Raw genomic sequence first — 144,179 nt, forward strand, 5'->3', positions numbered from 1 at the left:
TTGTTTGTCTCGATTACCTCTAACCTACTACTACTAGGTGACGTCAACATTCACCTAGACGCTTCTTCCACAGCAACCAACCTTTTCACTGACCTCTGCTCCTCCCTATCCCTCTCCATTCTTCCCTCTGTCCCTACCCATTCTGCTGGAAACACGCTAGATGCCATCATCCACTCCAACCTCACTCTCTCTTCTCCCATGGCAACCCCTCTCTCCTGGTCTGACCACTCTCTCCTCACCTCCCACCTGGGTCCCAACCTGGTTCACGAACATCCGTCTGATAAAATGAGTGTCAGCTGCCGCCCTTCTCTTCCACCTTCATTCCCCTTGCCCGCCCAACACTGACATTTCTTCTGATTCTGCCTTCAACAACCTCTATCTGTCCATCACTAACACCCTTGACATTCTTTCCCCAGTCATGAGGATCCACCTGAAACCTGCCTCCAAGTGTAACACATCATACGACTCCGGTCTTGCAGACCAAAAACGTAAGTGTAGGGCTGCAGAATGGAAGTGGCACACTTCAGGTGCACCCTCTGACAAACTGGCCTGCCCCCTGATCCAGAGGCACTACTGATTATTCATCCATGCCGAAAGAAGAGCCCACATTCAGGCACGAGTGTCCAATGCATCCAACAACACGGCAGAAATCTCCAGAGAACTTGCCAACCCATCTGCAGCTCCTCTGCCCCTACTCCTTCCCAGTCCCTCTGCAATACACTCGCCTCTCACTTCACTTCCAATACCCAGGACATACTTAACAGCCAGGTCACGCTCTCTCCCACCCCAACCTCCCCTCTTCCTCCTCCGACCCTTCACCTTCCCCTCCTCACTCCTGTCTCCTCTGAAGAAGTCACCAGAGTTGTCAACTCCACAAAGGTCTCGTCCAAACAGTTTTCTCCTTGCTTCTCCAGAACCATCAAGCAAAATATCACCTCTCAAGCGCCCCTGCTCTGACTGATCTCTGCAACCATTCCTTTGCTACTGGTGATTTTCCATCTTCCCTCAAGCACTCCCTTGTGTGCCACCTCCTTAAAAAATACTCTGCAGACCCTTGCTGTCCAGCCAGCTACCACCCCATTTCCATCACCCCCTTCCTGGGAAAACTACTTGAGAAGCTGGCCCTCCTCCAACTCATCTCCCATACGAACTTGTTGGTGGTCTACATGACCACGAATATGGATTCCAAGCATCCGGAGGCACGGAAACTGCTCTTCTGAAACCCTACGAAGAACTGCTTGCTTCTCTTGACTCCAACTCTCCTGTTGTCCTTATCCTCCTAGATGTCAAAGCAGAGCCAAACCCAAATTGCATATCAACCACTGGTTTACCCCAGAACTCAAAGACCTACGTAATAAAAAAAGAAATGCAGAAATAAATTGGAAAAAAAGTCCCTCTTTCTCTAACAAACAGCAATGTGCCACAGTTGCCACTGAATATAGAGAAGCCACCCATAGAGCAAAGAGCAATGCTTATAACCAGCGCAGAGAGAACGACAACTCTGGCCCTACAGAGCTCTTCTCAGTCCTGAGAGAATTAGAATCTCCATCAAAGACCCCAGACCTCTGCACCAAGGATCAAGGCTGGTGCGAAAATATACAAAAGGCTCTTATGGATAAAATTTCATCACTCCAACACAAAATCAATAAAAAAAAATGTAAACTCTCCACTCTGGCACCAACTACGGTAGAACATAACCCACCTAGACTGTTCCCCAAGTTCGAATTCTCACCCATTACCGTTGAGGAGATCACAAAAATTATCAAAGGCCTTAAACCTTCACGTTGCTAATGTGACATCTGTCCTGCTACGCTAGTCAAGGATTGTGCAGAAAACTTGGCACCATTCATCATCTCGCTCATAAATAACTCATTCACTACAAAGCAAGTACCAGATAACCTAAAGGAAGCCTGTGTACTTCTCCTATTGAAAAAACCTTCCTTAGATCCAAATGTGCCAACGAATTAGAGGCCTATCATGACTGTGCCATTCTTTCTAAAGATACTAGACAGGGTTGCATATGTACAAATTTGAAAATACCTAGAAACACACAACCTATTGGGCCTTCAACAATCAGGCTTCTGCTGCCGGGCAACGGCACGGAAACGGCTCTGGTTGACCTAAAAAACCAAATGGATCAGATAAGAGACAGAGGCAGCCTGGCCATCCTTCTCCTCTTGGACCTCTTGGCAGCATTTGATCTCGTAAATCACAACATCTTATGCTGCCACCTAGACAACAATGCCCACTTCTCGAACAACGCTATAACTTGGATTGAATTATTGCTCTCAAACTGCTCTATGAGAGTCTTCTCATCCACATTGATGGCTCACCCAATGCCGGTCACATGCGGAGTACCTCAGGGATCATGTGTATCCCCTACTATGTACAATGCATTCACAAAGCCTCTCTTTGATAAACTTGACAATTTGCGTGTCTAATACACAAACTATGCTGATGACACCCAAATACTAATCCCCATCACAGGTTATTACGACACCGACACTAAAGCACTAAACGCAATCTACTTCACCAATCAAGCTTGGATGGCCCAAAACTATCTCTTAAAGATGATAAGACAGGGATCTTGATCATAGGTAGACCAGCGTAACTCAAGACCCTCCCACCCTCCTACCAAAAATTTGACATAGAGGGAAATTGTATCACGGTAGCCAAAGAAGACAAGATGCTAGGAGACTACCTTGACTCCTCACTTACTCTCTCCCGCCAAGTCAGCGCCATCAAGTCGGCATCATCTTACACAGCGAAACGTATTACTGCATGCAAACCTTATCTTACAATGGAGAATTGCATCACATTGGCTAGAGCTTTTATCCTCTCTAGGATAGACTACTTTAATGCTATCTTTGCAGGTTCCCCCTCTAAAAACATTATGAAACTCCAGATCATGCAGAACAATGCTATCAGAGCGGCACTTAATATCACCAAGTCAGAACACATAACCACTGCCAGAAGAAACATCCCCTGGCTACCTGTCAGGGACCACATTAAATTTAAAGTACTCTCGCTCACCCACAAATGCCTTTCCAACACTGCCCCCCTGCTACCTGTCAAGCCTGATCTCTAAAACCCAACCAACAAGACCCACCCGCTCAGCCTACGCAGGACTACTAACCACTCAGAGATTCAAAAGACAAAAAGCTGGTGGATGGAGCTTCCCCGTCATAGCGACTGGAACGGCATGCCCCGCGAAATTAAGGACTGATTCCTCATTACTGTCCTTTCGCAAAAAACTAAAAACTTGGCTGTTCACTCAGGACATCAAGCATCAGCCCAACCACTTTTATGAATTCTGGTTTGCCCCCCCAGTCTGGTAACTTGCTTTCTGCATGCAGACCTTATTCTGGATCTGTATTATGCCTTCTACTGTATGACTAATGAATTGACATGTAAAACTAATGAACTGACATGTAAAACCAAGTTTTATTATGCCTTGTACTGTATGACTAATGAACTGACATGTAAAACCAAGTATCACACATTCTGCACCTGTGTTGTGCTTCTGTACTGTATGACCAATTATCTGACATATAAAACCAAGTATCAGCTGTAACCATACTCTTAAATTCAAGTTCCCAGATGCCTGAGGGTTCGGGGCGCTTTATAAATGCAATAAATACATTAATTAATAATGCCATCAGAATATTGGGTGGAGGACAATTCACAGTGTAACATGGATATAGTGCTGACCAATGGGTCAAAGAGATAGGTGTGATTTGTATGTCTTTTTAGAAAGTAATGGTGAATGAATGGTAAGAGCGAATCAGTGTGAGTTGAATTTAAAAAAAATGTGTATATGTTTTAAGAATTTATATTTTATATTTGTAAATGAAAAATAAAAATAATTTGAATACAGTGATTGACATGTATTGATATAATTAAAAAGATAAATGTATAAAGTTGTGCCATTCCCTATCCTAGAGGTCCATTTTTGTTTATTCTGAATATATTGAGCCTGGAGGACCAAGGATTTATACCAGGCACCCCTTTGTTTAAAAGCTTCCTTACCTTCCCCCAGAGACTCAATGTTACCTGTGCTCTGGTTCACTCCAGGCTGGTCTACTGCAATAGCCTGCTCCTTAATTTTCCTTCCTCCACCCTGCGACCACTCCAGCTTAACCAGAATAGGGCAGCAAAACGTATCCCTGGCCACAAGCCCAGGGACCGCATCTTTCCTGTCTTACAAAGCCTTTACTGGCTCCCGGTCTCAGCACGGATTCAATTCAAATAGCTCTGTATCATACACAAAGCTATCTGGGGGCCGGGTACCACTCTATCTTCAACACTTCCTGACCAAATACTCTCCTTCTATGCGCCTCTGTTCCTCTGGCACCAACTCCCTGCATGTTAAGTGCTTTGCCAAACAGAGAGCAAGTGGGCGATCACTTTCCTCTGCTGGCTTCCTCCTGTGGAACAGAATCCCTCTTCCTCTGTGCCTTGAGCAAGACCTCCTTAAGTTCCAAAAAAGTCTCAGGCCTTTGTCTTTACCTCCTTTTCTTCTCCTCTCATTCCTGCTAATCCCTCCACAGCATGACTGTTGTGCATGGCCCTTATGTGTCCTCAGGTTCTTGACCCCCCACATCTCCCTTTCCAGCCATTGTCTTTCCTTCTACTGCTCTTACCTGGCTCACCCACCCAGTGATGGTTGCTCTTACATTCTCCTCTCAGTACTTACCCTGAACACTTCTCCATGAGCATCAACACACCTTATCCCTCACCCTTTTCTCCCTCTGCACTTGCACGTTCTGAACACTCACATGTCATAGTAGGTTTGTCTCCCCTTCCCTTGATTCTCAATATCTGTTTGTACCATTAATTCAGTTATTTATCCTTGCTGTAATTCATTGTGTTCCTCCCCTGTCCCCACCGTGTTTGCATTGTGGATGCTTTGAAATGTTTTTTCTAATTGTATAAGTGCCTAATAAGTGACCAATGAAATAAAAAAAGAAATATGGAGACATGATAGCACCGGAAAGTCAGTTATGCCTCTAACATGATTAAGAGTTGCATTGGAGCAAGTCCACTACCCAGCACATGTGGCTCAAGAGAGTCCAGATGCAACAAATGCAGAGGAATGGTTCTCGCTGAATCTGTTAGATGGCATAGTTTATTGTAAACTGCATTGTGTTTTGGAAATGTACTGCAAGGCCCATTTTGCAAACAGTGAGAGGAGCAATACCTATACCCAATGTCCCATTTCAGCACCGACATATAGATTATGAAGATATGCCGAAGACATGGAATGGTTCCAGATATATGATGGATGTAGTATGTCCTTTTTCTAGATCGTTCGAGACAGGTCCATTCAGGCACCATGATACCACATGCACTGCCAAGTTCCTTGTTCATGAAGTGTTCCCAATATGGGGTGTATGTGAGCTGGTTTTGCGGTCTGACAATGGACTGTACTTTGTTAATGAGCTGTTTGAACAAATAGTTCTTCTATTAGGCATTAAGCACAAGGTTTCTTCTACTTATCACCCACAGTCAAATAGCATCTGTGACCGATTAAACAGGGTATTGACGGAAATAATTGCAAAGATAAAGATAACTTTGAAAAAGGAATGGCTACATTGCCTACCCCTAGCCTTATGCGCTCTAAAGAATCAGGCTGGCTCATATCACCATCTAACTCCTCATGAGTTGGTGAGTAGACGCTGCATGAGAACTCCCCTTGTTCCTCAAACTAGGTTAAAAACCCAGGCCAAGAATCAAAGGGAGGGATCAAAGAGTAGTGACAAAGACAAATAACCCATTGAAGCAGAGGATTTTTTAAAACAGCCAAGCTTATTCCCAGGAGACTAGGTGCTGGTGCATAAATTTGTACACACTTTGAGCACTCCTAGCATTGAAGGCCCGTACGAGGTGGAAGAAGGTACACCCACAGCAGCCAAGTTAAACAGGCAAAGGACATAGCTTGATCAGCATGACATGAAGCCATATAAAGGTGAAACCTCAACCCCTACTGCCACTACTTACAGTGAAGCAAGAGAATAAGTTCTGCCTATGCAGAATCATTCTATGGCCAAGAGTAAAAACAAGTGAAGTGAAACAAACAGCAGCACCATGGATTAAAGCATGATATCTTTTAACATTTGACAAGGAGTAAAGAGACTTGTAGTTATCCTGGAACTTTTTTAGACAAAATAAAAGAACTATGCATTAAAAAAACAGAGCTGAAAGAAGAAAAGCACAATTCATGTTATGTTACCCATTTCAATAACATTATACACATTTCTGTATGCTGTTTTTACATACATATTACAGTCTTATCCAGCTCTAATAAGAGGATATGTCAATGTCCTAAGAACAATTATATTATTTTTAGGATAATATTTGCAATCGTTTTGCAGTTCTTGATATAAAGGTGTGATTCATAGAGACTTAAAAGAGTTGCATATTAAAAGTGTGAGCGGAAATGAGGAGGTTTCAGGAAATACGACGCTCATTGCCATCAAGAAAATCCATGAGTTTCCAGGGAATAAAAATGGTGGTGTCATTCTGCATTATGATTTCTGTTTTCCTCCTGATTATTATGACATTTAGACAAGTTATAAAGAACAATAGAGAGGTGGTGAAGGACAATTAAACATTTACAGTTTTATAATTTTACTAGGCATTTATTTCAATTTAAAAGTAATGTTGGGGAACATCTAGAAGGTATAAATATGTATCGTGACAATTCAGGTAATTTAAAGAATAACCTATGGTTTCAGCACATGAAAAAGGTGGGAAGGAATCGTCAGATGAAAGCTGCTATGTGTGTTCCCTTATACCTTATGCTTTGGGAACATTTAAAATATTTATAGCAACAGAAGTATCAGTGAAAAAGGCACATAGCCAGATACATCTTTTTTTTTGCCCAACTGGTGGACAGTTCCAAGGCAGAACAGCATCCATAGTGTTGGTGAATAAAGTGACATCTCAAAGAGAAGACGACTACGTACAAGATATAAAGTCAAGTGAGAAGCCAGAAAAAATGCATCAAATAATAAAATACGAACAGCCTGGAATAAATGGAGCAAGAATCAAGATTGAGGAAAACAAGATGCTAAAATACAAGGATAATAAAGGGAAGGAAATACAAGAATGTGGGAAAGAGAAGTACAGATTAAAGGAACATTGCTTACTCCCGAAGGATGAGCTGAAGGTTTGGTTGTGTGCAAAGCAACAGCATTAACCGGACAATGGGAAGTAGTCATGGCCAATGCAGAAAAGGAATACAAAACCCAATGGCCTAAGATTGCAAGACTGTTGACATAGGTCAACGTTGAGGGAGGACCATTGCAGATAATACCCCTGAAGAATGTGTCTTTATGCTTCAAAAATGATGGTACAGTGAAAGTTGGATAGAACCGTAAGTGTGGCCAGGTTTTCAAAGTACCAGGCATCAATGAAGGAACAGCAGTCTTCATGGACCATTAATGGACCTGTGGATAAAGTTGCCACCAACATGGGGAGGAGTTTGTTAATTGGTGTTGCTATGCACACCAGCCTTAGTAGTAGCATACATTGACCTGCAGATTACAGACTTCCCAAAGATGCACAAACACCTGAGGAAGCAAAGATCCTTTTACCGAAGCAGACAGAGGAGAAGCAATTACTTCTCAGCAAAATCAATGGATGCCTATTATGATATTATATGATAAGTTATGTATAACGCGTCTGTACACAAGTGTTTCTAGGCACGACAAGACAAGGAAAGGGAGGACAAAGGTGAACAAAACAAACGATCTTACTAAGCCTTGTGTCATTCAGATCATGCAAGGGAAGGGGAGAGGAGAAGTGCCAGGGGGAGGGAATGGGAGAGGGCAATAAGCAAAGCTCAAGTAAGTGTAGCCGGGGTGGCTGGCTCCAAGTAAGTGCAAGAAGGCAGGGGACTCTGTTTGGTGTTGTTCCTTTGAGTCCTGGAAGGATTGCTGATTTGTGCTTTGTTGCTGCACTACCCGTGGGTTTCAGTGCCTTTAAAGATTCATACATAAATACTGGCTCGGAAGCAAAGCGGGAAGAGTGTGATAGGTGTTCCGGTGTTTGGGTGAGCATGGTGTCAGGGGACACCCTCTCCCAAAAGTAAGCCAAAATGGTGAAGATGCAGGAATCACTAAAGTGAGCAACATAGCATTGGCAGTGCTTATAACTCTACACTAGTGAGGAGCTTGTGTAGCCCACGGTGGGGCGTGTACAGCTGTCAGCTACAGGTACCTGTCAGAGTCTCTGCAAATAAGGTACCTATTATTTTAAATCTTTACTAAAGACTTTGACTGATGCAAGTCTCCAATATGTAGAGGCTATAGTGACTGTGCATGTGCTTCCGCCGTTTAACTCTGGACTGCATACAGAGCTACATAAGGGACTGAAAGCTGTGAACATTATTGCCAAAAATATTAAAACTCCTCTGTAATCACAGAACATATGCTTGCAGATCTAACTATACTGACTGAGTGACCGCAGGCTTTTTATGCCTTGGAGCTCTGGTCAACTCAGCTGGTGATTGAAAGCTTGAGCCTGAGTGTGACTGCAGGACTTGGTTGTCCTTTGAGCCTTGCGATCTTTCCGCACCCCTCCTGGGCAGATTATTGCATGATCGCCGAGCATCCAGCTTCTTCTATTGTTTCACTGTCAGTTCTAAAAACATAATAGTCTATCGTTACTGATATTGACTGTACATTGATCCCACCGTGAGTCCCGGTCTTCTGAAAGCTTTTGGAAACATAAACTTGCATACTCGCCCCTATGCTGTATACCACTTTTGTGAAGTGGTAAAAGCTGGGAAGGGGTAACTACAAAAACAATCACATAATAATATATCTACACTGGACTTGGAATTGGATACGATTTCCCTGCTGCCTTCGAGGCAACATTTTTCACTTAGCATAATGGAGTATGAGTGGCTCCACTCCTTTTGCCATACCTGCAGCTAAAGTAGTCTCACCAACCCAGCATTTGAATTATATTGATGAAACTACTAATATTTGCCATAACAAAGAAGGTAGGAAGTAGGTGATACCGCTGCATTGGAATTAGGTATACAAATTATCCCCTAAAATCATGGAAAGGAAGAAAGGTAGCAAGGCTAGGCTACGGAGTTATGCATCTACCCCTAAGGCAACAGAAGGTGTACATTTGATCAAGTCTCTTGGAGCTGACCAAGACACCAGAAAAGAAGTAAATCCATCTCCTTGTACCTCTGCAAAGGAGTCAGAGAGCGTTACAGGTGCAACTTTAACAAGAACGGTTGCGCAGGTTCACCAGTCGGGCTCTCCTCCACAAGAACTCAAAACATTAACATTTGGTAACAAATCGCAACAAAAATAGGAACAACTTGTTTGTCAGACTAGGAGCAAGATCTTCCATCACTAAACCAGGGTCAAGACCAAAATAAGTTCTGGAAACAGACAACATGATGGGCATTTCAGATCTGAGCCTTCTGGAAGCATATTGCTCCGCAGATAATAATCCCGAAATTACATTGAGGGATTGGCAAAACGAGGAGATGGAAGAAAGATTAACTAATCAGGCGGAAACTACCAGCATTGATCTTCACGCAGACCCGGCTTCATTTCTAATGGAACATCTGACATTTGATTTGAGAGAAGAGAGCAACAAAATGAGCACGATTTTATGCACACGAGTCACTGAAAGAGATGAACGATAGGGTCAAATTGTCATCCCCTTTTATTTCCGCCTTTAATTCAGTACAAAGCTCATTTGTCATTTTATATGAAAATATAAGCGACTCTACTGTGTCTTCAGTTTTTCAATCGGGTGAATTGAAACTGGCAATGGAATTAATGAATGATGTGCTGGGTATTCACTCCTCCAAACAAAGTCGATTTGAAATGAAAATGACCACTGCGCTAGATGCCCTTTGGCAGGAAGTGGCACTATTGGCTAATATCATACACAAACAACAGCCAAAGTTAGAGTGAAGCTCTGAGCATGTGCAAATTAAAGAGGTGCATGAGTTGGGCCAAGTGACTGTGTCAGAATTCGCAGTTCTAGAAAAAACTGACAAAGGAATTCAAGTATGGATGACAGATGTCTATGGTGATTCAGTGAATATTCCCCTATTACTAAATAATCAGATAGTTTCCAAAGATACAGGGAAGAAGAGTCAAAATTCGAAAAATAAGAAAAAATATGGAATAAACAAAAGAGGATCAAAGAAGTATATGAGATACCTTGATATCTCGGAAGATATGAGTCCTCACGAGCTGGAACCACAGGTCCCCAATATTAGATAAGGAAGATCAGAACTGCTGTGTAAGCAACACCCACCCAGAGACTATCGACATAGCAGATGAGGGGGAACATAACTGTGATTCGAATAACCAAGGAAAATGGAATCCCCTCCAAAACAAGAATAAGAGAGCCAAGGGCCAGAAGGAGCTCACACATAAGCAAAAAATGCTATGTGAATGCCGAAACTCAAGTGGATGTGGACTCTAAAACTATCAACGAAAATGAGCCTGATAAAGTCTATAACATCTAATACCCTGCCGAAGGAACTGTGGGTGCAAGTTTTCCCAATGGGAAAACATAAAATTGTGCCAGTAAATTTGACTAAGAAACAGCAGACAGGAAGATTGGAAGGCGTACCGCGTGAGCCAGTGAATGCCCCAACCGCAGTCAATGGCATGCCAACTGCCCTACCCCATGGTCACGGCTCATAGTTCTTGAACATTGGCTAGAACGTCTAAAAGTCACTCTGATACCATTCAACTAGCTAATTGTGATTGGAGATAATAATATCTGGATAGACAACACTGCTAACTTTCTTTGGAAAGATTGGTTGGATCAAAACATGGAACTAGGCATTAATCAGTTGGCAACCAATATTCATGTACAAACATTGGATACAATTTGTACACTTGGCATAATTACAAACATCACATCCAGTTCTGCACAGACCACTTGCTGTAAGCTGAACTTCCCTCCAAAACCCACACCAGGCATGGACCTTGGCAAGCGTACATATTTCTCCTCCTGGAAAGGAATATGTTTTAATGTATCCTAGGCAGCATTCACCAACCTTTTCTGGACAACTCGCCTAATGAAAGACACATCTTGGTGCCTCTTGGTTGGAGACTTCCGCACACAGAATACTGCCATTAAAACGTCCCTCACATGGTTAAACTAAGAACTGATCAAACGTAAACCAACAGGATGGAATTTAGAAACACAATAGTGTAAGTTTTATTATAATGTGAATACACCATCTTGTAAAAGACACAGAAAAGAAGGGCATCCTCCAAATGCAGATTTCCAAACTGAACAATGCATTGGCTGACATTTTCAACTGGTGGAAAACTTACTGGCTGCCTTAACTAGCAAAATTAAAGAAATAACATCCAAAGTAAGCTCTAAACAACCAATAAGACATTCTTCTCTCCACACCATCATCACCAGAGGACCCAGCAACGAAACATGACATCTCCTCTACTCAAAATTATTCTTTCCCAACAACCTTCATAAAACAATACATCAGAACACAGACCTCATCTCTGATCACTTTTGTCAAAAATACCTTTGTGTCAGCTCTGATCCCTATACATCCAAAAAGGCCACATTATAGTCAGTCCTCCCGACCCCCCTGTAAAAACTCAACTCCAACTCAAGGAACAAATCAATTGAGCCTGATCAAGAATATACACATATACACTTCAATTCTTGAAGAAATACAAATACTCAAAAGGTACAGTGAGACAAACCCTTCCATGATCATCAATCGTTTTCACAAATTTTAGGCAATGCAACCACATATCCAATATCAGAGAGGAAATGCTCAAGGACTTGCACTGTAAACACCAAGCTGCACACATTCTACTAGACCGATCTACCACTTAACACATAGGGCCTCATTACACGGATGGAGGTAGGGATTTACAGGTACCGGTAAAATACTGGTACCGGTAAATCCCTACCGCCTTACTACGAGGTCCCTTTGCGGGTTGGGGGATTTAACGCCTGCTTTTTGCAGGCGTTAAAATCCAACCCGCTAAGGCACCTCGGAGATAATTACGGCACCACAAAATTGCGGTGCCGTAATTAGCGCCTTCCCCATTCCCATAGAGCCCTATGGGGCAGAAATGGGAATGGCGAAGGGCAATGGCGGAAGGGGGATTTACCGCCCCTCCAACCTTGGAATGGGGCAGTAAATCCCCTTTCCGCCAAGGCGGTGCCGGTATTTTACCGGCATGAGCCATGGCGCTAATAGCGCTATGGCTCACCGCCTACCGTGTAATGAGGCCCACAGTTGTCAAAACATAGACATCATCATCTGAAACAAACCACCAGGATCTCTAGGTAAAATCTGGAAAAGCTGGCCTCCTTCCTCAAGGATATGATGACCACCATTTCTATGGGCAACTTTCGACCACACCAAGTCAATGGAGTCACACAAGTATCTTCACAATCACCATAACAGTCAATGCATTCATAAGGCTTTTCCTTGCTGGAACAATTCAAGCCATTATATATATATATTCACCCCAAGACAGCAGACCCTCATTACCATCAACGTCAGACTCGCTTGCACTCTCACGAAATTCAGAAAGGAAAATCGAGATTGTCCTCTTCAAGATTACTGTCTTAAGACCCTGTATAAAACCCTGGTCCTCCCAACACACTCTCCCTCCTGATGAACACATTTAAAGTCCACCCACAGTACAAGCTCAAGCCAACTCTCAATATGGTGAAATGTGTTCACCACTAATTGTAAATTGTATCCTTTCCCTGCTACCTCAAATCCTATGCCGGTACACATGCTGGGTGCTAATGACTGTTCTACCCCCAGCACCCATTAATGTAACCCATGTACAATACTTATTTGCTCAATAAATAGTCAAAATAAAGTATGCCTATGTTGGGCAATTACTGATCCAGCCAGATAACAACACGAAACCAATGCAAAAAAATCACAAATTAACGGCCATTAGTAGCCTCTGTTTTAACAGTCTAAAATGTTCTTGAACCATAACTCCCAAGCCATCATTTCACTTGTCCAAAGTCAAGGGCCACCACTCCCCAAACAGTGGATGCCATAAATACGTTGGGATCACTTTCAATTCAAAATTGTTTCTCTGCCCTCATACATCCCGCCATTCCTCGATATCCAACATGATTGAAGTAACCAAGGAGTTATCATTTGCCAAACTTGACTCTTCCAGTTTATGTGATTGATTTGAGCACCTTGGGGGTCATTACGAGCTGGGCGGTAAGGGGTTAACGGCTCCGTTAACCCCTTATCGCCCTATTACGAGTCTGCTTGCGGGACCCGCGAAGGGTGCCTGGTAAAACCAGGTGCCCTTAGCGGATGCCGCTAGCAGACCAGGGAGCTAACAACGGGCACCGTTTTTAACTGGCCCCTTGTTAGCTCCCTCCCCATTCCCATTGAGTCCTATGCGGCATGGTTACCTCCAACCTCGTAATGACCCCCATGTTATCTGGTTTACTAAACTTAAAATTAGCTTGTACTGCATAATGTCTCGCATGTTTTAAGTTGAATGGAATTATGCGAGGAAGACAAATAATAGACCCCTAATCAATGAGGCAAACACTAGAAAAAGAATCGAGTCTTGGATAGGATCTATTGGAAAGCTTTAGCATTGTGTTTTTAATTGCAATTATTGCTAGATTCAGTTTGTCTTGTGCTCAAGATTTATTATTCTCTTATGTGCTTCATTTGTGATTTACCTTACCTGCGTTTTCTAGTACTTTCCTGTTGTGTTTGCTTTTGTTTTTCCTTTTGTTTTTGCCACTGTATTTCTACTCAGATAAACGTTGCAATTTGAATACACTGATTTGGATGGTCTGTTTAAAAGTTGTATGAATTCTGTAACCACTGTTTTAAAAGTGTTCTAAAATATTGTAAAGTTGGTTAACTCAGCTAAACCAATAAAATAAAAAAATAAAAATAATAAGACCCGTGCAATACTGAATATGCAGGACTAGCAACACATACGTTAATACCCACCAACTGGTGCAAAAGATAGAGGATAGGGTGGTCAAATGCCTCAAAGGGTCAGGTCACAAGCCACTTGGACTTATGGCCACCACTGGCTCCCAATGAAAATCAAAGAGAGCCAAGTAATCTTTGGCCTGCAAACAGTGACGACCACTGTGTGGGTTTATCAAACCGAGCCCACAGCGGAGGAAAAAGGCTACGGATATATGGTTCAAAATCTGGACGGAGCTTCCAAAAAGCTGCAGATTTACAGAACACACTGGCACTTTAAGTAGGGCTTAAAACCTCCTTTCCCGGCAAACATTCACAACGCAATCCTGTTTTCAACCACAATAACCACACATCTCTTTGCCGAACCCACGGTGTATATGTACAGTAGGTCTAAATATGTCTTGCATTCTTGAATCCATGCACCCCGTTTCCATCCTCTGGAATACATACATTAATAACCGGGTATGACTGACATTTTCAATTGGCACACCAACCAACGCTTAAGTCACAGGACCTCTGACTCCCCTTCAAACTACATGAAACAATTGCGAGTTGATTAATTCCAAGGTCCCACCTTCCTTCTTCGGAACTGCTGCTGAGCCAAACTTTATTCATAAGGCGAGTTAAATTTGCACGGGCAGTGCTGTTCAAGGTCAGTATTGTGCCCTGTGCCCTTTTCAACCCCCTGGTTCCTGTTAGGGAGTAGTGGGGGCTAGTAGATGGTGCGGGATGATTCACTGAACAGTTGCAATCACCCTTCCATAATTAATACGCAGGGGTAATTTAATGAACCCCAACTGCATTTAGCCAACTTCATTAAAGTGTATAAAAGGTTAATTACAGATGTTAATTCTTTCTAATTACGCCTTATTTCAGCGTCAACACACAGTTCAATATTGGCTTTGTTTCTGTCGCCAGTGCTCGGTTATTCAATGACTATAAAGATGGTGATTTATCAGAAATGCTAATGAAAGACCCAGACTAGTGGCTATTGCACATTCATTTTACACAGGGGTGTTGGTGTGGCATCAGTCGGGCAAAGTATTCTGTTTTGTTAAAACGATCCTGTGCAAGGTTGATTATTATCGTTATTATTATTATTATATATTTTTTTTATTAGGGTATTTATTGAGCGCAGACCTAGCTTCAGGAAGCAGCAGATTGCTTTACAATCATAGGGCGAAGAACACAATGAGAGAAGCAGAGAAAAGGGAGCTGGGGCTCGCAGGGGAGGGCGAGGGTGGGTAATTGGCAGCAAATGATATACAAGCAACCAAGGGATGTGATAGTGGGGAGCAGATCACTGATTCTCAGGTAATGTGGGGAGTGCAGGGTGAGTGGACATAGGTGTTATGGTGGAGCCATTCCTTGAAGAGGAAGGACTTTAACTCTTTCCTGAACTATGGAAGCAGTGGAGTATGACTGATGTTGACAAAGATGAGGTTCCGGAGTTTTGGAGAGTAGACAGAGAAGGTCTGTCTTCTTTTTCTTTACTTCTTGCACCGTTGTTGTTTAAGTCTACACATTTTCTTACTTCTGGTGGATTTCAGGCCTCCAGAGATGCTGAGTCTCTCAGTGAGGTAGCTTGGAGGCTTCGGGTTGACAGCCTTGAGGATGATGCAAGGGGATTTAAAGCTGATACAATACAGGCTTGCAGAGGGAGCCACTGCAGTTTGATGAGGGTTCGGGTAATGTGGTAAAATTTGCAAAATCCTTTAATGAGTCTTTCTGAATTGTGCTGGACACTTCTCAGGGGTGTCAAGGTAGTCACTCGAAGGTCTTCCAAAAAGGCATTGCCACCATCCAGGTATGAGAGGTTCCAAGGCTTGGGCAGCAGATCTGAATTTGTTTTCTGGGATAAATGGTTTGATTTTCTGCAGGAGAGAAAGTTGGTACCAATCCGTTTGTGTTTTCCTTGCTTTGTGCTGTTTGAATTTAAGGTGTCTGCCGATTTTGAATCCAATGCACTTGCCAATGGTAGCCAACTGGGGTGTGAAGGTATTGCAGTTTATGGCAGAGAGCCAGATTTGGATTTCAGGGTGTTCAGTGTTGACGGTCAGCAGTAGGAGTCCAGTTTTGGAGGGGTTGAGCTTCAAGGAGGCACTGGACATCCAGGACTGAAAAAATGTGAGGCAGGCCTAGAGCCTGCGGATGTCTTCGATGGAGGATATCTTGAGGTAGATCTGCATGTCATCTGCGTATTGGTGGATGTGAATTTTGTGTGGAGCAAACAGGGTTCTGAGCTGTTCCATGTAAAGACTGACGATCACAGGGGACAGGATGGATCTTTGCGGGACTTGACAGGTGATGGCTAGAGTTGGTGACCTGGAAAAATGTGTACGAATTATTGGCGAATAGCAAGGTAGAATTTGAACCAGCTGAGGACAATCTCTCTGATCCACATGCATTGATATATATTGTTGGTGATTGTCTGGTGTTCTACTGTGTCAAATGCTGCGGAGAGGTCAAGGAGAACTAGTGGGCAAGGATGGCCATTATCGAGAATATTTAGGGTATTGTTGATAACCTTGATTTTTAGCCATATCTGGGCTGCCTCTGAAGCCAGATTGGTAGGACTAAAGGAATGTATTGGCTTTGATGCGTTGGAGGATTTGAGTGGCTACTGCTTTCTCAAAGATCATACCTATGAAGGGAAGATGGGTGATGGGGCAGTAGTTGCTGAGATTGTCAGGTTTCAGTGTTGCTTTCTTAAGAAGTGGTAGGATTTGTCTGGTCTTGAGGGTCGAGGGGAAGGTGCCTTGAGTTACGGAGATGTTGATGATTTTCAGGTAAGGGAGGAGTGCTTCAGTCAGAAGGTCCTTGGGTACAGAGTCAGAGAGGACGTCATCCGCATATGTTGTGTCCTTGAGGGACGCTAAAGTGGCATTGAGGTTTTCCATAGTGTCTTGAAAGTGGTCCAGGAGTTGTAGTCTTCTGAGATGGGATGTGTAGTGTGCTGGCAGTTGTGCCATTGGTGTCTATGTTTTAGCGGCTCATGCTGATCATGTTGATAATGTTGATCATGTTGCTCTTGTTGATGAATAAATAGTTGATGATGGTGGATCTTTGATGGAGTGTGCTAAGGGTGGTTTGGGTAGAGTGTTAATTCAGTGCTGTATGGCTTTGAAGAGGGCTCTGTTTTCCTTGTTGGCCTGGGTTATGGTGTTTTAGTAGTAGTTGGCATTGGCATTTTTGATCAATTGTCTGCATGTAGCTCAGAGTTGCTTTAGCAAGGCGAGGTCCGATGTGCTGCAGGATTTTGCCAATTATTTTCTTGATTTCTGATGGTTCGTTTGTTGAGGATGAGTTTTTGAATGTACCAGAGTGCAGATGGTTTAGGTTTGAGGGTGCACCATTTCAGTGGTGTGTGGTGGTTGATGTTCTTTGGGATGGTGGTGTTGAGTTCTTGGTTAAGTGAATTGCAGTCCTGAGTTGTTAGAGGTAGACCAGCCATTGTGATGTGGAGTTTGGTGAGGTCTTCCATGAGAGCCTCCACTGTCAAGTTCCTGAAGGATCTGAAGGATTGGTTGCTTGGTTTCTAATGGGCTTGGTTGTGAGGTGTGGTGTGACTAACCTCAAAGGGGATTCCCAGCTGGTCTGACCAGTCGAGTGGAATGGGAGAGCTGTGACGGAGGATGAGCAGGGTAGTGCTAATAAGGTTGAGGATATTCATTTTCCTGTGAGTTTGGTCTATTGTTTGTTTTGTGAGGTTCACTGTGTCAAGCAGGCAGCAGCGATCTTCCTTTATTGACTTATGTGCTTCAGTGCCAGGGATGTTTAAGTCGCTGAGGAAGATGCTGTTGGCATGAATAAGAGACATGGTGGTGTGATGAATGCTGCAGAGTCCTTATAAAAACCCTACCTAAAGTCTCTTCCTAGGCGGCCAGGGAAAAGCAAACACTTACTGATCCTGACCCCAGGGGTGTTATTAGCCAGGAGGATCAACTGGAAGGAGGAGGGCCGCAGGGGAACAGGAGGACTTTGTGGGATGAGACACAGTATTTTTATCTTCCCCAAGGAAGGGAATATCATTGATATCAGCAAATGTAATGACTTGTGGTCAAAGAGAAATTTTATTCTCTCAAACTGTCAGCATAGGGGTGAAGACAATTACAATCAGTCGTGCATTAGGAGTTGGCAAATCCTGTTTAAAGAAACTGACATTCATAGGAAAAACAAAAAAAAAAGAAATATTAATGTTTCAATGTTTCTATGAGTCCCAGGGAAATAACAAAGAGGAGTCTTTAAATATTACCAATTTAAACCCTGGAAAGCCCCATTCTTCTGTAAAGCCACATTCTTCATGGAATCCTTATGGTACTCCTTTGGAAAATATAGCTGAATTTTCTATTGTGGAATTCAAGCCCCACAATTCCCAAAGTACTCAGATGAAGAAGAGGACTGCAGAGGCACATGACTGCAAGTTGCAGCCCATTAGGACTAATGACCCAGACATGATGGAGTCTGGCAGGCATAAAAGGCCCCCTCAAGTGCAGGCCATTAAGAAGAAGAAGAAGCAGAAGAAGAGTAGTAGCAGAAGGTAGAGGAGGTTTTACCCCTCCACGTGGCAGCAGAAGCAGACGTTGAAGAAGAGCCAAGACATTGGGACCATTGTGGTGTGTGAAACTTATGCTGGTCCTCTATGCTCAGGTTTGCAGCTGCAAAAGTCAGGCAGCAGAATGCATGTCATTCAACTGTTTGACACACTCTCAGATGAGTGTCGGTGGCATACAAGCAACTGTGGGAGACAGGAGAGCTCTGATCTTGAAAGATGTGGGCCGCAGGAAGCCATGAATGAGAGGTTGCCGGGCCACACCGGCATACCAAGCAGGTGACCTGGAGGTAGGGAGGCAAATGGATGCGCATGACAGACCTGTTGAATTCACTGTTGCATTGTAACCAGAGCGCTCTGTAACCGCCCGCTGGCAAAGTGCAGGGATCTGAACCTCAGAAATGTGATAAAAAGAGTAACGTTAAATATGTGGAATCTTTCTGAATACCAAACTAATATAAAGAAGGCTAATTGGTCTGTTGAAGACCAAGTTGATTTAAAAGGGAGCAGACAGCAGAGAAAGAACTTCATAGTCAAATCAGAAGGGTGCGATTATAATATAGTGGGTTATATTAAAAACCAACAACAAGAAATGGCAATAATCTGAGATGAAAATACAAACTACTATTGCCAAAGCCAAAAGAGAATCATACCAAGGCAATTTATAAACAACCAGTATTGCCCAAGTCAAAAGAAGGCAAAGAGAATTTCAGTGTTTGTAAAGACTATTGCCCATATGTAAAGGAAGACACAAGAGAAGATGGCTGAAACCTACATTGTCAAAGCCAAAGAAGTGTAAAAGTGAAACAGAATCATTATCAGCATATGGATAGTGTGGAAGGGAAGAAGCAAGGAAGGCAGGAAGGCTTCCCTTCTGATAGAAGATATTCCGAAGGGGTGGAGCTTAAGGGGCATTGCGTGGGGCACTCCCATGTATGATCCAAACAGCACCAATGTGATTCTTGTCCTGCCAGAATTAGTATTTGAATTTAAAATTGTGGAGCAGAAGTGGAGAGAGAAGAGCGGCAGGAGAGCTGCCCTTGTGATAAAAGGTATTCAGTAGGAGTGGACTGTAGCCTGCATTACGTATGGTAATCACCAATGCTTAACAAATATCACTAGTGTGATTCTTATTTCCCCTGAAGAAATTCTTAAACCTGATGTTGTGAAGCAAGAGATATTGCTGAATTCTTGTAATCTGACCATTACCACAGAAGTACTTGTAGTTAATAGTTTGTTCTGGCCGGCAGGAGAGTACACCAGGTCAGAAGATTGTGTAACACTTTGTTCTGTTCTGGCATGAGAGTATAGCAAACAAAGAACTTTGTAGTAGTAGGCCTTGCAGGTAAGTAGACCTGGTGGAAGTTATTGGAGTACTGTGGTGTGGTTAATATTCTTGAAGAAGCAGTTGAAGGACCACTAAAGTGTTTTTATTTTGGATCACAACTGAATGATCCTGACAAATTAAGATCACTGAAACAAGTGTTGAATTAACTGCTGCAGAATTATTTAATATTGTCAAACAAGTGGTTTTGGGAACTGGTGCAGATATACCCTGACAAAGACATTTTTGTTGAAATTAATGAAGTATGATAATATTCTTTCTTGATGAAAAAATGCTATTTCAGGTTAGTGGTTACAAGTGAAAAGGGGAACACTTTGTGGAACACGTGTGAACTTTTGGTTGGAACAAAAAGAGAACTGAAGTGGAACCTTTTGTTTTGAGAAAGGACTTCCTTGTCCTTTTGGAATAGCTAAAAAATCCTGCTTGAATCTGATGAAGGGGAATTCACCCAGATTATAAGGAGAAACAATTATCTTGATGTGTACTCAACTGTTATATGTGTTGCTTTTGAACTGCCATATATTACCTTACTGAGTTGGTGTATGTACATGTGTGAGGGACAGAAACCTTTTTTTTAGAGTGTTTCCTTGAGTTTATTTCAGGCAGGGAAATCCACATCAGGGTAGGGATAGTATGATATGATATGATATTTTATTTACATTGCGCCAATACGCAAGTGTTTCAAGGCGTTTATCCAACCTATTGAGTTAATGAAATGATATCTTTTGATAAACCTTCACAATGGTGTCCGCCTCTTATTTCTGCCCCCTCACAGTTATGATCATGTCTGTGAAGTCTTCAATGAAGGAGGTGTTGTGCTTAGCTGGTCTGCCTAGCAGGTGAAAAGTGACTGTGTCCATTGAGGAGAGTGGGAAGTGGCAGAATAGGTTCCAAAAGAGCCAATGGCGGCGACATGCAGTTGGGGGCATGGCCATGATGCCTTTTGATTGATGGCGAGCCATCCATTGGTCTTGTTTGGATGGTTTCATTGTAGAATTCTGCAGCCACTGGGGGTGAGGACTTCTTGGATGTGTTTGGAGATGGATGTCATTCAGGTCTTAGTAATAAATATGACATCCATGTCTAGTGCGGTATGAGGTCGGCAATGTCATCTGCATGACTGATTGTTTAGCAGACATTGGCAAGCATCAGTTTTTGTATAATGAGGATGATAGAGTGGTGCTGGGGTCTATGGTGAGGTTGCTTTAATGTAGTGTACATGATGTTGCTGGTGAGTGGTGTGGTTGACGATGAGCAGTGATGGTAAGTATGGGCTATTGGGAGAAGGTGTCAAAACACATATTTAAAAGAGCATACCTGATGTTAAGAGGGGTAAAGGTTCTGGTTCCGGTCCTCCTGGTCCAAACAGGTCCATTCAGGAATTGGCCCAGGTTTGAGACACCATTGATCTAAGAGTTGAGAACAGAAAGGAAGAGGCAGGGCTAAGAAGATGGGTGGGGCTTAGGGCAAGAGACCTAAATCGACTTACACCTACCTGCTCACCAACTGTAAAGCTGGTCAGATAGCGCAGCGAGCTGAGCGCTTGTTCTGACATCTGTGGTCAGCCTACTGATGCAGGTTTGAAACCCGACAGGGCCAACTCAGCCTTTCATCGTTCTCAGGTCGATAAATTGAGTACTACAATGTGGGATAATAATATCACCTGCTATTTCAGCGCTTAGATACCTGTGGCAATGTATATAAAAACAAGCTATCATTATAGTAAAGGGATTGAGTCTGGAGGGCTGCTTAAGTAGGGGAAAATAGCAGCAAAACAATAAGGCAGCAGCAAATTAGCTGTGACTGACAGGTGGGTGGGGCTTAGGTCACATGACCTAAATCCACTTGCATCTGCTCACCAACTGCAAAGGAAAAGAGGCTGGAGTGCTGCTTAACTGGGGGGAAAAAGGGCAGCAAAACATCAAAAGATTGTGTTGAATTTCTGTGCCAACTGCCAGGTTTATATGTGCCCATTCAGCAATCCCTACTTTACCTATTGATCAGTGATGCAAGCCAATTGAAAGTGGTCATTTAGGTACACAGTGCCCACAAGGGAATGCAGACAACCTTTCTTTAAAACTCATTTTCCCTCAGAAAAGTTAACTCAAACGTGATCTCTATATATGATCTCTTTGAAGGGTGTCTTTGTTGGGTGTTCTAACCTCAGTCCACCATCCGCGACAGAAGCTTCCCTTTCTCCCTTCCCAATTCCCTCCACGCAGTACAGAGCATTAGAAATCGTACTTAAAACATCTTTTGAACTACAGTGACCTGACGTCCCTGTTTTGTAGTGACTGTCCCGAAATTGGGCCCTCCTCTGTCCCCCAGCCTGAATGTTTTAAAACAAAATAGAAATACCCTGTGCTGGGTTTGGGGGAAGGGAGGTTTACAACTTAATGTAACTGCCAACAACTATAGCTAAACAAAACATTACAACACTTGCACAATTGTGTCATCAGAGGATGGGCACAACCGCCAACCTTTCAGATACCTGCCATATGGATTAACTGATTGTGCCACAGAGACCAGTTGGGAAACAGCAGCAAGCAATGTAACCATAAATATGCACAAGAAGTGCTGGAAATAATGTAGGATCCGGGGGCTGAAGGTTGGGGGTGGGTTAAGGGGCGGCAGTGGAGGGGGTGTGAGCAGTGAGGAAGTATGATGAGGATCATCATGTACTACGTTTGTAGCGGTTACGCCAAAGCACTTCATCCTTTATGTTCTTGCCTTTCCCAGTTTTTTGCCTTGAAATTCTAGTCACCCTACTAATGACACTTTTCATTTCCTGGTTTTCAGGTGTTGTGATGCTTTTTTCAAAACCCTGCTCTGTACAGATTTTCGAAATATAAGTCTGCATCCTTAGGAAATGTTGTCTCAGGTAGAAAACCATTGCAGACAATAATGCTATCCGATGAGACAAAGCCAATTATCCAGAGCAAAATGCATGATTTTCAGCTGGTTTGTATTCCCTCAAAGCATTGTTCTGTGGCTCGAGACTTGAGAGCTTCTCTATACAAGCTCTGGGATTCCCTACAGTCTTAGCCAGTAAAAAACTGGCCTCGCCCGAGCCGCCTCACCAATAGAATTCATATCACATTCCAGTTGGACTGCCGCGGTGGATGTTCTCTGTGGGAGTGACAGTATACTTTTGAGGAACTTGTTTTCTATTACAGTCAGGGGCATTTTGTTCACATAACTCCATAAATGGCTGCAGTTTTGGCCTGTGCTTGATGAACCAAAAATGCAGATTTCAGTGGCCCCCAACCATGCTTGAAATAAAATATTTTTGTTGGCGCCACTAGTCTTTTCCAAATAAATTTTGGCCTTCAGGACCTGCTTTGTCCAACTGGCATTGTTTGAAAATCTTAAAACTAGATATTCATACTAGGAGACAGGCTCCAACTCAGTACCTCCTACAGAAATGTGCAAGGGCTTGGATGTTCACTTCCCCAATTTGAATAACATGGCCTTAGTTTTGCTTGCATTGATTTCTTACCCTAGATCATCACATTTTGAAGCACAACTAGCCAAAGTTACACACAGTCCCTTTGGATTTATTGACATGAGCACAGCATCGTCAGCGAAAAAGAGTGCTGTGATTATGTCAGTACCCAATCACGGCAGATCTGAGCTGATGACAAGCAGATCTTTAATAATGATGTTGATGTAAATGCAGAACAAGAGGGATGCGAGGACACATCCTTGGTAAAAACCCCCCTTGACACTGTTATAGCCTCAGTAACATCCCCTTACAAACTCCACCGAGCAACTGCAGTTCTATTACTATACAGGAGCATAATCGGCTTTAATATAGCCTTTGGTATGTTTATTGTCTGGAAGCCCCCCCACAATTGATCTCTAGGTACACTGTCAAAGTCTGATTTTAAGTCCATAAACACAGTATACACATTTACCTTTTTTACTAGTATATAATGCTGTATGAGTAGAAGTAGCCTGAAGCTTTGGTCACTAGTCCTCAGCCCAACTTGGAATCCTGCTTGCAAATGAGGTAATGGGCTAACACCGTCCAACCAGGCTGATAGATGCATTAAAAGGACCTTTGCAAATACCTTCCCAACTGCATCCAAGGTGGAGATAGGGTGATAATTGAAAGGTAAAGCCCTATCCCCTTCTTGAAATTTGGCACAGTCACGGCTTTGGTCCATGATTCTGGGACCACACAAGTAGCCAAAGCAGCCTTAAAGATGGCCAGGAGAACTGGTGCCCACACAATCATTGTGCTCTTAAACAAGTCAATGGTCACATTGTCCAGGCCTGCTGATTTAGCGCTTGCCTGAGACTTAATTGCTGCAATGACATGCCCCACAGCAAATACCCTGCCTCTATCCTCCTGATAAGCATCAGTGCCCATAGTTGGAAAAATCGCCCCCTCAAGTTCACTACTGATTGTAGGGGCTAAATATAAAGGGCTTGATAATGTGAGTGCCATGCTCCAGGGGTTTTACATGCTAGAATTGTTGTGTCTCCTGATAAATGGCTATCCGCTCCAGTCTTCTAAAACTTGGCGGAATCGCACTGCCTAGCAAAATGTGTCATAGAGACCCATTTGTCCACCAAATATGCCTGCTTCCTGGTACTTATCAGTCCCATATACATACTCCTGAATTCAGTTATGTGCGCCCTATCCACTACCACAACATCCTTCAGATGGGTCAATAGTTTGCATTTTCATCTTTACAGTGTTTATCGAACCAAGGTACTGGTTTCTTTGTGATATTACGGATATATTTTTTGGGAGCCGTAAAGTGGGGCTGAAGTCGCTTGATTAAACACCCAGATTCCTGCAATACATTGGGCCTCATTCCGAGTATGGCGGTAAGGGATAGCGGCCACCGGTAACGAGACCGGTGGCGGTAATCCCTTACCGCCATACTCCGAGTTCCCTCTGCGCCCTCGCCCTTAACGCCTGCTTTGAGCAGGTGTTAAAGTCGAGGGCGCAAAGGGGCCTCCAAGCCAATAACGGTGACCGTAATGAACGGTCACCGTTATTTGCATCTTCCCCATTCCCATTGAGCCCTATGGGGGCTCATTTGGGAATGGGGAAGAGCCTTGGTGACTGGGGAATTACCACCCCGCCAACCTTGGAATTGGGCGGTGATTCCGCCATCCACCAAGGCGCTGCCGGTCCGGGTACGGCGTCAACCAAGGCGTTAATAGCGCCATTGGTTAGCGCCGTACTCGGAATGAGGCCCATTGTGTTTGTCACCATTGTGATCACGCACCCACTCGATGTTGTCCACCACAGCGTTATATATACTACCCACAGATTTATTCTGGACTACTTTTTCCAACTTCACTGTGCGACGGGCATGTCCCACCACACTTATATCCGAGGCAACAGATAGGGTACATTAGTTCCAATTCATTCTGGTGCACAAAAGAAAGTACTATTGGTCTATGATCGCTGTCTACTCGATCTAGTACGTTAAACCATGATACTCGACTCCAATGCTGCCCACGAACCAGGGCATAATCTACTCTAGACATTCCCTGCAGGCCATTATAGGTGGGCTTAGCAGGTTGATCCGTGGGAAAGCAACCATTGCAAGGCCTCAGATCAAGATTGTATAACATACGAGTGGTTTCAGCAGCCAACCCATGTATTCTTACAGGGTAATCCACAATAAGGTGAGGGATCCCCATGCTGCATCTTGGTCTTCCCATAGACCACCACGCTCTCTAAGGGGCTCCGGCAAGATATTAAAATCTCCTATGACAACAATTCCATGGTGCATTTTGCCCACCAATACTTTGATTTAGTTTATTTAGAGCATTTGTGTGGGTTCTATCAGTTAATCGGTTATAGATGTTATACAAAAATAAGTGCCTGCCATTTGACATACCAAACTCAAGCAGCTGCAGATCAGGAGAGCCCCTAGCAATGACTGACAGCCCAAATATGATCCACTTTCACCCAGATTGCTAATCACTCATAAGGCCCTTGCTGGCAGCAACAGCAAAAAATGCATAGCCCTGAATGGGTAGTTCGTTCACAGCCCATGTTTCTTGGAGTATGACAATGTCATATTGTTCCACCAGTCACACCGAGTCGTTGTCTATCAAATGTCTAGCAGCACTTGTAATATTCCATGATATCAATTCTATTGGAAGGCCCCTGTTTTCAGTTGACAATCCCAATGTCGTGCTTTGTCAATCCACGTCAACAAGGGTGTCCTCGGCATGACTCCTGGCGTTGGCACTATGGACGTCTGGAATCTTGTATGTTGCTCTACCAGCATGTGGTCTTAAAAATTGTCCGATTTTAAAATGTGAAGCAGCTTTTTCTTTAAGATGTTGTGAGAGAACCTGATCAAATTGGGGTGGGTTAGGTCTAAGAGAGATGTTGCAGCCCGATGTTGGGTATGTCCTGGATTCAATCGAGAGAAAACCACTAGCCAACCATTCATCTTTTAAAACTATCTAGATATAATCATCCTCACTATGCTCTAGGCTGAACCTCTGGCACACCACAATCTCATCGAGTATAATAGAAACACAACCTCTTCTATGCCTAATCCAATGGATGATTTTGTTGGTGAGTGTGTCTATATTCTCGTAGGCGTCACTCACACGTCTAGGGACTTTGGTTATAAACACTGTTTTCTTTGTCTGATCATTACCCAACCCCCTCCCTGCATAAGACACCCTCCCCCCCACACCCATTGGGTTCGAAGTAGAGTTGTGAGTCAGGAGGTTGTTTTCCCTAATAGGTAATGTACCATGTGTTACTGACAGTGGAATATATTTACAAAGGCTGGTTTCTTGAACGTATTGGGATGTTCATCCCCCCACCCCTGTCTCCCTATAACATCAAGAATTGGCTTAGTCCAGCTTTGATTTACAGCTGCATGATCCTTCCCTCTAGGTAAGTTGTTAGTGTTGTTTACAATGTTATTTGAAATGGGGATTCAATTGGTGCTAGTACTGGGGTGTTGTCCTCAGCTCTGAGGCAATGCCATGTAACTTGCCAATTCTACCCTATCTATTTACCTGGGCTGTAAGTTCTACCAAACCCTTCCGAATAATGTTTACCAAGTCCTTGATCTGCACAACATTCTCCACTAGGTCAATCAGGTTCACATTATCAACTACCCCCAAAATTTGGCGTGTTAACCCTTTAGTAGAATCGCTTGGTTCTTTCGGGACACAATGTATTTATTTGATTCTTCGTGCCCTGGCTCGTACCCTTGCCTACCCTTGTTAGATTACCTCTCGGTACCGAGCCGTTTGCACCCTTAGATAACACCTTCAATGACTTCATATTCGGGGCATCATGCCCCTTCCATACCCCTGTGGGAGTCACCAAGTCGGACAAATTAGAATACCTATTAGATGTTGGAATTGAAATCGCTGTCACCTCCTCAACCTCAATCTCATCAATCCTGGGGCAGTGAGTACTTATGGGTGCAGCCTCAGGTGGTGACAGTAATAAGGGATGCATAAAATCCAAAAGTCTAACTGGAATAGGTTCGATGGAACATAATGACACCTTACCCGTTGCCGTCATTTTACCAATCGGTAGTAAATAGTCCCTCCCTGCTGGCCTTCTAATGGATCAACTGCAAACTCATGCCGGGTGTCTTTTGCCACCCCCCTATTCTTCCAGATTGATTAACTCTTGGTCCAGAAACAACATCACTGATTATTTCCAGCAAATCCTGTACATCATAAACTACAGTGCAATTCGTTTTCACCCCGCTCCTTCCACCATTTCCACTTGATTTCTGTAATTAGAATGTTAACTTCGTTGATTGGTTTAAACATTTTGTGCAGCTTATTCCTCCCACGGCAAGGCGAAATGTCCGAGGTTGCCCTCCTTTTAGACATTTTTGAGGAATAGAGCTATTGCGTAAGGCAAGTTTTTTTTTTTTTTTTTAAACAGAGAGTAAAGTGACCAATTCCTTAGGTGGACACACACTTCAATTGCACCATTACACTATAATATAACATAGTGAACAACAAGAACATGTAACAATGAAACAATGTTAAAAGTATCAGAGTAAAAAAAAAGAAAAAAAAAGAATATGGATAAAAAACACAGAAAGCAGTGAACGGTCGAAAGCTCAAGAGGCAGCCACAATCTGTATCCGATTCTACCCCCGCTCCTCACAACGCTTGGATATGTCAAGACAGCCGGAGGACCTTATATCCTTAGTGGATCGTAGGTAGGTGGATAACAGCAGATGTCACAGAGTCGCAGTATACTGCTGGTGCGCAAACACACAAGTGCACAGACTGCTCGGATCCACCAATGTAATTCTTACCCTAGTATTAGGCCGCCGCCCGCCGGTAATTATGTATTTATATATAGTTTTAATAAAGCGCTATTCACCCATAGGCCTCAAAGCGCACAAAAGACAGAAAAAGACTTACAGAACACATTGTAGGACGGGATACAGAGGATCCTGGCGTGGGCTATTCTGATCAATTGTCTTGGGACCTAATCTGGATAGAATTACAAGTTATTACAAATTTAAAAAAGTACTTCAGTTTGGCTCAGTTGGTCCAGATTCACACAGAGACTGCTCACACGAAGTTTCTGGACAGGCAGTTCTTACTCTGCAAGCTGTGCGTTCACACCCCCCTCCTCACCTGCTTTAATAGATTGCATAGTTACCTCCATAGCCTCAAGTGCCGGGCTCCTTGCAGACACTGCTGCAATCTTCGATGTATGACAGCGGCTCATGGTACCATACAGCCCCTTTACAGTAGTCTGCTCCCGAACTCCCCGAACAGCCCCAAACAGCAACCTCGGCCTTGTCCAGCGGGATAATGTGGTTATCTGTTTTCTTGAAAGCTGTCTTTCTTGGGTTGTTAAGGCTTCATATAAAACAGGCTGGCCCAAAAAACAAAAACAATTTTCTCGAGCAAAAAAAAAATAATGATTCTGAGCTAATTTTCAAACACATTGTTCAGTAGATCTGAACCGAATGTGATCTTCCATGGAAGGCACTGCATAACACGGCTTTTGCTTATTAGCTGAAATGGCCTATTTTAGTTTCAAACTAAAAGTCAAATAAAACTAAATCCCAGCTGCTCCTCAGTTTCTTGAATGACATATACCAGCGGAAAATCCATAAATGCTCCAACAGCTTATTCATTTGTGTTTAATTCCAATACTAGTTGCATCTTTCCTGTGACCAGTACATTTGCTAGGAAAGCAAAGAGGCAGTGAGGATGGAGAGGATCTTAGCAATCTGCAAATCAAAGTTGGGAATTTCTTCTCTTTACTTGAAAGGTTGTTCTTCTGTTGTTATGGAATTCTGTGGAATTCAACACTTCTCTTAATCTGTGCATGCACAATTTAATCATACAATACTGGCACTGATCATTCACATACTGGCACAGTGACCACTTAGTGCTAAGATTGAGTGTAAGAAGGACAACATACAAATGGGGGCAGAAATACTGGGGAAACCCCACGGTCTACAGCAGGTTTTGAAAAGTAAGGTGATTTGCAGTGTCCTGAATTCTCTGAGTGGGGGAAGTTAGGCCAGGGGTGGGATTCTTCATTTTAGCATAGAAATAGGTTCTCCAGCCATATATGAATTGCATGCGAAGAATGGGGTCTTGTCTGCAGAATGCTTCAGTGTTTTAGATGGGTTCTAACAATCAAATCTGTCAATACGAGACAACGAAGAAGTGGCACAAGAAGAAAAGGAAGACCTGTAACAAGACATTCTGTAACAAGCCAGCTCTGTCACAAGCTTTGACACTCTCCTCCCTGACGGCTACAAGATCCTCTCTTTGCCCAGGTCCAACTATCCAGGAGGGGGTGTAGCCCTGATCTTCCCTGAGTGGATTCCTGCCTCTGTAATTCCCACGCAGGTTTACTCTTCTTTCAATGCCTCGTCTGCAGGCTCTCTCTCTCCTAGCCATTCCCTTACTGTGTCTACTACCTATCAGCCACCTGGTCAGATATCCTCCTTCCTCTCTGAATGGGTGGACCTTTCATTTTCCCTCCTGGTCTCAACCACTCAACTCCTTTTTCTTGGAGACTTTAACATCCACCTGGATGCTTCCTGTCCTTCCTCTGTTCTCTTTTGCAACCACTGCAACTCTCTCTCACTCTCTATTCTCCTCTCTGGCCCAACTCACTCTGGAGGGCACACTCTGGATGTTCTCATCTCCTCTGACCTTCCCCTTTCTATCCCTCCCATCACTCCTCTCTCCTAGAGTGATCACTTTCTCCTTTCCTTCCAGCACACCCTCTCCACCCCACTCTCCACACCCCAGGCCAAGCCATCTCCAGCACTGCCACCCACCTTCTCGGTTATCCGACCCATGAAGTGTGTGTTAGTTGAGGCTTTCACCACCACTTTCTCACCTCCCTACCCCTTTGGCTGACTCACACTCTGGCACAGCCCTTTGCATGCTCCACTCTGTTATATCTGATACTCTTGATGTTCTTGCGCCTGTGATGAGGATCTGATTGAAGCCCAAAGCCAAGTGCAATTCCTGGTATGACTCAGACCGTGTCACCCTCAAACGCAAGTGCAGGGTGGCTGAGCGGATATGGCATGCTTCTGGTACATCCTCTGACAAACAGGCCTGCCGCCTTCTCCAAAGACAATACCGGCTGTCTGTCCACACCAAGAAGAGAGCTCACATCCAAGCATGCGTCTCTGCGGCATCCAACAATTCGCTGAAATCTTTAAAACCTGCAAGGAACTGGCCAATCCTGCTGCAGTCTCTAGCTCTCCTGTCCCTTCCTAGGCCCTCTGCACAGCTCTGGCTTCTCATTTCATCTCTAAGACTCAGAACTTCTTGTCCTCTCTCTCTTCCTCCCCCCCTCCCCACGCTACTCCCTGCTCTACCCCTGGCCCTTCACCGGCCTCTCCTCCTCCCTCCTTATCTGCCTTTCCCCTGTTCTCCCCTGACAAGGTTTCTAGAAAAGTCTGATCTATGAAAGTCTCATCAAAACAGGTTCATCCCTGCTCCTCCAAAACCATCAAGGACCACATTGACTACCTGGCTCCTACTCTGGCTAACTTCTACAACCATTCCTTTGCCACAGGAGTCTTCCCATCCCCACTGAAGCACTCCCTTGTGCACCCTCTTCTTAAGAAACCCTCTGCTGACCAGTCCTGACCAGCTAACTATCGCCCAATCTCCATCACTCCATTCCTGGGCAAAGTCCTGGCAAAGCTGGCCATCTCCCAGGTCAATCTTAACACTGAATCTGTTGGTTGTCTTCATGACCATCAGTCTGGCTACCGAGCTGTCAGAAGCATGGAAACTGCTCTCCTGAACATCCGTGAAGACCTGCTCTCCAACCTTGATTCCAACACCCCCTGTGTCCTCATCTTACTTGATCTCTCTTCTGCCTTTGACACGATCAACCATGCCATCCTGCTCAACCCTCTCCATGATAACCTGGGTATCACCGGTCAGGCCCTGGCGTGGCTGACTTCTTTCCTCTCTGATTGACCCTCCCAGGTCTAACTTGGGTCCTTGCTCTCCTCTATCTCCATCTCTACATGTGGTGTCCCCAGGGGTCCAAACTCTCTCCCTGGCTGTTCATCCAATACCAGGCACTTCTTGCCCACTGAATTGTCGCTGTCTGCCCCATCTTTCAGTGCTATAGGGATGACACTCAGCTCATTTTCAGGCCATCCTTGGCCACCACCTCGTGTGTCTCATCTCTGACTGTCTGTCTGCCATCCAGGAGTGGTGTGCCACCAATGACCTCTGTCTTAATGCCAGTAAGACTGAGATTCTCCTCATCGGCACACCCACTCCCTCCTTCCCTGCAGCTCTCTGGCCGGCCTCTCTTGGCCCTCTTCCCGCTCCCACCTGCATGGCAAAAAACCTTGGGGTCATCTCGACTCCACACTCTCCTTCTCTCCCCACATTTCTGATGTCTTTAAGAAGGCACACTACCAGCTGCACTTCCTCAGAGGCATTCTTCCTTTCCTCTCCTTCCCCCAGAAGCTCACTGTCTCCAGAGCCCTGATTCTCTCTAAGCTGGACTATTGTAACAGTCTCTATCTAAATCTGCCTGCCTCTACTCTCCGCCCTTTGCAACTTATCCAGAACAGGACTGCAAGACTTGTCCTTGGCCTCAAGCCCAAGGATCGTACCTCTCCAGGACTGAAATCTCTGCACTGGCTCCCAGTGGCTGCGAGGATTAAGTTCAAAACCCTCTGCATTGTCCACAAGGCCTTCTGGGCCGAAATACCTTCAACTCTCTCTTCCTAAATATTTTCCATCTCGAGCTCTTCGCTCATCCGCCCCCAACTCCCTCAGGGTCTGTAGCTTCTCCAAGCAACGAGTTGATGGTAGATCTCTCTCTTCGGCTGGGGCCTCAATCTGGAACAACATCCCTGCCTCCTTGAAACTTGAGGAGAACCATCTCTGGTTCCGGAAGAACCTAAAAACCTTCTTCTTTCTCCCCCATCTTCGCTGCTGAAATCCTGGCTGAAACTGCACTGGTTACCTGCACACCCTCTGATCTCGGGCGCAGGTCCCCTCCCCCGCCAATTGCACACATGCATTGCCTCCCTGGCAACCCCCGCACTTGGGGATTGTTTTCTGTATCCCTACAGTTCCCCACCAGTACTTGATACCTGTTATCTGCACTTACCCTTGCACTTGCCATTAGCTGGCCGTACTTCTATTATTGTTTATTTATTCTATTTATCCCATTTACTGCACCGTCCTCAATCCCCCACCCACCCCGCACTTCACCCCTTCCCCCTTCCCCTGCACTTGCATGATCTGAATGACATTTGGGCTAGTAAGATCGTTGTTTCTGTCTTCCCTCTGCTCCCGCCCTTGCTGCATCGCACCATGAATCACTTGTGTGTAAGCGTGTTATAAATGCCATATCATATCATATAATTCCCCAGAGAACTATGGAACAGTCTTTTCTTTAATAGCCAGGGAGCTTCTATTGACACGCAGAGCCGACAAAAAGAACAACTAAATATTGGTTCTCTATACTATTCGCGCCTTGAAACACTTGTGTACAGGCGCGTTAAAAATGCCATATCATATCATATCATTTGGGCACCTTGGGGAAATGTGTAAACTCAAAGTAAACATCACACATTGGTGCTGTTAGTGTGGCCAGAGTACGGGCTCACTAACCCACAAACCCGGCGGATGTCGGTCTGTGACTCAGCTGTGGAGTAACATTCTAGACGGGGATCATATACATACTGCCTGCAGGGGATACCCACACGCCATAAAAATCCTCTTTCATGTGTTGACTTAAACATTGAACATCTCAAGCCATGAGAGTTTGTGTGTCAAAAAGCCATAGTGACTGGTAAACAATAACCCTGAGACATTGGAGGCAGACAATTATCTTAATAATTGAAGACTGGGTGGAGGATATTTCATGTCTTTTCAATCTGGAAAGAGTAACTTTAAAACTCAGAGGGCAAGATGACCAGTTCAGAAGGGTCACCTGGGGAAAATACCTTCAACTACATGAATAACATGGGCTACATGTCAACTGCTGTCGTGGAACCCCTCATTGGACAATCCTCCATTTTACTAAACTACTGCAATGCCCTCCTAGCAGGCACATCAGCCAAAAACCTAAACAGACTTCAAGTTACGTAGAACAATGCTCTCCGGGTCGCTTTTAGCATCCCAAGAAGAGAGCATATCTCCCATGCCAGGCACTCAGCCCAGTGGCTCCCGGTCAAAGAGCGGATCTCTCTCAAAATCCTCACCCTCTCACACAAATGCCTCTCTCTCTCTCTGCCCGTCCTATCTGTCAGAGACCATCCTCAAACCACCCTCCTGCCGTCCCACTAGGACGCAATACTCCAACCTACTCTACATCCCACGCATCAAAAAAGCCAAAGCCGGAGGTCTAAGTTTCCCCCACATTGCAGCCAAGACCTGGAACGCTCTTCCTGCAGACATTAGAGTGGAAAACTCACTCCCGGTTTTTGGAAGAAACTGAAAACCTCATTCCTTACAAAATAATAGGAAACTCTCAGGAATCCATGTAAATATACTGCATTGTAAATGTGTACAAACATCCTTGGCTAATGTAAATACTGCATTTGTATGTAAATATTGTATCCTATGTAACTAAGATATTGTCTGTAACAAGCGCCACGATGCCCCCGGGCTGACATGCGCTCTACAAATCTGAATAAATAAATAAAAAAATGTCCCTCATTGTCTTGAATCATGATCAGCCTGTATATATGTCTTCTTTCTTTACATACTTGGCTAATCGTCAAAGGGCTCATTCTGAATGTGGTGGTGCAGTAATGAAAAGTGATGACAAGAGACAAGAGAATTCCCACCATTTGCATTGCTTTCACAAACCCCAACTTTGGAGGTACAGTGAGCAGAATTGCTCCTGCAGCTGGCGGCAGTATTTTCTTCCACTTTACCTAAAAACCTTGAGAAATGACTGCGGCGCAATTACTACTCATGGGGATTCCTCCTAAATCTCCAGGGTTTACTTTGAATGCCAAAAGGTGTGACTAACATTCACATGCTGGAGCATTGACGGCCAGAACAACTGGCGGTAACAGTAAACAGGTTTGGCGGTATCCCTACCAGAAATACCTTCAATGAAAATGAGGTGCAATGTTCTGTATGACATTTTATTTAAAAACATTCCTAAAATAAAAAGAAACAATATGCACGTGTCAATTCTAGCAGGGAAGAGTTTTTAATGTACAGACAGGATAACTTTATTTGGCATGGACCTTATGTCGCCAATTGTGTCACTTCACCACTTGCATCTCAGTTTGTCCTTTGCCTATTTCACAATCCACTTGTCTTTTTACAGTGATTCGTCCATTTAGATTCATTTTAAAATCTGTTGTATTTTATCACTAATTAATTAACTTTACTTTTTTTATTTGCTTTGGATTTTATTAAATTAGCATTGATATACGGGAGGTATCGCAGTAAATTACCTATAATTATTTTTTAGCCGAAATTACCTTTTCAAATTACCTTTCACAAATGGATTCGCCCAATGTCAGAAGGGTTACTTTGTGCTAGGGAGCATCTCTGCAATGTAAATAATTGCTGGCGCTATCAGAGCCTGACGATGTAAAGGTGAAGATGTACCCGACTGGTGATTCAAGGGTGCACCATTTCTTATCCGCGTAAAGTGATCACCAGTGGGAACAGGAGGGTGCATCTGATTGGCCTGCCTCGCTACTGTGACTATATCATGGTCTATATCCATGCGGTAACACTATTAAAAAGTCAGTCACATACATATCACAACAGATTTGTTTTATAAAAAAAAAAAATCTGAAACATACGATAGGTTATTCAGAACCCACTTAATACCCAGTGGTTTCTAAGTGCTGAACCGGAGATCGTACCTGTACTGCGCTGTGTCGTCTTGCTTTCAATGCAAGCCCGTTGCCCCTGAGCTATCCTCCCGAGAGAAACAACTAGTGTGCTTGATTAGTGCAAACCAGCCTCACGTTCTGATTGAGGTCTATTTGAATACTCAGATAATTTTATTCGATTTCTCAAAGAATACAATAGAATATCTCGTGTATCGGAGAATTTACTTCTGCTTTTTACACATATGACAAAGAAAGATATCAAGCTGCATTAGGAGCCTGGCCGTAACCCTGCAGTGCTACCGCATATTGCCGTCAGACTTATAATGATTTACCGTCGCATGATTTCCCGGTGGGCTGGCGCATTACGAGTCCGGCAGCCGGGAAGTCAGGCTCCAGTAAAAATGTAAGTTCTCATTCCCATAGAGTCCTATAGGACTCTATGGAGTGGGGACTCAGAAGCGCCGGCACCGTCACCAGTCTACCTACCGTGGCCGCTGCGCCCAGCAGGGTCAGAACTGTTGGGCACAGCGGCCACGGCAGGCTGATTGTAGTTTGCCATTTCGAAATCAAGGGTGCCGGTGAGCTTGCTGGCTCCCTTGTTTACGGACCGGCAAACTTATACTTTGCCCCATCAATTCTTTACATAACTGCTCATTACCTCTGGTGTCATTTACCAGTACTTTAACATATACCCACTCACACCCACATACAACCACAGTCATGGTACATATTGCTAAATTGTTCAAAAATCAGTGGCGGTTGGTTAATTTTTTAATTGGAGGGGTGCATATGGTTTCCCTAAATATGCGTAGCAGCCAAGCGTAGTGAGGTAGCCTTACCAACCAAGCCGATTTGGGGGGGGGGGGTTCTCCACCAGAGAAGATTTTTAAAATGTTGCATTCAAATCGTGCATTTTCAGGACACTGTCTGTCAAAATGTGGCAAATGCCAAATGCCACAGTTTGCGGGGGATTTTGTAGGGTAACACAAGTACAAATCCAATAGATGCGACAAGTCACCCATATTGCACAGTAGCGTTTTCCAACTCCTTGTCATGACGTCTTTGTCCACAACATATGCCAGTATAAAAACATTTTCGGGCATATCAATGGGGTCTGGACCAATATATGATTTCACAACATTTATACAAGTATGTTCAACTAATCACAATTTAATCATGTCAACTTGTATAACCTAAATTCCCTCCACCCAAACTAACTGTACCCTCCTCTAGTGTCAGGCCCTAGAAGGCGGTTGTGTGCCGCTAATCTATGGTGAGGGGACAGGTAGAGGCTTCCTCTAAGTACTTAAAAGGCAACAGAAAATAGTACAACCACTTAGGGGCCACTTTGCACTGTGCCATACCGTGATAGAGATCATGCAGGGGCCACAATTACTTTGGTTTCCCTGTTTATCGACCTCAAGTACAGCACACATTGAAGCTAAAACAACAAAGCTCAAGAACTGAAACAGCTGTGTTCAGAGATTCCATATGCACACATGTTCCCAACCCAACTCAGCGAGGTACAGACCTAATGATAATTTTGCTGTTCTAATTATTAGTCCATCTGTTGAAGAGGCTACATCTGCCGAGCGGGCTTAGGTAGAATCAGGGGTTAAAGACTGGGATGCAGACCCTGTTTTCTACCCAGCCATTTGTGTTTTGGTGCTTAGACTAGCATCAAAGTCCCTGAAGAAAGTGGTTGCACTCCCATTTACCACTGAAACCAGTTGGCCACTGTTTGTTCATGGGGTTTGTCATTAATCTAGGGGTCCCCTCTTTTTGTATGAACATTTGGCAACCTACAATGCTTGCACTTACGTTCTGTGGAGTTCTTTACATGCAATTTTCAACGTTTGCAAGGCAGAGTGCAAAAGTAAAGAGTAAAACAAGGTGAAATGGCCTTTACTCTTTACGTTTACTCCTCGCTTTGGAAAAAAGTAAATGATGCCTGCTAATTTGCAAGCAGCATTTACTAATGTATTCCTATGGAATCCTCCTGCTAATTAGTTTGGGTAATGCAAGGTGGATTCCACCAGAATACATTTGTTTTACGCCTGCATGAAAGTCTCATGCAGGTATAAAAGAAAGCGCTCACACAAGAAGGAGGAGGAAAACACGCTCTGTGCCACTCCTGCGCCTTTTGTCAGCAGGAACATGGGTTGGAGAGTAAAATGAAATCATTGTGTCTTCTTTATCTCTTTCATTATAATCATAATTTAGCGCTACGAACCCTCAGGGATCTGAGCGCTGTTCAATATTACCCACGGTGTGTGGTGCTCATTTATCGACCTCGGAAGGATGAGGTTGGCCATGCAGGCTCTGTACAGATGTCAAAGTGAGCGCTCTACTTGCTGTGCTATCGACCAACTTCCAATTTAATCTCCAAACCATTCTAAAATGAATACCATAATGGTAACAAAAACTACAAATGTAAGGGCCTGATTTACAAAAGCGTTTTACAATGGCGAAATCCCATTGAAAATGGTTTTCTAATTCAGACATTAAGTGTCGTCTGCAGCTAAAGAGTGTGGGAGGCACTTGCAATGGATTCCTATAGAAACTACCTTCTAAGAAAAATGGGAAGATTCCATAGAAATCCATTGGCTTAATGCCTGTATAAATATGCAATAAATATGCATGCTGTCATTAAACTATGTGTTGCTTTGAGGCGCATTGGAGATGCATGACTGACACGGTTAGTCCAATCACATGCGACATTCTGCCTAAAAACAAAAAAGAAAATCCCCTAAATCAGGTGAAGAGTGCAAAGACAGGCATTCATGTGCAACGCCTGTCTCTGCACATTTATTTCCACGACATGCAGGACTGGAAACATGACCCCATGTGCATATGTATATAATGGGCCGGATTCCTAAGCCTAGCACATCTCGTTCCGTGCAGCAAAAATGATGTCCTCTATTCAGAAAGGCCATTGGAATGTGCACTTCATATGCCCCTTCTCATCTCGTGTGCTCATTTGCACAAATAAGGAGGCATTTGTGCACATTTGAATGTCTGTGTATCATGCATTCTGTACTACCAGCAGCCAAACAGTAACCTCGTAATGAGGGTCATGTATGTCAGTGTTAGCTAAATTAAAAATGATAATAGTATATATTTTTTTTTACGCCAGAAAAGCAAGTGAAATAATGACAGAAAGAATGTGACTTGTATCCAGGGGTGGACTGGCCTATAGGGAACTCTGGAAATTTCCTGGTGGGCCTCTGCACCCTGGGCCTCTTTTCTGTGGTATTTCCAAATGTTCTCATAGGAAAAGCATTGGGCTTGCTGAAAAGGTGTCATACAGGGCCACTTTGAACTTTATTTCCAGGGCCTCTTTTAGTTCCCAGTCCAGCCCTGCTTGTATCGGAACACAGCAAATTACCTTTCACACAGATGGTTGGATGCTAATTCAAGGGCAGTAGATGGGGTCCCTGTTGGGGTCCCTGTTTTTCAGATTGTTTCTGCTTCACTCATAACTTTTCTTTGTATATGTAAGTTGTTTTGCCAGTAATGATTCCTGTTTTGCATCTTGTGTGATTTTATGTGTTGATGTTCTTTACTTAAATGCCCAAGAAAGGAATGTTCCTTTTGCCTCTTAGCCAGATTTGTGTTAATTTGTGTTCGTAGTTATTGCTGGAAGGAACAATGCATTTTCACCAGTAACACTACCAAATAATTAACAGTGTATGGGGCAGTTCAGTAACAGGTGCCTTACGAAAAGGATGTTAATGAGGGGCTGATCAGGTGATGTTAGAATAAACTAGACACATTGAACAAGTGCAGGAAAAAGGAAATGACATACACTAGTCCAGTGGGGCAGTAACTGTACCATGAATGAAGTGCCATTGGGATCGGGGGGCATGGTTGTTATGTAGGGGGAGTGATGCATGTGTTAAGAGTGCCCCTTCCATAATTAGGAGCTGGAGCTTCAATGCAGATTTGAAGGTGCGGTTGGCGAAGGTGTTTTGATTGAGTAGTTGTTAGGGAGAATTCTCTGTTTAGGCTGAATTTCCTAACCTAGTGAGTCCCCCAGCAGCTTTGATTTCTGGAGTTTGTTTTTTTCCATCCTGCCAAGAGTGAGACTCTTTTCTCCCACTCTTGGACATGTATGTGTGTAATTCCTTTGAAATGTCAATGTGTTCGATGGGCTATGGGGTCTTTTACTCCATAGGGTCTCATATGTTTTTCTATGTGTGTTACACCGCACCCTACGTGCCGTAACACGGGGGCGTCCTAGCGGATCCCCCACCATAGACTCCATACCCGGGGACTGACTACTGTCTCCCCGGGCATGTAAAGTCACCATTGGCTTTACTAGACCTAAATTTACTAACAGAACTAGTACAAACCATCTTATTGTGGACGTATTAGTAGGGGTAATTCGATTACTCCTGGATCTGTTACTCGAGGGGGCACTGTCCCGTCCCCCCTCGTCGAGTTTTGGCTGGTGGCAGTGGAAACTACTTGTTATGTTCGTCCCCGAACATAACCCTATGGGATTCGTCCCATTGTTGGAGATTGATACTTTTTCTCATTAATCTCTAACGTACCACCGATCTACTTATCTTAAATAGGTATATCGGGTGGTATTTTCTGCCAGAACTCGGTTTGTAAAATGGCGTCTGTGTTCGTCTCTGTGACTCCTAAACCAAAGGTCGAGCCCTTTGTTCCACTTTTGGCGGGCTCTGTACAGAGACCCTCCAAAGTGGTGCCATTCTGTCTGGGTTACCACAGGGGTGTGGGAGGGGGTTTAGGCACCCTGGACCGAGTTGCCTTGCCAACTCCGGTCGCACTCTGGAGTGATTGGCCCAGGTGGTGAGCCTTCCCGCTCACCACTTAGCATGTGTTGATTGACAGCTAGGCTGAATGAATGGGGGTTTTCTGCATAAAAACAGGGCTTTTGGGACTGGATCTTGAGAAGTCGTCAGAGGACCTAAGAATCCGACGAGGGTAACGCTGAGCCGACCTGCACGACGACACCTCCGGTGGAGCCCTGCAGAACCGACTCACCATTCCCGACGACAGAGGAGATCTCCCTGCCGGAGAGTCTCTTCCCCTGACTGGTGGGAACAACCAGTCCCCTTTGCTTTTTATTCGCCTCAGGATGCAGTGGTCGAATTGCCCATACAGAGCACCTCGGCAACTGGATAGCCACTACCCCTGAACCGCGACCAAAAGGTGGTGCCTTGTGACGGAGCACTCCGCGGCTGGTCTCTTCCCTGGTGGAGCACCGGACTTCATTTTCTTCAACGACGAGATCATCTCTACTCTTGGCAAGACCCGACGTGCATCCACCACCAGGAACAACTGCCCCCGCCGGAGCTTCCCTCCACAACAAGGTACCGTGTCCGCCTGGCTTCCCTTTCGATCGGTTCGAGTGAGGTGTCTTAATCCTCTCCGTTCCGTTGGGTCGCCTCCAAGCTTTTCTCATTCTTTGTTCTGAACTGGTTCAATCCACCGATAACAATTTGCGATACAGACTTGAATGCATCTCCACTAGAGACTTTTTGGGACATCGCGCCTTGCCTCTCTCCGAGTGGGCCTGGCCTCTGAACTTTACGATCTATTGTGATTCTTGCCTTCCTGCCTTGCATTTTATCCGCTAGGACCGAACTGTGTTGATTTCATAACCTGCCTATCTTATTCTCTCCCGTCCTAACTAATATTCGAGTGTCATCTGGGTTGAGGTATACACCTCTGTCCGAAAATAAGTGGTACCAGTAGAACCTAGAGTTGTCGATATTGCTAGGGGGATTGATCGTCTACTTCGTAGAGTAATTGTGTTTGATTTGTTTGCCGTGATTTGCCTTAGTGGTTTTTCATAGACGTTTTGTTATAAATAAATACCTTAATATCTTTACACTAAGCCTGTTGCGTGTTTGCTTGTCTTGCTGTGAAGAATTGCCCTATTTTGTATACTCCACATACTGCTCAACTTTTCTTGAGAGAAGTCTGACTGCTCAGCCACAGCTACCACGTGAATCTGTGTGTTGCAGACTGCTACCAAGTAGGTTCACCGCCAACGCCTGCAGTCCTAAATCTTTTGCAGCGGTCCCAGAGGGAACTGCACAGGTTTCCGCCTAACACTGGTGTACAGCGGTGGGATTTGTATCGAGTATACAGTTTAGAGTGCTTTTCGACACTGTAGGATAACTAACCACAAAACTTTTCACAAAAAGCAACTTTCAAAAAACATGTCTACGATGGAAACTTACAGTCAAGAGTCTTTGTCAAGTGAAAATACTGAGAGTCTGCAAGCTCTCTGTAGGCAAGAGAATCTTCCTGTAAGAGGCAAGAAGTTAGAACTAATCGAGAGATTGCTGGCGAACCAAAGTCTGGGTACTGGTTCAGAGGAACCAATCTCTCCAGCAACTGTAGATAACAGTAATGGTGTTGATCTGAATCGTAATTCTGATGATAGCGATGAAGAGGCTGACGAGGACGGAGAGGCTAACAAAACTGTCTCCCCTGCTCCTCTACCTGCCTTACCAGCTGTGCCTACGGGGCCCATACCAGGTCCCACAAGTAACCCTGCTTATTTTGAACTTGAAAAAATGAAGCTCGAACTAGAATATAAACGGTTCTTGGCTCAATCTGAATGAAACCAAGAGCTCGAGTTCAGACGGATGAATGCTCAGGCTGAGCAGAAGCAAGCTGAGTTAAGACTCAGAGAAATAGAACTTAATCACGACTTAGAGATGAAAAAGTTGTCTATGGAAAATGCTTCTCTCTCCTCTGGTTCCTCTAGGAGCTCCAGTCCCAAAAGACCCCGGATGCCGAAGGAATTAGTGGGTATGTATGAACCGAGATTGGATGTGTTGGATTGGTTGAAACTGTTTGAATACAATCATGGGCTCCAGGACATCACAGGGAATGCTTTGCTCCCCTGGTTGTTCTCTAGGCTCCCTCCTGTTGCGACTGATGTGGTAATGGAGTTGGGGGAGGCGGATAAGACGGATTACGAAAGTGTGAAACTAGCTTTAATAGCTAGATTTGGGAAGACCCCTTCCCAGTATCTTAAGAGGTTTAGAACCCTCAAAAAGCATGATGGTACCCCTTGGGCTACCTGGGTGAGTGAAGGGTTGAAAAACTTAGAGGGATGGATTAAGGGTTACAAAGTGAACACTTATGAGGGTATGAGAAATCTTTTTATGTTGGAGTCTATTTATGATGCCTGTTCTCCTGAGCTCAGACAGCACTTGGCTGATTCGAAGGAATTGGATTCCAGGGAGCTAGCTAAGGCTGCTGACTTGTGGGTTACCAACAGGGCTACTCATAAGGATTCTGGGGCAACTCAGAAAAAGGATGAGGGAAAACAGCCTAAAAAAGACTCAAAAGAGAATTCGAATAACTCCCATTCCAAAGAGGGCCCCAAACAAAACCAGAAGGGTAAGCCACCGGGAAAACCAGAGCAGAATAGTGTGTCTTCTGGTGCCAAACCGGAAGGAGGTCAGAACAAGCCATCATTCCAGAAAGCATTCGGTAAATGCTTTGTTTGTGGCTCGACTGATCACGTGAAAGGAGATCCCAGATGTAAGGGTAAACCTTCAGGGGTCCAGCTTGTCTCCTTAGCCTTCGCTCCAGAGGAGGAAGTCCAAATGGCAAGTGGAAACTTTCCACTGCTAGCTGACGAACCCATTGGAGTCTCAGCCAGCGTTTCTTTAGTATCTCTGGGGTTGTGGGAATAACAGAATTTAGATGTCTATAATTCTATCCCCGATAATACTAAAGAGTATTATAAGGACAGTGTCCAGGTGAATGGTCAGGAGACTCCTGCCATTAGGGACACTGGGGCCAGCATAACTGTGGTGGATAAATCGTTTTTTCAGGCCGAGGATGTTGCTAAGGCACCCAAACGCCTCACCAAGTTAGCTGAAGGGCCTGTGCAGATGCTTCCCCAATTACCAGTTCTCATCCAGTGTAACAACATGACTGTGAAGATACCTGTCAGCATACAGAGTGAGGTACCAGGACGCGTACTGTTGGGTAACGATTTGAAAACTCTTGGAGTTGTATCGCATACTCCCAGACCTCCTAGTAAACGGTTACAGGAGCTAACCAGACCCGCAAGAGAGAGGACCATGCGCGGAACTCTCCAGGAGATGATGAAGAAAGATATCACTCCTGCTCCACTGGAATTGTCGGCCGCTGTCTCCAAGAAATCAGAAGCGAAAGGGAAACCTCAGACTTCTATCCCGAAACCATCAGCCAGCATTCCAGTGCAGCCAACACGGACTTCCCCGCGGTTGTCCAAAGTTACACCTGTAACTCCACCTCCAGCCAAGGCTGAGAGGGAGGTACAACCCTGTGTAGTAGAATTAGACTCTGAGGAAGAGCTAATGGAAGGCCAGGAACTCATTGGAGATCTGGATCCTGTTGACCATCCTGAGCTGCAGTCTTTACTGGCAGAAGGTGGACCCAACAGGGCAGACTTCAGTAAGGGACAGAGAGAATGTCCAACTCTGGAAGGTCTTCACCACCAGGCAGAAGCTCAGGCTGAAGGGCAAGAGCCTGGGAAATACAGGTTGCACTGGGAAGATGGCCTCTTCTACAGTGAACCGACCGAGTCTGCACCTGGAGACTACAAACGACTTGTAGTACCCCAAGAGAACAGACCACAGTTCTTGCAGTTAGCCCACAAGCTTCCTTTGGCTGGTCACTTGAGTTTCAAGAAGACTAAGGAAAGGCTCTCGCTCTACTTCTATTGGCCAAAGATGGGGGCCGAAGTAGAAAAACACTGCAGGAGCTGCCACACCTGCCAGATCTCTGGTAAGGTTGGCTCCAAGAATGTGGCACCGTTAGTGCCTCTCCCAGTTGTGGGAGTCCCATTTGAGAGAGTAGGGATTGACATCGTTGGTCCCCTTGATCCTCCAACCTCCTCAGGCAACAGGTTTATACTTGTTGTAGTAGACCATGCTACTAGGTATCCTGAGGCAATTCCTATGAGGACTGTTACAGCTCCGGCTGTGGCCAAGGCCCTCCTTGGTATTTTTACTAGGGTCGGGTTTCCTAAGGAAGTAATCTCTGACAGGGGGTCAAACTTTATGTCCCACTACATGAAAGCCATGTGGAAAACCTGTGGCGTTACTTACAAGTTCTCAACAGCTTACCACCCACAAACCAATGGGTTGGTAGAACGGTTCAACCGAACCATGAAGAGCATGATAGGTGCTTTAGAGGAACCCCTTAAGCGTAAGTGGGACCTTCTACTACCATGCCTTCTCTTTGCTTATAGAGAAGTCCCTCAGGAGGGAGTAGGTTACTCTCCCTTCAAACTACTCTATGGTCATCCCGTCAGAGGTCCGTTGGCCCTGATTAAGGAGGGGTTGGAGAGTGCTCCTTCCCCCAAGCCAGTCAGAGTGACTGACTACGTGATAGGTCTCCGGAGGAGAATGTCGCACATGATGACAGAAGCAAGCGATAACTTGAAAGCTGGACAAGCATTGGTCAAGCACTGGCACGATCAAAAGGCTAACATGGTTGAGTTCGCTCAAGACCAGCTCGTTCTCGTTATGATCCCAACAAGGCAGAGGGCCTTGCAAGATAAGTGGATGGGACCCTTCCGAGTAGTGGGTAAACTCGGGGAGGTTAACTATCTGGTGGACTTGGGCAATCCCAAGGAGGCTCCGACAGACTTTCACACCAACCGACTTAAAGCGTATGTCTCGCGACCTGATGTAGGAGCGTTGCTTATAGCATCATCCGAGGAAGAAGAAGAGAGTGAAGCTCTTCCGGATCTCCTCAAAGGCTTACCTTTAGATGAAAAAATTGAAGGAGTGAATCTCTCCTCCAATCTGACACCCGAGCAACAAGAAGAGTGCAAATCTATGTTGAATCAGTTTGCCTCCCTGTTCTTGCTTTCGCCAGGCTTGACCCCTTGGGGCCAGCACGACATACTCACTGGTGACTGTCTGCCAGTCAAAAGCAGAGGATACCGCATGTCAGAAAACGTATGAATCCACATCAAAGGTGAGGTCAGCAAGTTGCTCGATCTCGGGGTAATAGAGCCCTCTACTAGTCCATGGTCTAACCCAGTTGTGTTAGTACCAAAGGCCGGATCTAAAGAGCTTAGATTCTGCGTGGATTATAGAGCTCTTAATGCAGTCACCAAGACTGATGCCCACCCTTTGCCAAGAACAGATGAGTTGGTGGATAAACTTGGCGCCACCAAGTTCCTCAGCACATTTGACTTGACGTCAGGCTATTGGCAAATAGCCCTGACAGACCATGCCAAGGAGAAAACTGCATTTTCTACCCCGTTGGCTTATACCAGTTTAAGGTAATGCCTTTCGGACTGAAGAATGCACCTGCTACGTTTCAATGGATGGTAAACCAGGTTCTACATGGGATGGAGGACTTCTGCATGGCATACTTGGATGACATCGCAGTGTTCAGCAATTCCTGGGAAGAACATGTAACCCACGTGAGAGATGTTTTGCAGGCTCTTGGACGAGCCAATCTGACCATAAAGGCAAGCAAATGCCAAATTGGACAGAGTAAGGTAGTCTATCTTGGGCATGAGGTAGGCGGTGGAGAGATAAGGCCTTTGCTCAGTAAAATTGAAGCTGTGCAAAATTGGACAACACCGACTGCTCAAACCCAGGTGAGAGCCTTCCTAGGCCTAACTGGGTATTACAGGAATTTCATAGAGAACTATGGGACCATAGCTTCTCCACTGAATGTCATCTCCTCGCCCAAATTTCCGAGAAAGGTTAAATGGAACGAGGAGTGCAATCAGGCTTTTGAAAACCTGAAAAAGGCTTTTTGCCAAGCCCCAGTACTCAGAGCTCCTGATTACTGCCAACACTTCATTGTGCAGACAGATGCTTCAAATGTAGGAATAGGTGCCGTACTCAGTCAACTGGATGGGAAGGGTAGGGAGCACCCCGTTTGCTTCATCAGCCGCAAGCTGAAGGATCCTGAAACAAGGTGGGCAACAATCGAGAGAGAGTTCTTTGCTATCGTGTGGGCTCTGAAGAAGTTTAGGCCGTACTTGTATGGTTCTACTTTCGTCATTCAGACTGACCACCAACCCTTGAGATGGTTAATGCAAATGAAAGGGGAAAACCCAAAACTACTGAGATGGTCGATCTGCCTGCAAGGGTTTGATTTCACCATTGAGCACAGGTCAGGATGTCACCACCAAAATGCTGATGGTCTCTCTAGGATGTATGTCATCGACTAGAGGTATGAGATTCATCCAGGAGTGGATTAAATCCTCCTGTCCCTTAGTCTGGGGGGGCGAGTGTTAGGGAGAATTGTCTGTTTAGGCTGAATTTCCTAACCTAGTGAGTCCCCCAGCAGCTTTGCTGGATTTCTGGAGTTTGTTTTTTTCCATCCTGCCAAGAGTGAGACTCTTTTCTCCCACTCTTGGACATGTATGTGTGTAATTCCTTTGAAATGTCAATGTGTTCGATGGGCTATGGGGTCTTTTACTCCATAGGGTCTCATATGTTTTTCGATGTGTGTTACACCGCACCCTACGTGCCGTAACACGGGGGCGTCCTAGCGGATCCCCCACCATAGACTCCATACCCGGGTACTGACTACTGTCTCCCCGGGCATGTAAAGTCACCATTGGCTTTACTAGACCTAAATTTACTAACAGAACTAGTACAAACCATCTTATTGTGGACGTATTAGTAGGGGTAATTCGATTACTCCTGGATCTGTTACTCGAGGGGGCACTGGCCTGTCCCCCCTCGTCGAGTTTTGGCTGGTGGCAGTGGAAACTACTTGTTATGTTCGTCCCCGAACATAACCCTATGGGATTCGTCCCATTGTTGGAGATTGATACTTTTTCTCATTAATCTCTAACATACCACCGATCTACTTATCTTAAATAGGTTTATCGGGTGGTATTTTCTGCCAGAACTCGGTTTGTAAAATGGCGTCTGTGTTCGTCTCTGTGACTCCTAAACCAAAAGTCGAGCCCTTTGTTCCACTTTTGGCGGGCTCTGTACAGAGACCCTCCAAAGTGTTGCCATTCTGTCTGGGTTACCACAGGGGTGTGGGAGGGGGTTTAGGGACCCTGGACCGAGTTGCCTTGCCAACTCCGGTCGCACTCTGGATTGATTGGCCCAGGTGGTGAGCCTTCCCGCTCACCACTTAGCATGTGTTGATTGACAGCTAGGCTGAATGAATGGGGGTTTCTGCATAAAAACAGGGCTTTTGGGATTGGATCTTGAGAAGTCGCCACAGGACCTAAGAATCCGACGAGGGTAACGCTGAGCCGACCTGCACGACGACACCTCCGGTGGAGCCCTGCGGAACCAACTCACCACTTCCCGACGACAGAGGAGATCTCCCTGCCGGAGAGTCTCTTCCCCTGACTGGTGGGAACAACCAGTCCCCTTTGCTTTTTATTCGCCTCAGGACGCAGTGGTCGAATTGCCCGTGCAGAGCACCTTGGCAACCGGATAGCCACTACCCCTGAACCGCGACCAAAAGGTGGTGCCTTGTGACGGAGCACTCCGCGGCTGGTCTCTTCCCTGGTGGTGCACCGGACTTCATTTTCTTCGACGACGAGATCATCTCTACTCTTGGCAAAGACCCGACGTGCATCCACCACCAGGAACAACTGCCCCCGCCGGAGCTGCCCTCCACAACAAGGTACCGTGTCCGCCTGGCTTCCCTTTCGATCGGTTCGAGTGAGGTGTCTTAATCCTCTCCGTTCCGTTGGGTCGCCTCCAAGCTTTTCTCATTCTTTGTTCTGAACTGGTTCAATCCACTGATAACAATTTGCGATACAGACTTGAATGCATCTCCACTAGAGACTTTTTGGGACATCGCGCCTTGACTCTCTCCGAGTGGGCCTGCCCTCTGAACTTCACGATCTATTGTGATTCTTGCCTTCCTGCCTTGCATTTTATCCGCTAGGATCGAACTGTGTTGATTTCATAACCTGCCTATCTTTTTCTCTCCCGTCCTAACTAATATTCGAGTGTCATCTGGGTTGAGGTATACACCTCTGTCTGAAAATAAGTGGTACCAGTAGAACCTAGAGTTGTCGATATTGCTAGGGGGATTGATCGTCTACTTCGTAGAGTAATTGTGTTTGATTTGTTTGCCGTGATTTGCCTTATGTTTTTTTATAGACTTTTTGTTATAAATAAATACCTTAATATCTTTACACTAAGCCTCGTTGCGTGTTTGCTTGTCTTGCTGTGAAGAATTGCCCTATTTTGTATACTCCACATACTGCTCAACTTTTCTTGAGAGAAGTCTGACTGCTCAGCCACAGCTACCACGTGAATCTGTGTGTTGCAGACTGCTACCAAGTAGGTTCACCGCCAACGCCTGTAGTCCTAAATCTTTTGCAGTGGTCCCAGAGGGAACTGCACAGGTTTCCGCCTAACAGTAGTGCATTCCAAGGAATGGGGAAAGGAGAGAGGAGGATCAAAAGTCAGAGTATGCATAAGAATCCATTGGTTCATTGCCAGCATGTATATACATACTGGCGTTAAATCATGTGGCATGGGAAGGTGGGGGAGGATTGCAGAGGGGGAATATTGTCCATTCTGTGCCCACCATTACATTTTAAAAATAAATAAAATTCCCTTGGATTGTAAAAGTAAGTTCCAGATCACTTACCCCTTAGTTCTACCCCTCACTACTACACTCTGGCACTTGCAAAGTGACCCTGAGATTACCTTCAGAGAGCAATTTAGTTTATAGCCAGAGGCTCACATTTAATTCTATTGAAAGGAAAGAATGACTCACTGAATCACCACACAGCTGCCATCAATGGAAATATCTCATGTTTATATCTGTATCATTCTCCAGTAATTTCCTGCCTGCCCTTTACTATGCAATTCTATGCACCCATCAGTACCATCAGTAACCCGAGTAGTTCCACCCTATTCCTATCCTCCACCACTGCCAACGGATCTTTGAGTGGCTCGGCTCATTCTCACTCTATCCTTATATAATACTCCTGTCTCCCTGCTGGAACTACCACTCCACTCTTGGCTCACCCCACACTATCCCACATAACTCTATGGACTGCCATTCTTACTGAACACTCTGATTCTCACTGCCCCATCTCTCTGTGGTGCCCATCACTGTAACCTAGATCACCCACCATGAGACAGCCTCACTAGCAGGCTCACACACTGATTCTGCCACCATAACCAACTTAGGACTTTGATGCCCATGACGAGTCTACCCATATTCCGACGGTAAACAGAATTACTGAAACTGCCACATGGTCAGGCGGTATTACCAGCGGAGGAAATAATACCACCTGATTATAATTGGTGGTTTGCACTGTAAATCGCTTTATTGGGGAATTTTGCCAGTATTACACCACTGGTATTACCGAATGGTAATACAAGTGTTTTATGGTGGTAAAGTGGAGGAGTTACCTCCAGCTGGATGTTGGAGGTAACCCCTCCATTTTACCTTAAAAAATCGATGGTATTACCATGCGGTAATACCGGCAACAGTACTACTGGCAAACATGTAGTTTGTTGGTGTGGGTAAAATGGAGATAAGCGTTATTACCTCCATGTTTTTCCCACACCACCAAACTCATAATGAGCCTCGTAGTCCTATCTTTTTGGGAACACATTTGCCTTCTGTACCTTGCTCTACCTGTTCCCTATAATTTTCATTTACCAGTCTTCTACCTCCACCTAAGGCCCTAGCCATACTCAAGGGAGATTTCAACTTCCTGAGCATGACTAAGGCCCACCATCTTAACCTTGACTTACGCCTTTATGACCACACTCTGGTCACCTTCCACAACGACTCAGCATACCTCATCTTTCTCTCCCTCGATTGTCCCTTTTCACTCTAACCACTCTCATATGCATGTCCCAGTTTATGCCCCTCCTCCACCATGCACCGTTCCCTCTTCTTCTCTTTGCAAATGTAATTCCTGACTCAATGATGCTCAATCCATATCAAGTTAAATTCAACATCCTATAAGTCTCTATTTCCCTGTCGATTCTACTGATAAGTACAAGATGGGAGGACCACTTACCAATTTTCCCTATAGGGTCATGGGTTGAGATTCTATAAACAGATTTCCCAGAATGACCTCATTCAAACTGATTTTTTAAAAATAACCATAGCATATAACTGCTATTATTGTTGGGATACAGTGTTAAATAACACTGAAAGGAAATTTTTAGTCTTTACTGACTTCATAGAATGTAGGGTTTTGAATTGAGGTTTACCAGCAGGTTATTCTGCATAAGGTTTAACGGCTTAGTGCCACACATGCAGAGAAAGGAACCTTAAGTGGAAATAATTGACTTTCCTGAAATCCCTCACCCTCTGCACTGCATGACTCACATGCTTGCAAACCCCCACATAATACGTCCCACACCCCAGTCACTCCTCTGCTATCCATTGTATGCTTTGACTCATATTACCTTGCACACATTGACCAGGATGGAACTACATGTACCACAATGCCCATGGAAGGGAGCCCAATATATTTGCATTGCATATTGGAATAAACCCCCCTATACCTGTGATACCCTGAGATAAAGGGCCTATGGTATAGTAGGATAAACCAATTCCTATGCGCCCCTGTCTTTCAACTCAGAAAGCTCCAACGGAGCCAAAACTCTACAGAGAGGCTTCTCATTACATTCTCCCCCAGAGAACACATCTCCCCTGCTTTCGGGGTGCTCCACTGTTTGCCTGTCAGCCACCGGGCCTCATTTATAGCCGTGTGAAATACCTATCATGCCCTACACAAGAATGGTCCTAATTTCCTCCAAAACAAACGTACACGCTACTGCCCCAACCGAATCCTAAGATCAGGTTCCTTGATCGGAAACCCTGCCACCACCCCTCACACACGTGCACCTGCCTGCAGCAGTTAAAACCCTGTGCTACGTCTCTCCATTTAATTACTTTGCCTCACTCTTTTATCTTCCATATGGGCCCTGCTCCCACCCTATCACTCAATCTCTCCCCCTGTGCAAATGCTTCTCTCACCATCAGAATAGCCAGCGTATGGTTCTCGGAGGAGTCTTGGGGGCATCCAGCATCCCACACTTGGAAGAACTCTGAAAGTGGGCTAGGTGTTGCACATGCATGGATTTAAAGTTGGGCAATGTGTCACACTTGGACGATTCCTGAGGGCAGGCAATGTACTGCACCTGGATTGATATGGGGTGGACTATGTGTTGCATTTATTTATTCATTGTATTTATTGGATATTTATAATGCACCTATGAACAACGTGTTTTGAGGCAAAACAAGACAGAGGGGCAGGGAGGACAAAACAAACAGTCCTACTAGGTCTTGTGACATTAGAATTGTGCAAGTGCACTAACGAGAAGTGCAGTAGAGATGGGAGAGGGGGAGCTGGAATGGGCAGAAGGCCTGAGGAAAGCAACTGCCCGGGAGGCCAAGTGGACAGAGCCAGGGGCAAGCACAGAGTGCAGTGGAGGAAAGGTGCATGGGCTAAGTTTGAGGTAAGGGGTTGGAGAGCTACATGGGTGCAAGCCTGGCCAGGCTAGTGCAGGCGAGGGGCCCAGAGGGCAAGAGCAGGATGAGTGGGGTCAGGGGAGACCAAGTACAGGGGTAGACTGGACTAGGGTGGACTGGTGCCCTTTAAGAGTCTGAAGGAACCAGGCAGCCGGTCAAGAGGCAGATGGGGACATTAGAAGGGGAGGGCGAGAGGGAAGGAAGAAGAAAAAAGGAAGGTCTGGAGAAACCTCCAGAACTTAAGGAGATCCAGCTCAAGTCTGAGAGAGGCAGGGACGCTATTCCAGAGGGAGGCACCTGCAGAGGAGAGAGATCTACTCCCCACTCTCTGCTTTGAAAAGCATCTGAGCTGCAGAGAGTTTGAGCTTTAAGACCGAAGGGCTCTAGCAGGAAGGTATTTAGGGAGAGAGAGTTGGATGTAGACTCCCAGTCCCCAAAAAGCATTGTGAATGATGTAGAGGGTCTTGAACTTGATCCTTGCAGCAACCGGGAGCCAGTGGAGAGATTTCAAGGCTGGAGAGATGCAGTCCCTTGGCTTGAGGCCAATGACAAGTCTTGCAGTCCTGTTCTGGATTAGTTAAAGGGGGCAAAGGGAAGAGTTATGCACATTTGAGGAAGAGGCATAAGTAGTCCAGCCTGGAGAGGACCAGAGCTCTGGAGACATTGAGCGTCTGGGGAAGGTGAGGAAACAGAGAATGCCTCTGAGGAGGTGCAGCTGAAAGTGGGCTTCCTTGGTAAGGTCCATGATGTGAGGAGAGAAGGAGAAAGAGGATTCGAAGATGACATCATGGTTTTCTTACTCTCTAGTGGGTTAGGGGAGGGGCCTATGGATGGCAGCCAGAGTGTGGGAGGGACAGAGGGATCAGGGTTCCCAATGAGAAGGATCTCTGTCTTACTGGCATTAAGGCAGAGATTGTTAGCAGTGCACCATGCCTTAATAGCAGACAGGCACACAGGAATGAGAGAGGAAGAGAAGGAGGCAGAGGAGGGAAGCTAAAAGGAGAGTTGTGTGTCAGCCACATAACACTGGAAGTTAGGGAAAAAGGTGGAGAACAAAATGGTTAGAGGGGCCAGGTAGATGTTCAAAAGCCAAGGCGAGAGGATGGAGCCATGAGGGACACCACAGGTGGAGAGTGAGATGGTGGAGAGATAAGAGCCCAGTTGGACCTGGGAGGGTTGGTCCGAGAGGAAGGAGATCAACCAGTCCAGAGACAGGTCCGTGATGCCAAGGGTATCACATAGCTGATTTATCAGGGTGGCATGATTGACTGTATCAAAGGCAGAGGAAAGGTCAAGAAGGATGAGAACAGAAGGGGAACCAGATTTGGGAAAGTCTTCACAGGGGTTCAGGAGAGCAGTTTCCATTCCTCTGACAGCTCTGAAGTCAAACACATGGTTGTGTAGACAATCAACATATTCAGTGTGGTGGATAAGCTGGGAGATGGACAGCTTCTCCAAAAGTTTGCCCAGGAAGAGTTTAATGGAGCTAGGGCGGTAGTTAGCCAGACATGAACAGTCGGCAGAAGACATTTTGGGGTAAGGGTGCACAAGGGAGTGCTTGAGCAGTGAGGGGAAGAATGCAGTGGCAAAGGAGTGATTTCAGAAATTGGCCTAGGATGAAGCAAGGGAGACAATGATGTCCTTGATAGTTCTGGCGGAGCAAGGGTTCACCTGTTTATTGTTGTGGGAGAGAAAGAGGAGAGTAGGAGGTGCAGGGAGAGGGGGGCCAAGGGAGGTCTGAGAACAGCCGAGGTAAAAGGGTGTGGAGTAGAAGAGACTGTGGATAAGATGTCCTGAGTTTTAAAAATGAAGTGAGAGGACAGAGAACTGCAGAGGGCCTGGAAAGGCAGAGGAGAAGTTGAGAATGCAGTAGGGTTTGCAAGTTGCTTGCAGATTTTTAAAGGTTTAGCCGACTCGGATTGTTTAGGGGTGGGCAATATATTACTGTTGCAGTTGGACCGACTTGAGAGTGGGCAGTATATCACACTTACATGAACACTGAGGGTGGGCAATATATTTCACTTAGGTTGATTTGTGAGGGTGGCAAATGTGTTGCACCTGGATGGATCTATGGGTAGACTATGTGTTACACTTGGATTGTTTAAAGATGGGTAATGTTACTTTTTAATGCTTTGAGGGTGGGCTTTCTCTCTGCATCTGAACTGTTTGTGCTGGTATTGTATTGCAGTTGGACGGACTTGTGAGTGGGCAGCGTATCACACTTAGATGAACACGGAGGATGGACAATATATTGCACTTAGATTGATAGTGAGAGTGGGTTGTGTTTTCCACTTAGATGGAATCCAGTGGGTGGGCAATGTTTATTGTATGTCTAACATGTGTATTCCCATCGCACTCCACACTCAAGGATCTTAGCCAAAGGCGCAACCTCATTTCCGCATGCATCTGTTTTGACACATAACTCTAATTAAACTCTGCACAACATTTCTGCCATAAGAATGCAGCTACCGTTCACAGCAAAAAATGTGATCTTTAGCGGCACACATAATGACATTCCTATTGCACCCCCACCCCTTTTAGTATAACTATCTCCACCCAACCACATGACAATAGACATGGGTGGAAAGCCGGGACTTGGCCATCCCTCGCAACCTTTAATGGCTACATGCAGACGAGCATACTAGCATCCTCTATTTTTTTTCCCCAAACTCCGGATTTCAACCCTCTGAGGGTTTCAACCGACATTACGTTTGGAACATACCTATGATGAAAGGCTCTATACAAATGAAAAAAATAAAATGGAGTGAAATACCCAGGTCTATAGGAAAGGAATTGCACCAATCAGTGTTTTTCAAAAATGAGGTAATCATTTTGAGCGGGTATACCCAAATCAACACCAAACATGTATATAAACAAATGTGTGCCAGTAACCTATAGCACAGATATGCCAGCCTAATACAGGAAGGAAGGCAAGGTGTATGGCAGATGGGTAGCTGGGGTAGTGGGTATGGAATTGAGGGGATTCTTTGATTACAGTGACCTGGTTGAGTAATAGTTATCAGCCTTTCTAATCCTCAAGCACCCTTTCAAACAGTAGGAGCATGGGTGTACCCATCTGTACACGAGCAAAGACAACCCCCATTCGTACGCTACTTACTCCCATAACTGAAATCATATCACTTAATTTCCATTGCAGATAACTCTAAATACACAATGCTACCAAGCCTCATGATGCCTGTCCAGCACCCTGGGACACCACTGGGGATGGTGTACATTGAGGCACATATCCGACAAGTGTTTCTATGCAACAGGCTATTAGCCTATTATAGGAAAAGGTTATAGTGCCTCTGCTTGAGAGGGGAAGCCCTAATGTAAAGCCCTAAATAAGTGGGTCCTTAGTTTATCTTATTCTTCACAACATTTGCATCTTCAGGCACTACCTAAGTCTTTCTGTTCCGTAGTTCAGTTTATTACATTGGATAAAATAAAAAAATGTAAGCGATTGCAGTGACTTACATGTATGTAAATGGAGTCTGACAGCACAAGAACAAGCAGTTGCCCCAATGGGAAAATTGGGGTAAATCACCCAAAAAAAAGAAGCCCCATGTATGCAATATAAATGATCAAAAGACAATTTGCAATCTTAAACATTTATTTTGAAGAACAATTTAAATGCAGTGAATGAGCAATTATGTGAATATATATATTGCACCAAATTTGCGTCAGGGGCAGGGGCTTGGTCGCGAAAGCGTGCTTTTGTAAACTTGGTAACAATCCGTCCAGTAGTTTCCTTAAAAACGATCAAAAAGTATGTCTCTAAAAATTAGTGATATCTATGTCCGCTCCACGGTCACACTTCCCTGTTCGCTCCGTGGAGAAGATTTCAATTGGCTATTCCGTGGCGTGCTGCCCGCGACCATGTTGCGCTTTCACCGATTGATTGTGCCACAGCGTGAAGTGCATCATAATGTTTCGATATGTCCGCCATGTTTACTTTGTTTTCTGTTGTACGCGGATATTGCCGCTAACATACATAAACGAAGAGGACACCAATGCACTTGTTACACTTATGGAACACACTTTGGAAAGGTGAGCGTTAATTAGATGTGGCAGTAGAAAGTCAAACATTGGTATATTCTAGTTACCACTGTCATACGCTGTCATACTGTCATATTTGCTACTCATTGTACGAAATGCACTTACTGCATCCATGTTACAATACATAAACAACATTACTGCGGTCAGACTGGCGTCCTACAGTTTGAAATCTAAGCCAGCCACCTACACTATTTTGTACACACAGCACTTCTGCACGTGTATGGGAGTAGCGGTTCTCGTGAATAGCTGCTGATATGTTGTTGCAAAATGAGAATGTATTTGCATTCGGAGTGAAGGTCACTTGATTTTCTCTTTTCAGTATGAGCTCAGTACGGCCACATATTTGTCGGCACCCATAAGGGTCACTTGTTTTTTAACCTTGAGCTACAGGGAAAAAGCACAAAGAATGCAGGGAGTAACAGTTTGAAAAACATATCGTTTGATAAGGTTATGCTTCAAAAACGTTTGTAACGAACATGAAATATCAGTTCCCGAAGAGGCACTCTTCCAAATACACTACTGTCTGAGTGTACTGAATGCAATGGAGGCGGTCCACATCATGTAAGTTTATTTTTGATGCCTGTATACCGAACTAGCATTAAATGTTTAATTTTCGAAAAGAAAACAATATTTTTGCTAATAAATTACAAGGTTTCTGTGCCGTTGACATTTTTTTTCCCATTATGGACATTGCACATTGTCGCCGTTTGTAGGGTGCCAAAACATTTCCCCAAATTAAATTAATATTTAGTAAAAATGGTATGTGTTACAACTTTGTTTTGTGCAGAGGTTGCGTATTGATACATGTTTTATTTCCCTTATCACCGCTCAGGTACTTCCAAAGAAAAATGTAATTATTAATAAAGACGTTCCAGCTTTCTGTGCTGTTGACATTTTTTTTCACATTATGGAGATTGCACATTTCCACCGTCCATACGGTCCCACTACATTTCCTCCTATTGAAATAATTTTTACTGAAATTGTTATGTATTACAACTTTGGTTTGTCCAAAGGTTGCGTATTGATACATGTTTTATTTCCCCTTTTCCCCTCAGCTACTTCCTTCCCTATTGTGATTGTCACGGATTGCAGCTGCCGAGTGACAGATTTTTTAACCGTCAAATGCAACTGTTCGTCACCGGTTGTCTGTGCGTCATAATTCAGTGGGATGACCATGTCGGACCTCTATGTTCTTTGTCCTTACGCTGCTGTCGCCATAAGGAGTAACATTCCATCCTTTTTGGTGGTGTAGATCACAGCGATTGACGTCGTCTTGCAAATCAATGTGTGAGGAAAAAGACTACTGTGCCGGCAACGCTTACTTTCTGTGTGGGAAAACAACAACGTGGCCATTACCATTAACATTTTCATTGTCGAACAAAGAGACAAACTTACTACTTCTATGGAAATGTGAACTGGGCGATCATTTCACACAGTTTATTGTGAAACAAACCTACTTTACAATTTGCATAGGGCGATGATTTCGCTCAGTTTATTGTGAAATAAAAGTACTTTACTAATTCTTAAATGTTAGTGTTGTTTTTACAAATGTACTCTCCTATTTTAAAATGTGGCGTGCTACATTGCAGGTCGTAATGTGTTCTTTTGTAGGTGATGCATCACGGCACGTAAGTCCTTATGGACACATTTGTTTATGCTGCCAAGGAACGTTATGGAGATTTGTTTATGCTGCCAAGGAACGTTATGGAGAAAGGTATTGCATACCACTTGCTTTGGCTACGGGAGGGTCAGGCCCATCTCATATGCTTTAGTGCCGTCAGGCCAATTTCTATCACCATCAGGCCAATTTCTGTCACTCAGATGCCCCGTTAACGAACATTAGTTCAGAATGATTAGTATCTTTCTAAAAGGGGAAAAATTAGGTAAGGTGCACTGAAAGTGTTTGCTGTACAGAAATGTTTGTGAAATAATACGTGGTTACATCCTCCCAATACACATATCTTCACACCTTTCGACCTGTGCTACTTACAAAATTATGGGTCGAAAGGTGAGTGGTAATGGTGTTGCTTGCAGTATTTCTGACGTGATTGCACTTGCCATCACAGAGTTTGCTGGGATTTTGTGCGGATGTAAGAAGATTACTCCTTTGCATTTTCTACGCATATGTTTTGATATTTAACAAGTGTCGTCATGTACATAACAAATCAACGGTACGGCTTCCGTCTCTGAGGGGTAGGCTCTATGTATGGTTAGTGGCCACAATGTCGGTGATGTGGCTACTGACCATTACTGGAAGGGACTAAGCATTGCATTGAAGTCGCCATGTCCACCAGGGACTGGCTTTCTGGTAAAGGTCTTGCTCATAACGACACATTTCTCAAGGAACAAAAATGTGGTGCTGCCATTATGGTCACACGGTTTCATTTTTGCTTTCTGCAGGCTGTAATGGAAAGCAAAGAAGGGTTTCTATCCAACACCCGTCTTCCCTTTCTATGCTGGCCATCGTGGAAAAGGATTTGTTTTCTTCAGCCGGGAACGCCGGAGGCGTTCCGGTTGAAGACAAAAAATCCTCTTTTTTGGTACCACGGGTTACTGCTGTAAAACCTCGATTGCTAATGGCATTCATCCCACATTTTTTGGGGAGGAATGGGGGGGTTAATGATCCATAGATGTTGGTATGCACTCTTGCTTCTATTGTGCTGCAAACTTGCCCTGTGGAGTTCTGCGCCGGAAGTTTTGCAGTTACAAGTTCCTACAAGAATATACAATCTACTACCGCACTATCAACCAGTCACACATGTTATTGTGAAGTGTTATGAGTTTTCGAACACGCCCCCATGCTGTGCACCAGCATATGATAATGTGGAATTCTTCAGAAGGTGGGCAGTTACTTCAAATGTTCCTTTACAGTAGTATGCTTATGTGTTACTGTTATAACCCTGATAAATGCAATAGAAGCATTTGTTAAAGTAATGTTATGATTCAATTATACTACTAAAAACGTATGGAATTCAGTGAAAAAAACTTTGCTAAAGGGACGTTATGGTTACGTTGCCCTACTAAAAACGGTATACCGCCATTTCATCGATGGGCTTTTCATCGCAGGGTTTTTTGTTGCGATTTTTTGTTAAAGAAAAAAAACATCCATTTTTTGGGGGGTTAAAAATTAAATACATTTGGTGTGTGTCTAGGGGATTATTAAAATAATTAAACGGATGGGGGGTTTGGAGGGGTAAAGTCCGTCGATGAAATCACATAGAACCCTAAAAACATGTAACATTCACTACAAAAAAAAAAAACTTTGTTAAGGGGACGTTATGGTTAAGTTGACCTACCAAAAACCAGTGCACTTCACTAAAAAAACTTTTCCAGCCTGCCATTACGTTGCACATTACAACCTAAAAACCCCTGAAATTTGCCAGTTATGGTAGGCTAAGCACCCACTCCTGCCATTAGCACTGTGCACTGCTACCACTATCCCCCAGAACATGAAGGATGCCATTACAAATGTCATTGATCACACCACTAACGACATGACATGTTTCGCCCCTTTGTTTTTCTGTCATTTTTTGTCAGGACTGGTTGAGAAACAACATTTTTTGTTTCCCTTTCCCGGTGAACACGGTTTACGGCTTCTTCGGCAGGCACCCATCTCGCAAACATCTGTTGGAAAAGTAAATTCCATCTGATGCGGCAAACATGTTTGTTTCCCTTCCATGTGCACATGGTTTACAGCATTTTAAAGCTTGTTTAGAAACTACATTTTGTGTTTCCCTTTCCTTTGGTTTACGCAGAGGCGTAGACAGTTTTGGTGCTGAGGGGCAAGGCCCATCCAAAATCTGTAGATGCCCACTCAGCAGCACTGTGTGGGCATTGGCAGATGTTAATGTCACTGCGGTGGGCCCAACTACATTAGCTTCAGGCTCCACCTGTTAAACAACCCTGGCTACCCCTCTGTGTTTACTGCTTTGTCAACAAGGCACCATCTCGCAAAACCTGATGCAGCAACAATTTGGACACTTTTTGAATGCTACCTGTCTTCACCTTTGCCTCTCAGGTCCCTTCGCCTCTCATACATTGTTTGTTTCCCTTCCCAGTGAACATGGTTAACAGCTTCGTTGGCAGGCCACAAACCCTAAAACAAATGTGAACTTTTGCTGCAATTTGGGGAGTGGGGTGGGGTGTCCAAATGTCATGTAGCCAGCAATGTTCAAAGGGTCCCAACAGGTAACTATGCAAAATGTGGTGCTGATTGAGGAGACTGTGAAATTGTATAAGGAACAACGCTTTGCCATGCCACAAACCCACAAATTCCTGTCATAAACCCACAGACACATTTTTACTTTTATATATAAAGATTATGGCAAATGTAGCCCTGCATATATAGTACGTACAGAAATGCAAAACATCATGCAAAACAAACATCAGGTATTGTTTTGAAATGTTTTGAATAAACAGGAGTTTGGGTGAAGTATTACAGTTAAGCGAGAAAAGGGGATTGTGTTTTGTTCTGAATGTCTACCTTAAGCAGGCTTAAGAATTTCCATATTCATCACTGACTTTGCATGCATTTTAATGTTCTACCGCAGAAGATAAAAAAGGCACACGTTTGAATTCTGCCAGGGCCAACTATTTCATTTAACTTACATATTCGATTGCAAAAATTCAGCTTAGTTTGCCAGTTTGCTACAGCTACTCAGTGCAGTGAATTTTACTCCTTTGCCTGTGACAATACGTTCTGGTGATTGTGAATGGTTGAGTCAAGCAAACTGCAATAGGTGCGACGGTTTCAAAGCATCTACTCACACCATTAGACTAATATTCTAAAACTCAGATTAAACCCCCTCTCCTTTCTTTTGTAGCACTTCATTTTTTTTTTATCACAACACACAACAAAAAGCTCCATCCCCTTGGCAATGGATTCATGTTGCCTGGGGCATTACATCTCTGCTTCGATAGTTGAAAATCTGCCTCATAACAGGCCTTGATAGGAGACCGGCCAGATGGCACCCCATCAATCTATGCCCTCTCCACCTGAAAATGCCCAGAGAAGACTGGACGTGCAAAAATCTCTGGAAGGAATTTTTCCTGGAGAATCACTTTGGATTGGTTGTTGTGGTCTCTCTAAGGTTGGTAATATGAATACCAGAGACACTACTCTACCCCCCATCACACAGATTCTTTTGACATTTGCCTTGAAAATATAGTCATAAAAACCATGAGATTATTTTTTGGCTAGCATTACTGTATGTCCTAGATCAATGAACTTGAGCATTTTGTTTGATGGTGTAAATGGTTAGAAGTATTCAATGGCATAACATAATCCATTGTCTGAGGGAGCATATGAAATAAAACACCCCAACAAAGCTCCTTTACTTGGACCCGCATGTGTGATATTAAGGTTTGTAACAAGAAATCCCGGCTGCACCACTCCAAAAGAAAGACTGAAACCGAGGAAGAGAGTACACTATATAAGACTATGATATATGACATACAGGTTGTTAGATATGTTATGCTAAATCAATGGTTATTTGTAGAGCACCCTTTGCGTCCTTCAGATGCCTTCTGGTTCTTCGCATAGTCCAAATGAGATAGAACTGGAAAGATACAGCCTGACGCCTGTCTGAGTAAGACATGATTGGTAAAATGAGCCGCAACTTTGCACGGTCAAAAACATAATGTTTTGCCAATGCAGTTTCCCGTACTTCTATAGATAACACTGGTCCAAATGTAAAATTATCACTGCTGTATATGTAAGTGTTTCGATTGGGGTGGGATCATTTCACAGGAAATTAGGGCAAGTGCATCATGAACATCCTACTGTGGATGTCCCAAACAACAGAATGTCTTTCCTTGGTAAAGCTCTAACTGGTTCTCACATGAATTAATACACAGACGAGAATCTGTAAAGGGGCATAGTATTTAGGCTGTCCTGGGTGATTTTGAAGATCAGTTGAGATGACGTATTTGTTTATTTTCACCCTCATCTTCTGAATATGCTTTGTATTGCTGATTTGCAGACATTAAATAATAAAGATGGCAAGCCAGACCACTGAGAGACTCCATAATGTATGGACAATTCTTGGGTTGTGATAGCCATTAGTTCTGGTTTCAAATACATGTCCTGTCAATAGGATGGGGTCACTGAACAGTTGTTTTAGGTCTTGTTCTGCCATACTTTGCAGCATACTAGTTAAATCATGATCTGTTGGTATATGAACGTTCATGCTTAATGCATCTAATACAGCAAGGCAGTTTTTTTTCCCACTAGAAGGTTTGATGCAATGTTTTCTAGGTTGGATCCAAAAGCAGGGTCTGCCGCAGTAGGTCTGTATAATATTAAACAATAGTTGCTTGTGACTTGGAAGGGAGCGTAACCAGCCATGAGAATTCAGAATGTGGGATATCCATTGTGGGTAACATTGCCACAGTGAAGTGTTCACAGTAGACAATTGCTAGCCCTTTTTCATAACATTTGTCCGGATTAGTTAGTGCCAATATCAAGTGCCAGTAAAAGTATCCCTCAATCAAAATGCAGCACATGCATTAGCATTTAAACCTTTACTCACATACAGGAGAGGTTTGGTATGGTACAAGCAGAAGCAGTGAATGTTTTTTTCACATATGGAAAAAGCTATGACACAGATAGTAGCCGTGCATGCTTCCCTCATGCACAGCAAATGCACAGCAATGCAGGCACTTTTCAAGCTTCCTTCACACACAGAAAAGGTACAACACAGGCTTTCCTCGCTTGCACACAATAGGTGGAGCACAGTCACCAGCAGTGCAAAATCACTCCACACTCTAAGTAGCTGCATATGTGGCGTACAGGCAGCAACCACATAATCTTCCCTTATACGTACTGTTGAGCACGTTGCATGTACAGAATGCACAGTTGCAGTAAACACACGAATATGTAGCATGGGTAGCAGCAGTTCTAATTCCCATCCAATTTGAAAAACCTAGCATGGTCATGAGATCAAGATTAACTCCGCCATAGAACAGGTACAGCATGGAGAACAGTATTGCAGCATGCACACTTGTCCTATCTTGTCCAGGCTGCAATGCAGCACTCCCACACATATTCAGATTTTGGGATTTCTCCAATGTTGACTGCAAAATTGTAAGAGAGCTATATATGATCACCCGAGAACAATGGGGCAAATAGTATAGTACAGAGGACAACAAACAACACATTATGTTGAGGTAGGCATATTGAAGTGCTGCCTCACATGCCTCTCCCATCCATTTAGCCAAGCCTTAACCTGCAAGAGTTTCTCAATAACTGTAGATCTTCTTTATTATTGTTAGGTAGGAACATTGACATTGTATTGTGTAAAGTAATACAGTGTCAACAAGCATGTGAATACTACAAAACTGGCATAGCACACGCCTTGCATTGAGCAGAGTTCAATGCACCAATCACTCCTTTTGGACATGCTCTACCTCACTACATCCATTGCTGTGCTTCTGTGTACTGTCTGCAATTGTTCTCCTTAGTATCCAAATAGTTTGAGGAACAGCCTATCATCTTTCCCAAGCACAAGTTCAGACTAAATGAAGTGCTTAGAAGCCAGTTCCAAATTTCAAATGCCTAATTACAACTTTAAGGGCACCTTTTCAGTTGTGCTGTGGAGTTCTTGTAATTAAATAATCTGGTTAAGAGCTGTCAGTCTCCCTTTGCTCATGTTTCTACTTCTGCAGGAACGTACACCAGAATACAATTTTTAAGATGCTTTCCTTATCCAACAGAACATAGCACTTCCTCTCTAACTCATCCACCATCAAACAGTCCTTCTCCTACCTTCCCCACTTTCTCCCTTTCACTACAGCAACCTTTTTCTTTTCTTCCTCCTCCTCTTAGCCTTTGCTTTCCCCCTTATCTTCCACTCGCCAGCCCTTGAGTTTCGTCCCCATTTTTCCTCCATCATTTCCTTCCCAATCACACAACTGCTAAATGCCCCTAGGTTTTGCGTGATACCTTAAGTCAGCAAAAGCTTGTCACCCAATAGCAGTTCTCATTCTGGGAGTTGTAGTTTCATTTTTCCATTCTGAAATATGGGCTTTAAAAAAATGATAGGTCTACACGGGCCAGTTCATTGTGACGCTGCCACAAACAATATGGGAACACTTCATTCCTGTGGAGTTCTTCTGTAAGGCCTTCCTCGCCACTGTCTCGTATCCTTTCTTCTGACAACCTGCCCTTCTTCGATCTCCACCAATCTGCTCTCTCTGCTCATTCTCTACCCATGAGCAAATGCTTCCTCTTTCAACCAATCCTAAATTATCGTCTGACTCTGCTCTCCTGCACCACTTCCTTCTGCTCATAATCTGGTTTGGAAGTTTAGATTTACTTTACAAAAGGGACATGTTATAGAAAAGGGAGTCAGAGGGCTTCCCTGGACCACCAATGAGATCCAACACGTGCCTAAGATGCTAAGCTATCCCTCTGTAATTATATACAAGTGTAAAAATATGCACACACAAAACGAGTTTAGGGGTAGTGTGTATATTGCGTTGTCTAATATTTATGAGGATGGACAGTCTGAAAAATACAATACAATAACTGACCTACTCTGATGATGTCTAGCTTGTGACTTTCAGTTGATTGTATTGGTCACTCTAGGGTTCAGGCTTGGATGTGGCCTCAGCATCGCATAGCCCCTAGGATGGTGCCAGTACTACAGTTCCAATTCTTGTAAAGTGTACCTCCAGGAACCCATTGCTGGGCACACAGGAGAGCAGCTGCCCAATACATTCACAGGCAATCAGCAGAGAAATTAAAAGGCCTGCTTCTCATCATTGTGTTGAGCGGTGGAGGGGCACAATATGCCCTAACATTGCCCTCAATCCAAATCCTTCTCCCCTCCCCTTCATGAGTATGTCACTGCAAGAATACCTGAAAGGACATTTGTGAACACAAACTCCACAAAGTGAATGCATTTATCAACTCAGTGTCACTTTGGAGGCAAATGCAGGACAGCCCCACCCTCCACACATTTGCACACCCCTGCTGAGTTTGCCATGGGCGAGCGCCTAGTTGGCCTAGTGGTAACACCGACCATGTGTACGTGGCTACATTGATTTTTAACGATACTGACAATTAACAGGAAATATCTAACTGCAACAAAACATGAACCATTGACATTTTGTGTAGGTGTGAATTTGGAAACGCCACAATAGCACAAAGGCAGAAAAGAAAGCAGCACACCCATAATCAGTACCTGTATGGTTTAGGTTTTTAGGAGTGTGCAAAGTACATGCTTATCATTCACTCATTGAATCATTCATTAATTTTCAACAACGAAAGAATGATAATTAAATATGAATGCAAGTGATCTTCCAAACCATAGGAAATGAATGCTTTGCTGGCCTTGAAGAGATTATAGAAATAAATCACAGACAGAAATGACATTAGAACGAAAAGAAGAAAAACAGCATTTCTGTATGTTTGATGTAACCTTTTTCAACACTGATTAATGTTATCATTAGTTTGTCAAAATGATGATAACATGTTATACATGTTCACTGTGTGGGACAGAGTCACGCTGACAGGTAGGTGTTTTCTAGAGCCACACAAGATGTGCACAACAGCATAAACAGAGGAAAAAGAAATGGGCGAGGTACAGTTTTTATGGTTAAAAGGATAATAAGTACACAGAGGAACAAGAAACAGTGGCATTCCACAAGGTCAGAATCAGCATTGTATATGGAGACATATGTAGTCATTGCGTGTCTACTGCAGGACTGTCATCATCGCAGTTAGAGGGCATTGACTCCATGGAGAAGATGAGGCGTGCACAGATTAGCTCTGTGTCAGATGCTGGGTTTCTGACATAGCTTATAAACAACCTGAGGTCTAGGGTTCTGGGTCTACAATTGCATTTGGCTTTCCCTACTTTTTGTTAATGATCAATGTTTCTATAACAAAGACTCAGGTTCTTCAGCACTATCAACCAATCAGTGGACATCACACAAAATTAAATAATACCTTGAAGTACACAGAAGGAACAGATCTTTGGTTTCAATATGAGCGTGAGCTTTTGTAAAAATAAAGAACATTTTGAGAGACAAAATGGTGTGTATACTCTTCAAAAGAAGCTATTAAGATGATATGATGTTGTAGTACTAACACTGCAAACAGACTATTTTCAAAATTGTAATTTTCATTTATAATCACTTGCAGTATTATGATGCCAGAATAAGATTGTTACAGTTGTCTTATTGAGCAACACACATTGTAAAAACCTAAAACAACTTAAATTATTTCCTATTGTGCCATTTTGAAATAATACTCCAAAGAGAAAGGGGAGGGGGGCCACATAAAATAGATGAGTGTTTTAAACTGCTTTTCATGAAATAAAATATCATTTTAGAAATGTAAGAATTACCATATTTCTTTGTATTTGACAAATATGTCTGCAATACAAGGTTCGTAAGTATCTAATGTACACTGGCCTAGGTGATGATTTCATGTTTCACTACACTCACCTTAACATTCAAGCATTTGCAATCTTGAACCATATATAATCACATAAAATTAGGATTTGGATTGGATGATAAAATGGCTGCGACATCTGTCACTCCACTGATATTGATGGTCTGTCTTTCTCATTTCCTGAGGAAATGTTTTCAAATCCTGAACTGCCCGTTTGAAGGCTCAGCCCTCACCACATAGACAACCTAAAGGAACTAGATATACTATCCTCTGTTTAAAATGGAAGGCATGTTTCTATATAATTGTGACGACTATCCATGTGAGGAGCAAAATGGCGTCTCAAAGGAATAAGAATCCAGAACCAGTGTGTTCCAAGAGACTTCAGACTTTGAAAAGCGACTGTGAAAAGCGACTGTGAAAAGAGACTGTCTAAAAGTTGTGATGATATAATAATATCAGAGAATGTGAAGCAGATTATAAGGTTCCTGTTGAGGAACGCGGAGACTGCGATAGACAAGGAGGCCTTGTGATTTCATCTTTGATGTTGTGGGTGTTAGTCTTAGCAGTGCACGGTGGTGGCGTGAGTTATGGTTGCTTAGCTAACCATAACTGGCGAATTTCAGGGGTCTTTCGTCTTTACTTGGAACCATAACGTCCCTGTAACAAAGTTTTTTCATTGAATTTCATAGGTTTTTAGTAGCGCAACTTAATCATAACGTCCCTTTAACAAAGCCTTTTTACTGAATTTCATATGTTTTTAGTAGCGCAACTTAACAATAATAACTCTGACTTTATGTACAAGTAACATAGAACATACTGAACCCCCTTTACTGAATTTGATGTCCGCAAACTCTTTTAATGTCTGTGGACAGATGCGGACAACAGCACGACTACCCAAAAAGCCTGGGGATTATGTTTAATTGTTATATCATAACATATGAACATTTTACAAATTCACAAACCAGCACACATACACATTATATGTAGTAATAAATAAGAATTCTTACCCATATATAACACACTAACCATTCATTTAAATACAATATGTTCTAAAATGGAATATACCAAAAGAAGAAAGATAGTCTTCGAACATTATTACCTCACAGAAACTCCACAACTAAGAGCAACAGCAGATCTACAGACCACTCAGAACACACCTTACCAGAAGCTAGTAAGTGTACTGCATTTTACTCATATATTTGTAAACTTTCTGTATTAGATATAAAAAAAATGATATTATGTTTTATTTTTCTCACAGAAATGTCTAGTACTCTGGAGTGGCTAGAGGAGCATTTCCCACATGAGGAAATGTCAGAAGATAGTGAACCTAATGGTAGACACTTTACTATATAAACCAATTAATAAGTATTATTTTATATATATTTAACACATATATTTTGCTTTTGTACAGACCATACAAAAATTGAAAATACTAAAGAAAAAGCAGTATTGGATAAGAATCTTCAGCACATATTAGAAAAAATGGACCTACTCTTGGCAAATTTTAATAATTTAAAAAACTTTGTGAAGGATCACTTGAAACAAACTACATACCATTGTCCCACATGTACCTGTCCCCCCTCACCATATCCCACCATATCACTACCCAAGTTAAACCCACTCTACATCTTCCTCTCTAAGCTCGCCCTTTCTTATCCCCGTGGTTGGTCCCCCCCCTTACACTCCTTTCCCCTCCTCTCCTAGTCTGTCTTGTATAAAAAAAAAAATATATAAAACAAAAATAAAAAAAGGCTCTGTTCAGAACCGCCTTTCACAGTTAAAAAATAGAAGTGAAAATAAATGAAGCAGGGCCCTGTGTATTTTTTAAAAGTCCGCGGACAGTCCGCAAACATCTAAAATTTTGGAGTGCTGCCCTATCATAACCATTGCAGTTTTGGTGGTGTTTGTTTATGTTTGAAAAATTTGAAATGCTCAACACCTACTACAAAATGGATGCTGTAATTCCAAAAAAGGTTGCAATGCATTTTGTACATTTCTCAGAAAAATCTGATTGTCAGCATAAGTAAGATGGACTCCATCTCTACGATAAATGGATGTACTACGAAACATAATATTTTCATTGTGAAAAGAGGACATGCCAAAATCTCTTAGAAAGGCACAAACAGCCTTATTGACATTGCGCCTTGCTTTCTCCATTTGTGGACCAAATGAAGAAGAACAAAGCCACATTTGTCTCTGCGCAATCCGTGAAAAAATTACTTGAGAATTTGGAAACATGTCCATGGCCTTCCCCAAGTCCTTCTTTCATTGCAAATTGCAAAGAAATTCCAGACACATATACTTACACAGTACAGACTAATTGTGTTTGCAAATGTTCGTACTTCACAGAAATGCAGCAAACAATCCTGATAACACGTATAGTGTTTATGGAATAATACAACAATTGGACTACTGTGCTGGAATGTTGAAATTCACTATAAACTCACAGGAAGATCCACAAGAATTTCTAATGTACTTACTACAAGTACTGGAAAACAAAAACATACCTATAAATGAAATCTTCCAGATTTAATACATGTGGAAACATACATGCACTCTCTGCAACAATGTGACACAAGAACAAATCCCCAATGAACGCTTCGTATATATATCAATACCTAATTGTGAATCCATTCCATTTCAGCAACTTGTACAAAATGCAAACCATGGTAGATTATGTTATACCTGCAATTCGGATAATCGCTCCACCTTACTAATACAAACACTTGGTAAATACGTAATACTAATGCTTTTACGTTACAATGCAGATGGTACCAAAAACTACTGCAAGCTGACTGGATTCACACATGGTCAAGTATCACTTGGTAAGAAAACGTTCACAACAATAGGTATAATCTACCACGCAGGAACCACAACCAATTCAGGTCACTACACAGCATATATAAAAAAGAATTGTGGATGGTTTGAATGTAATGATAGTACCATTACTCTAAAGCAGAGATTACCAGCAAATCTTACAAACGCTTATTTAATCTTCTTAAAACCAAAATGTATTAACTAAAGTATACTTAAACATTAACTAAACTTCAATTAAAAAACTATAAACTGTTAGAATATGCCAACAGGTATCTAACTGCCCAAAGATTATACAACAATTAAACAGATAAATGAATACCACTAAATTATATAAAACAGATAGACAGTTAGAATACGCCAACTGGTATCTAACTGCCCCAAAAATTTTCAATATCCAAAGAGATAAATCAATAGCACTTTATTATAACAATGCACCATCACAGCAAATCACACCCATAGTGACTCTATGCCCTGGCCACAACCACCGCAGCATATTTCACCCATAGTGACTTATAACTTCGGTGCTTATAAATTTGGTCTTGTCCATGCACCCAAGACTATAGGCCCTGCCCACAATCACCACAGCATATCACACCTATAGTGGCTTACAACTTTGTTGCTTATAAATTTGTTCTTAGATCCCAAAGTTATAAGTCACTATGGGTGAAATATGGTGCGGTGGTTGTGGCCAGGGCATAGAGTCTTGGGAGCATGGCCATATGGCCATGCATATGGCCATGATCCCAAGACTCTATGCCCTGGCCACAACCACCGCACCATATCACACCCATAGAGTCAAACATTTTGACTATGCCATATGGGCACTTTTAATGTCCGCGGACATGATGAGTGTCCTAGAACAGATTCAACCTGCCAGTCAACAATATAGACAGCCTCCTCCGGACACTCCCATTTCATTTATTTAAGAACATTTCAGGACACCGCAAGTGTTCTTAGGACAGTTTCAGCTTGATTGCGAACAATACGGACAGATGTACCGTCCTCAGAACACTCCCATTTTGTTTATTGACGAACATCCCAGTACACTTCATGTGATCTTAGAACAGTTTCAACTTGCTTGCGAACATCCCAGGACACTTCATGTGTTCTTAGAACAGTTTCAACTTGCTTGCGAACAGTACGAACAGTCATACTTTCCTCAGGACACCCCCATTTTGTTTATTGACGAATATTCACCGTCCTCAGGACACCCCCATTTTGTTTATTGACAAACATCCCAGGACACATGATGTATTCTTAGAACAGTTTCAACTTGCCTGCGAACAAAACAAACAGACATACCGTCATCAGGACACCTCCATTTTATTTATTTACGAACATCCTAGGACACATCATTTGTTATTAGAACATTTTCAACTTGCCAGCGAACCGAACAAACATACCGTCCTCAGGACACCCCCATTTTGTTTATTAATGAACATCCCGGGACACTTCATGTGTTCTTAGAACAGTTTTCACTTGCTTGCGAACAGTACGGACAGACATACCATCCTCAAGACACACCCATTTCATGTATTTTCGAACATATTAGTAAACTGCGTGTGTTCTTAGAACAGTTTGAACTTGCCTACGAACCATACGTACGGACGTACTGTCCTCAGAACACCCCCATTTCATCTAATTAGAACATTTCAGGACATCCGTGTTGTCTGCGGACAAATCGAACACAACAAGGAGATCTACCACCTAAATAAATACAACATTTAACCCATCTCCTACTCCCCCACCCTCTCCAAACAGTCTTACACACCAACCCACTCTACTAAATAGCATTTCTCTACCAAGATTCACCGCGCTGAGCGCGGACGTCCGCGAATTCAAGATGTCGGGCGTTCCTGAAAATCTGACGTGAAATATGAGGGTAAAAAAAACATGTTTTTGATTATTCAATGTTATAAGTCATTACAAAATACCAATACTAACATGATCTTTTCTTTTATCACAGAAATTAACAAGAAATACATGTACTCCAGTTACTAAACCAAACAGTAAGTATATTATAATAAGTACAACCATCGCAGCAAATCACACCCATAGTGATTTACAACTTCTGTGCTTATAAATTTGATCTTGTCCATGCACCCACGACTATAGGCCCTGCCCACAACCACCACAGCATATCACACCTATAGTGGCTTACAACTTTGTTGCTTATACATTTTTTATTGGATCCCAAAGTTATAAGTCACTATGGGTGAAATATGCTGCGGTGGTTGTGGCCAGGGCATAGAGTCTTGGGTGCATGGCCATATGGCCATGCTCCCAAGACTTTATGCCCTGGCCACAACCACCGCAGCATATCACACCCATAGAGTCAAACATTTTGACTATGCCATATGGGCACATTTAATGTCCGTGGACATGATGAGTGTTCCTAGAACAGATTCAACTTGCCAGTGAATAGTACAGACAGCATCTTCTGGACACTGCCATTTCATTTATTTACGAACATTTCAGGACACCGCAAGTGTTCTTAGGACAGTTTCAGCTTGATTGCGAACAGTACGGACAGATGTACCATCCTCAGAACACTCCCATTTTGTTTATTGACGAACATCCCAGTACACTTCATGTGTTCTTAGAACAGTTTCAACTTGCTTTGCGAACATCCCAGGACACTTCATGTGTTCTTAGAACAGTTTCAACTTGCTTGCGAACAGTACGAACAGTCATACCGTCCTGAGGACACCCCCATTTTGTTTATTGACAAACATCCCAGGACACATGATGTATTCTTAGAACAGTTTCAGTTTCAACTTACCTGCGAACGGAACGAACACCCTCCTAAGAACACCCCCATTTTATTTATTTACGGACATCCTAGGACACATCATCTGTTATTAGAGCAATTTCAGCTTGCCAGCGAACAATACGGACCGCCTCCTCAGGACACTCCCATTTCCATTGTTTATGAAAATTTCAGGACACCGCGAGTGTTCTTAGAATAGTTTCAGCTTGCTTGCGAACAATACGGACAGATGTAGCGTCCTCAGAACACTCCCATTTTGTTTATTGACGAACATCCCAGGACACTTCATGTGTTCTTAGAACAGTTTCAACTTGCTTGCGAACAGTACGAACAGTCATACCGTCCTCAGCACACCCCCATTTTGTTTATTGACAAATATTCACCGTCCTCAGGACACCCCCATTTTGTTTATTGACTAATTGATATTCATCAAAACTCATCAAGCGTAATGCCTCTGCATGATTCAAAGTCATCACAACTGTTGAGGAGATGCCCCAGTTCATCATGTCAATGAACTCCACGAGAGATAAATACTTTGAAGGTATAACTCTGAGTTCTGAAATTTTGTATAACAAGTTATGATATTGTATGGCATTTATAACGCGCCTATACACAAGTGCTTCAAGGCGCGACGCGGCAAGGGAGGGGAACAAAGGGAGGACAGACAGCGATCCTACTAGGCCAGGTGTCATTCAGATCGCGCAAGTGCGTAGGAGGGGGCAGGGACAGTGCAGTACTTTTAAGGCACGACACAGCTAGGGAGGGGACTTCAGAGGTCTTCCTCAATTTAAAGGCAAAGTTAGCTGATCAACAAATGACTCATCCATTATATAAACCAAAGACGTAATACAATGATTTGAAGCTGCTATCTACTTTTTATGGTTCAAATCTGTTAGCTCATTGGTCCGTCTACTTGATACATCTTAGTTCTATGTATAAATTGTATTTACACGTGTCTCTATTTTTGATAACATAAACTCCAGCATTTGTGAACTGGGAACCTTTTTGTTGTTCGGCACCAGTAAACAGTTCAGTCGTCAGCTCACTTTCTTGGACTGGAATCTCTTTGTGTTCAATAATACTGACAATCAATTCAATTTTAAAAGAATTATTTTCTCCTGCTACAGCTGCCACATTTTTGGAATCTTTTACCAACAAAAATCATAGATCATTTGATGTATTGGTTTAAAGTTGTTCCTTCTTTTCTTGGTTTCATGTGTAGTTACACTCATAGTGAATGGAGCACATTTCTCTATTATGATATCAGTTTCTACTTCATCTGAACCCTGTGCATTTCTTCTCCTATTCCTTTGAGTTTTAGTGTTGATGTTACTTAGTTTCAACTCAAATCTCCTGTCACATTTTCAACCAGCATCAATTACCTTTTATTCTTGTTTGTTCTTTTTGAGAATGTCTCTGATGATGGTTTCAACTATCTAGTTTTTAATGTTCTCTTTTTTCCTTTTCCAGTTTGGAAGTTGTCATGTACTTAACATTGGCCTGTGTTTCCTTTTCCTTCTTCCTGCTAGTAGAGGCCCCATTGATAGCTTGAACAATAGGTCATACAAATGTATTCCTCCAAATCACCAAGTCTACTCATCACCAGTGGAATCCAACAAGGATCCATACTCTCCACCAGGGTCTTCAATCTTTTCATGGACCTACTCTGATCCCTCCTCGGAAGACACAACATCCACATCCACTAATATGTTGATGACACCTTATCTCAAGATATCCTCCATCAAAGACTTTCACAGCCAGGCTCGAGCCCTGCCTCACAGTCATCCAGTCATGTGCTTACTGGAAGCTCAACACATCCAAAACTTAATTCCTTCTGCTGACCTACAACATTGAACACACTGACATCCAGACCTGACTCTCTGCTTTGAACCTTGAGGACTTCACACCCCAGCTGGCCACCTATTCCAAGCCCCTTGGGTTCAAAATCAACAGGCACCGCTCCTTCAAATAGCACATAGCAAGAAAGACACAAATGTCTTGCTATCAACGGTCTCTTGTGCTGAAAATCAAGCCCTTCATCCCAGAAAACAACTTCAGATCTGCTATCTAGGCCTTGCTCCCCTCCCACATGGATGTTGGCTATGCCCTTTTTGAAGGCCTTAGAGTGACTACCCTGGCACCCTGACATGTATTCTGCATGCTGCAGCACGCCTCATAAAAGAGCTCTACAAATTCAACCACATCACCTCGACCCACACCGAACTACACTGGCACTCAATGCAATTCTGTATCATCTTCAGATCCTGCTACATCACTTACAAGGCCGTTACCCAGGAGTTCCAAATCTTCCTCACTGGGAAACCTGGCACCTCCAGAGGCCTACGATACTCCAGAACTATGTACATGTACAGACTTGAACTCCTCTTTTGCAGGAAGGAAAGAACCAGAAGACTGGCCTTGCTCTGTCTATGCTCCAAGGCTCTGCATCCTCTTCCACATCAATATCAGACATGCTCTTACACTTCTACAGTTATGGAAGGAGCTCAAGAACCTCCTCTTCAATGAATACCTCCTCCCTAACACTTAGATCAACAGACCCTCCACTCCCCACCCTACCTGCGACTGATCCGCCCCCCACTGTTTCCACCCCTGATTGCTTTTAGACCACTTGCTACCAACTGGTCATTCTTCCTCTCCCCTCTTAGCTCCCCTCTCCCTTATTTCTCTGCTTTGCTCACCATGTTCTTCCACTATGAGTGTAAAGTGCTCTGTTGCTTCCTGAAGCTAGGTCTGTGCTCCACAAATACCATAATAATAATAGCAATATCATCATAAGCAGGGGGCTCAAACAGAGAGAGTTCAGATGATACATTATATACCACCTGTGAACTGGCAACTGAGACCAACTTGGAGCAATGCTTGTGACCATTCTTCCACCAATTTGTGTTTATTACTTCTCTGTATGTTCAAACGAAGTCTCATGCAGAGAACATGCCACATGCAGTTCATTATGGTCAGAAAGGTTGGACGCTGCTTCATGAACACTGCTTAGTACCGAAGCATTTAACAAATCCTCCAGAACTTCCTCTACCCTCATAAGCATTGTTGTGGTCCTTATTTTAGAATCTCTTGTTAGCTTTAATTAATGCAATGCATCGCATATTAATCAGATCAATCAGGTCTGCATGATTGGCAAATTCAGCTGCTATTTTATCATAGTTTATGAAAGACTTAAGGAGACCATGCAACACTCTAATGGACGTAGGAACAGGCTGTGAGGAAAAGCAAAAGTTGCTGTTGCTTAGGGACTTTCTACTGAGCAATCTACATGGAATTGTCGGCTAAGTGAGTGTTGTTTGTTCTCCTTTATTTTACCATTCAGGATCGTGTACAGTTTGACCTCAACCACTGCTAGGGCAGCTATTTAATCTTCCAAGCTAGCATGCATCCTCAAAAGAGCTTCACCATCCACCTTAGGGGTTGTGCCACTCATCAGTGGGGAAACAGTGCTCTTGGCGCTTAACTCCAGAATTTTAGGTGTATAATATTTCATGATGCACATTCAGGAATTGGCACATACTGCTTTAAATCAGTAGCTGCCTAATCTTGGTCGTAAGAAGTGATTTTGCTATGTCTGATGTTAGATACCCTTTTTTGAAGTTTGGATTAAATAGCCTTGGTACCCTGCCCTCATTAGCCAATTCATCTGTAGAAGTTCTGTCCTTACAATCACTGGTTCAATTGGCATTTGGCAGCCTAAATATTACGGCCCCCATCATCACAATCAATTGTGATATTGTTCATGTTTGTGTTAGGAATAGTCTTCAAGGGCGGTCAATTTAGGGGTGTCACGGTATTGGTTTTACAGCGGTATGATAACCTACTTGTCAAATGACGGTATATCGTGGTTATTGCTATATAGCAGATGGAGTTAACTAATCTTAACAAATATTTTCTTAAAGCTCATAAATTGTCAGCATTTTGAAACTTGTCTCTGCACATTTTTGGCTGATCCTCCAGGAATCTTGGCAGGTGCACATTTGGTCTTTTATGGCGCTCACTCGTTGATCGACTTGAATAAAAGAGTGACTAGTTGAAGTGTTAAAATGCATATTTTCAGCAATGAGCTTGCTGCTCAGTCACAGGTCATCACTTTGAAAATCTGCCTTGACCTGCATTATTTTGGAACCCCATGGCATCAGTCATTAAAGTTTGTTTTGTTAACGCTTTATCCCATTAAAGGGAGCAAAATCACATATGTGAGGTCTGAAAGCCTGTGTCATTGTGTTTCTTTTGTCAAAATGTCACAGCCAACACACACTCACCGAAAGGTTGCATATTGTTCAAATCACTATAGCTTGTTTACCATCTGCCTGGTGAATTATAAAGATCTGATGTTGGAGTCACCACTGAGTATGTAATCCTAAGAGGACAGCGTTCAGTGGGTGCTGTTTATTTCTTTCTTGATTCTTGCAATACATATTCATTTACCTTCTTAAAGATATTGGCACACAAAACGTTTTGAAAATGACAAAGTTAAAATACATATAGGCACAAATATGGCCTGGACCACCACCTCACCACAGCCCCATCATTACCATTTCCCCCAGGTCTGAGCGCATTAGGACCCTTGTCATGTGAGTTGAGACAGAGGAATACTTTCATGGGTGGTGTCACAAGTCGAGGATAGACCTGTGAAATATCTCACCCCCATTGCTCTGGATACTTCAAAATTATTGTAGACTCTGTCCTGCCTGCTTGAGTCCAGTGCCATATGCAGAAGGCAGGTGAAGGATCAAGCGAAGCAACAACTGTAGTGCCAATGTGCAAATCTACATGGAGGACAGTGGGGGTGCAGTTTATATGCTAGCACAAAGCACTGATGGGCATAGTGTTAATACAGTCTACAGAGCTAACGTTTCTTGTGAACATGCATCAGAAGGGCATCCAGTTCATTCCCCTCTTTGAATTCTGGGATGTGTAGTTCCCCATCTTTCAAATTGGTGGGAAAACTACAAATCGTCTGATCTTTCAACCGACTCTAATGATCAAAGAAAAAGACTGGTCACTGCATCAAAGCTGCATTTCCTAATGTAGCCTCACTTTCCCTATGCTCTTGTCTGCCAAACAAGGCCCCCTTGACAGACGCCACATCCCAAAGTGCAAGATCCAGACTGCGCAGCACTTGCTTACTGCAGCCTTTACAAATCAGATTAAAAAGCTCACTTAATAGCTGCAGGCCCTAAAAAGCTATACTGGTATGAACAACGTGACGGTTATTATAGTTCAATTAAGTTGTTCAAGGTATCTATAACGGTATAAGGTATACCGGTCCTCCCCTGGCGGTCATTCTAACTTTTGGGCTGCAGGGAATCACTAATCATCATAAACAAATGTCTCTGTAACTCTGCCCCCCAAATAACTATCACAAAATTTCCCTAAGACCCAACTGCACTACCTACTCTCACCAACTAACCATAGCCTGTTTCAAGTGCAGCAGAGCTGGGAGGGCCAGATTCCCAGTCATAGCTGCAGAAAAACTGAAACAACCTACCGCTCTCCCTTACATCTGAACATGAATTCTGGCCTTCCGAAAACAACTCAAGACTCTGCTGTTTTCAGACCATGATCTCCTGGACAAACCGCGAACTACCTTACAATGTCTTCCTTCCAGTAATGTATGTACTCACCTAGAATGTTTTTCTTGTATTACTGTAATGTGCAACAAAGGTATTCATGTGCAACCAGCGCCTTGATGCCCTTGGGCTTAGTGCGATTAACAAATATCTAAATCAATAAATACATAAAAAAAGGGGGAAGAAAGGTGGTGGTAATTCCATGATCACCTCTTTTACCAGCACATTTCTTGATCGAAAATGAAATACGTTTGCCGATGTGGGTCTGTGATCACGCCCCCACTGCCAAAAAACTGTTGGTATTACCAGCACCGGTACTACTGGTGCAGGTTATACCGACAATCCCCTCCAGGCTGTTCGATAAGAAGCCGTTGAATGGGGATTTACCACCATTTCTACCACCTGTAATATCCTGGTAATATCAGGATATGAGGTAGCAGAAATGGTAGGTCAGTTTGCCGATATCATGCTGGAATTACCGGAGGTATACAGTCAAACATATAATGACCCCCAATGTACCTTTTGGACAACCAGAGGGGGCCTTACTACGTATTGAGTTGAAATATATTCAGGAGTGTCTAGAGAGTTAATAAAGAACAAGCAAACTTCACTTTTCTATTGATTTAATAGCTAATAATTAATTTCTTTATTTTTTTACACTCAAATTAACAGAAATTGCAATTACATAGCCATTACTTTTTGGCAATGATTCTGGCATTTTCCTAGTTCACCAAGGCTTGTTGTTAAAATTCAAGAGATCCTCAAAAGTGCAACAGATACAGGATCCAAGAGAAAGGTTTTTCCGTTAATAATCCTTAGCTAATCCACCAATTTGCAAGGAGAAACAACATGTTCACAACCAATGTTAGGGGAGAGGAGAGACTCAGAGGTGAGATGACTCAATGAAATCTACAACTACCACTTTTACTCAAAAGTATACACATGTTCACCAGAGAACCCTCATAAAACGCCTATTAACCAATCACCATTCTGGGTCTACTGTTGCTGCAGCGTCTCTTGCATCCAGCTAACCCTCCAAGTTCCACACAGGATTTCAGCAATACTATAGTAAACCCCTTCACTCCATGCACCATGCAACAAGCCAGATGCCAAATGCAGACTGCCAAAAGCAGATGCCGGATGCAGAACACTGTGGTGGACCACTTGAATGTACATTTCCAAAGTTTGCAGAGTCTCTTGCAATCTCTTCCCGGCTGCCACCTCACTGCCAAAGTGCCAAATTGCCACTCTAGCACTGCCAGGCATGCTCACACACTGTCTCCAGTTCTTTAACTCGGCATGAAGCATATTCTGCCTCCAATAACCCTGCTCCCAGCTTTCCTCTATCCTACTGGGTCTCTCTGCCATCCTGGACAGTGCCTACAATTCATCTCTACTGATGAGATTATCTGGCATGTGGCTCCTTCTCTGTCTCCTTAAATGCTGGAATAGGATCTTCCACCCTTCAACCAGACAGGATCCACCAAAGGTCTGTCATTGAGCCACTTATATTAACTCTCTGTACATCATGAAATGGGGAGTTATTTTCCTACTCTTTGACTCTGGCATGAAATCTGTGCCGATACCACACACATCTTTTATTTTCCTTCTGAACCCCAACATTATATTCTGTCATCTTTGACTCCCTATGTCTCCCCTTCCATCATACACCAGTGGGTGGTGCTTCTCTGTATTACACTTACCTCCTCCAAAATTGATGTAATCTACCTTCAATTGTACTGGAGCTCTGAAACATTTGTTGATGGGCGCGATATAAATAAAATATCATATCATAATGCCACCACCTTCACCCTCTATTCTCCATACTTTGCCCTGGACATGCTCCCTCCAATACCAATGCTCAAATCCTAAGGGTTCTATTTGACAGTACCCTGAAACTGCAACAATTAATTCCCTTTATAACGTCGGCTGCCATACAATGGAACTCCCTCCCACTCAAACTCAGATCAGAAGACTCAAAACATGGCTCTTCAAGTAACTCTCCCTGATTAATGCATCCGACCGCATCCCGACTTCTGTAGCCTCATGCATGTACTCATGACTGTATCGTATTTACTTCTACGACTGTATGTAACACTGTAAGTATGTATACTATTGTGTCTAAGGGCCTCTTGTAACCGGTTCACCCCAGAGCCCTGATGCCTGAGGGCTTGTGCGTGCTAGACAAATGAAAAAATCATTACATACATACATAAATGATTAATGTCCTAAACATCCATAAGATCAGACTTTATATCTCTCCACTCACCGAGAACTCTACTCTACACCATAGAAACGCTTGAGCCTCCTCCTGGGACTTCCTCTGTATTCCTTTATCACTCTTAACAGGGAACCACTGATACCCTATTTACCATCCAGTTGATCCAAAGCCAGCAATGTGCATCTCTTACATGATGGATGGTTGTCAATGCATTGTGGCTCCCTGCAATGAAATTACCTCTGTTCTACAGGAGTGCAAGGGTGAGCAGTCACTAAACTGCCTACTCAGCCCCCACACTTTTTCAAACCAACTGTGATCCCACTCATGAAGGTAAAACAGGTACCACTAACCGTCTTCTTTTGAGATAGCGTTGGCCAAGAGAAGGCTATATTCCCAAAGGGGTGTGAATGTGAGTCAGTAGTAATGCATACAGCAATAGTTTCCTGACCGTATGAAACCGGACCTGGAAGGATGCACATAGCGAGTTGGACTCGAAAGCATGCAATGAAGCATAGCAGTGCACGAATGCCGCCAACGCCAAAAGATTAAAAGAGGAGCATAACATAGAATCGCCCCAGCGACTTAGTATGACGGGTGTGCAAGCGGAACGTATCAGACCGCAAGAATAAGCAGCAGTGACATCAGTTGCGGAGTGTTCTGCACAACAGCCACTACAGTTACCTTAAAAGACAGTGTTAAAGAATTAAGAATTAAATTCGAATGATCTTCGAGTGCAATTTCGGCACAGTGAAAGAGTACCCAGATGGGTCACTCTCACAGAAGAAGCAGAAAGTTGTGTAGATGTGAAATAAGAAGTGTTTGTAGAAACCGAAGTGTACACATTTTGTATAGTATATGACATAGCAGTGTCATATAGGATAGTACGGTTTTTACAACGTGCCCTGCCCTGAAGAATTTCCAAAAAATGTTGTTTTAAATGGAATGAATATAATGAAAAAAGTTGGGTGCTTGATAAGTATGGGTACAAATGAATTGAGAATGATTGTGTATTGGAGTAGTATTGAGTAAGACATACACATTCATTTTTAATATTGTTATATGCTATGTTGGCCCTGTGGTTTATACCACCCTATTGAGATTCTATAGTGTTATGAATTTGAATTATGATCTTTTTTGGAAATTATGTATGAAAATAAATAAAATATGTATGTTTTTTTTACACATAACGTCTTTGTATTTGCTTGAGAAAGATGAGTGGCCTCCTGTGTAGGTTGGTGAGAGTGTCCTAACTATTAAACATACTAGCGAGGGAATGACATTTAACAATTGGAACTCTTTTTGTCTAGAGTGATTATTTTGGAGTCAGTTCCTATGGTTATAAATGTACCCCATTTCTCTCCTTTTGTTGTGAAGTACAGCAATAGTACAACAGTTATAAAGTAGAATAATGCCTAATCAAGGTTCTTTTAAAATACATACTTAAATTACACGAACCAATTGTGCACTAAACTATCAACAACAGTATCAAAATCCCGCCCCTTTAAAGGAAGAAAGAGAAATGCCGAAGGTAATGATGTCATCACTCTGGGTACATCGCAGGTGGAAAAACAGCACTAAGATGCACTAAGGAGTTCAAAAGGATATGTCTGGCATGAAAAATGTGCACAAGGGACATAACCAGTCTCTAGGGCGCCAAAGGCTGAACCGGGGGGACAGGGTCACATTAAAGTACCAGATTCCAGGTTTAGGAGTTTTGACAGTGGCGAACAGGGATTCTACGTGTTACAGATGCAGGTCTAACTTGGTTTGGGTGGGGCAACTCATAATGGTCCAAGTGGTGAGCATGTATTGTTTGAGGTGGGTGCTCAGTGGTTTGAATGCTGGGGATGAACAATGCAGTTTGGTGAGCTCACTTGGATTAGTTAGAAGGTTGAGTCAGTTAGAGATGTTGTTAATTGCTGGTTCGGGTTGAAGAGTGCTGCAAATCTACACCAGCTCAAGTCGAGGTCTGGCGTTTCAAAGCTGTGACCCTGATGGTCAAATACAATGTTTGACGGGCAGCGGGTTGAGGTTGTCCACATAAGAAAGCCGGTTGCTTGGGCTGAAGGGATGACATGCTCTCCTTGCAACAATATGGCTGCAAGCTGGTTCCAAGATGCAGCAGAGTTTGATACAGTGCCAAAAGCAGCACGGTCCAGTCCCCTTGGTTCAAAGGGTTTTGAATGTGGTTTGAAGATGGCTTAAGGTGGTTGTGATGCTGGAAATGGATTGGAGGGACAGTGCCTCCCTGTCCTTGTCCTGTTCTTTTATCATGTGAGTTCTGTGTTATTTTCAGCACAGGAGTCCATTTGGGACAGTGCAGTTCTTCCTCTTTTTGGTTGTGGTGAACAGACCCTTCATATAACACTATGGCACCCATGGTGGGGGTACAACCCTGTTCCTCTAGTGTATGCTTTTGGGGACCTGTGTGTGGCCCAGAGACCAGCGTATGGGTTGGTGGCAGCTCCATGCTGAATTTGACAGGTGCTCTGCATATCCTCCATTTTGGGAACCCAGGCCCAGCCATTGGAATCAGTTGATAGGTTACAAGATGGCCCCTGCGGCCTCTTGGTTTTTATTGCCTGTTACCTTGCTTTTTCAAAGTCCTGGGAAGCTCTGTTTCTGTCTCTTCCCCCGACGGACTGTTGGGTGGAAGTTCCATATATGTATTGTGGGGAAATCCAGGCCAGACTGACTGGAGCCTTCCCAATGACTGTATGTTGTGGGTACACCCTTGGTGTGGGACCTGGGTGAATGGAGTGTCTGACCAATTTACATTTCATGTTATGGGTGTCAGGTTTTTGGCGTGTGACACAATGAATGAGACAGCCCTGCCCAAAACTGGTATGAATGCAGTGTGGAGTGCTGAATGGCTGGGTACTTGTCCCAATCCACATTCCTTGTTGTGAGTGTCTGGATGGAGAAGAATGGCCAAAATGCACTGTGAGCCTAATTGGCTGCCTGCCTCCTGAATACCCTTCTGAATGATTTGCTGCCTGAGCCTCGCTCAGCAGTGTAAATGAGAGACAGAACAGTATGTCTTGAGACCTCTCACTTACTGGAATTGTTCAGAAGCTGAAGTCGAAACTTGATGCTTATTCTCAAAGCCAAGCGGAAGTAGAAGAATTGCTGCTGCTTTCCTTTGAATCAATCTGAAAGCTGTCGGGACTTTGAGGACTGATCCAAAAGAGGACCTGGCTAGCAGACCTCTTCTCGAGCTACAAAGGTACATCGTGCACCAGCTCTTCTTCACCAAGGCTCTCTGAAAGTCAGTCTCGAAAGACTGCCGAATGGAGACAGGGACTGCTGCAGAAACATTGAAGTAAGCGCCGGGGCGGCGAGGCCGTCGACGACCATCACTGTCGACCGAGGTTCAGAGGACCGTTGTAACCTCGTCGACCGGAGCCACAACTCTCCATTGCCTAACACATGTTGAAATCAAGTACTCCTTTGCTCATCACAGTTGATCGCTTTCTCACGGCAGAGAAGTTCGAGGTTGCCGACGAACCGAGGAGAATAAGCCTTTGCATTTCCTGCCACCTGAAGTCCACAAAGACGCCAACGAAGAACCAAAAGCCAGCCGTGGTTGAGTCCCGATCGTCAACGACAACGCCGACACCCAACACCCTCTGCCGGTCTATATTCTTCAGCAAGTACTCTTTGCGGCAACAAACTCTCGTCATCGAGGTGTACTGCATGCCTCATCTTCGCAAGACATCCATGATCGATTGTCAACGAGCACCGCAAGGGCCGAAGCTGCTGCCTCAATGACATTGTTCACCTTTTCATAAAGGAATCTCAACAACTTGTGGCTCTTGCCTTAAAGGGAGTTCGTTCAAGAGGGATCCATCGATGACCCATCGAATAATTCTGCTAAATCAGGTACATTGGGGTAGTAGAACATTTTTAGAAGGACCCAAGACTATCTTAAACAATATATGGACTGGGCTTGTTGATACACTTTATTTACAGGTTGTCCAAGTGGGGGATCCACACACAGAACTGTGTCTTGGGTAGAGACCAAGTATTCTGGCATTTGTTTAACCAAACTTGTCTTCCTTCCCATGTCTGGTGTTTTTTCAATTTGCTATTAGATTTGTATGTCATTTGAAACTGTCAGCAGTTGGTGCATTTTAAAGGAGTCAAGAGTGAATTGTGGTACCACATAGATATTGTACATATTTACCATATTTGTATTGCCAAAGCACAAAGTGTATTATTGTGTATGAATATGTATATATTTGAACTGTCTTATCATAGTGTGTGGAGATTCCTTTGTGGGGGCTTGGGGACTACACTGTACTTAAGAACCAGCCTGCATCACCTCCTGAGAGCTTAAGCCTTGATTGCTCATTCATTGCTACTGCTGAGAGAATCTTGGCTGGGGTGTTCTGTGCTTTTACTCTGCCATATAGAGGGTAGGAGTACAGATAACCCCCCCTCCAGTCTTTACAGTGGTTTGATGGCGAAAACAAGCATCTTATCTGTTATAGCTCTCAAGATGCTGGTCCCAATCCATGGGTTCAGGGACAACATAAGTTCTTCTTGTTGTTCCAATACGGGAAAGGCTGGCTAATACCTGCAAGGGTTCTTCACCTCCAGTCAGATAGAACAGCGAGCTAAGCGCTCATCCCTGATATCTGTGTGTAGCCTGCTGTAGCATGTTGAATCCCGGAAGGGTTAACTCAGGCTTTCATCCTTCAGAGGGTGATAAAATGAGTACTACTCTGTGGGATAATAATGTCTTCTGTTATTTGAGAGCTCTGAGACCTATGGGTGTGTAGCACTATACACAAAATAAATGATTATTATTATTGGAACACCTGACTTAACCTCTGGCAGAGGGCTTTGAGGTACTCTTCCAATAAGGTCCAAATTAATTGTTAATTAAGTTTTTGATAGTCCAAAAATGAATCAAAGAAAGGGTGGGAGAAGCCATCTTTTGTAGGCAAAATGCCACATGGGATTGGAAGACTGTGAACCTGCTTTAACGTGTCCAATCCCTGTACTTGTAACAAGTGGACTTTGCCTGCTTGCATCATAGTCAGAGTGTTTTGTGCTAAAGGAAGTGCAAGTGACAGGAAGGAAGGTGAGTTACAGAGAAGAACAGGATGGTGGAATCCTTCCCCAACCATGCCAAGCTCTCTCTCTGGCTACACTAACACAGCCCACTTTCCAAACCCATGGCAAAAAAGGCCCTTTGCTATGCAACACCCTGGTGTGAGACTAGTCCTTTTGTTTAGGGTGCTCCCTTTTAGTCATGTTTTGCAGGACAGCTCCTGCTGAAGGTTGTCCTGCTGGATACAGGTGATCCCCCACCTCACAGCGTATCAAATGAGAGGCAGCTCCACCTCGGTGCATCAGAGACAACAGGTCTAGGGAGAATGCACACAACCCGTTCATACTTGACCTAGGCTCACAATGTTTACAGATCTATTATAGAGATCAGATGTGCCTTCAATAATTATAGAATGACCAGCCATCATACACCAACTCCGACATGGGATTTTCTTTTAGATTAAACTGCCACAAGGATGATAATTGAAGATAATTCAGAAGATTTGCAAAAGAGATTTTTTTTTAATACAGCCTCTGTATTGCAGAGACTTTGCTGTCAAAGACGCTGTCAGACTGGTCACCTTTGACCTCTGAATCTTTTCTGTTCCACTCAAGAGCATGCTCAGCTGGCCAGTTTACCGGTGCAGTAGGGCACAACCCTAAGTATGTTTTTGGCATGGAACTTAAGGTATGGAGAGATCCGGTTAGCGGACCACCCTACTTGAGATGGAATTACCCACATCATTTTATATTTAATGTAAAATAAAAAAATAAAAATAGGGCTTCTGCATCCTTGCCAGAAGGTTATTGCTCACACTCCCTTTTAAAATGATGCCTTCTCATGTTCATATAAATCCTTGGGCTAAACCCTATCCCTTAAGTAGCCTTACTCCAGCTCTCTCTACTTACCTCCGCACAATACAACATCTGAAGCCTTTCCTAAGCTGTCTGGTTATCGCCCTCCCTGTTCTAGCTCCTGCTTTTGCTACTTCACACTACTTCCTCCTCACAATTTGGACTCTCTATCACTGGACATCATCTGGACCCTGGATTCAAGTCCACCCTTAAAAGGCCCCTCCTTGACCAGTAGCATCAAACTGTCATGCCCCACTCTCTCCCACACCTGTTTATACGTGTACATTCCGCAAAGAGTTGTCTCTGTGTATGTGCATTTTTACTCATTGTACATCAGTACTGTCCCCTTTTTCCGTCCCGAGCTTCATAGTGTGAACGCTTGGCCGGCCCACAAGTGCTCATGCAGAGCGCTTAATGTCCCTCCTCAAATTAATACAAAATACAAATCTTTGAAAATAAAACTCTTTATGAACAATCGAAGCACATGGAGTATTATACAACGTTTTTGCAAAGCAAACAAAAATCATCTTTTTTTTCAACACTTCATAACAGTTATTTGATTAGTGGCTAGTCTGGTATCAAGTGCTTTTGCAAATTAGACAAAATGCTGCAGTTCAAACAGGATTACAGTTTTATTGGCTAGCGATCCAGCAATGCGTGTTCAGCTAATGCAATATTGACACTTTTTGTCCTGAACTCGTCAGGGAGACACTCGGACATGGATATCCCGCTTTGTGCCACGCTATGTTTTCTCTATGCATTATGCCTTTGTTCAATTTTAGAATGCGCCGCTCCCACGCACTTTTACTTGCACTTAAGTGTCTGTGAAAGCTGCAATTCCCCCTCCATCGCCCCCCTGCTTTGGGGCCTTGCAAAGGGCATGTGCCCGTTATTGGCAATTCACAAAAATAAAATAAAATAAAAATAAAAACAGAGAAAATTGCTGTCTGATTTGATAGCAAAGGAAACGCAGTATTCCCCATTATCAGGGATATTCCAAGTATTAGAAGAAAGGTAACCACAGGTAACTGCACTTGCGCGGTCTGAATGACACCTGGCCTAGTAGGATCGTTGTCTGTTTTCCCCTTGTTCCCCCCTCCCTGCCTCGTCACGCCTTGAAACACTTGTGTATAGGCGCGTTACAAATGCCATATCATATCATATCATATCCGTTTCGTCCATTTGCTCCCCTTCCATAGTTACAGGCGGGATGCACATGTAGATTTCCCACATAATATGGCAGAGGCCACGATGCAATGCCGTGATGGCTGGGCAGTGATGAATGAAAGGCAATGATTGGTTCTGGGTGAATTTAATTCACTGAACATTGCATGGAGTGGATTATAATACCAATTTTGATTCAGACACATTTGACCACCTACTCCTTATATCACCATTAGTGTTTGCCACCAGAGAATGAAACAAAGTGATATTTCAATAAAAAATAAATGAGAGGTGCAGAGAAGAAAAGACTTCCAGATTCAGAAAAAAAAGTCTCCCAGTTTAGGGAATCAATGGATTGTCAGACTTTCTGTCTAACTTGACAAGTAAAAGCATACGTCTAGAGGAGACCAAGTCATGGGCATTATTGGCAGGTAACACTGAAGTGTACATGCATGGTGGTCAACTAGCATTGAAGTTAATATACATGGTGGGCAACACGCATTGAAATACACGTGCATGGTGGGCAGCTAGCCAGATGTTAATATGCACGATAGCAGATGGCATTCACGCAAACGTGCATGGGGGCATGCTGGATTGAAGTTAAAATGGATGGTGGGAAACTAGCATTGAAGTTTCCATGCATGGTGGCCCGGTATCTTTGTGGGTAATGTCATGGTGGGAGGCAAGCATTGACTTTAACGTGTGTGGTGGGAACATAGTACTGAAGTTAGCATACATGGAGGGCAGCCACCATTAAAGTAATCGTGCATGGTGGGCAGGTAGATTTGAAGTTAGGTGTGATGTGGGCAGGTAGCATTGAGGTTAATGCGCGTGGTGGGCAATTAGCATTGCAGTAAATATGCATGGTGAGCAGATACCATGGCAGTTAACATGCATGGTGTGCAGGAAGCCTTAAAGTTAACATGCATGTTGTTAGGTAGAATTGCACTTAGCGTGCATGGTGTGTAGCTTGCCTTGACCCTAATGTTCAAGAAAGGCAGATAGTGTTGTAGTTGACGTGCATGACGCCACGTTAGCATTGAAATTAAACAGCATCTACCATTTAAGTTAAGGTGCATAAGTGGCGGGCAGCTTGCAATTAAGCTAGGTTCCAGGGGTCCCATTTTGCAAGTCCCTTAATTTAAGTTGGGAAACTGTTACGTGTAGACATGTCCTGCTGCCAATTATTCCTCATTTGCACTTCTCAGTGAAAAAGAGGGAATCAAAATGGCAGTGTACATGCTTGTACGCCGCCCTTTTGAACTCTTTCATGCAAATGAAGTAAACGTCACCTGCCATGCATGCATGACTGGAGCTGGTTAAAATGTATTCCTATGGAGTTCATCTGCGTTTTGCTAGTGCAAAAAGCCTGTCGACTCCAAAGGAATACCCAGCATTTGTGCCGGCATGAATCTCCATGATGGAGCAAATGCCTGGAGAGGAAGGGAGCAGAAAAAACATAATTACGTTCTGTCCTCCTCCCTGCCATACAAACCACAGAAAATCGGCCATGACTGGAATCTACTGCTTTAAAGTCTTATGCAAGGCTGCAGTTGATTACCTCTAAGTTCAATGTGCGTGGACAGAAAGACGCATTGACATTGCAGTGCATGATGGAGACTAGAAATGAAGTAAACACGCATTGTGGGCAGGCAGCATTGCACTTGCATGGGTGCAAGGTTTCTTTAATAACAACCCAAGTCTTGTTGTGACACTCAAAATCCTGGATGGGGATCAGCTAGGTTTTAGTCTTGGCTTTAGTACAGAGCGTGTTACTGTTGAGAAGGAAATTAACCTTTCCCAACGCCCACGGCACTTTAGAGTGAGGTGAGTGCCATAGATAGACGTGCAATGTACCAGGGGGGAGAGGGCTGTGCTAAGAATCCCAGCACAGACACACTATAGCACAAATTGTAAATGTATAGAATAGTGCACGCATATAAAGAGAGGCCACTTTGTAGTTATGGTAGACAAACTGTGTCCTGCATAGCTGTGGTGTAAACATAGACTGAATGGAGAAACCTGAACAGGCCCAAGCGCTGATGGTAGAAGGATCTGCGCTGCTAACTCCCATAGAAGCTTGACTTTGTTCCTTAACTGTTGCAATTACTTGTTATCCCCGAAAAGGAATGTGTCCTGCAAGGCCCTGAGACAGCACCAGTCTACTCGTCTCGCACATTCATCACAGCCAAGTCAATGGCAGGCTTCCAACCCCCCACCTGGCCCACCAGGAGTAATGGCACCCACAACCGACCCAGTCTAAGACCCCTGAATTATAAGATAGTAGGTGACCTCAGACCACTAACCATAAAACCAACGGTTATAAAAGATCTGAACGGACACAACCATTTCTCCTTATCTCATGATGACACACGTTGTAGTAGGAGGTACAGGGAGGAATACATTATAGTACAAAGTGCTGGTGGAAGCCTTGGGTGCAGAGAGTGCAACATGAACTGACCAAGGAATGTGTGTGTCATGTCTGCATCATCGTGTTCCCCCCTGTGCCAGTCCCAGAGTTCCCCAGGTGCATGCCATAATGATAGAGTAGCATTATCTTGCATTAGTAACTCTAATAGAAACTGACGAGGTGCATGACCATCAGTCGCTGGAGAGAGGAGCCCAGCTGACCCCACAAGATGGTTGACAGATGGACGAGGCATGGACCAATTGCTGCCTAGCATCCCCTATGGAACAGGCCCATGTATAGGGTCTCACCAACCAGCCACACGGGTTCCTGCTTTAAAAGTGATGATGATGTGCTGCCTTATAAATTTGTTGCACAAATTGTAAATGTATAGACTAGTGCATGCATATAAAGAGAGGCCATTTTGTAGTTATGGTAGACAAACTCTGTCCTGCATACCCGTGGTGTAAACATAGACTGAATGGAGAAACCTGAACAGGCCCAAGCGCTGATGGTAGAAGGATCTGCGCTGCTAACTCCCATAGAAGCTTGACTTTGTTCCTTAACTGTTGCAATTACTTGTTATCCCCGAAAAGGAATGTGTCCTGCAAGGCCCTGAGACAGCACCAGTCTACTCGTCTCGCACATTCATCACAGCCAAGTCAATGGCAGGCTTCCAACCCCCCACCTGGCCCACCAGGAGTAATGGCACCCACAACCGACCCAGTCTAAGACCCCTGAATTATAAGATAGTAGGTGACCTCAGACCACTAACCATAAAACCAACGGTTATAAAAGATCTGAACGGACACAACCATTTCTCCTTATCTCATGATGACACACGTTGTAGTAGGAGGTACAGGGAGGAATACATTATAGTACAAAGTGCTGGTGGAAGCCTTGGGTGCAGAGAGTGCAACATGAACTGACCAAGGAATGTGTGTGTCATGTCTGCATCATCGTGTTCCCCCCTGTGCCAGTCCCAGAGTTCCCCAGGTGCATGCCATAATGATAGAGTAGCATTATCTTGCATTAGTAACTCTAATAGAAACTGACGAGGTGCATGACCATCAGTCGCTGGAGAGAGGAGCCCAGCTGACCCCACAAGATGGTTGACAGATGGACGAGGCATGGACCAATTGCTGCCTAGCATCCCCTATGGAACAGGCCCATGTATAGGGTCTCACCAACCAGCCACACGGGTTCCTGCTTTAAAAGTGATGATGATGTGCTGCCTTATAAATTTGTTGCACAAATTGTAAATGTATAGACTAGTGCATGCATATAAAGAGAGGCCATTTTGTAGTTATGGTAGACAAACTCTGTCCTGCATACCCGTGGTGTAAACATAGACTGAATGGAGAAACCTGAACAGGCCCAAGCGCTGATGGTAGAAGGATCTGCGCTGCTAACTCCCATAGAAGCTTCACTTTGTTCCTTAACTGTTGCAATTACTTGTTATCCCCGAAAAGGAATGTTTCCTGCAAGGCCCTGAGACAGCACCAGTCTACTCGTCTCACACATTCATCACAGCCAAGTCAATAGCAGGCTTCCAACCCCTCACCTGGCCCACCAGGAGTAATGGCACCCACAACCGACCCAGTCTAAGACCCATGAATTATAAGATAGTAGGTGACCTCAGACCACTAACCATAAAACCAACGGTTATAAAAGATCTGAACGGACACAACCATTTCTCCTTATCTCATGATGACACACTTTGTAGTAGGAGGTACAGGGAGGAATACATTATAGTACAAAGTGCTGGTGGAAGCCTTGGGTGCAAAGAGTGCAACATGAACTGACCAAGGAATGTGTGTGTCATGTCAGCATCATCGTGTTCCCCCCTGTGCCAGTCCCAGAGTTCCCCAGGTGCATGCCATAATGATAGAGTAGCATTATCTTGCATTAGTAACTCTGTAATAGAAACTGACGAGGTGCATGACCATCAGTCGCTGGAGAGAGGAGCCCAGCTGAACCCACAAGATGGTTGACAGATGGACGAGGCATGGACCAATTGCTGCCTAGCATCCCCTATGGAACAGACCCATGTATAGGGTCTCACCAACCAGCCACACGGGTTCCTGCTTTAAAAGTGATGATGATGTGCTGTCTTAGAAGTTTATGCTTGTTCTAATTTTTGGCAGAATCTTCTCAAGCAGCAGAGTTCTTTGCTTGCACCCTTATTTTTGTGCAATTAAAATGTGTTATCCTTGCAAGAAATTTCTTTTTTTTTTTCCTAGCGGGTTGTATTGTTTCTGGTGTGAGCGTACAGGGGTGTGCTTTCAATGGTGACCCTGACATGATCCCAGCACCCCGAACCTGCAGAGGTGTCCAGGTAGCCTCTCTGGAAGGGCTGCGCCCACCTACAGTGACCAGTCCCAAAAACGCATACTTCCCAGTGGTCGTACAGGAGCCGTCTTTGCATACATCAAAATCCTCACAGAGGATCAAAAGAGATGCATCTCCCCTTATGTGCAGCAGAGACAACAGGTCTAGGGAGAATGCACACAACCTGTCCTAGGCTCACAGTGTTGACATATGTATGATAAAGGTCAGATGTGGCTTCAATAATTATAGAATTCCCAGCCACCATACATCAACTCTGGTATGGCATTTGCTTTAAGATTAAACTGCCAACAGGATGATAATTAATCGTAATTCAGATGTTTTGCAACAGAGATGTGCTTTTAATACAGCCTCTGTATTGCAGTGACTTGGCTGTCACAGAAGCTGTCAGACAGGTCACCTTTGACCTCTAAACCTGTTCTGTTCCACTGAAGAGCAGGCGGAGCAGGGCAGTTTATCAGTGCAGTACGGCACGACTCTCACTTTATTTGTGGCATGGAATTTAAGGTATGGGAGACCTGGTTAGCAGACTACCCTGATTGAGATGGAATAACTCACATCATTTTATGTTTAATAGACAATTAAAAAATAAAAACAGGGCTTCTGCATCCTTGTCAGAAGGCTATTGATCACATTCCCTTTCAAAATGATGTCTTCTCATCTTCAAATAAGTCCTTGGGCTAAGCCTTATCCCTTAAGCAGTCTAACTCCAGCCTTCTCTACTCACCTCCTCACAATGCACCATCTCAAGCCCTGCCTAAGCTGTCTGGTTGTTGTCCTCCCTGTTCTATCTCCTGCTGTTTGCACTTCACACTGCTTCCTCCTCACCATTTTGAATCTATATCACCATGTGATCCCCCACTTTGCCCCACGACCTGTTCATACGTGTACATTCTGCAAAGAGTTGTCTCTGTGTATGTCCATTTTTACTTATTGTATATCAGTGCTGTCCCCACTTTACGTCCTGAGCCGCATATTATGAACGCTTGGCCGGCCCATATGTGCTCATGTGCAGCGCTTAATGTCCCTCCTCAAATTAATACAAAGTACCAATCTTTGAAAATAAAACTCTTTATAAACAATCGAAGCACATGGACAATTATACAACGTTTTTGCAAAGCAAACAAAAATCATCTTTTTTTTTCAATACTTCGTAACAGTTATTTGATTCGTGGCTACTCTGGTATCAAGTGCATTTGCAGATTAGACACAATGCTGCAGTCCAAACAGGATTACAGTTTTATTGGCTAGCGATCCAGCAAAGCGTGTTCAGCAATATTTACACGTTTTGGCCCTCATTACAAGTCAGGCGTTAAGGGTTTAACGGCGCCGTCGGCGCCGTTAACCCTTAACGCCTGATATACACTTTAACGCCTGCTTTTTGCAGGCGTTAAAGTCCAAGGCGCTAAGCGACCTTGGTGCTAATTACGGCACCATAATTTACGGTGCCGTAATTAGCGCCTTCCCGATCCCCATTATGCCCTATGGGGCAAAAATGGGAATGGGGAAGGGCAAATGGTGAATGGGGAATTACCACCCCACTCACCTTGGAATGGGGCGGTAATTCCGCCATCCACCATGGCGGAATCCGGCATGGACCATGGTGCTAATAGCACCATGGTCCACCGCCTGACTTGTAATGAGGGCCTTTGTCTTGCATTCCTCAGAGAGACACTGGGCCTCATTACGACCCAGGCGGTAAGTTACCGCCTGGGCCGTCACTTTACCACCATGGCGTAAACTACGTTTACGCCATGGTGGTTGGCGGACTTACCGCCCCATTCCGACCTTGGCGGGGCGGTAAGTCCCCAATCCCCATTTACCCTTCCCCATTCCCATTTTTGCCCCATAGGGCATAATGGGAGTGGGGAAGGCGTTAATTACGCCACCGTAAATTACGGTGGCGTAATTAACTCCATGGTCCCTTAGCGCCATGGATTTTAACACCCGCTAAAAGCGGGTGTTAAAAGCTCCATGGCGCTAAGGGACCTCGTAATTGGCAGTAAGGGGTCGGCGCAGCTAACGCTGGCGTAAACCCCTTACCGCCAGGGTCGTAATGAGGCCCACTGTCACATGGATATCCCGCTTTGTGCCATGCTATGATTTCTCTATGCATTATGCCTTTGTTTAGATTTAGAATGCTCGTCTCCCACGAACTTGCTCTTGCACTTAAGCACCTGTGATAGATGTGATTCCCTCGCCCCGCTGCTTTGGGCCTAGTAAAGTGGAGATGCACGTTGTTGGCACCTCACAAAAAAAAAAAAAATGGAAAAAGAAATGGTTGTCTGCCTTGATATCAAAGGAAACAAAGTATTCCCCAACATCAGGGGATAATCCAAGGCTTAGAAGCAGGGTAACCGCATCTGTTTCATCCATTTGCTCCCCTTCCATAGTTACAGAAGGGATGCACATGTAGATTTCCCACGTAATATGGCAGAGGCCAAAATGCAATGCCGTGATGGCTGCAATATCCCAGTGATAAATGAAAGGCAATGATTGGTTCTGGATAAATTTATGTTATGTTGAGGACATTTATGTAAGTGCACGTACACCCAGAGTCATCATGGCGCTGAGGAGGCAAAGTGTTTATCCGTAGAGAAGTTAGAAGAGCAAGGTTTTTAATCTTCGCCGGAAGGCAAGGTGAGCAGAGATATCAGGCAAGGGAAGGGGCAAGTTGTTCCAAGCCTTTGCAGTGGCAACAGAGAAGGCATGGCCTCCCTTAGCAGCTAGCTTAAAGTGAGGTACAACCACCCGCCGGGTGGTTTGAGAGAGAAGAGTGCGAGTGGGTTGGTAAGGAGTAAACTTTACTTGCAGATATTCTGCTCCCACACCATAAAAGGCCCGGTGTACTATTCACATGGACTTCAACAAAATCCGCTGCGCAACAGGGAGCCAGTGCAGTTGTCTCAGCAGAGGAGTCATATGGACTCCGAAAGGTGGACAAATGATGGATCTATCAGCAGCATTCTGAAGCAGCTGCAAACTTCCAGTGAGATAACCAGGTTGTGCCAGATATATTGAGTTGCAATAGTCCAGTACACTGAGGACTAAGACTCCCACCACCGGTGCCTGACTGGCTGTGGGAATAAAAGGAAGGACTTTCCAAAGAACCCAGAGTTTAAAATGGCCAGATTTGCAGACCGCGCTAACATACTCATCTTTTGTCAAAGTAGCTGAGAATCACACTGCAAGGTTCCTAACTGATAGGACAGGTGTAGGGAGAGGACCGAGTGATGAGGGCCAGAAATTGGCCATCCAGAACAATTGAGGAGTAGAGGTATCTACCACCAGTGCCTCCATTTTAGTACCATTCAGCTTAAACCAGTTCAGTGTCATCCATGTTCAATGTTCCTCCATGCATTTTTTAAGCCTGCTGGCTGTTTCAGATTTTGTCAAGTCCAAAAGGATCAGAATCTGGGTATCGTCGGCATATTATTAGAAGTGAAACCCATGCGATTCAATGAGAAGCAGAAGATATCTTATGTAAATGTTAAACAAGATAGAAGACAACGCCGAGCCCTGAGGGACTCCACAGCAGAGAGGTATAGTGGTAGAACAGAACGGAGGAAGAGAAACTGACGGTCAGTAAGGAAAGCTCTGAACCATTTAAGAACTTGCCCAGAGATTCCGGCTTCAGAAAGCCGGGAGATAAGGAGAGAGTGGTCGATGGTGTTGAAAGCAGAAGACAGATATAAAAGCAGGACTGCTCTGACACCGCCCTGGTCAACAAGGCGCAGTAGGTCATCCATTACCGAATTAAGAACGGATTCAGTGCCTCTCCCCGGCCGGAAACAAGATTGAAATGAATGAAGATTCTAGAAAAGTAGATAACAAAGGAGATACCAGTGCCTCTAAAACCCTGATTAGAAAAGGTAGAAGTGAGATGGAGCGATAGTTGGCCATCACTTCAGGATCCAAGGAAGGTTTTTTGAGAAAAGGGATCACTAAAGCATGTTTAAGTGAGCCCGGGATCATTCCAGTAGAAAAGGAAATATTAACTGCCGAGGTAATGTAGTTGATCAAATCAGCAGATGTCTCCTGCAAGAGAGCGAGTGGTATGACATCTTTAGGGGATGCATTTAAGTTTTTGAATAGTAGATAAGACTTCTGCATTAGAAAAGAGGGGAAAGGATGACCAGGACCCTCCGTTAGAGGGGAGTTTCACAGAAGCCGGGGTGGCAGTGATTGCTGCAGCCTCAGTTTTGACGTTGTCCTGAATGATGGTTATTTTAGAAAGAAAAAAGGTGGAGATTGTATTGTATTGTATTTTATTTGTATATTGTGCCAAGCCCTGAGGCACATTTCTTAGGTACAGAAAAAGATATGCATATATATATACAACTGGGCAAATTTCTTAGGAACAGACAAGGATATGCATAAATACAGTTACAGGCATGGGGCATCAACATTACATGCATGAGCGATAAGCAGAAGGCACATTACATATCCTAAAAGAATTTACATAGGAATTTACAAAGATAGCCTGGAACACAGGCGTCTGTACAAAGATTACATGATCGGCTATGAAAGAGTATATCGCGAGTTAAACTGTTGTGGCTTGGTTTTCGTTCAGAGTGAGCCAGGTTTTGGCCCCACTGCAGAATTTATAAATGGAAGGTTCTATCCTGATGTTGGGCAGTAGTGTGTTCCAAGTTTTGGCAGCGAGGACTGGGAAGCTTCTGCCCCCTGCTTTTTCCAGTTTGTACCTCGGTACGGTGTGGAGGGTGGAGTGGGAGGATCTAGTTTGTCTAGCTCAAATGTTGAATTTGAATTTGTCAGAGAGATAATTAGGTGCTTGGTTGAGTATACATTTGTGTACTATGGAGAGGGTCTTAAATTGAATTCTTTGGTTAATAGATAACCATTGGACCTTGCGTCTCAGATCTGAGATGTGCAGTTTTCTGGGGAAGTTTGTTGGCTGCCCTAAGTGCATTATTTTGAAAGATTTGTTATTTGTGAAGATTGTGTTGACTGGTGCCTAGATATAGCGCATTACAATGGTCCAGTTTGGTATGTACTAGTGCTCTGGCCAGGGTGAAGCAATTTTCTGTCGACAAGAATGGTCTGCAGGCATTAATAAGCTTACAAGTGTAGGCAATGTTAGACTCTGTGTTTTTGATTTGTTTACCTAGCGAGAGCGTGGCATCAATGCACATACCTAATGTTTTGACGTCTTTAGAGACTTTGATGTCATTGCCGTCAATATTAAAGGTGTTGAATTTGTTGTCCAATTTGTTGAGTCTGGCTTGGGTTCCCACTAGGAGAAACTTCAGTCTTGTCGGCGTTGAGGCATAGGCCGAGTTGTGCCATCCCACCTTGGATGATCAGGTAGATGTCGTTGAGTAGGTGTGCATCAGAGTCGTGGTTACCTGTGATGTGTGTGAGAATTTGTGCGTCATCAGTGTAATTAGTGTAGGATATGCCTAGTTGGTCAAGTTTGTCAAATAGTGGTTTGGTGAAGATATTGTAGAGTGTGGAGGAGACACATGAGCCTTGTGGGACCCCACATGTGGCAGTCAAGGGAGGAGCAGAGGCCGATGGTACAAATACTCTGGTTGTTCTATTGTTCAGAAATGATTGGATCCAAGTGATGGCGTCATTGGAAAAGTGGGCTGCGGTGGAGAGGTGTTTGCAGAGAATCTTATGGTTGACTAGGTCAAATGCCACTGATAGGTCTAGTAAGAGAATGAGGGCAAGGTTGCCTGAGTCTTTAATGCTCTCCATTTGGGTTATTCGATCTATCAGGGCAGTGTCTGCGCCATGTCTAGGTCGGAATCTGGACTGTCATAGCCCTAGTAGATTATTGCTTTCCAGGTGGTGCTGGATTTGTAGGTAAGCTGCTCTGTCGATGATCTTCAGGAGGAAGGGTACCGTGGTGATTGGTCTGTAGTTGGAAGGGTTGTTGGAATCAAGGGATTGTTTCTTAAGGAGAGGTATGATCCATGCATCCTTCAGGTTAGTTGGGATTTGATTGGTCTTGAAAGAGGCATTGATCAGCACGGTAATGAATGGGGCAATATTGTGGGATATTTTACACGACTCATATGTGCTATGTTACACCACTTTTCTGCTTTGATACCAGAAACAGCGCAAAATGAATGCACCGACTCCTGCTCCTGTGCGCACCAAGATCCCTAAACTGCGCTTTGCAATAACCAGAAAATGGATGCACCGACCTGCCAACACTAATTTCAGGTGGGCTGGAACAGAGTACTCACTGCAGGAGTATGCCAGTGTGCTCTGCAACCTTTTACATGTAGCGAAGTGAAAGAGGCAGCATCATTGTGCTGAAAACCCAAAATGCCTCTTTAAAATGTCATCTTTCAACCTTAAAAAGTGCTGTTTTGGCACTAAATCCATTCATTGCTTATGAACCACTGTGATTTAAGGGCCCTGTAGTGCCCAGTATCATTCTTGAGTCTCAGAGGAACCAGGCCTCATTTGAATGACAGCTCATACAAAAAGTATCTTTGAAAAAGCAACCCAGGGACTTTGTTTTTCATTTTCCACTGGAAACGCAGCAATTTTTTTACAACAAGTATTATGAATCAGCTGTCCAGAGAAAGACTCTAAACAGATGCATGATACATGTATCCATGCTGAAAATAACTCCAGGACTCAAAGAAAGAAATAGAGCTGCCCAAAGTATGTATTTGCTGCCGAGGAAAACCGAATTTAAGGAAATAAGTTAAATGTGCTTTTGCCCGAATGAAGAGCAAAATAGCCTATTTTTAAAGTATATTATTGTGTAAAGGCTTCATTATTTAGGAAATGTAAAAGGATTTGCTACTGTTAAAAATCCCCCTATAAACTCTTTTAATTCCAAAGGTTTAAAGTAAAGATCTAAAAGGAAATCAAAGCTAAAACCCAGGCTGAGTTGGGAAACTATATTAAAAAAACCTGCTCTGCAAGTTTCTAGCCCTGAGAAAAGGTGACACCTCAAACTGCTGGCACAGGAAAGGCAAATTGCTAGCCTGGAGGCTTTGAATACACAGCACAATGGGGCTTCCCAGTCAGCATCAGACATTTGTCTTTGCCCCAAGCTAAGACAATAGCTGGCTAAGACTCTCAACTTTCAAGTGGGAGGGGCAGGAAACTTCAGTCAAGGGAGAGGCCCCTCATTCTGCTTCAAAGGAATTGACATTTGCTTACACTTTGAAAAGAAAAAAAACTGATCAAGTGACATTTGGTTTTGAAATGCCTATTTTGCAACTGAACTTTCAAGACATTTAACTTTGCCACAATAATGAGAAAAAATCTGAAAGTTGGCAGTTTTAAATCTAATTTCATGCTATTCATATGTAGACTTGGTAGGACTCTGTACTGCATAAGGAACAGAAATGATTAAGCATGACCGATTGCGAATAAGTATTAATGTTGCAAACATAACATTGTGTACACATATTCAGGGGTAATTGTGCATATATGTACAAAATTGGCAAATGTTAGGCCAAATATTTCATGGTTAAAATTGCCAAAATGTAGCAGTAAGTCAAAACCAGGTCCCACAGACTTGGGGTTTGGATTGAAATGTGACCCACAAAATAGGTAACCTGTGTATCTGATTTTCTTAGAGGTCATAACTACATAAATATGTATTTGTGGGAAAATGTGATTTTGGCTCCAGTAGCTAGGAGAGGTTTCTAGACATGGTAAAAGTAACACCATAAACATGACATCCTTTTTTGTGATCCAATCAGCGAAAAGCAAGAAAGAGAATGTGTTCTTGCCCAATCCTAGCATTAGGGTTGTGAACATTAAGCCTGCCCCTTCCATATACTTTTGTGATGTCATTTGGCATGATTAAAAAGGGAACCTCACGCACACAGGGACACTGATTCCTGACTTCTTCCTGATTTTCTGCGTGGCACCCTGTTCCTAATTTCTCCATCATTGTTCCTGATTCCTGATTTTCCTTACAAAGCTAAGGCCTCAGCATTGTTGAACTCCTTTTTCAGCTAGGCCTCAAACTCTAAAAAACCCAAAAACCTAAGGTAAGCATTCTGATCCTGCTGGCTTGCTTTTACTAAATGCATGCCTGCTGCAAACTCGCCATCCCACTGATCTCCAGTCTCCAGTAAACCAGAAGGGCCAGTCCAGTGCCGTCCAGTTTATCAGAACTGCCCAGCTGACCCTATTCCGCCAGATGTGCCCTGCTGTCCTTGGTTATACGTGATTCGTGTGATGACCAGAACCCTTGACGGTCCAAAATCCTAAATTAAAGTGGACTGTAAGTATTAATAGGAAGCATAGAAAATCATAGCATACCTTGCCTTGTTTTGTTCCTTCCCAATCTCTAAACCATCCTATCCTTATCTTAAGCACTTTTAACATTGTCAGAACCATTCTTGAAATCCTACCTTTGATTCTTTGCACTAGTGCTAACTTCTTTAAATAATTGTGTCTTGTGAAATCCTAAACCCTCAATCCCCCTTCAGGCAATTGGATTGGGTTCGCCACGGCAGGCACGGAGGTGCTGGGGTTGGTTCCGTGGATCATCTCTAGAGCTTACTGTGTTTCAATCTGGTAACCTAGCCTGATTGCCCTAGTGTAGAACATAATTATCCTTGTAAAAATAGATTCCTGTTTTCTTTTTCACACCTTTATTTTTCAAAAACGCCTCTCATTCAACATTGCATAACTCGCTCATTTGAATATCTAGAGACTTCATTTCAACTCTGGATCATAAATAAGACCCATAGCTACATCCCACACTCCATATTTCACCTATTTTTCTTAAAAACGTTTGGTTAATTTTAGGTGGGAATCCGCATTTCTGAAAAGTTTAACATGTGTGAATATCATTCTAAATTATTTCAAACTTACATTAAGATTCAAAGTGTTTAATTTTGCTCAACCTGTAGCTCATGATTGTTAGCATCTTTTCAATCTTGCTCCCATAGAAATGTATATTGATTTAAGGATTTTTGCACACATTCATTGTTTTACACAGCCCTTTTCAAATGTCATTTTAAAAGTGTAAGATTTCCAATCCGTTTTTCTCTCTTGCTTGGGGAGGGAAGGTTGTATTCAAATTCTGTTTACTGTTCTTGATTCCTGAATACCTGTTGCTTTCTTACATCTGTTTAGAATTGCTTCTTTGTGGCTTGAGGAATTTTGCAGGGGGACATCCTAACTTAAGTGCTATGTTCCAAATAAGCCAAAAGTGTTATTTTCTCTGGTGTTTCCTTCTTTGTTGCTAAAGAGTGAATTTAAGTGCACTACATACCTTTTTATCGCTTATTGTCATCACATTGGTGATTGCTGCTCCCTATTAAAAAGCATATGTTTGATTTGAATTTTAAATAAAAAAATAAATATTACCGTTACCAACCAGCCTGATTCCTGGTACATAGTGACCTGGGGTATTTTGAGAAGCGGTGTGATATGAGTGGTGTATCACTCAGAATATTGAACCTATAGACATAATAAAATAAGCATTTGAGCTGCGCACTGCCTACCAGGCTGTGACCAGGGTGTACTGCTTGATTAAAATACTTAACAGATTTGGGGGCTCGTGCCGTGATTCTGAGTTCGAGTTACCACCCGTGACAGACTAACACAGCAGACCAACCTGCAGGGTAGTGACACCTTGCTTTGTTGGTGTACTGTGCTACACTGTACAGCACCTCTCAAAACAAATACTCCAAAGACCATGCCGGTCTGTAAAAGTAAAAATAAATCGACCCCAAAATAATTAATAATGAAATTGATATTTCCAAAATGACTGTTCCTGTAGAAATCAGTATAGCTAGGGAGCACCTACTGCACAAGCTTTATGTCACGGGTGAGTGGCCAGAACAGAATTGACATATCTGTCTGCAGGAAATCACAGAACAGGTCACTGCCATAAACTTGGATATATGGCAGGACAAGGGCCCATTACACCAAGCTCTTAGTGAATTGTACATGGCCCCAAAAGTTAAAGAGGAGCAAAGCAACATTTCCAGAATTGCGGCCTACCTATACCTCCACATAGGAGTGATGCGGGAAAATCACGCTGAAAGCATAGTTCTGGCACAGAATCAAATTGAATCAGTAGAGAGAATCCAGAATGAGCTAGACTCTGCAGAACAAAGGTTACCTCAGAGCCAAGAATTAGAGGCAGAATCTATACAATACGTCACAAAATTAAAAGAGTATCTGGCTCTCCTACCAGAAGAGAATGCAGAACAAGACACCCAATTACAGGCACTAAAAGAGGAGTGTCAGGAAAGGGTTGACTCTCTGCACCTGAGTCAACAGAAAATGGAGCAACAATTAAAGTATAATAGAGTCTGCGCAGAACAGATAGTTACTCTACAAAATCAGAAAGGAACCTTGTAAGAGGAAAATAATAAATTAATTATGAGAGACCTACACTCTCAAACAAAATTTGATGAGGAGCACAAGAAATCCAATGCCATCAAAAAACAAAGGAATGACCTGGCTGAACAGAGGGGCACCCTAAATCAGGCGAGAGGTGTGTTAGGCCAGGAAGAAAGCCAATTGAACACCCAGCTAGAGGGAAGAAAGCTGGCCCTCCAGGTGCTTAATGAATTAAAGTATGGGAAGCTACTAGAGCACACCAGGCAGGTGGAGGATGCTCTGGAAGGGAACACCCAGACCAAAGCTGCTAAAACTCATGAGGTGAGTCTCCTACAGCAGAAATTGGCCCACTATTCCAAGACCATGCAGGAAGCACAAAGAGACAATGAGGCTCTCTGTGAAAAAGAATGATTGGCTCCACTAACAATTAGCTATGCAAGAGCAAATCATTGAGACCAGTAAGGCCTTCATAGAGGAACAAAAGTCTCAGATGTTTGCTTATCACCAGGGAATACGGGCTGAAAGAGAAAGGGTAGAGAGGGACAGAGCAAACCCCAATCCTAACATCAGGACCCCTGTATTCAGGGATACAAACCCCTTCAACACCATGAACTCTGCCAGCTTCATGTCTACTGGCTCATATGAACCAGGAGCCATGGGGATGGTAGAATTCAATAGAGTGGGAAATATGGGACTGACAGATCAGCGCCCCCCATAAATTGATGGACGGGCATCCCTGTGCAGACCCCCAAATATTAGGGCTAACATCTCTGACCAGGAATACTCCTATGAGGGGAGAGTCAGGGAACTGGATCCACAAAAATACCGCCTTCAAAAAGACAATTTGTAAAATGTGGTGGGGAACTCCAGGAAATAAAGCCCAAAAAGAGTATCCTGAAGACCTCTATCCAGTTAGGGCAGTTTGAGGGGTACTCTGCCAATCCTTGGAGCAGGGGAGAGTCAGAAGACTCTTCTGAGCATCACAGGAATAAGGAAACTAAGCCCCCACATTCTGAAAGCCCTTCCCAAGCTCGCAGAATCAGGGATCGCCTAGAGGATCAAGAAGCTACCTCCAGTAGCATTGCTTCTGAGTCTGAGGACGAGTGGACTCAGGTGACTAAAACAAAAAAGGCAAACAAGATTAAGAGAGCTATGAAAAAAAGATCCCCTTAAGCAGATCAAGACCATTAGGAGTGTTATAAATCCCTATCATAAAAATGCAAAGTATTCGGTCTCGGAACACCTTGAATTATATGAACAGATGATGGACACTTTTCATCTGAAAGACAGCCAGAATTGCATCCAGTATGTGAAGTGGACATTCTCTCCTGAATACTCCTGTTTCTTTGCGGTCCTGGAGGATCAGAACCACTCAAGATGGTCCACCTACAGTGCAGCCATCTTAAAACATTTCTCTGCACATAGAAACCCCCAAGAGGCCCGCAAGGCGGCCTACAATTTGCAGTGCATGGAAGATCAGGCCTCACAAGAATTTGAAAAGGAGCTCAAACGTACCTTTGCGCAGACTACCAGGAGGGTGCGCACAGATAGTAGGGAGTTAATCACAACCTTCTTCCATGCACTCCCCAAATATATAATGACCCAGCTGGTGAGGGACTTTCACGAGAAGAGATCACTGGACTGGGTCATAGAACAGGCTACCCGTATTTATGAGATACAAAAACATGTAGATAAGAACATAAATAAAACCCCCAAACCAGCCAACACCCCTGCTGCTACTAAGGTGGCGGAGGTGAAGGTTGCCACCATTTTAGATTTGGAGATGGGGGGGAGCCTAAAAATATGCCTATACAAAAACCATCCAACCAAGGAACCAGGAGGCACTCGGGTCAATCCAAGACAGGCGGTAGTCAGGGAGGGATTCCTACAAATGGGATTCCTAACTGCCCTGATTACATTAACCCCCGATACAAGGGTAACAAACCCTACCTGGGGTATGTGTGGACTCCCCCAGCCCAAGGGGGGGGATCCAACCAAGTAGGTACCACCCCAGGAAGCTTCCCTCCTAACTTTCCCCAGGAGGGCAGTAATCCCTCAAATGCTGGGTTGAGTTTCTTTCCCCGGTACGCTCATAACTTCAACCTACAGAACAACACTCCTTTCTTCCCCCACTTTCCTGATCCTACACTGCCCAATCCGGGAGAAGGGAGGCCAAGGGTGGTGGGTTACCACAATTTTCCAAACCCAGGGTACTATGGGAGAAGGGATAGCTACCCTTCCCGTGAGTCACCAAGGGTGGACCAGAGACCCTCGTACCAGCCAGAACGGGTGTCTCAACTGGAGGGCCAGGTCCAGATTGAGGGCTCAACAGAACCCTCAGATGAACATGGCGGCTCAGAACCCCACAAACCAAGGGTCTGATACTCCAGAACAATGACGGAGAGAGAACCCTGACAACTCACCGGTTCCAGAGGAGGAGGCACTGGGGGAAGGGAGGTGTAAAGCCTTAGAGGAAGCTTCCTTCCCAACCTCTGAAAAGCCCCTGGACACCCAGGATCCAGAAGCAAAATCTCCTGCCCCCGAAAGTCTGCAACCCAAGGAAAAGAGAGTGGATAGGATAAATAAAGAACGCAAAAAGGCCCATTTTGTGGTGGAGGTTAGTGTTCTCCAATTTGAAGGAGAGGGGTCCTCAGAGGATTCTGGAAAAAAGATCTTCTCCTTCAGGGATGGGAGAACTCCTCCCAAAGACAAATGGGTCCCAAGAGATCGTAATAAAGACTGGGTGAATGTGGGGACTGAGTTAGAATCGCCCATCACAGAACCCCAGAATAATAATCTAGGAAACCATAATCAGAAACAGGGGAGCCGAAAACTCCACAAATATCCAAATGCCACATTTTTCTTTCCGATCTCCAAGCCCCCCACACAGAATCATGCCCAAACTACCCCTGTATCGGAGTTAAGAATCAGGAAATTGATCAACCAATTGGTCCAAAATGCACATTATCTTTGCCCCCTTGAGGAGAAGGAGGGAAGATTATATGCCCCGGTCAAAATACAAGGCCAGTGTACAGTGTTGGCACTGGTGCACACTGGATCCCAAGCAACTCTTCTGTCAAAGAGGGCCTTTGATCTGCTGATTTCAGGAAGGGGGGAGAGATACCAAATCCCTCTCACCCCTCTTCCTGGACAACTCCAGAACTTCGATGGGAATGAAATTCCTGTTGAGGGGACTGCATATCTGGAAATTAAAATTGTGCGACACAAGGATGAAACACCGGGTCATAGTCGTGACTCCAGAGGGAACACCCTGTCTACTGGGGAATGACATCCTGCGAAGGTTGTCCCTCCTAATAGTCTGCATGAACAAGGTCCTTTGCCCCAGACTAACCGGCCAATAAAATTGAAACATAGTGTCAACCATGTTAGTTTAAATGGCATATGCCACATGGTTGAACAAAAACAGGATGATATTGAGTTCCATTTTCAAAACAGCCAAATCCCTGATGTGACAGTAATTTCTGTAGGACAACAAACTGGTGATGGGAATTCCTCTCTATTTCTGAAAATTAACCTTCCTTCCAGTTTCAAGTGACATTCCACCCTGGAAGGAAATACTCTGAACATCTATACTAATTCACAATCAGAAAATCTCAACTCCATAGTCCAGAATGATGAGAAACCAGCCCAGAGCTTAGCTGACATTCAGAAGATTAGAGAACAGCTATTCATCCCTATTCAGTTAAATGAGGGGAAGGAATCTGTTCTCACCCGAGTGTGTGTGAACAACGGTAAGAGCTTCATCAGCGAAGCCATGTTCTGAAAAACTCCCAAAAGATCTAACCATTCCCACATTTAAATTGATTGACAAATGGGAAATTGACCTGGAAACTCCCAATTCCAAACACCTCCTGCCTAGCAGGTGTATGCTCAAAATTTCTATAGGCAACAAAAGCGTAGTACATAGTTGTTGGGTCGTACGAGATGTCCCTGCTGCATTCTACTTAGGCAGTGACATTCTCAATCACTTTGCCGTTAATTTGGACCTGATAAACTACAAAGCCTGGTCCTGATTAGGAGGTATTCCCATGGACTTTGATGATTCAGAAAAAGCATTTCAGTCAGCCCAATTGCTGCCGTATGCAGTTGAAGTTCGAATTGGAGAGGAAGTCACTATTTCAGGATGGACACGACTATTCCCACTCGAATAAAAAATTAAAAGAGGACAGAAACTCCAAATTCCTGATGCATATGTTCGCCTCAACACCCATCTCCAACAGCAAGGGTTGGGGTTATACCCAACACCATTACTCAATGTAGAACACAACACCATTCTAATATTGATGGATCACAGTGACCTTAGGAGTATCACTCTGGGGGCAGGCACCATTATTGGAATGGCGGTTTATGACCGTCATTTTTCCATCGATTTAGGTAATGAACTGAGAAATCCCCAATGACTGTTTTGACAGTGATAGCGACAATACCATAACACCGGACAGGATCTTTACCCGGCAAGGGGGGAATTTCCTGGTTTACTCTTATTGCCCTTATGGTAATGTAGAGGTGACATGTGACTTCATGAGGGATGAAGTGATCTTCCATGTCCACAATGACTGCCTTCCCTGCCTGGAACCCTCTGTCCGGGTCAATACATTAACCTGGGACCTCTCCACTCAGCTGGAGGAGCCTGCAGAAATAGCCAAACTATAGGTCTTTCCGGCTTCTGGGCAAAAATGGATGAAGAGAGAATCAACCTAGCTGATGCCTGTGAAACTCTGGAGCAAAAGCAAAAGTTGAAGTACGTTTTTTTAGATTTTCAGGATCTCTTTGCGGTGGACTCATATGACTGTGGTCGCATCGAAATCCATACAACAACAATTCCCACAGACCCTGGTTTGAATCCAGTGTTTGCGAAGCAATACCGCTTGCCTCTCTCATCCATGGAGTCTTTCACAGAAATAATCAAAAACCTTGAGTCCCGTGGGATAATTTGTCCAGTCCACAGCACCTTCAATAATCCGGTGTTGGGGATTTTAAAACCGAATGGCCAGTGGAGACTCTGTGCTGACCTAAGGGAGCTCAAGAAATGGGTCCATACTTCCTGATGGCCTCTTCCCTACATTGACTAAGGGCTTGCCCAGATCCAGAGGTCAAAGGTATACACTGCCATTGACCTGACCAATGGGTACTGGAATATACCTGTCAACAGGGAGGACCAATATAAGCTGGCCTTTACCTTCAGGCGGCAGCAATACACTTGGACCCGTACCCCCTTCGGATACATCAACTCCGGCAATTAATTTAACGTATTCTTACACAAGGAAATGCCCGACTTGGGTGAAAGGGGTAACCTGGCCTATGTAGATGATGTTCTGATCAAAAGTTCAACTGTGGAGGAACACATAGCGGAAATCTGTTATGTTCTTACCAAGTTAAGGGTTGCCGGAGCAAAACTTTCTTTTCAAAAGGCACAGTGGGTGCAGGGCCTGTGTCAATTTCTTGGGGCATGAGATAACTCCTGAGAGTCTCTGTCCCCAGGAAAAGAAAGTGGAAGCACTCCTGAAACTAAAAGACCCCACAACTCTGTGTGTGCTAAGGAGCCTCCTTGGACTGACTAATTACAGTAGGAAGTTCATTGAGGATTACGCAGAGATCACAAGACCCCTGATCCATCTGTTAAAGGGGGGATCAAGTGGGAGTGGGGTCCAGAATAAGCTGAGGCAGTAAAGCAACTCAAAAGAATCCTCTCACAAGCACCTTGTCTAGCTTACCCTGTCAAAAACAAGGAGTTCTTCTGAGAGACAGGGTTCTCAAATACATGTTTGACCGCAGTATTATACCAAAAGCATGACAAAGTCAATAAAGTCATCTCCTATGCAAGTAAGACTTTGTCCTCTGTGGAGGAAAAATTCAACGATTGTGAGAAGGCACTCCTGGCAATGGTGTGGGCATTGAAGAATTACCGCCTGTTCATTGGGGGAACACATCATAGTGGAGACTCCACAACAGCCTTTGCAATATCTGTAAAGTGGCAGAATCCAGGCCGTAAATGTGAGTAATTCCAGAATTACTTTCCTGGATTCTGTCAATGCAAGGCTTTCCTGTGGAGGTCAGATATGGCCAAAACAAGAAGAGTCCCCTCGCACAGGGTCTGGCTGACTTGCATGATTGCGCCAGAGAAAACTGTCTCGAGGACGAAAGTCTTAAGACCCAGGACAACATGGAGGCGTACTTGAATTCCCTGCAAAACGTCTATGAAGATGACAAGTGTGAGGGAATGCCCACTGTCTATATGGATGGGGGCTCCTAGCATGTTCACAACAACGGGGAAAAGGAACTGGTGGCCGGCGTTGGGAATGCCTGGGTGAATGATGCCCCGGCACCCTCCGCTGGGTACAAAATTGGTCCCTGTAGTAGTCAGGTTGCAGAGCTGATGGCAGTTCATCAAGCCATCCTCACTGGTGTCCAACACCAACTCCACAAAATGGTCATAATCACTGATTCAGATTATGTCTGGAACGGGTTCGCGGAGCACCTGGTTAATTGGAAAACCAGAGGCATGCTATGTGCTAACAACAAACCACTCAAACATTGCAAGCTAATACAATATATTGATGATCTGGTCACCTCTAGGGGGATGACCATCTACTGGAAAAAGATCAAGGGTCATTATAGAATAGAGGGACCATACGAAACTGGAAATGACCTAGCTGATCAACTGGCCAAAACCGGAGCCATCCAAGGGGATCTTCTTGAGATCGAGTCCCTGTTGGGGGAAATCCAGGTCACTGATATCACTAGGTCCCAGACAAATGCTCACAATGAACTCTCAACTGCCCAGTGGAGTAAATAGAGCCCATATGCTGATTTAATCACAGCTCAAAAAGGGGATCCAATCATTGGTAAGTTTTATCAACACATTGAGGAGCCTGAGAACTTTCCCCTGACGGTTATCGATTGCATTTGGAAAGAGGACCTCAGAGTGTTGATGAAATGTCAAAAGAATTTCAGAATCCAAGACGGTTTGTTGGTGAGGAGTCCCATATCTGCCTGTGACCACTGGGTGGTCCCTACCCCATTCCAAAGCCTGATGCTAAGTCACACCCATGATGCGGCCACAGCCAGTCATCAGGTGTTTCACACTATCTTAGAAATCTTGCAAGAGGTTGTATACTGGCCACACATGGGGCAGGAGCTCGACCAATACTTGAAGGGGTGTCTTGTGTGTGCAAAAGTTCAGCCAAAATCACTCACACACCGAGCTCCCCTCCAAAAGAGGGGGATGACACTGCCTTGGTCAGATTTACAAGTAGATTTAATTGGGCCTGTGATTCGCTCCTCTAGGGGCAACAAGTGCATGTTAACCGTAACATGCTTGTTTACTAAATGGGTGGAATGTCTCCCGGCCCCAAATTGCATGGCAGAAACAGAGCTGCCCTGATGATCAAGCACATCTCCTCGCGTTTTGAACTACCCCAAAGTATTGAGTCAGACCGAGGTAGTCACTTCACCAGTGAAGTAATGACAAAGATGTGGGATATACTTGGGGTAAAAAGGAAACTACACATTGAATACCTCTGTCCTCTAGTGGTGGAGTCGTGAGGTACAATAAAACCATTGCGAGCATACTAAAAACGTTTGTGGCAGACTCTGGGTCAAGGTGGGATATTCGATTACCAGTTGTCCTGATGGCCATCAGATCTACCCCTTCTTCTGCAACTAAAACGTCCCCTTTTGAGCTGATGACTGGACGGATGGTGCTCCCTCAGCATCTGCTCTATAGAACCCAAGAGCAGACACTAATTAATGCCTCCACAACTCATGAGTATGTTGAGAATCTGAGGAAACACCTTCAACATGCTTTTCCGTATGCTCAGAGGAATCTAGAAAGATCTTCAGATAGCATGAAGACCCACTATGATCTAAAGATAACCAAAAAGGAATATCAAGTAGGATAGAGGGTCTACTGGTACAATTTCCAAAGGAACCAAACCAAAGAGAGCGAATTTTTGCCTAGCTGGTGGGAACCTTTTAAAATTGTGGACACAATCTCACCAGTCGCCTACAGAATCCACATCCACAAGGGCGACTTGACAGAAGAAAAAAAGTGGGTCTACATCAATCAGCTTAAGAGTTGCCACCCCAGGCACACTTTGCGTCACATAGAAAACCCAGTGGGGGGTACTTCTGAAGCATAGAAATATTTCACTGTTCACTGAATGCGTATATCCCACTGCTGAAATCCCAATTGGAGGACAGTAGGGGGGAAAATTGTCCTACCTGGTTTGTGGCCTATTTTATAGATTTGCATTGATTATACCAAACAACCAAGGAGGACCTCCTCGGGGACCCGGAAGGAAAAATCCAAAGAAATCCAGGGTGTCGCTCCACATCAGAAAAGAAACCCTGAGAGAAAGCGGGGGTATCGTTTCATTTTCCAACCAGAGGCAGCGAGGAGAGCATGTTGCATCATTCATTGATGGAAGGAGGACTCCGACTCAACTGAATCTGCTTTTTTAAGAAAGAAACATCCCACTTGCCCGACTTCCCCACGACTGGAAGTCCAGATGAAGTCGGAGGGGATTCTGTGGGATATTTTGACCCACTCAGATGTGCCATGTTACACCACTTTGCTGCTTTGATGCCAGAAACAGCACAAAATGGATGCTCGACTCCTGCTCCTGTGCGCGCCAAGATCCCTAAACTGTGCTTTGCAATAACCAGAAAATGGATGCACCACCCTGCCAACACGCATTTCAGGTGGGGTGGAACATAGTACTCACTGCAGGAGTATGCCAGTGTGCTCTGCAACCTTTTACATGAAGCGAAGTGAAAGTGGCAGCATCATTTTGCTGAAAACCCAAAATGCCTCTTTAAAATGTCATATTTTCAAACTTAAAAAGGGCTGTTTTGGCACTAAATCCATTAATTTCTTATGAACCACTGTGATTAAAGGGCCCTGTAATGTCCAGGATCATTCTTGAGTCTCAGAGGAACCGGGCTTCATGTGAATGACAGCTCATACCAAAAGTATCTTTGAAAAAGCTACCCAGGGACTTTGTTTTTCATTTTCCATGGGAAACACAGCTATTTCTTTGCAACAACTATCAAGAATCAGGTGTCCAGAGAAAGACTCTAAACAGATGTATGTTACATGTATCCATGCTGCAAACAACTCCAGCACTCAAGGAAAGAAATATAGCTGCCCAAAGCGTGTATTTGCTGCCGAGGAAAACCAATTTAAAGAAATAAGTAAATGTGCTTTTGCCTGAATGAAGAGCAAAAGCACCTATTTGTAAAGTATATTATTGCGTAAAGGCTTGATTATTTAAGAAATGTAAAAAGATTTGCTACTGTTAAAAATCCACCTATAAACTGTTTTAATTCTATAGGTTTAAAGTAAAGATTTAAAAAGAAATCAAAGCTAAAACTCAGGCTGAGTTGGCAAACTATATTAAAAAAAACCTGCTCTGCAAGTTGCTAGCCCTGAGAAAGTCTAACACCTCAAACTGCTGGCACAGGAAAGGCAAATTGCAAGCTTGGAGGCTTTGAATACCCAGGACAATGGGACTTCCCAGTCGGCATCAGACATTTGTCTTTGCCCCAGGCTTACACAATAGCAGGCTAAGACTCGCACCTTTCAAGTGGCAGGGGCAGGAAACCTCAGTCAGGCGAGAGGCCCCTCATTCAGCCTCAAAGGGATTGACATTTGCTTACACTGATCAAGTGGCCTTTGGTTTTAAAATGCCTATTTCCTTCTTTTTTTCTTTTTTTAATGTTATTGTTTTTTTTTCAAACCTTTAAAATGACAACATGTATACATACAACATACAAACGTACAAACAATCATCAATTATGGACTTTTTAGGTGATCTCCTCATACACTGTTGTCTGTCATTTCGTGCAATTTTGAGTTTTGCAGACATGTTCACTCTATTGGTGCCCTCATCAGGCGATTTCCAATTGACTCCAAAAGTCGTGTTAATGGGAGTACCAATTTGAAATCTGTTCCTTGATACATCAGTTTCCACCAATCGTTGCGCATAGGGATGGATGATTTACACTCCATGAACCCAAGTGAATTGTTCTTTCGGATCTTAACTTAGTGCAGAATAGCACTAAGTGCTTGAGAGATTTGTTAGCTTGCAAGCAAAGTCTACATTCAGGTTTTAGATGCTCATTGCTCTTCCATAAGCGGAGACGTTCAGTGGTTTTGAACATATTTAGTCTGAACAATAGAACCAACCTTCGTGCTTGCGGATCGGGAAACAATGTAATGTAGTGCTGCTGAGTGTTAAAGGCACGTATCTCCAGTGGCACGTCACACATTGACTTGACCGCACATCTCTCAATACATGTTTGTTCCCAATCTGCGCGCCAGATTTTAAGTTTTGCCGCATCCAGATTTTCATGGAGCATATCGACTTTAATATCATAGTTCTGTAATAACACTTCACATCTGTTCAACCACATTGAAATGACGTTAGAATTGCCAGCTGAGACGTCATAAAAGATGTCAAATTGAGAAATTTGCGTCCGAGTACATGTTTTGCGATATAGATTTAGCAGCCTCCAACTAATCCTGGCATGGATCGATATTATCGATAATTCATATCTTATGCATGCGGTCTTCATGCCCTTTCGAAGGGCTAGTACTTTCAACCAAAAGAAGTTCTCTAGTGAGTCCCAAGTTTCATTGGAGCAGCCAAGGGCGTTTTCAGCCCCATATGTCAGCACAGGGATTACCTTTTGATGGTAAAAGGCCAAGACAGGTTTTAGCGAGAATTTACCATATCTTTTATGGATAATGAATGCCTGGCTTGCAAGTTGTTTACATTTCCTTTTTATATCCGCCTGCCACAGTCCATCATTTATTGATGAACTTATAAGCATTCCAAGGTATTTAACGCTAGAAGATATTTGCAGGGATTCTTGGCCTAAAGTCCAATTTGAGGTGCCTCTGTGCGCCACCCATCCGCCATTTCGGATTCGTAGAACCAATATTTCAAATTTTTTAATATTGAACGATAAATGATTGGATGTGACATACTGTTGAACAGCATTTAATTTTCTTTGTAGTCCAATGGGCGTTACATCCAAGACGATCAAGTCGTCAGCATAAAGAAGCCAACTTAAGTGTGATTTGGCCATTTTCGGCGGGAATGATTTTATTGCAACTATTGATCCACCTATATCGAATATAAAGAGGCTGAATAATGCTGCAGCTAGTGGGCACCCCTGTTTCACTCCTTTAGAGGTGTTAATCACTTTGGATAATAGCCCAGTTTGATCCAGTCTTACTCAAATTGAGGTGTTTGTGTGGAGTTCTATAATTGCAGCTTTTAGATCTAACGGGCATCCCCAAAGCTGCAATTTTTCCACAGGATCGCTCTATCGATAGTGTTGAATGCGTATGAAAAGTCTGTAAAAGCTAAATAGACCTTGTATTCGACTTTATCGCTTCCATTTTGATGATGTTTAGCAAAAGTAAGTTCAGCGAGCATCCCACCTGCTTTACAAATCCTGATTGGCGATTGTCCACATGGTTCGATATTAGAGACCAAGCTACCAGTTTTTGTTATAGCATGGTGGCATAGATCTTGCCTAGGACGTCCAACAGAGCAATTGGTCGATATTTTTTCGGGTTTGCTCTATCACCTTTTTTGAAGACAGGTACAATGATCGCGGTCTTCCAGGATTTTGGATCTGGGCAATTATATTTACTCAATTAAACAACGTTACACAGATCTCCGCCCATAGCTCTGGATGTAGTTTAATAGTGAAATTTGTCAGACCGTCTGGACCAGGTGCATGCACATTTTTTGCTTTCTTAATGATGGTCACTATTTCATCTTTCGAGTAAGACAGGGCCCACGGTTTAGACATTTTATTGGCTGGGCCATCAATTGACTCAGTTGATTTATATAAACCTTCAAAATGGGTTATCCAATCTGATTCTGACACCATACAACCTTGTATGGCTTTTTGTGGGACATGCAAATTGTTGATAAGCTTCCAGAAATCTCTACTGTTTTTATTTTTTAGGACCATCAACATCAGTTCTGCATCATTTTGAGACATCACGTGCTTGTGAGATTTTAACCAATTTTTATATCTTTGCTTAGCCGCCTTTATATTGCGCTTACATGTTAAAACATTCATGCTCTTCAACCTTCTGATTTCTCGACGCATCAGGTGCTTATGTTTCAGCAGCTCCAGGTCGAAGCAATGTTGGCGTTCAAAAACCATGTGATTAAGCCCCGTTTTCTTGGTTTTAAATTGTGTCAAAAGATTGTCATATTTGACATTTGGGCTAACATTACAATATTGGTTCACCAGATGTTCCAAATCGTGTGTGTCCAATCTTAACCTCACTCTATTGGATTCCACTTTAATTTTATGAGGCCATAGTTCAAGTGCTTTCTTCAACGTAGTTATACATTCCGTTACTAACATATTGTGGTCGCTTTCGATTTTGTAAATAATTTTCAGCGATGTTATCCGTGGATGTGAGGCTTCTGACAAAAACATGTAGTCAATAGTTGACGTCAAACCATCATGATGCCACATAAAGGCAGGAGGCATGTCATCACAGGTATTTCCATATAATAATTGTACATTGCGTATGGACATCTCTTCAGACCATAGATTGGCCAAAGATATTTTTTCCGCAGCAGATGGTTTGCACAAATCAATATTTAAATTACCACAGATGATTACGTTCGGCCAACCAGACGTTTCCAACAGTTGATCAAGTATCTCCATAATTTGATCAATAAAGTCCTGTTTCCCAGCACTTTTGTGGTGCCAATGCAGATTTACTACACTTAACTGTTCGATGGACTTCTCTTCGTGATCTTGCTTTATCATAGAGGCGACCTGGATGAATGGGGAATAGTTGATTGAGCTCATGATCCTCCAGCCCGAGGCTTTCTAACTATGGTGGCCATGCCCGACATCGGACGTCCTTTTAATGATTTTAACGCAGGGTTTAAGGCCACCTCAAATTCATTCACAACTGGGGTTTCACTTAGCCAGGTTTCTTGAAGACATGCAATATCCAGAGAAGCAAGCCAGTTTGATTTGAACAAATGTGAAAACCCTCGAGTATTCCAGGAAGCCAATCTACACACATTTTGGAATGAGTCCGCCCGGCATTATTGGTGATTTTTGCCACACAAGGCTGCAGACAACCATTGCCACTCGTGCTTTCCCCCGCTTGGACTGAAAGATTTGAGATTTGTTACTGGACACACTTGGGCCATCCAGTCCAACGTTACCATGTATGGTAATTCATATGTTGTCTTTTTGTCGCTCCGTCTCGGAGGCATACATTGACAGCTCATAGCAGGAATTTTTAAGTTGCCTATTTTGCAACTGAACTTCCAAGACATTTAACTTTGCCACAAGAATGCGTAAAAATCTGAAAGTTGGTAATTTTAAATCTAAGTTTGTGCTATTCCTTTGAAGACTTGGTAGGACTCAGTGCTGCATAAGGAACATAAGTTATTAAGCATGACTGATTGTGCTGAAAGTATTTATGTTGCAATCATAATAATGTGTACACATATCCCAGGGGTAAAAGCGCATCTATGTACGAAATTGGGAAGTGTTAGGCCAAATGTTTCATGGATAAAATTGCCAAACTGTAGCAGAAAGTGAAAACCAGGTCCCACAGACTTGGGGTTTGGATTGAAATGTGACCTACAAAATAGGTAACCTGTGTATCTGATTTTCTTAGATGTCACAACTACATAAATATGTATTTGTGGGAAAATTAGATTTTGGTTTGAGTAGCTAGGGGAGGTTTCTAGACATGGTAAAAGTAATACCATAAACATGGCATCCTTTTTTGTGATCCAATCAGCGAAAGCAAGGCGGAGACTGTGCTCTTGCCCAATCCTAGCATTAGGGGTGTGGACATTAAGCCTGCCCCTGCCATATACTTTTGTGATGTCATTTGGAATGATAAATAAGGGAACCCCACAACACACAGGGACACGGATCCTGACTTCTTCCTGATTTTCTGCGTGGTGCCCTGTTCCTGATTTCTCCATCCTTGTTCCTGATTCCTAATTTTCCTTATAAAGCTAAGGTCTCAGCAACTAGTCTGCTGAACTCCTTTTTCAGTTAGGCCTCAAACTCTAAAAATCCCAAAAACCTAAGGGAAGCTTTCTGATCCAGCTGGATTGCTACTACTAAATGCATGCCTGCTGCAAACTCGCCATCCCACTGATCTCCAGTCTCCAGTAAACCAGAAGGGCCAGTCCAGTGCCATCCAGGTGACCAAAACTGCCCAGCTGACCCTATCCCTATCCCGCCAGATATGCCCTGCTGTCATTGGTTAGACCCGATCCGTGTGATGACCAGAACCCTTGACGGTCAAAAATCCTAAATTAAAGTGGACTCCAAGTATTAATAGGAAGCATAAAAAATCATAGCATACCTTGCCTTGTTTTGTTCCATTCCAATCTCTAAACCATCCTATCCTTACCTTAAGAACTTGTAACATTGTACAGACCATTCTTGAAACCCTACCTTTGATTCTTTGCGCTAGTGCTAACTTCTTTAAATGATTGTGTCTTGTGAAATCCTAAACCCTCAATTCTCATTCGGGTAATCGGATTGCTGGCTGCTGGGGTTGGTTCCGCGGATCAACTATAGAGCTTACTGTGTTTCAATCTGGTAACCTAGCCTGAATGCCCTAGTGTAGATCATAACTATCCTTAAAAATTGATTTCTGTTTTCTTTTTGCGCCTTTATTTTTCAAAAACGCCTCTCATTCAACATTACATAACTCACTCAATGTAATAGCTAGAGACTTCATCTCAACTCTGGAACATACCCGAGACCCGTTGCTACATCCCGCACTGCAAATTAGTATATTTCCCCCGTTTTTCTTAAAAAATGTTTGGTTAATTTTAGGCAGGAATCCGCATTTCTGCAGTTTTACATGTGTGAATTTCATTCAAAATTACTTTAAAACTTCCATTAAGATTCAAAGTGTTTTAATTTTCAATGTTGCTCCCATAGAAATGTGTATTGATTTAAGGATTTTACACAGCCCTTTTCAAATGTCATTTTAAAAGTGTAAGATTTGCAATCTGTTTTTCTCTCTTGTTTGTGGAGGGAAGGTTGTATTCAAATTCTGTTTACTGTTCTTGATTCCTGAATACCTGCTACCTTACATCTGTTTAGAATTCTTATTTGTGGATTGAGGAATTTTGCAGCAGGAAAACCTAACTTAAGTTCTATCTTCTAAACAAGCCAAAAGTGTTCTTTTCTCTGGTGTTTTCCTTCTGTGTTGCAAAAGAGTGAATTTAAGTGCACTACATACCTTTTAATCTGTTATTGTCACCACATTGGTGATTGCTGCTCCCTATTAAAAAGCATATGTTTGATTTGAATTTTAAATAAAAAAATAAATATTACCATTACCAACCAGCCTGATTCCTGGTCCATTGTGACCTGGGGTAGTTTGAGAAGGGGTGTGATATGAGTGGTATATCACTCAAAATATGGAACCTATAGGCATAATAAAATAAGCATTTCAGTTGCGCACTGCATACTAGGTGGTGACCAAGGTGTACCGTCTGATTGAAATACTTAAAAATCTCCTTCACTGTTTCTTTTATGAAGGGAGCAGGGCAGATATCGCCCATGCATCTAGATGGCTTGAGGCTTAGCATTATTTCTTCTACTTCTTTGGCACTGAGTGAAGAGAATTTGAATAAGTTAGGTTGGAGCGGGGGTGGGGTCACTGATGAGTGACCAAGAAGATTTTGGGTTAGATGGAGTCACAGAACTCTTGGGAGGGCAGGACTGCATCTTGTACTAGTTTCGGCGTGGAGAGGGATTGAACTAAATCAAATAAAGCCTTAGGTTTATTGATAGCCCACTCAACAGTTTGTGCAAAATAGACTCTTTTAGCATTTACCACTTCTCTGTGGTAGGCAGCAAGAGTGCTCCGATAGAGAATTTATGAGTTGGAAGAGTAGCTAATCTGCCACTTTCTTTCAGTTTGCCTCCATCGGAGTTTGTTTTCCTTGAGTTTTGGTGAAAACCAGGGTTCCGGAGGGTGACTGCGTTATTTGCATAGTTTGTATGTTGCCAATGCATCAGCAGTTGCGATGAAGGCATCTTGTAATGTAGTCAGGGAACAACTTTCTGCAGGGTTGCAGTGAGTTTGTAGCCAACTAATCAGTTTAGACTTGGGGACATCTTTCCAACTGCGCCCGTGAATAGCAGATTTTGCAGTGGCAGGAAAATTGACTTTAACAGGACTTTAATTTACCGAACATTGAATGGATTGAATTATAATACCAAGTTTGAGTCAGACATATTTGACCACCTACTCCCTATATCACCATAAGTGTTTGTCACCAGAAAATGAAAAAGTGATATTTGAATAAAAAATAAATGAGAAGTGCAGAGAAGAAAACACTTCCAGATTCACAATAAAACGTCTCCCAATTCATAGTTTAGGAGATAAATGGATTGTCAGACTTTCTGTCGAACTTGACAAGTAAAAGCATACGTCTAGAGGAGACCAAGTCATGGGCATTATTTGCAGGTTGCACTGATGTTAATGTGCATGGTTGTCAACTAGTATTGAAGTTATTATGCAGGGTGGCCAACTAGCATTGAAATACACGTGCATGGTGGGCAGGTATCTACCTGTTAATATGCAAGACAGGCATGTTAATATGCAAGATAGGCAGATGGCATTCATGTAAACGTGCATGGGTGAATGGGGGCATGCCGCATTGAAGTTAAAATGTGTGGTGGGCAACTAGCATTGAAGTTTCCATGCAGGGTGGGCCAGTATCTTTGTGGTTAATGTCACGGTGGGAGCTAGCATTGACTTTAACGTGTTGGGGAAACAGTACAGAAGTTTAGGTATGATGTGGACAGGTAGCATTGAAGTGGATGTGCTTGTTGGCCAACTAGCTTTGCAGTAAACATGCATGGTGAGCAGATACCATAGAGGTTAACATGCATGGTGTGCAGGAAGCCTTAAAGTTAACATGCATGTTGGTTAGGCATAATTGCAGTTAGCGTGCATGGTGTGTAGCTTGCCTTGACCCTAATGTTCAAGAAAGTCAGATAGTGTTGTATTTATTTATTTATTTTATTTGTTAGGATTTATTTATTTATGTTAAGTATAGAAGTAGAAAAACATCATAACTGGTTACAGTGGAGCAAAGGCGCAGTTACATACATGAGTAAAGAATTGTGGGTACAGAACAGCCATATATGTATACATAGTTACATTTGTCAGCGGACATCGGGTGTGCCATTTGAAAAGTGTGGTATTGAGGGCTTTGCAGAAAGTGGAGAGGGAGGTTTCAGCACAAAGGGCGGTGGGGAGAGCATTCCAGAGTTTGGGGGCTTGATAAGGGAAGCCTATACCTCCTGCTTTGGCTCTTGTGAATCAGGGTATGTGTAGTAGGTTGGTGTGGTGTGTCCTCTTAGGGCGTGTGGAGGTGTCACGTTTAATGGTTTTGGAAAGATAGGAGGGGCGGTGAAGCAAATTTGTGGGTTAAGGTCAGTGTCATAAAAGTTATTCTATCCTTAACCGAAGCCAGTGGGCATCTCTCCTAGCTTGGGTAATGTGTTCTCTCTTAGGGATATTGAGGGCCGCTCTGAGCGCATTGTTCTGTACTGTCTGAAGACGGTTTAGTTTTTTTTGCAGAGGTGCCTGCTAGGAGGGTGTTACAATAGTCCAACTTGGCACCTATGGTAGTTCTAGCGATGGAGTGGCAGTTCCTTTTGGTTAGGTATGGTTTGACTGCATTTATGAGTTTGATGGTGTGAGCTGCGGCAGAGGCAATAGCATTGACCTCTTTGTCCATAGATAAAGTGGCATCTAGATATACTCCTAAGGTCTTTACAGATGGGGAGACTGGGATGGTGGTATTCTCAATGGAGAAGTTAACATGTTGGGGGTGGAGTTTGTTCAGAATTTCTTTTGGGCCAACGATGATGATATCAGTTTTGTCTCCATTGAGACATAAACCATTTGTGGCCATCCAGGCCTGATGTGGAGTAGATTTTAAGAAGGGCTGCTGAATCGTGATTGTACGAACCTGTGAGAGGGAGGAGGACTTGAGTGTCATCAGCATAGTTTGTATAGGCTATGCAGAGGGAGTCAAGTTTGTCAAAAAGGGGGTTGGTGAACAGGTTGTAGAGTGTAGGGGCAGTGCAGAAAACCTGTGGCACACCACAGTGGATGGTGGTGGGATTGGCGTTAGCTGTGTCTGAGAAGACTTTCATAGCTCTGCCTTCTAAGAAGGAGGTGATCCAAGAGGTGGCATGGTTAGAGAAGTGGGCCGCGCTAGTGAGTTGGGAGGTGAGAGTTTTGTGATCTACGAGGATGTATGCGGCAGATAGGTCTAGTAGTATAGGAGGGCATGGTTTTCCAGTGTCCATTATTTTGGTGATTTGGTTCTTTAAGTCCAAGAGGGCAGTTTCTGTGCCATGGCCTTTGCAGAACCCTGATTCTCTTTTTCGTTAGATTGAGTGGGTTTCGAGGAATTGCTGGATTTGGTTGTGGGTGGCATCCTCAAGGATTTTAAGAAGGAAAGGGATGGTTGTGATGGGACGGTAGTTGCTAGGGGATGATGGGTCTAGAGATGGTTTCTTGAGAAGGGGATGGACCCATTCTTCTTTGAGGTTTGCTGGGACTATGCCTGAGGAGAATGATGCATTGATGAAGGCTGTGATCAGTGGCACCGGTGAGTCAGCGCTGTCTTTAATGATGTTGGGTAGGCTGATGTCACCTTTACATGTGGAGGGTTTTATGTGTTGTAAGAGTGTGGTGACTTCAGATTCCGAGAAATTTCTGAACGTGAAGAAGGGAGGGGGGCTTCTGTGTGGTAATAGGAGGTGGGTCGGCCGTGTCTGAGTTAGATAAAAGAGTACTTTGGGTTTGTATTTTGTCTTGGAGCAGTGACACACATGTATTTGACATGCATGATGCCCCGTTAGCATTGAAGGTAAACCGCATCTGGCATCGAAGTTAAGGTGCATGGCAGACATGTAGAATTTAAGTTTAAGTGTGTTGTGGGTGGGTAGCATTAAAGATAAGGTGAGTGGTGGGGAGTGGTTGGGAACCTGTTACGTTGACATGTCAGTGTAGACACGTCCCACTGCCAATTATTCCTCATTTGCACTTCAGAGTGCAAAAGAGGGATGTAAAAAGGCAGGGTACATGCGTGTACACCACCCTTTTGCACTCATTCATGCAAATGAAGTAAGCATCACCTGCCATGTATTCATGACTGGAGCTGTTTATAATGCATTCCTGTGGAGTCTATCTCATTTTTGCCAGTGCAAAAAGCCAGTCATCTCCTAAGGAATCCCCAGCATTTGTGCCAGCATGAATTCCCCTGACGGCGCAAATGATTAAGTATTTGTATGGCAGAGAGGAAGGAAGCAGCAAAAATATATGTTTATTCTGCCCTCCTCTCTGCCAAACAAACCACAGAAAATGGGCCATGACTGGAATCTACTGCACTACTTTAAAGCCTTATGCAAGGCTGCATTTCATTATCACTGAGTTTAATGTACATTTACAGAAGCGCGCATCAACATTAAAGTTCATGATGGGGACTAGAAATGAAGTAAACGCATCGTGGGCAGGTAGCATTACACTTGCATGGGTGTAACGTTTCTTTATTACCACCCTCAGTCTTGTCGTGACACTCAAAATCCTGGATGGGGATCAGCTAGGTTTTAGTCTTGGCTTTAGCCCAGAGTTTGTTACCACAGCCAAGCTAAATAGGCTGAGAGAGGAATCTGACATCGCTGGAGCATGGGCCTTAGCAGAGTTTGACGAGCAAGCTGCGAACAACACAGTGGACCACTCCATTCTCTTAAGCCACTGAGCGGTACATGAATTGGGTGGCACTGTGCTAGGAAGGCTAACCCTACCTGTCAATTGCTCAACAGGCGGTGTAAATCGCTCCATTTATGTCCTCCTTCATGACCTTGAAATTTGATCTTCTTAACATTTCTATATAATCTGAATATTTATATGATGAAAAGTGTTGTCAGGAAAGAAGAGTTCATCTTCACTACTATGCCTGGCAATAGAGCTCTTACCTTCGAAACTCTCCGAAACTGACGAGTTACTTTAAGAAACTGAATGACTGAAAATGTTGTAAATATTAATGAAAGCGAGACTGAAGTCCTAACTGAATGCAACATCAACTCCATGGACCCACATGTTCTTAATCTTACCTACTTCTTTTGCTCTATGCCCTACTCCACAAACAGTGCTGGGAACTATGGGCCTCCCGATGTGCACATGGCACGCTCTGAATGTTCAGGTTTTAGCTACGGTTAAAACCTGCATTTTCCATCGAAGACACCTGGGCCATGTCTTACCCTTGCAGAGCTTTCTACATGAGGTCTTAGCAATTACAGCCTTTATCAATTTGTAGAGGAGGTCCCAAATATAGCCTGCACTCCTGGCCACCCATTTTGAAGTACCAGGAACGTTCACACCGAGATATGTGACATATGATGATCAAATACACCAGCAGAGAGCCGCGTTAGGGCTCTACCCAGTGCCCATCAGAAGAGCAATACCTATTGAAGTGCCAATATCCAGACAACCATGGACAGTAAGGTATCCATTGAGACAACCCTACCAACAAATGACACAAAATGAAGAATGCTTAAACACTGTCCAAGAAGAAACTCAAAAAACCTTAAATGAAGATGAATGGTGACGACACAAGGGCCCAGACAGACTCACAGAATAAAGAAACGACAACCAAAAGATGACACACAAAAATGAAACGTCATGAATAAGAACAACATGAACTTGGAAGGAGAGACGATGTTCAAATATGAAGAAACTTAAACTGTAAAGCAGGATGAAGATATTCAACCAGCTAGTGCCTGTACATATGCTTGTAACTGCAAGAAGCTAAGAAAACAGTGTGGCTTGCTATGCTTAGTAGAAGAATAGAGCGGCAAGCGCCAACTATATATCTACCTCAATGAAGCACACTATATAAGTGCGAGTCCACTTTGCACAAAAGCAGAATTAATCCAGGTCACTAAGGGTCAAACAGGACAGGATTCATATTCCAGCTAAAACAAGAAGAGACAGCAGAATCGAAACTCAGCAAAGGGCATTCCGTGCCTGGGAAATCGAGGTCAAACCAAGAAAGGGAGGCGGACAGTAGCTTCAGAGAATCGAAATTTAAGAGCAGAGCAGCCTGCCCCGTGAAGGTCGAGATAAGGAGGCCCCGGCAGGTGGCAGGCCGAAATGAGAAATAAATGCACAAATAGAAGGAAAACTAAACAGATTCAAGGTGTGCTAACACGTGACCAGCCAAGCACGAAGAGGCACCAACGTCTGATGTCACCCAAAACAGGAGATAACATAAGTTTTCTTGACAAGAAGCTACAGTTTCGAGGCCAACCACAGCCAACTAATTGACACATAGCCATTCAAGAACTGATTGATGGAAGGGAGGCTGGGTGAATCTTGGGCATCCTGCACCTGGTTGACCATTCTGCGTGCTGCTAATTAAAGTGGAGATGTATGCTTGGGGTTGTAGCCAACCCAATCACAATGGGCCAAATAATCTAGGGTCCGATAGATAGTAGAACCAATGGGACATCGTACTTTTAGTGACGTCTACATGAGTAATGTTAGAGGGAAGGACATAGACGCCCACCTGATAAGGGTTAACCAATCATCTCACTCCGTTACCATATACTGATATAACACCTATACTTAAGTTACCTTTTCCAACCAATAGAATTGCATGACAAATTTATGAGTGTTACACATCAAAGATGATGAACTTTGGGTATAACTGTTACTGTTTGAATGAAGATTGTTGGGAATTGAAGCGAGACGGGCTATCACATCAATGTTGATTTCCATGTTTCCCCGTTTTTTGTACTTGTCATTAAACAGACTCCCCTTTGCCAAACCATTGAGTTGTCCTTATTAATTGGTGTTGGAGTGAGAAATCCTGCACCCCTTCCACCTCAAGGTGCAGCTATCTTGTCTTAGAAGTACAACAGAGCGAGGTCTGACTCTATGGGCCGGTCAGGGGTCACTCGCACTCGGGTACAAATTCATGGTTAGATTTTGGCAACAGTATATACTGAGAGTGTCCAGGATTCAGTGTCAAGAATGCAGATGAAACTACACAGATTCAAACATGTCACCCCATGACCGAACTCTCTTGAGTGGCTTCTAGTATAGGCTTCATCACATTTTAATCCCTATGCTTAGTGTGCAGGGCACTGTACTATGAAATACACAACCCTAGAGTCCACAGACCCAAGCAGTATACCCAACCCAATCATTTACGTTCTAAACACTCACTTTGGTTGGTGGTTCCCAGATTCTAAAAAACAAGAATCAGTGACACACTCTTCTCCGTGCTTGCTGTAATGAAATAGAACGGCCTTCCTGCATTGTTAAAGAATGAACCCAATGGATGTGTGAGTGAGCACTGCAATGTTACCTAATGCAAGTATATATATTTACACAATAGTGTTACACTAAAAGAACGACCTAGGTCACAAGGCCTGCTTTGAGGGCTGCGCACGCTATCCACATATAGTGGTGAAATGTTACTGAGTGTTATATACATAATAGTAAATCATAAGATTGGGCATATCATTTTCATGCGCTTCAAATTTAAGAAAAGTGATTAATTTGATGTTTTGATTGTGGACAGATGTCTATGGCCAATGCATTTCAGACCGTGCTGGTCCTTCATCCGGGCACAATCTGCCCATTCAATGTTTCAAACATGTAGATTCATTATCAACCCACAGTATAGCAACAGAGTTAAACACAAGGTAAAAAAAAATAAACTAATTCCAATGAGATAGAGAGTAAGTGCCTATGAAATGCAGAAAGGCGAGTGAGTGAGAAAAGAAAAACCAAGTTCATCTTTTATTCATGAACTGTATCACAGTTGACAACATAAACAGGCACACATTGCTTGATTGAGCAAAACTCTACATGGTGCATAGTGTGCATACGTATAAGGAGAGCCAAAGGTGCCCAAATGGAGTTCATCTGAATGATAAGAATGGAGCTAAACAATAGGATACTGATAGATATCAAACCATGGGACTCTGCCGAAGTGGTGTGTAAATTGGAAATGGATACCCAGTGACCTCCATGCATCTTAAATGCTCAATAAGACGTTACAGCAACCAACATGTCATCACAACAGGAAACTGGGAATCACTTTAAAAGTCATCCAGAGGCATGGAAACTGCTCTTCTGAACATCTGTGAAGACCTGCTCTCTAACCTTGACTCCAACTCTCCCTCTGTCCTCGTTCTTCTTGACCTCTCCTCTGCTTTTTATACAGTAAACCACAACATCCTCATCTGCCGTCTCTGTAACACCCTGGGCATCACAGATCAGGCCCGGGCATGGCTTGTGTCCTTTCTCTCTGACCGTCCCTCCCAGGTGGAACTTGGGTCCTTTTTATCAGCTATTACCTTCTGTAACTGTGGTGTCCCCCAGGGATCTAGTCTATCCCCTAGTTCTTCAATGTATACATGGTACCTTTGATTCACACAAGCTCTGCTTTCACCTCCAATTTTCAGAGCTATGCGAATGACAAACAACTCTGTTTCAGACTACACTCGGTCTCTTCCTCTTCCTCGCAAATTCCTGAGCGTCTGTCAGCAATTCAGTCCTGGTGTGCCGCTAACAACCTCTGCCTTAATGCCAGAAAAACAGAGATACCTGATCCCACTTTTCCAGTCTCACTTTGACTGGCCTCCCTTGGTCCTACGCCCCCACCCACAAGTGAGACAAAAAATCTAGGGGTCATCTTTGACTCTACTCTCTCAGTCTCTTCTCATATCTTGGATATGTCCAAAAAGTCCCACAACCAGCTGCACTTTCTCAGAGGTATTCTGCCTTTTCTCACCTTCCCCCAGAGGTTCACTGTCTCCAGAGACCTGGTGTTCACCATACTGGACTATTGCCACAGTCTCTTTTGCAATTTCCTACTTCTACTCTCCGACCTCTTCAACTTATCCAGAACAGAACCACAAGACTTATCCTTGGCATCAAGCACAAGGACTTCATCTCTCTGGCACTGAAATCTCTCCACTGGCTCCCCGTGGCTGCAAGGATCAAGTTCAAGACCTTCTGCATAGTCCACCAGGCTTTCTGGGGCCTGGGCCCTTACTATCTACAATGCACTCTCCCCAAATACTCTTCTTGTAGAGCCCTTTGCTCAGCCTCCTCTAACCCTCTGTGGGTAAGTTGTTTTTCCAAACAGAGATTTGAGGGTAGATCCCTTCCCTCTGCAGGTGCTTTCTTCTGGAACATCCTCCCTACCTCTCTTCATCTTGAGCCAGACCTCCTCAGGATCCGGAAACTCCTCAAGACGTTCCTCTTCGCTTTCTCTTTCTCTCTCCCTCTACCCTGATAACCACCATCCCTTTTTCCACTTGTTTCACTCCCTCCTTCTCATCCACCCTGCTCAGTTAGCTGACTGGTCACCGGGTGCACCCCAGAACCTCACAGGTCCAAGTCTCCCTCGCCAGTCCTGCACTCACCTTTGGGCCTCTGCCCTGTTACCTGGTGCTACTGCACTATGCCCCATGATTGGGGCAACCACTTAACCCTGGACCCCTGCTGGACTGGGCTCACTTGTCCCCCCCTCCTTCACACTTCCTGTTCTATGCACATACTCAACCTTGCATGTTCTAGGGCCAGTAAATCTGTCTGTCCAATCCTCACTCTTGTCCCCCCCTCTAGTTTTGGTCGTACTTGAAACATTGATGCACAGGCGCATTGGATGACCAACTACCAGGCTATCTTGAAATGTTCGCCTGACCAGTACTGTAGTTCATGACCTGTATGTTCCCTTACCTCCCCCGCCCCCTTTTTATTTTTATTGTTATTTTTTCTCTACTCACCCTTTGTCAAGCACTTGACTAGTAGATATGCCTTGATGCCTAGTAAGGTCCACACATAAATATATATATGCTTTCATTTATATATTTGTTTGCGTGCCTTAGTATGGTTTGTGTACTTCAAGATGGCTTGAAAAGTACACAAACGCAGCAAGGTATGCACACAAATATATAAGAGTTATATATGTGTGTGCAAACCTTATTGTTTACGGACTTTTAAACCCATCTTTTTTAAACATAGAAATATTTTTATGTTTATAAAAGATGGCTTGAAAAGTACACAATTTAATCCATCTTTTATTAAGCTTTGACAACGGGCTACGTCTGAGGCGTCTTTGTCCTTCGGCAAAGCGTTATAAAAGATGTCTTGAATTGTGTACTTTTCAAGCCATCTTTTATAAACATAGACATTAGCACAGTATCCACAGGTTCATCCAGGATCAAAGACGCCTCAGTGACCTGGGGATAGGAGGGGAAACAAAAGGTTAGTAATTACGTCTTGTAACCCCTCGCGCGAGGTGTCACAAGAGGAGGTTACAGTTACTGACAGAAGTTCCAGCCAGCCACAACTACGGCTGGCTGGCACTTCTGTCAGCTTGCCTGACTCGAAAATTGTGGGCACATCTCCCATTTCGGCTGCGGCCGTTGCTGTATAATGTGTCCCGCCAATGTTGTGGTGGGACCAGGGGGCCCCGGAAGGACCCCGGCTCAGCCCCACTTTTTGGAGACTGCTGGGGCCTGGACCTGTCTGATCCCGTCTCACTGAAAGCACTGGGGTCACGAAATAAGCCGACTTCCATGGATGTCGTACGAAACAGCCCTACTTGGACCTGTGAAAACGAACTGTAAGCATGAAGCCAATCATCTGCATTTCAGATGAGCACTGGAAACTCTTCAGGAATGTACAATCACACCGTCTATTAGACTCTGCTTCCAACTGATTGTGAAATCCTGACAATAAAGCTCTGTATAGCACTCGGTTAGTGCTGGGTTGACTTTCTGTGCTTGAAAAACTCAAAGGCATACATATAAACACCTAAAATAGCGCACAAAGTGAGATTTTTTAGAGGCCCGATTTTCCTAAATGTGCACGCAACCTTGTCCACAATGGTGACCTGCGCATTTCCAGGTGGCTGTGCGCCAGCGCAAATATTGCAGAGTCAGACCTGTCGGGCACAGCGGCTCCGGCAGGCAGACTTGTAGTTTGCCGGTCCGGAAACAAGGGCGCCGGTGCCGGCACCCTTGTTTCCGGACCGGCAAACATGTAATGAGGCCCAATATGTTTCAAATTGACAAATTTTTTCAAAAGAAAACAAATCTATATTGCACAAATGAATCAGAGAGCCGTGGAAGAACGAAATGTCATGATTTAATGGAAACTTGATCAGTGGTTACATTCTATTATTGTCCCTGACTCCTGCTTCCATGTGACTACATCCGATGAGCAGGTAGCTTAAGGCTCCCGAAAGTTTTTGTTAATTGTTTAAGGATTGAGTCAGGTGGCACAATTGACAATTCCATGCCTTAATTAATTAATCTTTTATTATGCACCTAAAACCAGAGACCAATCTCTAAGCACGACCTGCACTATCTTGCTTCCAAAACAGTCATCTTGCCACTGAGCTAAATGAAGTGTGAGGTCTTACTGGGTTTGCTCTAAGTGCAGGCCTGGCTACATATATAAGGGGGGAACAAACAAACTCCTTGTGATGCTTATTCACCAGATTTCCTTAGATATAATGCTGCAGGTGCGATCATTAGTGCATTATTACGTTAATAGTGCATGTTCTCCCAAGCATTATCAAGCCACAAATAGGCTAGGAGTAAAAGTGGTTAGCAAATGTATTGAAGGCTCAAAAAAAAAATAACAAAACCTAAGCATCATTTTGCTTTTCCTGATTCACTGAATTCCATTGGATAACATTATGGTTGGACAAACGTCACCCCAAAAGTGTCCTGAAAATATTTGCTTGACACATATGCGGCAAAAACCAGCACTTCCTAAAATCACAACTATCCCCCTCTATCCATACTACTTCCCCATGCTGACCTCCCCCACAATACCACAAGGATCATCTAAATATTGTTTTCTAGCTGAGTCGTAAAAGCACTGGAAATAGAAAATAAGCATTGGCATTTGGTGTTTGCAGCTATTCAACCTGTTGTACATTTATATGCACGAATGCAGTAAACATATAGGAGGTCATTACGAGTTGGGCGGTAAGGGGTTACCAGCACTGGTAAGGATGCCGGTGTCAGTAAACCCTTACCGCCCTATTCCGAGGTCCCTTAGTCAGTCCCAGCAGGAACGGCTGGTCTGACCAGCCGTTTTTTGCAGGACCTGTTAAGGGACCTTGGAGCTAATAACGGGCCCGCAATTTGCGGGCCCGTTATTAGCACCTTCGCCATTCCCATTGAGCCCTATGGGGGCTCAAATGGGAATGGGGAATGGTTTACTGAATGGGGACTTACAGGGTCCGCATAGGTCGGAATGTCCCGGTAAGTCCCCATTCAGTGAGACCGGACCCGGACCCGGGTTTGGAGGCAGCCATGGTGCTAATAGCACCATGGCTACCTCCAAACTCATAATGACCCCCATAGGCTACTTCCCCAGTAATTAAAAACATGTCTGTAAAGTTAGTGTCTGTAGAAAAATATAATTTTTATTAGACAAAGTAAAAAGACGTCTTATCACTGTGTTGTACAGAAGTCTTTTGGTTTGTTCTACCTCCCATTATGATATAACAATCCTGCATACCAATGTAACTAGTATTGCACCCCTTTCCTACCTCAGCCCTAGGGTGAACAGTCGCTCTAACCAATGAATCAAAATCTTACCAAAAAATCTATCTACTATATATCCGGTTACATGTACTGGTGTCGACAGCCAATCAGGGGTAACTTCATATGGATACCCATCTCCTCACCTACGACATTTCAAAACGGAGCACAATCTCTAAAACCAAGGAGTCTTCCAACCTCTACACCCAGGGAAGGCTTTGAGCCCATATCCCACTCTGCATTCTCACTTTGCTCCCCCTTACTAGCTCCTCACTAATGTGATCTTTTGAAGTAATACCAAACTCATTTCCCATCAGATGACCCTTAAGGTCTACAGTACTAGACACAGACTGCTACCCTGTCCATGTTCTATCCACCTCACTGCTCCATCACTGCTTTCTTAACACTGGGACTGCCCTTAGGGTTCTCCTGCCTCACTTTTTCCCCACTCCAAACTAATAGGAATCAAACCGGCACACAGTTGATGGGTACTTCTAACCTGCACTCATTAACACCACAGGTTTCCACATCTGCCTTCTCTACTATCCCAGTAACACTGTGATCTGCTTTTCTACAAAGCTAAGTGCAGCAAGGTTAAAGTTAGTAGCAGCGGGGTGCTTTGTAGGACCACGTACCTTACTTTCTGCATATTGCTAATGTGGGTAAGAAAACTCTAACTTGCAGACAGGTTTGAAAATGTTAAGGTAAGCATGGCAGTTTTAAGGCCATGCTTGGCCATAGGTGCAAAGGGAGAGTACATGTGGAAGGGAGAAGGTGTAATCCAAGGTGGTAGGCAGTAGGCAGGGCAGAGCATGGATGGAATGGATGTACTTTGGTGAGTAGTGGGTGGCAGATGTTGTGGCATCTTGTGAGGCAGTGTGAGTATGGAAGTTTGGAAGGGTGGGCCTAGGGTGGGTGGGATAGCATTGAGCATGGTGGGGTGTGAGAAGGGTGGTGTTAATAGATGATTGGTAGGGGTGAGAAAGGGTAAAGTATAGATGGTCAAGTTAGGGTTGGTGAGTAGGGATGGGGAATATATGGTGAACAGTTTAGAGTATGGAAAACAGGGTGAGGTCAGTTAGAGTGGGTGGGTAAAATGGAGGGTGGCAGAGTGCCATGGTAGAGTGGGTGGGACATAATAGTGAGACTGGGGGTGGAGTTGGGGGGCTAGAGGGTAGTGTGGGTGGAGTACACGCGTGGAAGTAGAATGGAATGAAGTAGGGTGAATGGGGTAGAGGTAGGTGAGAGGTGAGTGTGGTGTAGCGTAGGAGTAGAGTGAGTTGATGTTATATAGAGGGGGCATGGGTAGAGTGGTCAGGGGTAGAGTGGGGGAGCTGAAGTGGATGGGGAACCGTCATATGGTGGGGTTGAGTGCATGGGGTTAGCGTGATGTAGAGGTAAAGGGTTAGAGGGGGAGGAGTAAAGTGGTTGGGGTAGGAGTAAGATAAGTGGAGTAGGTTAGGGATATGGTGGGATGAGGTAGGGTTGGAGTAGGTGGAGAAAATGCACCAGGGTAGAGTGGGGAGTGCTAGGTCAGGTCAGGATGGAGGTGAGTGGGGGTAGGATGGGGTTAGGTAGGGACAAATGAGGTAGTGGTTGGGTGGTGGTAGGATGGGGAGTGGGTGATAATAGAGTGGGGAGAATTAGGGCGCAAGGATAGAGTCAGGTTAGGTAGGGTGGTTGGAGTTAGACTACAGTGGGGTTGAGTGGATGGCTTTAGAGTGAGTGGTGTGCGAGCAGAGGAGGGGTTGGGGTAAAGTGGTGGGAAATTGTGTCAAGCAGTGTGGTAGATTAGTGTTGTGGGGTAGATAAGTGGAGGCAGGTAGAATAGTGGACTGGAGTATTAGGGCAGAGTAGTGAAGTGTGGAAGACGGGTAGTGTGAGGAATTGCCATCTGGCAAGGATGCAAAGCCCTGACTTTTTTTATTTTTTATTAGTATATAAAATGATCTGGGTAACTCCTTCTTCAAAGGGGTAATCTGCTAACCCGATCCCCGTTTGTCACAAATCCATGCCAAAAGCATGGTGTGCTTGTGGCCTGCTGCATCAGTGGCCTGATCCGCTGCTGCTGCTCTGCTTGTGGAGTAGAGCAGGTTCAAAGATCACAAGATGGTCACTGGACAACCACAGAGACAGCAAAGCCACTACTTTTTCAGCAAAATGACATTTAAGATATACCTCCTGTGCCCAAACTATGATGATCATGAGTACCCTATGCTGGTGGCAGGGTTATCTCTAAGAATAAGCTATCCTTGAGTCTAGACATAGTGGATGGTAATACTTATGATTATGGCAGCCACAGTCAATTGATATTGAATATGTGTCAGCTTCTGTGAGCCAGCTCTGCTGTGGTGAGGATGTGTATTCGGGCCAGATAGGCCGATACTGCCATATAGCAGGAGGGAAACCCAGACACAGCCTCTTTTTGATTCTCTTTGGGAGGCCAGGGAACTCCCTCCCCCAGAGACAGCCACACAGCAGGCAGCTATCCTAGGCCCAGGTTTCAAAGAAGAACACACCTTCAGGAGGGGTAGCCTCCCACAAGGGTTTTGCAAATCCCAAGGTCTTTGTTGCCAATGAGGGGGAAGGGGGTAGGAGTAGGATAGGCCGAAGTGTTCTGGACACTGAAAGAAGCCTTCCAACATCTTGTTTCTCACTGTCTCTCTTTCCTTTTCCTGTCTCCTCCACTTCCTCTACAGCAAAGAACTTTGAGTTAAAGATTAGCTGGGCAGAGTCCACACCAGCCAGGATCAGGGAAAGGTCCCCTAAGTTAGGCTAGCTTTAGAACAATCACCTGAAGACTTGTGCCATCAAAAGAAGGAGTCTTGCAACCCTTCGGTAGAAATCCCTCCGTTTCTCAAGGACCCTTTAAGATTGAAGAGACATTTTGAATTTCCTCTGCCGGACTTCCTTTTGAAAGGCGTTCATCGGAGGAGAAGAAGGAGCTGTCCAAGACAGAAGATTTGTCCCCTAACCAGCCCCAGAGAACATCTGGAGTAACCAGTGCTGTGGAGCAGAACTAGCCGTTCTGCAACAGATCTTCTGTGCCAGAAGAGCAGACCCTTAACTGGAATAATCTGTCATTGAGTCCTTTGTGAAGGCCTCACAGCAACCAGTGGGCAAGACCTGCCAAAGCTCCTTGTTCTCTCCCACAAAACTGGTCACTCCGTGTTCCCCGCATCCTGCAGAATAGTGAAGGTACTGGTGTCTGAGTTCCTCCAACCAGAGAACTATTGCATTTCATTTAATCCAGCTCGACACTGCATTGTGTCCTAGTGAAGCATGTCACTTGTTAACCCTGACGTGACTGCTTGTTTGGAAAGATTTCCATTAGGTGCAATTTTAACTCCGTGTGTGAACCCCCACACATTTTGCTTTTGAATGGCTTACCTAACCTGAATTTTTCCAGTGGAGCAGAGTCTTCAACAGCACTCCTCTGGGCTTTTGCTCACTTATTATGGGTAGTCTGACATGTTCTTCAGGCTATCTGTACTAGAAAACTATGTTTCCCTTAATGTTTCCTAACTTTGTATCTATGTGCTAAGTTCTTACAGTACCATGCATAGTGGTCCTTTTGTTTTATGGCCTTAGCAACCTTCTAAGGATTTTTTGGTGCTTGTACAAGTGTACCTAGGATGAACTGGTGGCAGCAGTTTAGTTTTAAAATATTTTTACTTTGTTTTTATGGACATACCACGTTTACCACGCTTAGCCCAAGACTGTGGTCAGTGCCGAAAATGGCTGTGCTACCAAGTCTTTTGTTCTGTCCTTTGGCCAGTTTGTCTTATTGCCTTCAGCCAGGTCGAGAGACTCGCATATTCCTTATTTGGGCATGCAGCAAACTATATCTTTTGCAGGCTCCTGCATGTCACGTGTGCTAGTGGCAAGGGCGAGGGTTGGGACTGGCTGGTCCCAATCTACACTAATGGTTCCAGTATGTCTGGTAGACCTGAATGACTGGAACCACTGTGGGCTACAACAGGCTCACGCCTGGCGTGCATGCAAGAGAGCAGATCGTCCACTGGACATCTGAGATTAGGCCTGAAACGAATCTTGGATAAGATAAGGAGCTCTACATCCATTCCAGGTCGATCAACTGAAGTTCACACCAAACTACAGAAGGAACCAAGTATCCTTAACGAATGAGCAGACTCGAGGAACCACCAGAGATGTGCTAGGAAGGTTTGTCACCCTGACCCTGCTGTTGTCCGTCGTATCTCTGCATTTGCATCAAAATAAGTTCCCCCTTAGTATTTGTGGGAACAACTCCTCTTGGCACCTCCTGCTTATTCTCACAAATAGCCCCTTCAGAAGTGTTACTGGGCGATCAAGTTAACTATTGAGACTCGAGACTATGGGAATCGCTTACTTGTAGTCCTGCGTGCTCTCCTGCCAAAACATGGTGTCCTAGCTACGGTGGGTTGTGATTTATGAAAGTGTGCCACGGCGTAAGAATTTGGTGACTGTCACTGTAAGTGCCTGCAGATCTGCTCCACCATGTCCTGAGACGTGCTGCACCTGAACTATCCTACTTTCAACAGCTGAGAAAATGTTACAGTCCCGCCACAGACGATCATCCTGCACCAGAGCCGCTGAGAGCTGGAGCGTCTTGTAATTTCAGGGGTGAAACCTACTAGTGAAAGTGGCCTACACTGGCAAAGTTTGGTCCGGACTTGGTTGAGGGTTGGGGAGTACTTTCACCACTTACCGGTGGCCCCCTGGCACATCCATCTGTTTTTATGCACGAGAATCCCCTAAAAGATACTCACCTTGGCTTGGCTAGCCTGTGCTCTACAGCTATTCCTGAACTCCGAAAGTCACTCTATCCACAATGGTAGAACCTCCTCAAGGAGTAGGACTTTATTCTTCATCGTCTCAACCCACTTCCCGAGCAGCTACAGTTCCCTCAAGAGAACCCGCTTATTGCTTTACGCATGACTGCCATTGTTAATACACAGAGGGGTTGGAGATTCTCTGGAGTTGGCACTGTTCACAAGATTCACATAATACAGAAGACTTCAATTGTGTTTGTCATGTTTCTGTTTCAAAAAGTCACGACAACTTGTATTTTGCATTGTACCATTGCCTTCAATGTTACTGAGGTGCTGATACGTGTTTCAATCACTTGGGGGTCTTTATCAAGGTGAGTGGATTGTTATAGAGAACATATTCTACGGTAGCCGTAATACCTTGGCAACTTGTAGGGCACTGAATATTGCTTCTGTGTTGTAGGGGAAGCTTCAAATAGCTTCTGATTCTCTGGCCGGTCAGTGGTAATGCACTGCTGTACTTTGAGCGCAAGGCTCCTCGCTTGTTAGGGCTGGACTACATATGGTAGGGATTGATTACAAAGAAATGCCTAATGCGATATCCGTGTTGAACTTACCCTTCTCTGTTGCAGGTTGTGGTTATTTTCTCCCCTTTCATCATGTTTAGGATAAACACATTTTGTATATATGTTACATAGTGATTAAGGGTGTGTGGTAACTGTTTTTCGTGACACTGTGGTTTAATCATGTTTTGTTATAAAGCCCTATAATAAATATATTTTTGATATACATCTGTCTAAGAGCAATCTCTGGGGTTTTACTGTGTGTACTCATTCTAGGCTTCCGCTCACTCTCACCCCTCCTGAGACTTAGTCTTGGCCTACTACCAAGCTACCGTAGATTGGTCTGGTTTGTCCAGAAGGTTCCCCTGTTCCACTAAACTAGGGGGGCCTCCTAAACCTCTTCCCACCAGGTCAGAGTTTAGAAATCCATCTTAACTCTGCTCAATGCTGGAAACCAAAATAAATCTTTGGAGGGTCACTCGTTGACTCTAACTGTGTGTTACAACCACGGCTCAGCCCAGTTAGCCCGAGAACCGTTGACTCATTGACTGCACATCGACAGACCCTCGATCACCACTTCAACGACCATCGCCAAACGACTCAAACTGCTGGAGCGTCACTTTCCGACCTCTCCCAGCAGCCAAAGCCCAACTCGGCCTGGCCAACTCTGAAGTGTTCTTGGGACCACCTCAACCTGCATCATTAAACCGCCACTGTTCGACCGCAAAAAGTACCCGCAATCAACCCTACTCTACACCCACTTGCAGCCAGGTCCTCCAGGATCCAAGTTGCCCGACTGAACCTGATCAGCTTGCATCAACGTTCAAACCTGGGTATGATGCGGCAGCCCACTAAGAACGGAATCCAGTTTCTGTGATGCCGCACTGCCCCCATTGCCCACTTGGGCCCTAGAGAATGGTTAGGTTACAATCGCTCCAGTTTTCAATCCAATATCCTTTTTATGGTAGTACCGTACTACCACTCTGGAACTCCACTCAAGGTGATACTTTCTCCAGTCTGTTGCATCTTTTCTGTTCTTTCCTTTGGGGTAGGTTTTTGTATAGCAATCTCTTTTCATTCAACTTGCAGATGGTGTGTTTTATTAAAGTGTTTATATTTGTATAGCAACTTGATTGGGCATTCGCTTTATTGTGGACTGCTCTACTGTGTTGTTTGGGTCACTACTGGTTCACATTCACAACCTACTTGAGAGTTTAGCCTTCCCTCGGGACTGCATTACCACAAAAGATGAAGGAGGCATATCTATTTACCTTTATGATTGCAGTGTGTTTTGGTTTGTAGAAATTGTGAGGGCTGAGTGGGCCATTTTACCCATACTCCTCCAAGCAAGAATCCAATTTGTCACAGGTAGCAAAGAGTATTGGAGTGGGGTAGAGTGGGTGGGATAGAGTAATTGAGGTAGATGGGGATGTGGCAGAGAAGAGCGAGGTAGGGGGCATGAGGGTAAAGTGAGGTCAGGTAGGGTGGATGTTGGAGAGTGGTGTAGTAGTGAAGATAGAGTGGTTGGGTATAATTGGTGGGACAGAATATAATAGGAGATATAGTTGGATACAGTGGGATGAAATAGTGGACTGTGGGTAGAGTAGGTTGTGGTACAGTTGTGTGGTTGGTGGTAGAGTAGGATGCATGGTTGTAGAGTGGAATTAAGTATGGGGGAGGATAGTGTCACGTAATGTAGGTAGTGTGGTGGTGGAGTAGGATAGGGTAGAGGGAGTGGCAGTGAGTGAGTAAGGTGGGATAGAGCAGTGGGGCAGATCAAATGGGCGAGGGTACAGTAGTGGAGTTGGGTATGGTAGTGGGGCTTCTCGAGTAGTGTGATGTGGTAGAGTAGTGTGGTAGAGGAGTTGAGTAGTAGGGTAGGAAATAGTAATGGGATGTTAAGAGTAGTAGTGTAGGGTGGGGCTATATTGGGGTAGGGTGAGCCCGGTAATGTATATAGTTAGCGAGGTGGGGTAACGTGGATTGGGTAAAGTGGGTGGGTTGTAGTGACTATGTTGAAATGATGGTACTGAATGGTGGGAAAGGGTGGGGGAGGATAGTAGAGGTAGGGCAGTGAGATTGAGTTGGCTTAGAGTGGGATGAGATGGGAGTAGAGTGGGTGGGGCAGATGGAGGAGGTATAGTTTATGATGTTAGAATAGTTGTTGGTGGAGAGGGTGGGGTAGAGTGGGATGAGGTAGGCTGGATTGCAGTACAGGGGGTGGGGGTAGCATTGGGCAGTGTAGGGGTAGAGGTGGGTAGTGAAGGAGTAGAATGGTCTGATTTGGGGTTAGAGTGGGTGGGGCAGCAAGTGTGGGTAGAGTTTTTGGGGTAGTGTGAGTGCATAAGGGTAAAGTAGTGGATGGGATCACGGGAGAGTAGGGTGGTAGAGTTGGATGAGGTTGGGTCAGTGTGGATAGCGTGGGGTGAGGAAGAGTGAGTGGTGGTAGACAGGGGTGGGGTTGAGTTGGTTGAGACAAGGTAGAGTGGGTAGGAGGATAGTTGCATAGAGGGGTATAAAATAGTAGACGGTGGGTAAAGGGAGTGATGGTAGGGTGGGGTGGGTGGTGTTAGAGTGGCTAGAGTGGGGTGAATGTCAGTAAAGTGGGATGGAGCAGGGTTTGTGCTGTACATGCTTAGCACGCCTCTTTGCATTTAAATGAAAGTAGTTTCATACAAGAGTTCAGCATACACTGGTCTATCACTCATCTCTGCCCCTTGCATTCTCTTTTTCTCTTGTCTCTGTTTCTCTGTCCCCTTCTCTCTCTCCGCCCCTCTGTCTCTCTCACAGCCTATGTTTCTATCTGTTTCTCTGTGGACGAAAGTTGTGTTGTTAGGTGTGCGTTTGCTAGCGAAGCCGCAGCGGCAGTAGAGAGCAGTGCAACCTATGAAAAGACACACATATCATGTGTCTTTTTATGGTTAAAATATGTGAAAACCTTCCTCTCAAATACTGTATATCCATTTCCAGTGTTTGTTATCTTCAATGCATTAACACACAACTTAAAACCTCTTTCATGCATTCTTTCTTGTATTTTATTTACAACTAATCTAATGTGTTATTTCCCTAAGAAGTGCTTTACTCACGAAATATGTGTAGACTATAGAAACGGATGTACCAATTAACTTGTTAAATCACGCATGTTTGCAACACTTTTTTAACATATTTGGACTACTCGGCGTAAATAAAATTCAAGCCTTTTTTTAAAGGGGTTGGATGTCAGCATGCTAATGTTAGCTTATATCTAAATGTATGGGTTACCTGAGTAAAGCAGATTATTAATACTACACACCAACTCCTAGAGACCTTAAGAATATGAACATGCTTCACAGCCAGAGATGTATGTTAGGGAAACATATCCCCCAGCTTACGATAGCCCCTTCCATGGTGCTGGAGGTACCAACAAAGAGGCTGTCTATACTGGAAGAACGCAACGCTCTAGTTCAGCCTGCAGCCTAGCCATCCTGCAGCTTCCCACACCAAGTGGAAGGCAGAAAGATTGTGGGTGAGATGGAGGAGCATGACTCCTTGGGCTCACACCTTACACAACGATGCCTTCTCTCTGCTGCAAGAGAATGAGTGGATGTAGAGAAGTGTCAGTGTAGGCTCTTTTGCGGTGGCTCTTCTTGGAAGGATGTGCTGCTGTGGTTCAAACCCAGAGACACGGCCTTGCCCAGAGCTTTATCACATATGCACATGTTGCTACTGCCAACCGTCTTTGAGTCTGTGGTGCTACCTGTATCAGGAGGACAAATATTCTGCATATTGCCTCCTGAGGATCTTTTAACATGTGTCTTACAAACCTAGCAGAGATTCGGATTGACTCATATATCAAAACAATACAGCGTGTCACCACCTGTTCCTACCCTTCTGTTGTGGCAAACGAATTATTGCCAGTATCCATACAGTAGCGTTCAATAAACAAATGCACACAACACTATATGGATATACAAAGTAATTGCTCGTGTATTTTTGTTATTCTTTGCCTTTCATTACCTTTTCCATCTCATATACACCCCTTCCAGGGAAGAAACTTGGGAATCACTTGAATAGTGTCGGCGGCTTGGTGCATGGTGGAAGCAAGATTGACATGTGGAATGGAATGCTCAGTTCTTGAGCAAGTGACGACAAATCCCAGGCCGAGGTGGAGAGAGCTGCTAACTCGTCCAGCATTTTGGGTGCAGATTCATTGACACAAGTCTCTAGCGATTAACCTCTTTTGGCCCAATCTCGGCCTCTGCTTCAGATGGCTTGGATGTCTCTGTTGAAGAATGCTGTTCATTTACAACATCCTCTGGAGACACCATGGGACCTTCCACATTGCCATATAAAAAGATCTCCACACCTGGGTACTGGTCCTTTTGCTGGTTCAATTCTTTAGTGAACGCTCCTTTAACATAACAGGTGTGTTTGTAAAGCACACATAGCCCTCAGAGGGGCATCTTGGCACTATTGACAGATAACAGATGTGTATTATTACACAACTTAATAGTACTCATGTTATCAACCTCAGAAGGATACAGGGCTGGGTGGACCTGCCGGTTTTCAAACCTATGGCCATAAATTGAAACACAGGCCCCTGTAGTAGATGCATTAGTCCACTGAGCCACAGACCCGGGTTTCTTGTACTGTCGGATATTTGCCAGTAGAAGCCACAAGCAGCATGGCCTAATGATGCATTCATCAACATGAAACATATGGATGTTAATCTAGTAGGATGCAGCAGGGGGGATTTGCTATTATCATAGTCATCCACATAGTCACACATGATGGTGGCAGCAGCATCAGGTTCAGTTGACCTAATATTTCTTCCAATGACAGGGTTCACTTGATGCCTGCATACTGTGGTGGCAGATTATTCATATGCTTTCCCTAAGGGCCATTCTGTGTACCTAATTTCTGTACAGGGTGCACACTCCAGGCCTGGCACACACTCCAGGCAAGGCACATTGTGCCAGCTCAAACAACCTGAAGTCTAAGCTCTCTGTTTTCTGCCTGTGCCCTATTTGGTTGTCAGCTGTTGTTATTCTGCTTTTCATATAGTGTCTGCGAAGGCTGTGCTAGTTGGACCAATGTTACAAAACCGCAAAACAACGTGTTGTTACTAAAACATAACAGTTCACCTTGTCAGAACCTTAGCAGCAGTGGTAGCTTCTCTGACTTGGGCTGTATCAGTGCCTTCAGCATGGACATCAGTAGTCACTCCTGGAAATGAAGGAATTGCAGACTAAAAGCTCACCTTGTGCATCATTATGGTACTGTAGCAAACATTCTTTCACCAGAAGTTCTTTTTGCGAGAGATCACTCAGAAATGTTGGTGCTCCTTCCGGGTATAGAATATGAATCTACATTTTGGATTGCACCACCAGGCTCAGCGGCAGAGTTGGAACCTCCGGGATGGACAACTCCACTTTCATCTCAAGTTATGGCTCCTGCAATGTAAACATGGCCAAATCTCTCCAAAGGCCCACCTCTCTTAATGATTGCTGAGTAATCTTTGACAAAGGGGTCATTGTAGGTGTCATGGCAGTGATCATCTAAGCTCCAACATTGATATCAAGTACATTTTTTCTCCCTTTGTTCTGCAATGAAGCATCTACTTAGTGTTGTCGGGTGGGATCGGATCTATGGGATTTGGACACATTTATACTCATTACATTCTTTTTTTCAGATTGTCTTGCTGCCTCTCCCACTCACTCCCCTCCCTACTTTCTGTAGAACCAACCTGTGAAGAATCAACTTCCGTGGCACCAGTGGTCCAGGGATGAATATCGGTTTCTAAACCATCAATCAGCCCCACACCTCTAGTACAACAGAAGGGATACAAACAGATTGGAAACACGAGCAAATTATAAACCTCTGTGTCCTATTTTGGTAACGTGGATGGAATGTCAGTCTTATCTGCGCAAGGTCATTGATCGCTGTTTAATTGCAACACAGCAGAAATACAATTGTTACCCAATGATAAAAGAGACTGTCCAGTCAAGGTTGTATACACATATCTACTGTATTATTATTACACCAGAAAGTTCTAGCACACTACAAAATAAAACCCACCCTGTAAAGGAACACAGAGGACAGACAGTTTCATGAAGGAAACGGGATGCAGTCTGGATACTGACATGAGGTTAGTCAGTAAAGCAATCAGTCTTATCTATTCAAGGTTATTTGGTTTTAGCACCAAGAGAGCAAGGGGTCTTAAATGTCATTAGGGGCCTTCGGGGAAGGACCAGGGAGACAGAACCACAATGCACCTGGTGTTTAAGGTGATCATGATGCTTGACAGTGCTGAGTCGGTTCCACAACACCTTGCATCTCCTGTGATAGAGGTCAAGATGGGAGACAGATCCGGGTATCAGGCAGCAGGCAGTTCGTCAAGCGAGGCTGGATGGACGGCTGCAGGCTGGCCTACACGGTAGCTCTGGATCAAGAATCGTTGTCCCTGTGCTGGTTGGTGGATCTGGAAGGCTGGTCGAGGCGCCTCAGATGGCTTTAGTGACTGCAGTGTAACAACAGTCAGTGGTGAAGCCAGTCGTGGTTTGAGGGCTAGACTGCCTTAAAAATGTCCTTAAAAGATGGATGCTGGTTGATACTTTTTGCGGCTCTCCTCCAAGCTTCTTCACTGGGCAGGTGTTGTTCTTTAAGGCAGACAGCCCAAAGATGAGGAGAGTGATTGTAGGCAATGGCCTTGTCCTTTGGTCAGAGACTATCTGGCACTTCACAACTAGGAAGCTTGATGGCAGAACCTAGCAGGGCATGCTGTGTGCTGGCTGGGTACCAGTTCTGGAGCTGCTGGATGGGTCCTCTGATGGTGGTATCTCCCTCTATTCCCTGAGAGATGTTTAGGGGATGCATCTTGCTTCCCTCTTTGAAATCCTGGCCTTTCTTCAATGGCAGAAGCTGTAAGGCAGACTGTACCTTCAGCCAGAGTCCAAATTAGTCCATCTTCTTGTTACTGTCAAAGTCGTCGGATGATCTGCCAAAAGAGGGGCTCAACCCACTTTTGAAGCCAGATGGGCCCCAGTGATTGGTGCAGGCAAAGTCTACCTTAATGAACCAATCTTGAGTCCCCACCAGCAATCTTCCGTTATGTCTGAGATCATAACCAGTATGCTTTGCAACAGGAAAGCTAAGGCGTGACAACATGAACTAATAAAGTCCCTGCCATTTTCCTTTCTGTTGTGGATCAAAGTGCCTCACTGGTTAATTGAGCTCTCTGTAGCTCCTGACTAAAGCGCAGATCTCTCTTGATTTTTGTGGCGAGAACAGACTTTCTTTCTCCATCAAATCGCATACTTCTTGCCTCTGAAAGGGGGTCCCCTTGCAGGGGTTGTCTACAGTTGTCCCAGACATGACATTCACTGCCCTTCATACAGAGGGGTGCTAGCTAGTTTCAAGCTGACACGTGGCATATCAAAGAGGTGTTGGGGTTTTCTGGCTTGCTTCAAATAAATCCCATCAATATGTGCTGCCAACACACAAAACTACAATGGGCAGGGCAGATCCATGGAGCCTTTGATATTTAAGTACGCTGGCCATGGCAGGAAGAAGGTGCTGCCTTTCCCCTTCCTGCAGTGCTTCCGTGTACTCCTGGCTATCAGATTCCAGCTAAATGTGACAGGGAGGATGGTGACTGTAGGCTGTGTCCCTTCAGAGTACACTTGACTATGTGTTTGTTGTGCAGCGAACATAGGCAAATATGTGCGGTTTAGCCTCTGACATTTTCTGAGGTTTATCTCCCATCATTCCACTTATTACAAAGTTTCAAGGCTTGTGGACATTGAATGCAGGTAGAGGCTGTGAACTCCCTAAAGCAGAAACTCTCCCTCTCCTAGTAGGCTTCCAAACTTAGTCAGAGGAGTTCTGTCATTAGCTCTTTTGTGGGAAGAAAGGTGATTTTGTCGAGGTTTCTCCCATGCTATGGGGATACAGAAGGATCAGTTTGCCATCTTTGTTTAATATTATTATAAGTAACAGTCAAGATGAGCTAGAAAGGAGGAAGTGCTTTTTTGGACAGATGGCATTACGAGTTGAAAAAAATTGTGACTCCTTTAAACAACCTTGATCAATAGTCGATGAACCAAGAGAGAGTTTTGGGGACATTTTGGTGGATGAGCTCACAATTCTTTTTAAAACAAGCATTTTGCATTTATATGAACCCGGGTGCAAGGAGGAGAGTGCACAGTTTCAAAGGAGCATGCAATAAGGGGTGCAGGAGTGCAATAGAATAACAAGTGGAATATAGAGTAAGGGATGAAGCCATTGATAGAGTGTGCCATTGATAATGGGTAGGAGGAAATATGAGCGAAACTGGGCTAACAAATACAGTGAGAGTGTGAGCGGAAGGATGAGAGGTGGTAGTGAGAGATGGTAAGGTGGCTGGTGCAATTAGGGTGTATTTAGGGTCGGTGGGGCTAGAGAGAAGGGGATAGAGTTGAGTAGTGAACGAGGGTGTAGGATTGGGCATAGAGGGTAACACTTATGAGGACTGGTACGTAATTAAGTCGCAGTGAGATTGGATATTTTGCCCAGTTTTATACACTTTCTTTAAATAGTGAAGCAATCATGTTAACGTACTCTGCAATGTTAGCACTTGATCACATATTGATATGCTTAGCGCCCAAATCAGTGACACAGCAGTCTACTCAAGATCTGTGCAATTCTTGCCCATTAACCATAGGAATAATCTGCACGTGGGCAGCAATCTGTTTAACAAGAGTATGGCCTCCCAAATGTCTGACATAGCTGACAACCAGGAGAGGCCAGGCCATACTGACAGGCGTTTTGATATGTATAACATTTCAGAAAACCTGTTGCAGCAATAATGATTTAACCAAGTGCAAACATGGATATCCTCATCCAATATTCATTTATGTATCCTCAACTTGTGAGGGATTCTTCTGCAGTAGAGGAACCCAGTCACACAGCAAATTGCCTGTCTCAACTGGCCAATGAACATGAGTAGCATAAAGAAGCATCATTTCATGTCCAATTCACAGCAGGATTCGGTTATAGGTGCGATGTCTTTGTTAGGAGAAGGAATGCGCTCAGCTCTGGGGGAAACAGAGTGAGTTATCCTCTGAGAGCTAAGGTTTGTGGCCTAGCAAGTCTGAGAACAACACTGACCAATCCTTCAATCCTTTCCTCAGGGGTATGCTTGGTCTGGAAAAGATGTGGGCAATGCTAATGTATGGACTGTGGGGACTCGGGCGACCTAGCCTTTTGCTTGTAGCCCCTGAGCTATCATCAGGGGCTTCAACCAAAAGACCCGGGGCTATGGAACCCTTAGACCACTCCCCCACCCCAGCAACGCTTCTGCTTTTCCTCTACCCATCTATTTCAAATGCCCCGTTCCCTATTGTCCATACATACCGGTTTCCCTTGTCATCGAACTCCTGACGTTCACTGGCGACCCTAGGGCTGAGCATGCTCAGAGGTCAGGATGGCATGGTGGAGGAGGGGGAGAGAGCTAAAACTGCGAGAACTTTCTCAGAGGCAGATTCTTCACCTCTCGGTCCTTCAGC

The sequence above is a fragment of the Ambystoma mexicanum genome, chromosome 8 (genome assembly GCF_040938575.1).
Source record: "Ambystoma mexicanum isolate Mex_15411 chromosome 8, UKY_AmexF1_1, whole genome shotgun sequence".
NCBI lineage: Eukaryota > Metazoa > Chordata > Amphibia > Caudata > Ambystomatidae > Ambystoma > Ambystoma mexicanum.